The sequence below is a fragment of the Elgaria multicarinata genome, chromosome 1 (assembly GCF_023053635.1).
Source record: "Elgaria multicarinata webbii isolate HBS135686 ecotype San Diego chromosome 1, rElgMul1.1.pri, whole genome shotgun sequence".
NCBI lineage: Eukaryota > Metazoa > Chordata > Lepidosauria > Squamata > Anguidae > Elgaria > Elgaria multicarinata.
The window spans coordinates 75,006,986-75,151,164 of record NC_086171.1 but is presented as its reverse complement, the minus strand read 5'-3'; the positions used below and the strand labels follow the sequence as shown (position 1 = coordinate 75,151,164).

The 144,179-nt window shown below is 41.3% G+C and overlaps 3 protein-coding genes across 3 annotated transcripts in view; 2 read left to right on the top strand and 1 right to left on the bottom strand.

Annotated features, from left to right (window-relative positions):
- The window catches only part of VWC2 (von Willebrand factor C domain containing 2), a 70,459-nt gene extending 18,501 nt beyond the window's left edge, over window positions 1-51,958 (top strand). The window contains exons 3-4 of the mRNA XM_063116288.1: window positions 7,089-7,218; window positions 50,862-51,958. Coding sequence (XP_062972358.1) covers window positions 7,089-7,218; window positions 50,862-51,013 — 282 coding nt within the window. The 3' untranslated portion in view covers window positions 51,014-51,958. The remainder of the gene's footprint in view (window positions 1-7,088; window positions 7,219-50,861) is intronic.
- Window positions 51,959-65,701: 13,743 nt separating this feature from the next.
- ZPBP (zona pellucida binding protein) lies at window positions 65,702-94,160 on the bottom strand. The gene is made up of 8 exons (XM_063124035.1): window positions 94,043-94,160; window positions 90,635-90,694; window positions 89,596-89,721; window positions 81,122-81,271; window positions 78,896-79,114; window positions 76,360-76,436; window positions 71,286-71,463; window positions 65,702-65,881 (listed from the first exon to the last, which is right to left on the bottom strand). Exons 1-8 carry the CDS (start codon window positions 94,158-94,160, stop codon window positions 65,790-65,792), a joined length of 1,020 nt encoding a protein of 339 aa, XP_062980105.1. The 3' UTR covers window positions 65,702-65,789.
- Window positions 94,161-95,464: 1,304 nt separating this feature from the next.
- SPMIP7 (sperm microtubule inner protein 7) lies at window positions 95,465-132,176 on the top strand. The gene is made up of 9 exons (XM_063116274.1): window positions 95,465-96,013; window positions 96,886-96,983; window positions 99,809-99,882; window positions 102,231-102,369; window positions 106,491-106,558; window positions 112,295-112,336; window positions 115,062-115,169; window positions 130,894-131,001; window positions 132,053-132,176. The coding sequence occupies exons 1-9, from the start codon at window positions 95,518-95,520 to the stop codon at window positions 132,174-132,176; spliced, it is 1,257 nt and encodes a 418-aa protein (XP_062972344.1). The 5' UTR covers window positions 95,465-95,517.
- Window positions 132,177-144,179: the final 12,003 nt, after the last annotated feature.

Here is a 144,179-nt window from a genome sequence, read left to right as displayed (position 1 = left end):
ACATCAGCATTCTTTGGTGCTCAATGTTTAATTTGATGGGAGAAGGACAGTGATAGTTCATATGTTTCTGAGTAGTGTCTTTGAAGTCAGGTTAAATATAAATATGAGCATTTCAGTCTTAATGCTGGCCTTTAGTAACATCTTGAATTTAAATCTGAATAGGGTGTTCCATATACTGTTATCTGTTTAAGAGGACCAATTCACAACCAGTACCAATTGTACCAAATTGTACACAATTGTACACAATTGTACCAAATTATTGTGGTTGAATCGTTTCCTGGTTTTCACTTCGAGAATAAGGATGGACAGTGAGCGTGGGTAGAGGAGTAGCAGAATAGTTAAGCCAGATTTTTTTGACCAAATTGTGCATTTTGGATCAGATTTGCCATGGACATGCAGTGGCAAAACATTTCCTGATAATGGACCCCACACCCCTCACATTTACTTTGGTTTTGAAATTAATGAGTTTTAATTTTTATTCTTTTTGCTCAGGAATAAATATTCTCCACACTGAGAATGTTCTAGTGGTGATTGTAAGGTCCCAATAAAATTAGATGAGAAATGTAAATAGAATTTGCATAGAAATCCACACACACACACACCATGGAATGTGCATGTTCACAATGTAATATGAAATCCTATAATATTTCTTTTAATAGTTTCACATCAAGGGTGCTCCTTAATCTCCTTTTCATTTTAATCTAACCTTAGAGCTGCTTGCTTGTGCTATTAGAAACTCTGAAAATATTAAAAGTGCTATTAGAAACTGAAAATATTAAAAGTCTTAGATAAGGTTGGTTTTGTATACAGATGACACTTTATGTTCTATTGAAAGGCTAAATGTTTCTATTCCCAGTCTTATTTTTAATACAAAAGTTGTGCACTTTATTAGGTTACTTTGTATAGTGAAGCAAATCAGATTCGATGCCTTTGGGCTCTAATAGCACTGCTGATATGTTCAGGACTTGGGGATTTTAAGTGGTGTCCAGATTATTTTGTCTGCCTTGGCAAATTAGTTCCCAGGAAACTTTCTCAATTAGTCAGTATAAATTCATCAAGCTTTTGGGTTCAACTGAAGTATGATTTAGATAGGTAGTCTAGAATTTTCTTGCATATTTGGGGAAGGATAAACATGACCAAGATGAATGAAACATTTATTTACATTTTAAGAGGTCTTCCTTTCTTTATACCTTCATCTTATCTTTAAACCTTCATCATAATTCATAAATTACTCAACTATTTTCTTTAGCAAGTATACCCTCCCAGATTTTTATTACATAAATTGCAATTATCTAGAGGAGAAAATAGGTCTAATTTTCCAAATTTACAAGCTTATCATTAGCCATATAGTTTAGTTTCTGTTTCAGGCTGAAATAAGGAGTCCCAATACTCAGTTGCCCTTTGGGTACAAACTGGAAGTTATTATTTGGCTGTGCTGAAAACTTGGCAGGCACTAGGTTTCTTACTTGTCCAAGGATCAGTTTAATTAACAATGCTCTGAGTTGTATATGGAAAGTATTGGGTTGTAGATATTGTTTTGGCCCTTTTACTCAAGGTTACAGTGTTTGGACAACACAATAGGCAATGTTGGGTTAATAGTCAACTCTGCAGTTGATTATTGAGGCCCAACACACAACACAAGAACCAATGGTTGTTCAAATAATCAATTCTGCACAACCAACCATGGTATGAAAAAGTCCTGACAGATGTCACAATAACTAACCATTGACTATCTAACCCACCGTTGACTATTTAGCCTAGCATTGGTTATCGTGTCATCCAAAACCAATCAGTGAGAAAATCCTAGTTTTAAAATAGCTAATTAATCTTTTGCAAGGTAAATTGGGCTGCCTATACGGAATTTATCCTTATATCAGGGGTTAGAGATTCGTTGAGCAGATAGAGTAGTCAAGAGAATTATTAGATCGTATTGAAGGGTCAAATCTCCTGCTGACTTGCAACAGTGGATAGCAGATGTTTGTTCTTTACTGAAATTTGAACTGGTTCTTTTGTTAAAGAATGGTAAACCCAACTTTCAAGCAACTTGGCCTCCTTTGGCTGAATTGTTTGCTTTTTCAGAATATATTTCCAGAATTTTTATTCTTCTCCTTTTCTTAATATGTTATAAGCTATGCTACATTATATATTAGATGTTAAGTTTGTATTGTTAGTTAACTTAGGTTATGTTATCACCTTATAATCATAAATGTATTATTGAACTTGATATATGTCTTTCTTTTGTTTTTTCGTTTTCATTTAATTTTAAAAAATTTCATTCGTGGTGGCAAAGAGCTGTGCAATTAAAAGTGGGATTGTAGCACTTGGACAGGCTTCTTTGTTCCCTTTTATATTTGCAGGCTGTGTTCGGATGTCACTTTAAACCATGATGGTTTAATAAGCCATTCACAGTAGCGTATTTTGAAAATAAGCTACTGTTATCCTCCACACGATCAGACTAATAAACTACTGTGAGTCATTTATTAAGCTACTGTGTGTAATTTGACTCAGTGCCCCACCACCCCCTGGGCACCTGTCCTGCAGTCATCCTGCCCAAGCAGTAGTGCTGTTTCACCTCTGAAGTGCTGGGGGTTTGCAGGATCAGGACTAGGCACCTCATTCACCATCAACCCCCCTGAGTATTTGCTGCAGAGGAGCTAAAATCCCAAGTGTTCCCCAAAGGGGGAAGTGGCTAGAAATCCTTGGAGTTTGCAGGATTGGAACCAAACCTCATAGCCAGCCTCCCCTACCAGGGCCAGGGCCAGACTATTTTGTGCTCTAGGCAAGGTGAGCTACTTTCAGTCACACACACACACACACACACACACACACACACACACACAAACACACACCAAAAATGCCAACTTTGATTTTTAAGAACATATGTTTCTGGAAAAAATAAGAAGCACAAAACTTGAAACTGCTAAATTTATTTTAAAGTGCAAGAAATACGTCGTGCCAATTATAGCAAACAAATTGGAAAGGAACGTCTATGGGTCTAAAATGCATTATTTAATAGGAATATCACCTCCAAATCATCCCCCCAACTCACACGCATGCACACATGCACACCTGGCATCACTCACTCCAAACAATCACACGCATGAACACATGCATTCACTCAAAGACCCCATGCACCCCATTCACCCATACATTCTCTCTCTCTCTCTCTCTTCTGGGCACGTTCTGAACGTGGAGCTGCCCCACCCCCACCCCAGCGTCCCTGGCTTCTCTTCGGCTGGGCGGGCACGGGGTGCCATCTCGCCCACACAGGCCCAGCTGAATCCTCGGGCCGGCCCAGCTCACAGCCAATGCGCATGTAGGGTGACCATATGAAAAGGAGGACAGGGCTCCTGTATCTTTAACAGTTGTATTGAAAAAGGAATTTCAGCAGGTGTCATTTGTATATATGGAGAACCTGGGGAAATTCCTCTTCATCACAACAGTTAAAGCTGCAGGTGCCCTGCCCTCTTTTGTATCTGGTCACTCTAGTATAGCTCCTGCACCTTTAACTGTTGTGATGAAGAGGGGATTTCACCAGGTTCTCCATATATACAAATGACACCTGCTGAAATTCCTTTTTCTTTGCAACTGTTAAAGATACAGGAGCCCTGTCCTCCATTTCATATGGTCACCCTATGCGCGTGAGTGCTGCGCTGTGCCCGGCGCCCCTCTTAGCTTGGCGCTCTAGGCGGCCGCCTGAGTGGCCTCTATGGTAGCACTGGCCCTGTCCCCTACTAAGGTAGCACTCGATGCAGTATGTAAACCCAGTGCCCTTACTCTGAAAGCAGCAAAAATCCGAGGTGCACCAAAAAGCCTAGAACACCTTGGGGGTTTGCAGGATTGGGACCAAACCACATAGCTTGCCTCCTTTGCACTGCTGGCTTAGTCCCTTTAATGTGTCCTAATCAGTAAGCAAATGAAAAGCACAGCAGCAGCTGTTTTTACTGCTCTGCAGCAAACCAAAATAACCCACTGTGACCACCACATGACACAATAATACATAAAGGGTTAAATAACCCACTCTGCAGACCATGGGTTATCAGAGTGGTTTATTTTGGCCAAATAAGCCATTGTAGTTTAAAAAAACAAACTCCCACCAGATGACCCAATCACAGTGTATCAGTTCATGGCACTTTTCCTGAGCTTTGCCAAGAGTTGTCCAGTTTGGTTGCCATTGGAATCCATCTTTCTTGTTGATCTCACTCTGCAGGATTGATAACTTAGGGCCTTGCTAGACCAGGGGTTAGCCCAGGCTAATACCCGGGCTTGCCCCTGTGCATTTATTTATTTATTTATTTATTTATTACATTTTTATACCGCCCAATAGCCGAAGCTCTCTGGGCGGTTCACAAAAATTAAAACCACAGTAAAACACCCAACAGTTTAAAACACAATCTAGATGACCCACAGGGGCTCCTGGGCTCAGACAGGGGTCAACCCTGCCTGGGCCCGGAGTATCTGGCTTCAGTTGTAGCCCAGTATTTCCTGCGGTCTCGGGCTGAGGCCAAGACCGCGAGCGTATAGCCCATTCCGCCACTTTTCCCAGCTACCGCAATTACAGGCGAGTAGCCGGGAAAAGCGGCGGACGGGGTGCAGTGCTCCACCGGAGCGCTGGGCCCATTGGAGCCAGGGGCAGATGGGGGGAAGATCGGAGCCGGGGGAAGATGGGGGGGAAGATCGGAGCCGGAGGGAGATGGGGGGGGCAGATCGGAGCCGGGGGGAGATGGGGGGAAAGATCGGAGCCGGGGGGAAAGGAAATCGGAGCTAAGGGGGAATCAGAGCCAGGGGGGAGTGGGGAACCCTTTTAAAAAAAAACACCTTACCTTAAGCGGTGGTGCGCTCCTGCGCATCCATCCCCTTTAAAACGAAAAAAATGGCAGATGCAACGGGGCTTTCGTGCAGCCCGTTGCATCTGACGTGTGGAAAGTAGTGACAGCCTGCACTACTTCTAGTGTGGGCTGGCCGCTCCTCACCACCAGATTATGCAGTAGGTCTAGCAAGGCCCTTAGTATCTCTTTGAAATGCTCCTGTGAGTACTGGGGGAGTTTTCAAGGGCTAGTTCCACTGGCCACTCATGTTCAGAGTCACATGGATGCACTTGCAATCTATGCTACCTGCACTTTATTGATTTGCTGATTAGATTCGCCTACAGGTCTACAGCAAAGCATAAGTAACCAGTAAAATGTTTCATTAGTAATTGGGCAGAGGGGAGCCAGATGCTATCGGTAGTGCCAGGCAAGCCCTGATTGGTTAGATGTGCAATTTTGGATAGTAGAATGGGTAGGGGTGTGTGATTTCCTACAGTAATGTAGCAGAAGCCCTGGGAGGGGGCATTTTGAATTTGGAATAATTAATATGGTGTGTGGATGGGAAATGGGACTCATCAGAATATTGGGGAGAGAGGGAGAGTGCATTATTGTAAGATTTTATTATTATTTAATTGAGAAGCAAGACTCCAGAAACGTTGAAAGGTATTTCTTTTATTTTGGTAAAATAACTTTTTTATTTTGGTAAATTCCTTTGCAACACCACCTGAATAAGAAAGGGTTAAATTTCTCTGAATGCAACGCATTCAGTGCTTTGCTGACGGATGGAGAAGGGATCTTTTCCTCAGCATGCTACAAGCAGTGCTGGGAACAGCCAAGGAGTATTCATGTCATGTGTAGAACAGGCTAGTCATAAACAGGCATCTGATGTGGTGAAGCCATGTCAGTACTACAGTGTTATAGAGGTGTTTGGAGGGAAGGAACATAGCAAGGAGGAGGGAAACAAGCAACCCAGGGATTGAGAAAACAAGCTAACTCAGGGATTGAGAAAACGACAACTCTGGATAGGGCAACATGCTGTGGGTTAATTATGGGTTAAATAAACCGTGGGTTAGCATTATGCGCTAACCAGGCGAATAGCTCCACAAGACTTATGTGAGAAAACTAAGCAATATTCTTAAGAGGAAAGTACTCCTTCAACGTGCTTCCTGACAGTATACTTTCAAATGTTTGCATAAGAAGATCCAAATTTGACTATTATCTTCTCATGCAGACATTTTAATATATTGAGAATATATAATACATTCCCTTTTGCACTTTGAGAAGATTATACTACTGGTCCCTAGTCCACATCTTTACACGTGAGTGAATTTAGTCCATAGGCTCAGAGAAATATATGGGATCAGCATGTTTATTTACTGTTTAAATAACTAGAACAAACATGGAACAAAGTAGATATAGCCTAGCCTGTGAAAATATACTACCTGGACTAAAACAACTGTGGGCAGAAAATAGGCTGGGATCTACGGAAAGGTCAGAGAAAGATATGAAGTCGATTGGTAAGGTTTTTTTATTTGCATTGTATCAAGAACCAAAAAAGTAATTTTTCCCTTAGAAAATAGTGTTTGAATCCTGATCAGTAGCAACTCACATTTATCGATCTGTACTTTTATCTTTCTATTTTGTGAATTTATAACTCTCCTTTCGATATATATGTGTCAGGATGGCATACTTGTATATGACAGTCCTCCCAGTGTGTTGCTTATAGGGAGGGTGTAGAATAGGGTGACCATATGAAAAGGAGGACAGGGCTCCTGTATCTTTAACAGTTGTATTCAAAAGAAAATTTCAGCAGGTGTCATTTGTATATATGGAGAACCTGGTGAAATTCCCTCTTCATCACAACAGTTAAAGCTGCCGGTGCCCTGCCCTCTTTTAATTCTGTTCACTCTAGTATAGCTCCTGCAGCTTTAAATGTTGTGATGAAGAAGGAATTTCACCAGGTTCTCCATATATACAAATGACACCTGCTGAAATTCCCTTTTCTATGCAACTGTTAAAGATACAGGAGCCCAGTCCTCCTTTTCATATGGTCATCCTAGTGTAGAAGGTAATTTGCTCTGTCTGCTGACCCACCATTTTGCATGTGTTTCTGCAATACACAGACCTGAGCCTCTGTTTTGCACTTGTTTCTGGTTGGTGGACCTTAGGGTTTAGTAAACACAGAGAGAGAGAGAGAGAGAGAGAGAGAGAGAGAGAGTAGATCCTCAAACATAATGTCTCCCAACTCCTGGACTAAAATATAATTGGGTTTATTTTCAGGTTTCACCTTGTGAGAAATGCCGCTGTGAAGCCAATGGTGAAGTAGTATGCACAGTGTCTGCTTGTCCTCAAACTGAGTGTGTGGACCCTGTATATGAACCAGATCAGTGCTGTCCCATCTGCAAAAATGGTAAGTAACATGCATAGTAACATGCATAGAATTGCAGTGCTTCACAGTCATTCTTGCCTACATTGATATTCATTTTGTATTTGTGTACATAAGCAATGTGAAAAGTATCCCTTAGGGGTTGTACTTTATTACGCTTGGCAAATCAAAACTATAAGAAACTATACGTTTTGTACGCTGTATTTCCTTCAAGTGGCTATTCCCATGCAATAAGCTTAGTTGAAGAAACTTTGTGGATAGTTCTCCAGACCTGCTGGTTAGACACCAGGCAGACCCCAATAAAGTCTATGTCCCCAATAAACACACATTACATATGTAATATTTGTTCATAATACTACCAAATCCAATGAAGATTATAAAGTTGTTAAATAGGCAGCCAATGATGTTAAGTCTTATACTATGTTTCAAATAAAATATTAGACATTTTAATTATCTTTAAAATTATGTCCATGGGAACATAGAGAGCTGCTTCACACTGTTCGATTTTTTTGCCCATTTAGCCTAGTATTATTTGCCCATTTAGCATAGTGTTATCTACTCTGACTGGCTGTGGTTCTCCAGGTGTCCCCACCACTTGGTATCTTGTTGTCTCAATGGGATACTTAGTGTGATAGTTGGGGTAGCAGAGTGACTGAAAATGTGACCTACAGCCTGGACGTTCATCAGTTATAATCTCACTGAATGGACCTAGGTAAGCCACTGTTGCCTCATCCCCCCACATCTGAATTGAGCTGTGAGATTACTTTGATGAAGAATTTGACAGATGGATGACAAGGAAGTTAAAGGAGAATAAGGAGATTGTAGAGATGCTGAATGAATTTTCTGTGGAAGATGTAGGGCTGATACCCATGCTTGAGCTAACATTTTCATGAGATGTGTCTGAGGAAGTGAGGTAAATAGTGGTGACAAGAGATGAAGTTCTAGGCCTTATTTACAAATTGAAAAGAAATAAATCACAGGGTTCAGATGGAATCTGAGAGTTGTTCAATACTTTAAGTCTGAAATTGCTAACCTAACAAAAATAAGTAATGTACCTAATGTTGGCCTCTGTGCCAGGGGATTTGGAAAGTGGCCAATGTAATGCCACTTGTAATGTTCATAATTACCTAGAATTAGGAGTGGCCAAGAGTTATCTGCTAATAACAGCAAATTATTAAGGGTGTTTAAAACGAAAAGGAAATTTGGAGAGCTCCAAAAGGATCTCTCCAAACCAGGGGAATGGGCATTAAACAGCAAATATGATTCCGTGTAAACTGAAATTTCCTGGGGGTCCCAATCCAGCCCTCTGGGGTTTCCCAAATGCCTTCACCTCCTTTCTCCTAACACTGCCCCCTTTCCTGTAACCTTTCCCCTGGTGGTTTGCCAGCTTTTGGGAAGTTTCCCCCCTGTTTTAAAAGGTTGAAATGCTCTCCTATGGCATCCTGAAACTACAATACGCTGGTATTTTTTGTATCATTGGTGAGGGGTTGTATTTTAGGCTCTGCCCCTTTGCCTTTGCCCCCAACCACCACAGGAATATGGCCTCTGAAAGCTTCTCCAAACTTGAATTTAGCTCTTGGGCTTAAAGAGGTCCCCAGCCTTGATCTAGTTCAATCCTCTGCTGATGCAGGAACTCTGCTACTAAAGCATCCCTGATAGGTGGTCATCTAAGCCCAGTATGGTTCAAGTCCATAAATCCCAGCAGCTTATAATATGGAGCACTTCAACTAAGGCTGGAGTGCTGCAAGAAAATGAAATTCTCCGCCCATATCCCAAACAGAATATTTTTAACTGAAGCTATTCAATCTCACCTCTGTGTGATTACAAGTTATAGAACAAGATTACATGTCTAACATACCTCAATTCATTGCTTTTGAATTGCTTAGGAAGAAACTGAACATGATTCTCATATAAAAATCCTTATATCTATACAGTCAGCCAAAGAAACACATTCTTTATCTATAGCTAATCCATTTCATTAGTGGCATTTGACAAAGCTGCACTATAGTCAGACTGAAATAAATCCAATTTGCCTTGTTTAAACAAAAAAGGGGTTTCACAGTCTCTCTCTCTCTCTCTCTTTCTATGAGCTTTGGAGACTACTGGTGAGATAAAGTTCAGTCTTATAGCTGTTCAGATTTGCAGCTGGAAGCTGCACTGGCTATTTTCCAGCAAGGCAGAACAACTGCATATCAGTAAAGATGGCCCACAAATCTATGTTAAAGTGTAATAAATCTGACAATAGACCAAGAGAAAACAAAGCCTTATTCTCCTAAACAATTGTAAAACATACCACTTGATCCAACAGAAAATACTTCCTTATTAAATAATTTAATTTAATAGTACCTAAAAGCAGGTATACTATGTAGCATAACAGTTCAAATGGGGGTGGAAAAAAGGAGTGTTGAAAGGCTTAGAATATAGAAGCTTGCTGTTTATACTGCAGACCGGCATCTTATTCTTTGGATCTCATTTGAAAAGAATGAGATCCACCTGTTGTGTAATGGCATTTTTAATGCTTTTTTTAAAAAAAAAATCTGACATTTTAAAGCAAATATTATCACAAGCGGTAATTGATTTCTTAATTGATCTCTGCAATCATGATGGATAGAATAATTTTTTAAACACACAAACAATTTTAATTTTCTGGCTTGAAAGAACCTTGACAGCTACATTTAACCTGTAGGCTCTCAGTTTAGACTTGTTTTTAGAATCATTCATTCATTCATCAAATATTTATTAATTGCTCTTCTGACCCGTAGTGTCCATTCATCATTTGTAAAATGGAAAGAGTATTAACATTCCGGACAGCTTGTGTGTGTTATGCCCTAGTGAACAATCTTCCAGTTTGCAACCAAACCTGGTTCAAGGTATTATTATTGATATAAAGCCTTACACATGTTAGGACCGGATTACCTGAAATATAGTCTCACACACACAACAAGGTAGCAACACGGCAATGGGCCTCCTCTATGGCGACTCTCTCCCTCTGGACTGGCCTTCCCTCTGTGGTACATTAGGCACAGACAATCTTGTGCTTTGATCGATGACTAAAAATTAACGTATTTACCTTGAATTTTTCCAACCATTAGCCTATCTAATGGTGTTATGCTTTTAATGATGTATTATTTTGCAATATGTTGTGAATTGCTTCCGGATTTTTAAAATGGGAAGTAGTATATAAATGTTCTAAAATAAATAAATAATAAATAACCCGGAGATTAACAAGGGGAATTATTGCTGCTGCTTCTGGACCGTAGCAGCTTTTGATACTGCGGATCATGGTATTCTTTTGGATTGTTTGGAACATCCAGTAGGGAAAGTGTTTCAATGGGTGAGTTCCTTTCTCGTCTGATACAAATCAAAGAATGTTCAGGGGAGAGGCTAGAACACCCCCCTGGGATCTATCATGCAGGGTTCCACAAGCCTTAGTATTGTCACTAATGCTATTTAATAACTATATTTGGCCACTGAGAGATCATCTATAGTTTCAGGATTGGGTGTCATCAATATACTGATGATATTCTTTTGTATATTGATGAATATCAATAAGGCACCTGGGAGCTGCTATCTCACCTGAACCAGTATTCAAAGGCTGTGGTCAAGTGGAAGGGGAGGGAATACGTTAAAATTGAATCCAGGCAAGATGGAGGTGATGTCAGTAGGCAGTGGTCATGGTCTGGAGGGGGTTAGCCTACCTATGATTGATGGGGTCTTTGTGACCTTTTCTGATTAGCTAAAAGGCTTGAGAGAACCCCTGGACCTGGCATTGCTCCTTGAGAGGCTGGTTGGGGTTACTGCAATAACAAGGGGAGTCCCTTGTTTCATTTTAAGCTCTCCTTCCAGAGAACATTTTGTTAAAGGACAACATATAAATAATTTAAATAAATAAAAGTAATAAAGAAGCTTTTTCCTCTTCTGGATATATCAGACCATTCCAAGCTGATCCATGTTTCTTTAACCTCCAGGCTTGATTACTGCAATGTAGTTTATGTGAGACTGCTCTTAAAGATGACTCAGAATCTTGAACTGGTTGACAGGGCTGCTGTAGACCTTCTAATGGGTATTGGAAGATGGGCATATATTCTACCTGATTTGTGCCTACTGTATTGGTTGCCAGTTTGTTTCTGGATCCAATTCAAAGTGCTGGTTTCAACCTTTAAAGCCTTACACAGCCTGGGACCTGTCTTACACCATATGACCCCTTTCACATCTAGTCAACAGCTTTAGACCATGCCATCACTGTGACAAGGCCAGATGGTGGTGGCCAGAAGCCAGGCATTTACAAGAACTGACCTGTATTTGTGGAACTTCCTTCATAAAGGGATGTATTTATTTATTTATTTATTTATTGCATTTTTATACTGCCCAATAGCTGAAGCTCTCTGAGCAGTTGAGAAAAACTACCTCTTCAATGATTTTTTGAAGGGGTCTATGATATCTCTTTTCTTTTGGTTGACAATACTACTTTCAATATTGTTTTTGGTCACTATTTCTATGTTGTTCTTCAGTTTTGTATGTTTTTATATTATTGGTTTTAAAATATATATTTTAATTTGTAAACTTGTTTGGACTATCTGAAAAGTGGTTTATTAATATTTTGATAGTGTAAGATGTTCTTAAAAAAACATAGCAATAATATACCTAAATTAACCATTTGAAGGGAGTCTGGGTTGCTTAGCTGTAACTAGGATATAAATAGTAGTATCAAATGTGCCTGTGTAAATTCATGATATTCACTTTCTCACTTTTAACTGTTATTTTCTGGTATTTTGAACATATTGCTGAATTCCACACCTGATTTGGAAATGTACGTGTATGTGCCTTCCTCCCCAGTTTGTGTGTGTGTATGTGTGTGTGTGTGTGTGTGTGTGTGTGTGTGTCCAGGGCCCCTCCAGCAACACTGAAAGTGGACTTCAGGGTGAAAAAGGTCATGCATCCCTGCTCTAAAATAGGAACAGCCCTGTTTAAGTGGTTTGAAACTAAAAAGTGAATACAATCCCATAATCCTAAGGCAAGACATGTTTAAAGTTCAACAGAGAAACATTTGTTTAAAATAAGACAGGAATATAATTAAGGGATACAAAATAAAATGTATTACAAAGAGATTACTTGTTGTATTATTTCTGTGCCTATTAAATGTAACGTTCAAATAAGAATGTGGATAGAAGAAAAAAGTTGCCAGTATTAGACCCAATGATCCTGAAAATCAAAGGGGAAGTACTTTCCCTATCATATCATAAAGGATGCTGCCAGACAGAGGGGTCCTAATACTAAAAATGCATTGTGCAATTATTTCGTCTTTTTTTTCTTTCTTTCCCCTCCCCCCTGTTAATTAAAAAGACAGAAAAAGTGGTGGGAAAGAACAGGATGACTGCAAACTGAAGACAACATTATTTGGACCTCCTGAATAATTCAGTGAATAAGGCAGTGCGATTGCACAGTCTGGAAACATCCAAAGCCTTCAGTACAGCTACCAATAATGGCTGCTGATTCTGTGACTAATAGCTGACATGTAAAGATGGCATGGCAGCCTTGAAATGCCAGTGCCCACTAAAACAGAGCCTTGAGCTACTTTAGTACCAGATGCTAGTGTAGCAAAGATTGGCTTTTGAGAACATAATGCAACAAGCAAGAGGTAGAAAGTTGGAGATAGAGAAAAGAAATCATAGTTCCCCTCAAGAGTTTCCATTGAACTAATGTAGAAAATGTTCAGAGGGCCATGATAAAATATTTACATCATCTCTAATCAATAGAAAATGCAGGCGGTGAGGGTTAGGGGACTGATTAGCTGAAGATTCATGTGTATATGAATAAGTTATGACTCTCAGTTGAGATAAACTACCATCCTACTTCAAATTGATTGATCGGTCACTTTGTAGGATCTGAGCTGAGAAACCAGAGTGTTACAACACACTAATAGTTCAGTGAGTCCCCTTTTACTAAATAAATAGGAGAATCATCATTCCAAAGACTGAAAAACTGGCTCGTTTTGTGAACACATTTCTCATAATTTTTCCCCCTAGTTCTAAAGAATAAATATATTTAGATGCAACATTAAATGTAGGGTAAAATAGCCTATAAATCAAATATCACAGCTTTTGTATGATGGGCATACTAACTGTTCTATCCTTTCCCCGTCTAAGATAGAACAGCATAGGCAGGAGAATCACAGAGGGTGATGACATAAAGCCATCTTATTAGGGATGACTTATTGATGTCCTCTTCCTTGCTAGAGACTGACAGAGAGAAAATGAAGTGCCTGTTTTTTGTTTTCACCCCCATTGCTCAAAATTGATACTTATTATAGAGAAGATACTATAATATGTTTTATATTTAAAGCCACATTTTATTGCATTTATTTTTATTTTATATTCATTTTTAAGCATTGCGAGAAAAAATATATCCATGGTATATCATATACATCTCTGTAATGTTTACAAAGGAGGCCAGGATAAATACATCATACTTCTTCTCAAAAAGAACTTGCACAAACACTCATATATTTTGACATCATCAATTTTACTATTCCTTATTTTTCATATCAGATAGACTAATAAAAACTTAACTTTCCTCAAGAGTTGTGGCTGCCCTAGAAAATAATATAAATGGGAATTTCCGTCTTAAGCTTATAGACTCCCACTGTATAATAGTTCTGAATTTGTTCAAAAGAGTCAAATCTGATAAAAGTTGTATGAATCATTGATTACCAGTCTAGACCTTTGCCACAGAATGATTTTTTTTAAAAGTCCATCTTCATAAAAATCTAAATAAAATATCTCCTGTTTCCTTTTGGAACCACAAAAAATAGATTTTAAGTGGAAACACAGTTTCTATACTGGGCTAGATTTACACTACTTGTTTATAGCAGCATTGAAACACATCAATAACTGTTGGGTCACAATCCACATTCCATATACCGCTTTCATAATGTTATTTCCTGCTTTTTATTCCACATTCATAATGATTTGAAACAAGGTGTAGATATAACTCTAGGCTTGACTCTAATTAAAACGTTTTTATAGAGTTTAGCATTTAGCTCAGGCAGGGAAGTGAGAAGGGAAGGTTTTCCCTCCTTTTCTTTTTGTTGCATGCAATGGGGCATGGCCCAGCCACTTTCACTGATACATTGCATATCACCAATGGAGTGCAGATTACTGCAAGAGAACATCCACTCACAATCCATGGTGACTGTAATCACAGAGAGGTTGAGTTTCGTTGGACCAAGAGGTATGCTTTTAATGTCCATGGGATGCCCTCTCTAGGGTTGAAGGGCCAAACATTTCCTATTGCTTTATTAAATCTTATGAGATTTGCCCTTGTAACACAGATCCTCTGCTAGCTATATGTGCCTTCAGTTACAAGCAAAATAGCTGTGTGCAATTATGAATGTTTTTGGATATTACTATTCCCCTGTGGATACAACTTTGAGAAGATAGTGCAGTCAGTGTGGCCACATTGTTGAATTTTCTTGTAGTTGTTATAATTTTGTGGTTGGGCTGGTAATCATGTCCCTTGATTAATAAAGGGCCAGGGCTAGACTAATACTTGTTTCCATGAAGACAGCTGTAAATGTGAATTTGTTAAAATTAACCTGTGAAATAGTTTAGCGATTCCTTTAATGTCAAACCATCTTTGTAAGAATGTCTTATTAGGCCCCATGGCTGAATTCTGTAATATTGGCATGTCTGGCTCAAACAAGAATTAACCATAATTCACAGTTCAATGGGCTTATGTATAAATAAAAATAATGTATCTCTTAGATATGCTTCATAATTTTGGACTGTAATTTCATGCCAACTCAGCACAGTTAGCTGATCTGCTGAACCATTCTTTTGCTTAGTTGCCTTTTGATGCTCTGGTTGCAGTCTGTGCATAATGTTTTTTCTCCCTCAGGGAGATGCAGTATTTGTTCTTCATGGTCTCTGTGCCTGTGTGGAGCCTCGATTCAGGAAGTTTCCATCGCTGAGAATTTTAGTGGGAACTCTCCCCCAACATCCTACTGCGCATGCGTAGGTGGGTTTCTGCCCATTCCCTCAGTTCTTCTTCTACAACAATTGAGGTAGCCTCATCAAGAAGTCCTTGTCTTTATGACAGAAATTTGTGTGCTCATTCACTGAGTTTTAGGCCTTAGCTAGACCTAAGGTTTATCCCAGGATCGTCCCGGGGTCATCCCTGTTCATGTAAATGACACACAGGATATCCCGGGAGCAGGCAGGGACGACCCCAGCACGATCCCGGGATAAACCTTAGGTCTAGTTAAGGCCCCAGTCATCTCTTTTTCTTTCTATTGTGTCTGTCCTCCTTTGTGAAATTTTATCTGTTTTATTCTTTTATTTGGCGTGGTCTGTGAGACCGCTCTTTGTTGTCTTGGGAGATATGGCCCTTAGGGCACCCTTCAGGAAATGCATCTGTTGTAGTAGCAAATTACCACCCTTGGACAGTCACTCCCTGTGTTTGTTTTGTTTGGGAGAGGAGCATGTGATAGAGACCTGTCCACATTGTCAAGCCTTCTTGAAACAGGCTTTCAGGAACCATTCAGATCATCATTGCACTGTACTTTGGGGAAAGACTTAGCAAGCTGTTGAAACATCTAAGGCTCCAATGACACAATCCACTCTCTCTGCAAAGGGTTTAATGTGTAGAAAGTCATCAGCTACAGAAGACTCATGGCCTTCCATACTTACCATGCCTATAACACCACACCTTTAACACCAGTAAGGTCTTTGACCTTAACGACAAAAAAAAAAGTTGTCTTAAAAAAGCACATACACCAAAATCTATTGAGTTGCAAAAGAAGAAAAATGAAAAGAAAGTTTCTGGACAGAAGAATCAGTGCTGAAGTTGGCTAAATAATTGCTTGCTCTGCCACCTTTAATGAACTTGCCAGTCATGATGAAGCTGGAGGCCTCGGTACTGATGGTCAATACAGCAGAAGTTGCATCATTATCAGAAGGTGAAATCCATGATCAGCCATCAGTGCCTGAAAGGGAATGGGACCATCATAGAGCTAGATCTCCTTGAGAACAGTCCTTCTGAGGTTCTCCTCATTCCCTGTTTTCAACAGACTACTCATATGGATCAGAGATCAGAACAGTATCATGCTCATTATTATCAACATTATTTATACTGTCCACTGTCTGTGTGGGAGACATGGACAGCATTGTCATGTCCTCTAAAACCGTCTTACTGTTGGGGTGACTGGCAACAGGAGAGGGGGGAATCGATAGCAATGTCCATAATTGATCAACTGTCACCGAGACAGTCGTCAGTACCGACAACCACAGTTTCACACACACCCCAGCCAATCATGTTTTTCTGCCGCTGACAGCTCCACCACCAATACAGTAACTGGAGCTTCTGGGTTCAACAGCAACATCTATTGTGATGGACAATACAAATTGCAATCTCCTGACACCTTGGTGGCCCAGACAGGGGTGGTTTGCCCCACTGCTTCAGCGTGCACAAGGGAAATATATATGCCTGCTGTTGAGGCCTGATCTACTACATCGTGATCTAGGACAGATCTGACACCTGGATCTACTCACACTATGACTAATGGCATGGGGGCTGAAGCATCAGCAAACAGTCCTTTAGCTTCAGAACAGGTACAGAGAGTTCTCAAGGCTTCTAGTAGGCCAAATGCAAGACATTCTTATGCCCATAAATGGAACAAATTTTGTGGGTTTCCCATTCTTAACAGTTTTAATCCAGTTAACTGTTTGGTTCACCATACATTACAATTTTTGTTATCTTTGTCTGGGAATGGCCTCAAGATGTCTTTGCTCAAGGTCTATCTGGTAACGACATCTGATGCTCATGTTCAAATAAAGGGTCGTTCTACCTTCTCATGCCAGTGTGACAGTTCCTTCAGGGTCTGCAGAATCTGAAACCTTCTGTTCAAGCACTTGTACTGATTTGGAACTTGTCAGTGGTGCTTTAGCAACCAAGCCATTTGAACCCATGGCATGGTTGAATGTTTTTTTTAAAAAAAACTGTAAGATTATTGCATACATAAGCAATAAAATATATTACAGAATATAATAAGTGCAAGGTTGAGAAGAACTGGAGTTCCATCAACAGAGAGATTAAAAAGTAATAACTGCTTTTTAATCTCTCTGGAGATTTAACCACGCCAGGATTATTTTCCATTTTCTAGGCAAATGGAGCCAATCTTTAGGTTATTGACACAAAGAGAAGTTGAAATACGTCTCTATGTTAGCTGAGCTGTACAGCAATTTAGAAATCAAATAATTTATTGTCATTACCATGACATTACATTTATAGTGAGCTGAAGTTCTTATTTGCTAAAATTCTGGCCCTACAGCAAAGCTAGGTTCACAATGTCAAATCCATCTTTTCCCACTTGTCAAATAACATTTTACAACAAATAGAGAAGTAGGGCAAAGTGAAAAATGGGGAGTGGAATGGAACAATAAATTGAATGGCTATTAAAATGGAAAATCAATCTTAAAAACAGTTCTGTGTTGATATCTTAAATGTTTAGCTCATAACACATTAAAATGCCTTAAAATTTTCATTTTATATACCATCTATCAACTATTCAAGCACTTTCGAACAAGTCACTTAAGTATATTTTAATGATAATGAGCCAATTATTTTTAGAACTTGGTAGTAAACATATTCTGTATAATTTTTTTTATGGTTTTTAAATTAATGAATTCAGTTTTCAAACTCAGTAAAAGCTACTGTAAATAACAAGGTCCCATTATACAATTTTCATTGACCAGGAATGCTTTAATCATTCTTCAGCCTGATTAAGATACATTAATTAGAATTTTTGAAACCTATGGGGTAATTATTCCTTTCTCTGCATTTTAATTTGTGTACTATTACTGTATTCAACTACCACTTAGAGGACATCATTTTAAAGTGTTCTAAATTACTGATACTTTAAGAAGCTTAAAAGTTCAGTCTTTTTCAGAAATTGAAGATATAGTGGGAATGAAAATAGAACAAACACCAAAGATTGCATTACTATCACTATTTGAAGATATAAAGTGTGGAAAAGAAACTATAGAGTTGATATCGAGTTTGCTGGTTGCAGCACGATTGATGGTAGCCAGGAACTGGAAGATTCAAGGGGAATATTCTATTGAAGAATGGTATAAAGAAGTATGGGATATAGCCATTAATGATAAATTGACATGTAATATTAAGTGGAGAAAAGGCGTAACTAAAATAAATGAGTTTGAAGGAATCTGGAAACAGTTCCTAATATTCTTGTTTACTAAGGGAAGTGGGAAACCGCCAGCAGAAGAAACGATAAGATTTTGGACTCAGGAATAGATCCCGAGGTGGGGGGTGCACTTTATGTTAAGAATGATTATGTTGTAGTATGATAATGTATAGGTAATATTTATTCAACATATATGTACTCAACATTTATTCAATATGTATATAGCAGTTGTTTGATGTTTTCTTTTTATTATCATTATTATTGTAATGTTGTATGTTTATATAGTGTAGAAAATAAAAAAAACAATAAAAAGTTCAGTCTTTTAAAAAATATAGAGTATAATTCAGACAAAACAAACCATTTTGAAGTCCCATTGATTTCACTGTGAGAGATTTAAGAACAAACCTAACTTTCCCATTGGAAAAAAATGGGAATTTGGGTGGATTGTTCTCATACATTTTTCTTTGTAAATTTTAAATATATCGATGGTGTTGCAATTTGCTTCTGGAATGTTGTCATAGCAAACCGGTCTTAACTTAGGGCTGCTAACTCTATCAATAAGCAAGGACTATTGGTCTAAAGCTGCCATTCGCTACAATGGGGTGGATGCAGGAGAATTTTACAGCCTGGTCCTTGGAAGCTAAGACTAGCAACCGGGATATTATCTCATACTGACATTCCTAGCCAAAAAAAAATACAGAACACACTATGTGGAGTATTTTGTTCAATTCTAGCACTCCAGCTTAATTTGGATGTTGACAAGTTTGGAAGAGGCTTCAGAAGAGAACTATAAAGATGATAAAAAAAGTCCTGAAAGCAAATTGCTTAAGGCAAAACTAAAGGGATTTTGAAAATTTATCAATGGACAAAAGTATGTATGGAAAGTTTTCAAGTGTATAACAGGATCTCAGATCTATTTTCTGTAGATAAGTTGAACAACTAGTCATCTGTTATCTATTCCAGGGTGGTCAGTTATTACTTCTGTGTCTTTCCTTCTTGCAGACCAAAATAAGCACGTGACACCAAAAACTGCAAAAATTTTAGCAGGTGCTATCAAATTAAGATCTACCATTTTATCAGAGTTTTAATTTCTCTCAGCTCCTTTGACTGAACAGAAGTTTATTGGTTCGATTTACTTCTTATTTTATGTGTAAAGACATATTAATTCTGGAATTTGTGTTTAAGGTAATTTTTTAGAATGCAACTTGGGTAATTTTGGTCAAGTACAATCTTGCTTTTATTCTTTTGTACATTTCATTTCAAATGCTAAGGCTTGTGGCTGATATAAATAAAGGAATTCATTCATTCATTCACTGAACAACTAGTAATGGGTTTCTATTACAGAAGAAACATGATCTTTGTTTATGGCATTTATAAGTTTATAACCGTAGGCATCTGAGGCAACACATAGTATTAAAGATGTGTTACCAATGGGTTGGAATTGAATATACTATGTCTTGTTTACAGGTGGGTCATGCCCTAAGCCGGGTTGGCAGGGCAAGCAGTCCAGGTCCTCTCAGTGAAATTCCAGTCAGGTTTCACAAAACAGAAGCTTAGTCACGTTAGTCCATAGTCTTTTGACAAGGGGTCGTGGAGCCAAGCGTCAAAGCAGTCAAGGAGTGTCCAGAAAAGCAGTGTCAGAACCATTGCTGAGGGTCTAGAAATCAGAGTTGTGCTGCAGCCGGTCAAGAAGCCAAGGAAATGGACAGTTTGCCTTCAGCAAGGTATGCCTGGGCCTGGTCTGATTTATAGCCGGCTGTTAATTAGCACAGCTGGGTCATCAAGGCCAGGTTTGGTGCTTAAGTACTCTCTCCTGCCGTGACTGGCTTTTCCTCTTTCGCTGTTCCAGCCTGCTTTTTCTCAGCTGTAGTTGCTTTTGTAACCTATAGCTTTCCTTTTACTGTAGTCCAAAAGAATAAGAATGAGCTGACTCTTCAGGGTGCTTATCTCCATAATCTTTGGCGTAAGTTTGGATATTAGAAATCAATGGATCAGGGGCTCTCTGAATCATGGCACCTTCCCATTTGAAGTATTCACTAGAAGCCACAGTAACTTTGTGGGGGAGGGGGGAATGTGGCTATTAATAGTGTTTTGTAATTTAATTAGAAGGTATTTCTAGCCATTAGAAGGTATTTCTAGTGAAAAGGTTCCCCACATTAAAAACAAATAGCATGCCAGGTCCCCATTCATATTGTGAATTCATTCAAACGAGTTCTATAGAATTGGGCCTTATGTGGGATCTCTGGAAACAGGTATCACAGAGGAATAATCTGGGACTCTTGCTTCCGAAGAAATTATACTTAACCAAGGCACATTTGCAATAGGGAGGGGAGTGCAGTCTGAGAAACGTTGATCCCCACTGATCACTGCTTCAACATGGTGCTACGGGATTTCTTCGTGTGTCTGCCACTTAAATTCCTTCTTAAGAAATTCCATTGTGCTTCCTGTAGATTCCCTCTCATGGGCAGCTAATATGCCGTGAGTAATCATCATTGGGGTTTCTCCAGCAGGGAGTTGGGAAAGCAAGTAATCATCTCTCTGAAAACTCCATGAGCTGGCACTATAGCAGATGAATAAGAGAGGCATTTTCTTCAGTGAAATTGAAATTACATGTTTCATATAATCTGCTGTTCAAACAGTCTCCTTCAAATCTTCCCTACCCCCAAATAGTGCTTCCCTTCTAAATGATTATATTTCACTGTGAAAATAAAATAGATGTTGATGACTTTGCACTCACTTTCTGGTTTGAACTTTCAAGTATTGCTTGTAAATGTACTTGTAAATCAGAACATTTAAAAGGCAGACAACATATTCAGCACCATGGATAGCACTGAATGTATGCCTCAAACTAGGGGGTGGGGTCAATGCTTATTTTAATATATACTGTGTGTTGTGCCACATTTGTGCTATGTTGTGCAATTTCTCACACAAATCCAGGAAATAATTCTCCCAAATATCATAGAATGTTTTTGAGGTTATCTAAATTCAATCCTGCAGTATTTCAGTTTCTCACTAAGTCCAATTTATTTTCAATGGACAGTGTTAATTTCATTATTAATAATAGCAAAGAACCTTGATGCCTGTGATCGCAAAGCAATGAAATTCTTAATAAATGTAATGGGATTTTTTTTCTTTTCTTAAGCTGCTATGGAAGGACATCTAGTTTTAAAGAACCACAATTTAGAAAGCCGTTAGCTAATTCACTAAATCGGTATCACATTTAATTAGTAAAGGTCAGCAGTCAAAATGCTTTTACAAGTATATGCAGTTCCAAAGTACTATTTCAGAGCATGTCGCAGCATCCAATTTGTGCATTTTAGGGTGCTTTAGAGTGCTCCTGATGATAACAATCCAAAGGCATTGCACAGCAATTCCATCCTTTTTTTCCTTAACAGCACCCATACTCTGTTCGAAAAGTACAGAACTAAAGCAATAGAAACTCTAAGCTACTCCCAACCTTCATATCCAGATAGAGGATGAAAAGTGGAGACAAATCTGGACAAATCCCCCACTTAGAACTGTATCGTCCCGCATCCAGGAGGCAGCCCTTAAGGTGATCCTAAGATGGCATATAACGCCAATCCAACTCTCACACATAGCGATTTCTATCACCCCGCTACGTTGGAGAGGATGCGAGGAGAGGGGATTTTTTCTTCACATGTGGTGGGACTGCAACCTTCTAAAACAGTTCTGGAAGACTGTCTTCAAGGCAATTTCGGATGCCACTGGTCAGACAATTCTGCCAGAACCGAGTTTGGCTCTGCTGTCCTTGCCAAATGTTTTAAACCCATCCCTCATCCATAAAGAACTTGTAACTATCTTCTTAACAGCAGCGCACCTAGAAATTGCTGAGCATTGGAAAGATTCAAAGGGACCCACATTAAATGGCTGGAAGAGGAAAGTATGGGATATAGCCTGTTCTGAAAAGTTAACATACCACCGTAGGGTCTTGTCAGGGCAACTGAGATATGATCCTTTTGAAACAATATGGTCCCCTTTTGTAAACTATGTTAAAGATTCTACATAACTTATTTCTCCTTCACCAATTGCTACTATCCAATGAGGTTAAAACTGGATCGGGAAAGATAGTTATATAAAATGGCTAAGATAATGCTTTACTGTTAAAACCTGTAAATTTTAAAGACTGTAATCATTTTTTGTAGAAACAACTGTAAATATATATTTTATCTTGTAATAATATATATATATATATATATATATATATATATATATATATATAAAATAAGCTACTCTTCCCCCATTTGTGAACATCAATTGAACTCCACAATTCACAAGGGATACTGTTTGTTTTGTGGGGGGCGGGGGTTTGGTGTAGCCTTGAAAGTGTCTTCAAAATACAGTACATGCATCAGATTCCTGAGCATCCAAACTTCTATTATAAAAAAGGGGGGAGTATGTTTCTAGTTCTCCTAATTATAGGAACAATATATTATGCAAGTTTTCAATGTCTGCTAAAGACTATAAGACTAGTGGGAGAATGGGGCCTACAAGTAATCTGAGGAAGGACTTCTTTACAACTCTTTTTTCTCCCAGTCAGCCAGTCTTCAGGCCTTTCCGTCAACCATTATTTGGTTGCCAGCATCTCAAACATTTGCCCCTTCCTTTTCTATTTTCCTGCCCCATTAGGAGCTGCACCTGCCCTAAGGCAGTCTCTTGGCAAGATTGTCAAATGTGGGATATTACTTACAGTGAAGGATTCTTGAGAGGTATGATGAGAAGTCACACTTGAGAAGAAAAGGTCGAATTCTGCTGACTTTTTCAGCTAGACCAAACATTTCATTCTATTTTAAGGTTTTGCCTCTTTTCTGACAGTTGGTGTCTGCATTCAGTCACAACCTGTCAACAGAGTTTTATTTAGTATGAATAAATAGGACATAATTAGTCAAATATGAGTCTTGTAATTACAGGTGTAGGGTTGTTTTATTTTTATTTTTAAGGCTTCATGCCTCAGGGAAAATGCCACACTATGCTTAGAATGCTGAAAACCTGTAATCTACATTTATCAAGGTGATTATTTACCTATGATTGGGGCTTTTTGACTTTGTCCCAGTTTCTGTAGAGTCTTCTGGTGTTGATAGCTTGATCCTGAAAAGCAAATGCATTCAGTGTTGTTCTGTAATATTTACTTTAGTGTGAAAGAACACTTGAGAGTTTTCTGGCTGCATGATTCTCTTGAAAATCTATTCTTTACAGTTGGATTAGCTTGTCTTACTGTTGGCGCATAAATGCATTTGCAGGAACTGAAATGCTTAAAGAAGGCTAGTTTTGATGTTAAATGTTTGCCAGAAACTATATAAATGTTATGTAGATGCCTTCAGTGCCTTAACTTCTTTCCATGTTTCACAGTGTCTCTGTTCACAAAACTATAGCCCATGGTTGGGCAACTTGTGGCCCTCCAGACATTTTGGCCTGCTACACCCCTCACCATTGGCTTTGCCAACTAGGACTGATGGGGAGTTATAGGCCAAAACATCTGGAGTGACACAAGTTGCCCATTACTGCTATAATCTAAGGCAGGGATGACCAGCTGTTTAGACTGGTCCTGGGGCATATGATTGACATCCCAAGTGCTTGGGGCTACTTCATAGGAAAGTGTATATGAAGTGAGAACGTGCCCCAGAGGCCTCTACACAATAACATTTGCCTTTGGGGCATGATGCTACATCAGATATGGTGTCATTATGTTAGAACTAACACCTCCGTTAGTCTGTAGAAGCACCACTCCCTAGACAACTTTGCTCAAGGAGTGGTGCTACTCAGGCCAATTGCAGCATGTGAGGTGCCACTTCCAGTTTTACACACATACTGCAAGAAATGCTATCAGGCCTCAAAGGTCTCTGTCATTTGTATATTCAAGATCACATAATACTGATTAATTATACATTAATTCTTAAGAAATCTTACCTATATACTCTTGCTTTGTAAATTTAGATGGCACTAGTGGACCATGGAGATTTGAGTCTTAAAACTACAACCAAAAATTAGAATACACAAGACACAAGTGAATTGCCCCACACCTGTTGTAAATTATCCTAGAACATCTAGGAGCTAGTGTGTCATGGTGGCTAGGGTCCCAGACTAGGTGTTAAGAGAACCGGGTTCTAGTCCCCACTCAGCCGTGGAAGCTGACTGGGTGACATTGGGCCCGACATATTCTTAGCCCAACCTACCTCACAGGGTTGTTGTTGTGATGATAAAATGGAGAGCAGCAGGATTATGTATGCTGCCTTGAATTCCTTAAGGATTAAAAACGATGGGAAATAAATGTAATAAATAAATAAATAAATATTGTGAATTAGCAAAATTCTCTAGTCCCCAAGCACCACAAACAGCCATAGATTTCAGAAATAAAGGAGTGCTGTCATCCTATAATAACGCTAGTATTAATAAACATGGACTACCTATCTATCTATCTATCTATCTATATATATATTTAAAATCAGACTATGGGTTAATATTTTTTTTTAATTTTATACATTTTCAATGGAAACCAAATATTTCAAAGAAAATTTAAAAAAATAAAATGCTGGTACATTATAAAATAATAATAATAATGAACAACTAAATCTTATGTTAAGATAGTACCTTTTATTGGACCAACATTGATGGAAATAAAAAGAATAAGAGCAAGCATTTCTTCTTCACACCAGCTGCAATACTTAGAGAAAAATGTAACACATTAGCGTGGATAGGTCAACAGACAAAGCAAACTAGCTGAAAAAGATCGTCAGAAGATAAAGGTCACAAACTAATAATATATGCTCTGTAGAAATTAATTTAAAAGTTTGAAATCCGGGAGTTGAATTAGAGTATTACTATTTAATTTAAAGTCAGTTTGTGCAGGACATGTTCTCAGTGACGCCTGACGTAGGTTGGGTATCAAAGATCTGTTTCCATGTGTGGACACAGAATGTCTTTATTCAAAATCAAGGCTCATGCATATATCCAAATGTGGTGAACGTGCTGATAAATGGCCATATTCCTACTCACTATACCCTGAAAATTCTTACCCAGGGGACAAGAGTGGTAATGCACTATCACACCTGCCTATCTACATCTCAAAGGGCAAGGAGGACCAGCTGCAGTACGCTCCAAGGTGCCTTGGGTGGGGGGTGCTGGTGAGCTGTTTTGCCTGTACATGATGACTCTTCTGGCCTTAAATGGACAGAATAGCTCTATTGACATCCATCTTTTCCTGAGATGAGAGACAGCACTGTACCCTGCAGCCTGGGGTGGGGGTGGGGGTTTGATGCCACTCTCCTAAGGGCAATTGTTGGTTACCCAGCAAACAGATGAGTGACTAAGAGCGCAATCCTATGGCTGGGGCATGCTGGGAATTGAAGGAATTATTTCTGTCTACACATGCAAAAATCGCACCTTAATTGCACCTATTACTATTACTGGACTTTCATCTATTGGCTGTCTTCCCTGTAGACTGCACTTTAGATGAGTGCCAGCAGCTTGTCAAAAGGTGGTCATACTGAGCAGACCACTTATATCTGGATAATACAGGACTGGGATATGTTTCATGCAGCTAAATTCTTTTACTGTTTCACATATTTGTTTTTGGTTTGCAAACATACTATAGGTTGTTTTCATATTTATCCTGGATCAATTGCACTGGCAGTAGTGGGTTTCCCTGCCCTTCCTTCCTGAATCAGCACACACACCCCTGCTCCAGCCCCTTGAAAATGTTCCACAAAGAGTCAGGAGACCCTACTGAATGGGGAAAGCAGTGGCGAGGAGGGAAAATCCTGAAAAATCTGGGGGCAGGACCTTCTGTGAGCAGAGCCCTTCCTCGAATGGATCCAACCCTTTATTAATAGCAATACTATATAAACCATTAGGTTGTTTTTAGGAGATAATTTGAAAGGGAAAGCTCATTCATAGAATCCTGGGGTGCTTCCAGACAAGGCCTTATGCAATTGTGCTGCCTCATTCATGGAATTTTACTGGGACAGGTGGTGGGATCCAGACAATGTTGTCTTTAATGTGCAGCTCTTTGATGTTTCCCACTGCTTTTTCCATCTTTTTCTTACCAGAAAAAGAACCATTAAGGAAGAAAAGACAGAATAGTTGCACACTGCCTTTTTATTGTTAGCGCTAGGAGCCCTCCATGTGGAAGCAACCCCTGTTTTAAATTAACAAAATGTTATTTAGACCCAGCCTCCAAGTCCAAGGCAAGATAATCTACCCACTAGCATCCCTGTGATAGCTTTCCAAATATATTTTAGTTTTAATGCTATGTATATGGGGATACACACACACATGCGCTCTCTCTCTCTCTCTCTCTCTCTCTCTCTCTCTCTCTCTCTCTCTCTCTCTCTCTCACACACACACACACACACACACACACACACACACACACACACACTCTCAAGTTCAAACATTGTATAAATCTCCTTGTTATGTGAATGTGGTATGTGTACATTATTAGCATCTGTCTTCTGAGAAGGGATATTGGGGGTGCAATTACAAACAGCTTACTGCAGAGCAGTCCTGGAATAGTCCAGTGCATTTCAATTGAACATCAGAGAGAGCTCTGGAATGAGTAGTTCTTTGTGCGCTACATTCTCAGATTCCAAGCTACTGGTTTGAAGATCAATGTGTTTTTGTCTTACAGCTGCTTTTGTGTGAATGCATGTATATTTAGCTGTGTATGTGTTGTCTATTTGTTCTGTAATTGGGTGTCTTAATTTCTGTGTAACAGTCATCTGATTCTTTAGTCTTTGACAATACTGTAGAAAGGAGAAAAACATAGGACAGGAAGGGACCAGAATCATCTGCCATTACCTATACCCTATACTAAATGCATTTACCTCAGAGTAAGTTGTCTTAATTTCAGAGAGAGAGAGAGAGAGAGAGTTATTAGAAACCCTCTTGATTTCTGTGATACAAAAAGATAGTTCACAGAATCCAGGAGCTGCCATTCACATCCAAGCACATGGGGCTGCAGCTGGACTTATAACCAAGAGGAATTCATATGGATAGCCGGAACATATTCAGTTCATTTGTACCCAGCTTTTCCCTCCAAAAGGGAACACAAAGTGGCAAGCACCATACAGAAACAGATATTATAATTTCAAACAAACAATCTAAAAAGTATGGGACAAAAATACTACAATAACAATAAACTTTTGTTTCACTACTTAAGTAAACAATTCAGTGAATAAACAATACAAAATTCATTAACTGTTTCCCCCAGATTATTAAAAAAGGATGCCCACTTTCCCCATTGATATTTGATCTGTCTGGTTATTCAATTAATTGGTCGAAGTCTGAATTGATGCTGATCGGAGGCAGCATATTTCCTAGTGGGTTGGCTAATGGTCAGTTTCGATGGTGCCCTGATTTTATTACCTATTTGGGAATACTCATTCCCAGAGAGATATTTCAATTGATTAAAATAAATTTGAATAAGCAGATTAGTGAGATTGCACAAGATATAGATAGATGGGCACCGTTAAAATTGAGTTTGTGGGGTAAAGTCAACACACGTAAGTTGAACATTATATCTCAATTCTCTATGTTATGCATGGGATTCCTTTACTTATACCTGGCAAATTCTTTCAACAACTTAATGCTTTGTTTCATAAATTATTCTGGGGTTCTTCCTCACCTCAGATATCTTTGAAATGGATGCAGCTTCCAATTAAAGAAGGTGGCTTTGGTTTTCCAGATCTTACTTTGTACTATTGGGCCTATCTTTTGGCTTGTACTAGGTTTTGGTCTTTTCCAGTTCGCTTAGATATGCCACCCTGGTCAGTTCTGGAATCCTTATGGTTAGAACCTCTTTCCAAATAGATAGCACTTGGTTTTCGACATATTAGAATAAATAACCCTCCTCTTACAATATTGGCTACTAGAGAGGTGTGGCATATAGTATCACGTGAATTACAGTTCAATCCATTCTCTCACACAAAATTGACTATGGGGAAATCCAGACTTAAGAATTGGAAAGAAACCGTTCTTGTGAAGGACATGGACAGATAAGATGATTTTTACTTTGGATTAAAAATAAATTAATAAACCCAGAAGATTATTTTTTGTCATTTTCTAATTCATATGCTAAATATAATTTGCCTACTATGGCTGAATGGCAATACTTGCAATTGCAACACTTGCTGGAATCTAGGTTTGGTCTGGCTGCTCTCACAGCTTCAGAGGTTAGAAACACTTATAGCAGCTGAACAGAGATGTCAGCCAAAGAGATGTAAAATTTCCGCAAATTTTGAAGCCATGGAAAAAACCCATTTTTTCTCCGTTTTTTTTGGGGGGTGTGTGTGGAAAAAAACAGAAATTTTCAGAAAAATTGAAATAATGCAATATTAGCACTTTTTACAGATTGAAAGTCACTTTGTTACTTTAGGAACATAAAATGTAATTATGTCCAAGTTGGTTTGGCATAAAATTATTACATTTGGTATATTAAAACTAGTGTATTCAAACAATTATTACATATTTAATTTACTTTGTTTACTTTTTTTTGGTAACAAATGGAGCTACAAGCTCCTGAACTTTAGGAACACCTGAAATGTAAGGAACCTCTTTGGTTCTGCCAGTTTATGAGGAGCAGGCAAAAAACAATTTTAAAAAACCACTGAAGAAACCACCAACATTAGTAACAAAGAAAATTATTTATGTCTCATTTAGTCCTTCAGTGTCAAGACATAAAGCCCCCATTCCCATAAAAAGAACTGAGAAAAATGGGGGGGGGGCGACCAAGATTCAATGAATATGCATGAAATTTAATCAGACTCATTTTCTGACCTATAGCTATCAGTATTAGTTTCAGTCTCTGTTTCCATGGAAGTGCCCCCTAGAGGCAGAAATGCATCTTGCTCTTGCATTTGAGAGTTGTAGTCTCAGTTTGCAACCTAGGACTTGCTTGTCCTTGGTGCACAGACATTGTAATAATCTAATACTGTACAGTTTTTAGAAATCATTTGGAGAAGTAAATATCTGAACACCTTGTCTTAAACATTTTATTCATCATGCTAAAATAAAACATCCCGTAATCTGTTTTTTCTTCATTTTTTTCAATTTTTTCAATTTTTCGGAAAAAAACTAAAAAAGGCTTTGGAAAAAAACAGAAAAATCCGTGTTTTTTCTGGGCCTTCACATCACTAGTCAACCCACAACCCATATGTATAAGCATTTAGTAGTAGTAAATAAATATGATACCCATGGTTTAAGACATGATTGGAATAGAGAATTGGAGTGTCCTATTTTGCCTAATCAATGGATTGTTGCCGTAGAGACTGTGCCTGAACCTTCTATGGCTCTTAGGCTATGTCTTATTCAGCAAAAGAAATCTTGTTTCGGGCTTATTGGACTCCACAAACCTTTTTCAATAAGGGTCTGTCTAACTTACATAACCGTTGTAGATGTAACTCATACGTTTTGGCAATGCCCAGTAATTGCCCCCTTTTGGGAGGAGGTTGTAATAAGGATAAATGTTGTACTTAAATAATCTTTAATATTGAATGGTGTGCATATCCTCCTAAACTACCTACTGGCTTCTTGGAAGTTAACACATGGTCAGTGCAAATGGGATTTCAGAGTCCTTAGGACAGCTAAAAGACTTATTTTATCACATTGGAAGGACAAATGCTCACCTCCCATAATGCAGTGGATTGAGGACTTAGCAACGCTATCAACATTTGAACAGGTGTTATATAGGTGCGACTTGTGAGTGGATAAATACATGGATATATGGACTGCTTTTCTTGAAACCTATGCATAACTCTGTCCCTGTCCCTTTTTTTAATGAATGGTATACCTGATGGAAAAATGATATACCTATATATGTAAATAAAATTGTTTTTCACAATTTGTTTTGTTCTGTTTTGTTAATATTCACAATAAAAAAGAGAAAAACCACAACATTGACCTATCTTACACAAGAATATGTACAAATCTGTCATGATGGATTTTCTCTAATCTGTACAATTTTGTTATTAATTTGCTGTATTCCACACTTTATTAAACCACTCTGCCATCAAATGAACCTTATCCAAATCTGAGGGAAGAGACTAGGAAAAATCTGATGCTAAGTTGTGCCCGCGGAAGCACTTTCCACTAAAGCAAAAGCCACCATTGCATACAAACCATTGGATTATTTTAGCATCTTGTGTCTTTAAATAAATAAATAAAGTTCAGCTGAAACATTCTAACTAAAAACTTGTTTCTCTTTCGCTGGAAAAAAAATCAAAGAAACCAGGTGTATCTCTATGTTATACTCAAAAGTTTTCCTTTTGGCTTGTTAAATATTCTTGGGGGGGGTTAATCAGAAGTGTAAAACAAAGCTTTTAGTTGTCACAATGGCTTTTTTTGAAGCGCACCCATCATGAGTTTTACTGGAAGTCAGTCTTCTAGTGTTTGAGGAATTAATTCCTAGTTTTGTAAGAGAAAACTAATATAGCTTTCAGATAAATGTTAAAGCGCCAGCTGTTTGTTTCCTACATTTCCATAATTTTTAGCCTTCAGAAATAATCTTACAAAGAAGATTATAATATGCAAATGCTTTAAGAAGAGATTTACAATAATCTAATTACTGTAAATATAGCTTGAATGCTCTAGTAATAATTTCAGGGAGTTAATACCTTTAGGGAAAAGGAAGTGGTAGAAGGGAGCCAAATCTTCCTTACCAATTCCTGTTCTCATAGTGTCATCTCCCAAAATCTTTATAAAGGAGTTTGTCCAACAGGATTTTTCTTTATTCAGGGTATGCCTGTAGTGGCACCCTCCCAACTGGTAGTGAAAACCTCTACAGATTTTGGGCTTTGTTTGTTGCATTATCCTTACACCTTCTTAAGACAGATAGCAGATCGTAAAGGCATTTAAAATCTATGATTTCTTCTTATTAAAGTTTCTGTCTCTGGTAGATTCTATTCTTTGGAATCTCTACCTATAAAGTGGAAAGTATGTGTGTGCGATGTATATCTGGAAATGTTCACCCACTTCCAGATGAGTTAAAAACTTGAAATTTGGCATGCTGGTAGGTCTGGTTGTACAGTGTACCAGAAAAATCTAAAAAACAGAATTTGGGTGGGGTTAAGTATTTTTAAAGAATTTAATAAAAACCAAGGCTTCTGCCTACAACTCCCAGCATGCCTTGGGCAGGAGGCCAGACTTACTGGCCTTTGGTGGCCATTGTGAGTGCATTGGCGGGTTGCTGCTGTATGTCTTTTACAACCCCAACTCTTAAGGTTGGTCTTGAGCAGTAAACCCAATTCCACATAAAAGTCCTTTTGCAGTGCCTCCTCCCACCCTCTGCATGGTTTTAAAATCATAACTAGATACAACAGTGTGGCTTTAAGGGGCCAAACATGCTCAAAGGCACTCCGTCCTGATATCGTTGTTTTCTCAGAACCTGGGGGAAGCAAGCGCACAGCCTTCATCCTTGAGAGGGAGGAAGGGGAGGCACTCTGCACATGCTCAGAAACAGACCTGACAAAGTGTTGGGAGGAAGAACCCGGCCCAGGCCCAGCCCTTTAGTACTGGTTCCTGATGGAGCACTTGGTGAGTGAGAAGTGCAGGCCAAGGCAGGCATAGCAGGATTGGCGGGAGCTGGGCACATTCACTGACAGCCATTTATCTCCCCTCAGCGATGCTACTCCTCACGCTGTATCAAGGAGCAGCACCAGAAGCAAGAGGATGTCTCAGAGGATGTGGGCACCTGCAGGCTGCCAAAGGCATGCTGGAAGGTGTAGTACTGGCATGTAGAGTGGCTGATTTAAAATAAAGTATGGGTTAGCAAACCAGGTCACTATCTCTCAATCCAAACTCAGCTTCCACTTCCCTGACCTCTCACTAACTGTCTTTGACTTTCTCCAACTGCCACTCACCCTGCCCACAAGTCCATTCTAGCCTCAGCTGTCAGTCATTCCTCCATTCACTCTTCTGTTTCAATGGAATAGTCAGGCGTTAACATAAAAATCATAAACTTTATTCAGTAATTCCTGCATCTGTCTAGGAATGTTGTAGTTTAGTTATAACTGGGGGTGGGAGGACGCAGCATAAAAAATCTCATCAAGTTAAAAGGCCTTGGAAAATTAAAACAAAAAACAAAAAAAACTTGGCACTAGAAAGCCATTAATGCAGTCACTAGGCAAGCCTGCCTGGGAAAAAGAAATACATAAGCAAGGTGCCCCAACTAAGAAGGACCACTCTCCAGTTGTTTCCCGCCACACCTCAGATGGTGTTCAAAGATTAATATATTATTCAGGGAGCTAGGCTTGCGCCTACAACTCCCAGCATGCCTTGGGCAGGAGGAAAGTTTTACTGGACTTTGGCCGCCATCAGCTGGAAGTGGCTTGCCATCCTGGACCTGAAGGGAGAGTGCCTGGGGCCGGCTGCCTCTGTCACTAGGCACCATCGGGAGCAGGAGGGAAGGGGGCTACACCTCTGGGCCCATCGCCGATGGCAACGACTGAGCTAATTATCAGTCAGTCAGTCGGCTGGCTCCCTAACAGCCTATCTATGGGCACCACTTGCACAGTGCAGCATGGACAGGCTCAGCCAGACTTGCAGCCCCAGCACTTCAGTACAGCCTCCTGCTGGAGCACTTGGTGGTTGAGAAGGGCAGGCCGAGGCAGGAACAGGCCTTCAACCTGGCCGCCCTCAGAGGCTTCCCAGCACCTGCCAAGAGCCCCAAGCAAAGATGGTCAAGCGAGCCACGGAGAGCTGTGGCTTTAAGGCAGCCCTGGCCTGCATTGGGGGTGAGAGAGCTTCCTTTGTTCCTATAAAGATTTATCTCAAGGTTGCTCAGACAATCTGTTCCCATAATTCCATATGGATCACCTTGTAACTCGCAACTTTCCAATGTATGAGTATAAAAACTGTGATCACAGAAATCCCCATGGACTTGAGAGAAATATACCAGTCACAAAATACACCTTGTGACACTTGCCTTTTGGGTTACGGTAATGGTTATAAATTTTTGTTAAAAGTCATATCTACACTGGGAACATCATAATCTGTTAGCAGCGTTTGTGATTACACTGGGTGGGGGCGGGGGAATCTTGATATGAACTCAAGGATGTCTAGAACTCTTCACCCATTTCTCCTTTTCCTAAACTCAATTGTTCAGACAGAATATTGCCCCTGATCCTTTTGATTGCCAGCATGATTCCCTCCAGATGTTTTGGATTACGATTCCCATAAACTCCAACCATTGCCCTCCAACCATAAGGTTGCTGAAGTCCATCTTGAAGGCACCAGGTTGCCTACCCCTGGTTTAGGCCTTTGGGAAAGTCGTTAAAATCTTCCATCTATGGCATGGATGCTATAGAGACAGGGTCCTAATACCTATATCTAGAAACTATAGAGAGAGACAGTTTTTGTCATTTTTGTGTGTGCATATCTTAATGTATATATGTATTTTCATGTTTTTATATGTATAGCAGACTTTTTGTTAGCCACGGATCTAAGACATACAATAATTCATATAGACAAGTAAAAACAACTGGTCTTGTGAGACCTTACAGGCTAACAGATTTATAGGGAAATAGTTTGTTGGATTCACACTGCCTTGGCAGGTAGACTGGTAAATTCTTTTTGTGCATGAAAGATTACAAAAAAATATCACAAAAGACTGGCTTGTAGTAATCGAAGAAAAAGTATGAACAGCAAAGGTTGCAGATGATGCAGGTCTATTTAGGACAACTCATTCTGCAGCAAACCATGTAGTGCTGCATAAAGAACTCATAACATAGAGAGAAGAGGCAAAGTAGCAGCTGATGAAATTCAATGCAAGGCACATTGGGGAAGAATAAACAACCCCAGCTGTACTTATACACAGTTGGAGTCTAAATGGACTATTAATGCTAAGAAAGAAATCTTACAACTATTGTGTATAACTGCCTGAAAACAGCAGCTGAATATGCTGCAGCCCACAGAAAGGCAAACAGAATACTAGGGACAGTTGGTTAAGAAAGTGAGGACAGTCCAGACAATAGCATCATGCTCCTGTATAAACCAGTGTGGCGTCCCCATCTTGTGTAATGCTTTAATCACCCATCTGAACAAGTCAATAGTATATAGAAGCTGGGGAAAGTGCATAGATGAGCAATAAAAGTGGAGCATTTTCCATATATAAAGAAAAATAAAAAGAGATCAGGATTCCCAATTAAATTGGAGACATGGGAGATGGATATAAAAGCATGGTTTGAATACTGTAGTGGGGGAAGTAGTTGGTGCGAGTGGAGAAGGAAGCATGGAATAAAGACGCAGACACCAGAGCTGGAATAAACGAGGGCCTCTTTATTTAAACAACAAGGGAGATTCAGCCCCTCCCTGGATCTGCATGTGAAAGTGCGGGAATCTGTATGTCCTTGTCTCAGGCAATTTGCCACTCTCCTAAGCCAGGAGTCGGGTAAAGCCAGCCCCACTCTTATGTGGCACTTGAAAGTGTGGGTAGACCACGCCCCACGTCATCCCCACTCAAAGCCGTAAAACTCTGAATAGATGAGGCAGGAGGATCTCCAAAGGCATACCATATCCTGACTCGGGAACCGTAAAACTAGCGAGGAGCACGACCTCTGGCTATGCCAATCACCCAAAGGTGCCAGAGCTGCCTTGAAGAGCTCCTCTGGTAGTGCTGCCCTTGTGCAGCCGAAAAATTCAGAGAGGCTGATGTTCGGGTGGGGATAGCATTTATAGGCTCGGCCCTGCTCTTGCCTCATATGGCCCACATGTGCCTACATGAGCAGGAGAACGGAGTTTATTCCCTCAGATGCTGCAACAGGTGAGGGAATTCATTGCAGGCATTATTATTATTATTATTATTATTATTATTATTATTATTATTATTATTATTAGATTATGATGATGATGATGATGATGATTGATTGATTGATTGCTGGCAGTGGCATTGAACTCTTCTGTGGTAAGATCAGAACCTGGAACAATAAGAACAGAACCCTGCTCCCCTGTTAAATTTCAATAAAACCTTTGTGCTTTGGTAGGGAGAAAAAGGAAACTCTGGTCTTTCCATTGCTCTATTAGTGACAGATAAAATGTTACGATTGTTCCATATCACAGCAGCTCAGCCAGTCACCAGAGTGGGCTGGCTACTGGCAGACAGAATGCCTGCAAACTGTTTTTATTTTAGCGAAGCCAGGTTGTTGTTTTTAGATGATTGTATGTCTAAGTTTTCAGTAAGCTTAAGAGGGGTTAAGAGGAAGTATACGTTTTTATGTACAACCCTATAATTTTATTTATTCATTTAGTGCATGTTTCCACTAATTACTCTTTACACAGGCTGTGCCTTTGTATTTAAACCAAAACCATAACGTAAGATGCAGTTGTAGGCTCTAAAAAGTGCCAATATAGAGCAGTATCCAATGCTGCCCATATGCCACAAGGATACACCGGGAGGGCTTCCTAAAGCAACCGTAAAAGAGCCAAAGCAGTTATTTCCAGAACAGAACACATCAGCAGAACTAGCAGAAGAGAACACGGACAACATGCCCCATTCCAGAAATTAGCATTTTGGCTCATTTCCAGAGTTGTTCTAGGAAGCGCTAGTTGGAAGGTCCTGCTGGCACAACAACACAAACATCACAAGTGCTGCAGCAGCATTGGATACTCTCCATTGTTAAGATATTCTCTTCAGTTATGAAATTTTACATGATAACTGCAGATTCGACTCCAACTATACAATACAGCAAACAAACAAAGAGCCATTATATGAATGTGGTAAATTTATTATTATTATTATTATTATTATTATTATTTATTTATTTATTTATTTATTTATATAGCACCATCAATGTACATGGTGCTGTACAGATTACACAGTAAATAGCAAGACCCTGAAATAATTGGACATATGGAGAATTGGTGTGACTCCAGTGGACATTATATGATTTGGTAAATTTAGAATGATTCATGCTTTCTAGCACTTAAGAATATTTCAGGAGCTGACAGTATTAATGGTCAGATCAGCTGGCATACGCTCCAACTCCAATTCATCGTTTACACAATGGTTTTGTAAGCCCCAATCTTGTGACAATATAGTCTGTCTTTCAATGGGCTGGGTGGGTTGTCGTAGAATAAGTGCTTTTGCTTTGACTGGATTTTGGTATCACCGCATAAATAGTAATCAGTATAATCCTCACTCACCCCAAAAAAATATTTAATTATTATAAACCATTTTTTAACAAAAAAATTGTCAAAGCAGTTTACATAGTAAAATGTGGCTTATAAACAAGTTTCAGTAAATTCTCAGACTTAAGGACAAGTTTTTTCACATGTTCTTCTACCCCCAATCTAAGGAACAGACTTTGTAACCCAGGGGTTGGGAAATTCTTTTGGCCCAAGGTTCAAATTCAATTTTGGAGAAGCTCTCGGGGGACTGCATTCCAGTGGTGGGTGGGACAGACTACCAAAAATGACAACATATTTTAGCATAAAGCTCTTAGTTCCAGTAGCCAAGCCTTAGGAGAGGCATTTCCATTTTTTTAGAAAGGGGGGAAACATGGAAAAGCTGGAAAAACACTTAATGATCAAAAGACAGGGGAAAGCTAGGGAAATGGGGTGTGACTAACTGGAGCACTCTGGAGTGCTGGATTGGGACCTCAGGAAAGCAAGATTTGGTCCCCCATCTGTGCCCTAAACGTATTCTTGATTATTTCTGCAGGTTCTGCTTATCTTAGAGAGTAAATCCTCCCTTGAAATACCCATCCCTCTTCCCGCCACCCCCACAACCAAATTCAGAAACAGATCCGATAATATCCTGGCCAGGGGGGCAGGCCTGCTTCTGCCACAGAGGTCTTCCTTCAAAGAGCTAACTTGATGGCAGTTGGAATGCTTTGTGATTTTGTCCCTCAAAGATGGATGAGCTCTGACTTAATTAGGGGTGTTAAAGTCAATTTACTAAAAAAACACCCTGGGAGTAATTATCGTTAAACTCAACCCGCTCAAGGACCTGGGCAAGGTCCTTGAGCGGGTGGTGGCGGGCCAGCTCCAGACACTCTTGGATGAGACTGATTATCTGGATCCATTTCAGTCGGGTTTCAGGCCTGGCTTTGGCATGGAAACAGCCTTGGTTGCCCTGTATGATGACCTATGTCGGGAGAAAGACAGGGGGAGTGTGACCCTGTTGATTCTCCTTGATCTCTCAGCGGCTTTCGATACCATCGACCATGGTATCCTTCTGGAACGTCTGGCTGAGTTGGGAGTGGGGGGCACTGCATTGCAGTGGTTCCGCTCCTACTTAGCAGGACGGCTCCAGAAGGTGGTGCTTGGGGGACATTGCTTGGCCCCGTGGACTCTCCAGTATGGGGTTCCGCAGGGGTCAGTCTTGTCCCCCATGCTGTTTAACATGTACATGAAACGGTTGGGTGCGGTCATCCGGAGTTTTGGAGTGCGCTGTCATCAGTACGCTGACGACACGCAGCTCTACTGCTCCTTTTCATCCTCATCAGGTGTGGCTGTGGATGTGCTGAACCGGTGCCTGGCTGCGACAATGGACTGGATGAGGGCTAATAAACTGAAACTCAATCCAGACAAGACTGAGATGCTGCTGGTGGGTGGTTCCTCTGATCGGATGGGGGGCGTTCAACCGGTTCTGGATGGGGTTGCACTCCCCCTTAAGGAGCAGGTTCGTAGCTTGGGGGTTCTCCTTGAACCATCTTTGTCACTTGAGGCTCAGGTGGCCTCGGTGGCACGGAGTGCTTTCTACCAACTTTGGTTGGTGGCCCAGCTATGCCCCTATCTGGACAGGGATAACCTAGCTTCAGTTGTCCATACTTTGGTAACTTCCAAATTAGATTACTGCAATGCCCTCTACATGGGGCAGCCTTTGAAGATGGTCCGGAAGCTGCAGCTCGTGCAAAATGCGGCAGCCAGATTGATAGCTGGAACAGGGAGGTTTGAGCATATGACACCGATTCTGGCTCGCTTGCATTGGCTGCCTATATGTTTCCGAGCCCAATTCAAGGTGCTGGTCTTAACCTATAAAGCCCTACATGGCTTGGGACCACAATACCTGATGGAACGCCTCTCCCGACATGAACCTACCCGTACACTGCGCTCAACATCTAAGGTCCTCGGAGGATGGCAACAAGGGAGAGGGCCTTCTCAGTGGTTGCCCCCCGACTGTGGAATGATCTTCCCGATGAGGCTTGCCTGGCGCCAACATTGTTATCTTTTCAGTGCCAGGTCAAGACTTTTCTCTTCTCCCAGGCATTTTAACAGCATTTAACAACGTTAAGTTTGTTTTTAATGGACCCCAGAATTGTTGTTTTTAAATGGATACTGTTGTTTTTATACTGTTTTTATGTTTTTTAAATTTTTGTATACTTTTAATGTTTACTATTTTTAATGGTTGTAAACTGCCCAGAGAGCTTCGGCTGTGGAGCAGTATATAAATGTAATAAATAAATAAATAAAATAAAATAAATAAAAATCACAGGGGTGAAGAGGCATGAAGAGTAATTTATTCCAGTTACATGCTGAAGAAAGAAAAGGTAACTCAGATTTCAGGAGGACAAGTATTATAAACATAGCAGAGGTAAAATATATGCAGAATATCTTGGGGTAGGCTCAAGTGTCTTACATTCGGAAGATCTCAGGTTACATACTCATTTCAGGCAGCAAGTCTGGGAAATACCCTGGATTGCTGCTGCAGCCGGAGTAGACAGTAGTAGATTTGACAGACCAAGAGTTCAATAGCTGTTAGTAAACTGATGTAACAGTTTATAGCCTTTGGCATTATATTTATTTATTTATTAATTACATTTCTATACCGCCCAATAGCCGGAGCTCTCTGGGCGGTTCACAAAAATTAAAACTATTAAAAATTAAAATTAAAAATTAAAACTAATTTTAATGAAAAATTAAAATTATATAAAGTATTTCCTTTTGCCCACCCTGAATATACTGACAAATCCATTTCATTGTGTTAGACAAATAGCCTTGTTCTTTCTTCCTAGGGGTGGATCCCATAGAAAGGCACAGACCACTCAGGGAAGGTACAATTAACGTTTATTAAAGTTGCAACTTGGTGCGAAGTGCAGTAAAAGCAGTTCGGACCCTGTCTACAAAAAGCATAACATTTTATACACTTCTGCCCACAACCCCCTCCCACAACCCCTCCCCTTTGATTCATCCCTTTCTGGCATAGTCTAGTGCATTAGGTAAGAGTTGGTTTGAGTTAGATGCACCTTACTAATTGGATTGATTAACTGCTATGACATGGTGCCTGATATAATACAACACTGGAATGCCTGCTCGTTAGCAGCTCTAGATAACGTACTAGGCTACATCCTGTTCAAACTGATTTTAACTACTTTGAAGATGCAGCTAAGAGAAAAACATATTATTAAACAGCAGAAGGTTACAAATAAGGCATACCCATCATGCGTAGCAATGATTTTCTAAAATGGAGTCACTTTTGCTAACAATTGGATAAGTCAGAGTCTTGATACATTGTGAGAAAGCTTCCCCCCCGCATTTCCGTTACCAATATTCGTAGTCTATAGCTATAGTTATGAACACCCTAAGAACTGGGATTGTCCATAACTTTGGAAGTACTTTATCATTCCTAGGCTCACCTTCTATTCATAACCCATAGCAGCACCATATATCAGTATTGTCCTCTTACCATCCTTCATATTTTTTTCAGGAGAGCAGGCAGCAGGAGTTTAGGCCTTAGCTAGACCTAAGGATTATCCAAGGCAAATGGAGGGGTCATCCCTGCCTGCTCCTGGGATCCCCTGTGTGTCATTTGGATGCACAGGGATGATCCCGGGACAATCCCAGGATATAGGCCTGGTCTAGCCATGGCCATAGTTCCTTTTTTGCTTTCTCCTTCAGCTGTTTATGTTTTCCCCTGGCTCAGGTGTCTGTCCTCCTATACCCTAACCCATTGCCAAGCAGGAGGAATTGCCATGCTAACACAAGCCACCTTGCATGGAGATGTTGCCCATTTATCTGCCCAGCCAGGGAAGTAGGGAGAATAAAGCCAGTGGCATTAACAGGTCAACACACCAACAGCCTTACCCATCTACCTGCTTCTGTGCATCTGCTTGCGCACGGCTAATACTGGTCCTCCACCTTGGGAAGGGAATGGTCTTGCATGCCTTTTGGCATTAATATGGATACATCCCTCTACAGCTTGATGACTCTGATCACAAAGGATATCAGGCCAACAGGAGTCCTGACCAAGTCCTGACCAACCCCCCCTCCTCTGTTCACCCTGTCAAATACCACCTTCAGAAGAGGAATTTTCCGCAGTTAAATTTGCCCTCCATACCTGCTGCAATCCTCATAGTTGTCAGCTAATGCTATTTACATTTTTTAAAACCCAGCCATTGAATGCTAAGATGCATTTCATGTTACGTGTATTTTGGCCCTTAGACTATGACATTTCTTTCTAGTAAGCATGTTCCCCAGCTATCATCTCTAGAGGAGGGCTGCAGTTCTGTATTTGCATGGATATAGAATAGGGATGTCTTTGGAAATCTTTCACTTTGCACTTTCTTGCTTTTCGTTTATGCATCTAATGACTTAGTCTGTTGCAAGTTGCTGCCCTGGTATTGAGCTTTTTCTCCTTTGCGGGTCCCTTTCACAATGTCTTCCTCTGGCGCCTCTCCTGACATTTTTTAGCTTTATTCCGCCATGATTTAACTCGCCGAAAATGCAATAACAAATATACACCTCCATCAAAAAGCTGGCATATTCCAGGATAACACAATATTGCTGTGATATTGCAGCGACATCTGCTGGCTGTATAAATGGAACATATGGAATTTCCCCACAAAGGAAGCAGCCAAAAAAAAAACAGGGGTTAGGAAAGGGGGATGTATATGTATTGTGCCCATCGTAATCCCGGAAAGACTGCACAAGAAGGAAATCATGTAAGGATGCTGGATTTTTGCCTTAAAGTAGAGGAGCCCCTAATCAAAGAAAAGTAAATTCCTTGCTGCCTGCTCTCCTATAAGCAGAATAGAATAGAACATTCCAGTAAGCCCAATTTTCCATTTAGAATTGTTGCAGAATGCCTTTCAAAATCTTTTTCATAGCCTGATCTGGCAACGAGGCTAGTGGTGGCCAGAGTAAGTATAGCAAGGAGTTGACTTAGGTTGAAGAGCCAGTTAACTTGAATTTCTGAGGTATGGAATCCAGGACAATCTCTCCCTACTCACCCCATTTTTTCTTCAGCAAGTTGCTTTGACTATATGACATATTACTGTGCGTTACAACACTTAGCATAAACTATAAACCAGACATGTTCTATAGAAGCTAGAACTACAAATGGACTTGAGCTCCTTCCCCAGTGGCTTTAATGTAGACATCCAATGCAGCTCTAAAAGATGTTTAGATTGTTTTAAAGCAACCAATGTGGAGAAAGATCCTGTTAAACTGAAGAAGATGGTGCTTCGTTATTTGTACTTTAAAACTGCCAAAGTGTCCTTAAAATTGGCTCTAGAGTGAATCCTGCGCTTATAATTGAAAACACTCCACAATTCCAGTGGTAACCAAAGAGATATATGGGATTGTAAAAGACAAAATTGGATTTAGACAAGTCAATACTGCAGCGGTGACTAGCGATGAACTTGTGTCTCAGAATGAGTCAGCATGCCAGCCTCTGAACACAGCTGCCAGGTGATCTAAAGGCAGCTTTTTCTTTCCGAAGAAATATTGCAGAGTTTATTTTATAGAACATACATGGATAGGCAAACATGCTGGAAGAATTAAATTGGGGAGATAGCTATTGTTAAAGAAATAATTACAAGATTGGGAAGGAGATAAAATATATAGGAGATGTTTTATTTCAGAAACCTGTGATTAGATTTGGAGAAAAAGAAAAAAATGAGCCTGGAGTTCTAGGCCCGAGTTAAATACTTCCTATTTTTGCTTTTTCAAAATTCCCTTCTTCTAATTTCTTACATTAAAAATAAATGATTTAATATAGTTCAGAATTGAACATAATGTCTTCACTTTATGTGGAGGGTAATTCTCTAGTTTTAATCTAGTTTAATTTCTATTGTGACCACACATCCCTTCACAATCCCTGCAGTTAGCCAGTTTTTCACAGGATAATTCATATGCAAAATTTGAATGTTGAGGGCATGTTGTTGCTTCCGATTTATAGAACTTTTTTACCCTGGAGATTAGGTAGAGCCAAACAATATATGAAAGGAATGAAATACTGCTCCTTTTTGGCATGGATTTGGTGGTTTAATTTAAAGAAATATGCACTTTATTGCCTGTTTTATCCTTCAGGAGGCTTCATTTAAATGTGTTTTTAATAATTTCCAGATGGGTAGCCATGTTAGTTTTTTGCAGCAAAAACAACCAAGATTCTTGTGGCACCTTAAAGACCAACACATTTATTATGAAATAAGTTTTCATGGACACTGTACACTTAAAATCATAGAATGGTTGAGCTGGAAGGGGTCTATAAGGCCATTGAGTCCAACCCCCTGCTCAGTGCAGGAATCCACATTAAAGCATGCTTGACATCTAGAGACATCTTGATGTCTCTAGTGTGGGAGAGCCCACGACCTCCCTAGGTAATTGGTTCCATTGTCGTACTGCTTAAACAGTCAGGAAGTTTTTCCTGATGTACAGCTGGAATCTGGATTCCTGTAACTTGAGCCCATTATTCCATGTCCTGCACTCTGAGACAATTGAAACCAAATGCACAGTTACAAGATGGGGGATACATGGCTCAGCAACATTACAAGCGAGAAGGATCTGAAAATTGTTGTAGATCGGAAGCTGAATATGACCCAACAGTGTGAGGACGCTGCAAAAAAAGTAAATGCTATGTGGGGCTGCATTAATAGAAGTATAGCTTCCAAATTGCACGAGGTACTGGTTCCCCTCTATTCAGAACTGGTTTGTTAACTTTGAGATAAAATGTTTATCCCTGATACTGAGAAAAGAAACTCATGGAAAATCTTGGGCTGGTGGTCTTATGCTGTTTGGGGACATGTTGCATCCCTGTCTTTCCCTTTTCATGCAATCTCAGGTCTCTCCAGCCAAAGTCCAACATGCTAACCACTACACTGCCCTTTGCCAGCTCACTATTCTATGACTGTCAGCTGATCCCAGTACATTGGGTATTACCGTATTTCTTCTATTGTAAGATGCACACTAATTTCAATATCACCAACAGGGGGGAAAAACGTAAGACACACCCGCAATTCTAAGATGCACCCCATTTTTAGAGATGTTTATATGGGGAAAAAAGTGTGTCTTAGAATTGAAGAAATAGGGTATGCTATGTACTGCTGTTCTTCAGGGTGTGTTCTCTCTCTCTCTCTCTCTCTCTCACACACACACACACACACTGCTTTTGGCATCTCGGGGTTGTGGCTTTGGGATTTGTCATGATGAGCACCTGTGTTTCAAAATGTACCACTACACCATTGCAGCTAAGGGAAGCAAGGTAATAAACTGCAAAGCAAAAGTTTCCGGTGAAGTAGAGAAAATGTGGCACAACAGTTAATATATATGTCCAGTGGATAGTGTGTGGGGAGGGGAGAGTTTGTTGATTTATATTGAATGTAGAAGTGTAGTTAGAGTAAGAAACTAGTGAGGGATCTGATAAGATGAGGCAAGGACGATTCAGAAAAGACATTGCTAAGTGGATCAAGAGAACAGAAATTAAATAACAGTGCCAGAAGCAGGGCATAAAGAGAGATCTTTGTGAAATTTTATATTACTCCCTTAGTTTTGATATACATTTGCTCATTCAATAAATGTATTTATTTTGATTTTCCATATAAATTGGACACTCAGACTTACTTACTGAAGTGCTAAATTGTGATTTATGCCAGTTGTAAAAATATTGCCAGTTAAATAGGGGGTTGTTTTTCTTGTAGAAATATAACTACAGATTTTTCTGTCACAAAGCTTAAATAGCTCACTTTCTCACTTTTCATTCATTACTGTTTTACTGTTGGACAGGACAGACTAAAAGAGATGAATGAGCCTATGTGGATTTTGGGGTAAAGATAGGATATCAGAGCTTGATAGATAGGATCCTACAGACAAGATATCAAAGGTTTATGTTATTTTAGAATCTTCATGTTTTTCAGTAGCATTTAGAATGATTTATTATAATGAGATAAGAACAAATAACCAAGGCTGAAATCTACACTGTTCATTTGTTTCGCTGGCGACTTTGTGGGAATCCTAAGCCAAATCTAATTGAAATGACTAGAAGTTATACAAGTATGCTCTATTTATTCATTATTATATTGTTATCCCTCCCTTCCTTCTAAGAGCTCAGGATAGTATATATCATTCTCTTCTCCTCATTTTATGTTCACAACAAAGTCACTGAGTCAGCTTCATGGCTGAGGGCAGATTTCAATCAAGGTCTCTCCTACTGCTTTAAAGCGCTTTATAACAGTTTTGACAACTGTATATGGAGTGTGTCCTGGGCCCCAACAGTTGTCAAAACTGTTATAAAGTGCTTTAAAGCTGTAGTGTAGATCCTGCCCTTATCTGAAATTGTAGCCACTACACCACGCTGGCTGTACTTTTAGTTTCACTTCAAAATGTGGATTGTATAGATTTCTAATGGCTTGCTGTTCATTGCATGTTAAAATAATTTAGGTTCAAAAAGAAGAAGGCAGTAGTGTGAATGATTCAATATATACAAAGTGCCCAAAGCACACAACTACACAATATACATACAGTGATGAATAGTAACAAATAAACTTATTTATTTTCAATATATAACTGATGCATAACACTGCACGGCCATTAATGGCCAACTACCATTTGCCCAACAAAACTGTGCAAGAAAAGTGCTCCTAAATAATTGTCACTTTACAAAAAATATTATTATTTCCATGTATAGTATACAAAATCACAGTCACAATTACTTAACATTTTGTATATTCCAGGGTGGTTTATTAAATCAATTGTTTATTTGTGTGTGTGTGTGTACGTATATATATTCTTCCTTTTATGAGTCCCACAAATTTAGTAAGCTGTCACAGTTATTCTGTTCGATTCTTTTTTAATATAGTCTAAATTAGGGATGTGCTCCGTTTCTCCTCAAACCGGAGAAGCAGGAGCAGAGCGGGGGGCTTCGCCTACCCTTAAGGCGGAGGCGAAGAGGATTGGGGGACCCGCGGAGCGTTGCGGATCGGATCGAGGTGAAGGCAGATCCTTCGCCTCGATCCGGAGCTCCGCCAAAAAGGTAAGTGGGGTTTACTTGGCTCTGCCAAGATGGCGGCAGGGCCAGGTAAACCCCCACTCCCTCCTCTCCCTTACCTGCGTCCGTCCGCAGTCCCGCGGCTGCTTCAACTGAGCCCGAGGACTCAAACAGGAAGACTAGGCCGCAACTGCGGAGTGGAGTGGCCCCCAGGCAGATCGAGGCGGGGCGGAGCGGGCCTGTTCCGCAATTTGCGGATCGGCCGCGAAGAGGATCGGGGGGGGTCCATGCACACCCCTAGTCTAAATTATCCTTTTAAATGGATTTGGCCTTGCATAAACAAACAATGCTAACTTAACAAGCAATCCAATGGAGAATAGGTACAGCATTTCCAGGACTGCTGTATTTTCTCTCCTTTTTGGAGGGATGTCAAGATTCACCCCCAGCATTCCCCCTTTATGCCATTACTGCCATCAGAGCACCAGCAAGAAAGTGTCAAGGATGGAAGAGGTTTCCACACTCACAAGGGGAAGGCTTGTGATAGTGGACCTTCCTCTCTGCAGGTGGAGAGAGAAAGTCACTCTATCTTATTGCCCCTGGGATATGCTTCCAGAAATCATAGGACTGAAGCCTTGAACCATTTTTATGGTATTCTATAATTTATTAAGCTATTCTTTAACTGAATTTGCTGTTGAATTTGTCATGGCGGCAAGCAAATTATACTCCGGGTGTGTGTTTGTCTGGAAATACTGTTCTTTTTGCAAACAAGACAAGTGCTCCCCATTGAGATTTTTGTTTGTTTGTTTGTTTGTTTTATCTGTGGCTACCACCATGGCAAATTTTGCAGCAGGAGCAGTGGTGTGTGTGTGTGTGTGCATGCAGTGCACAAGCCATGATTGCCAATCTCTGCCCTAAGGAATAATCATTGATATATTTAAGGCACATTTAATGCTGAAACGGCAACTTACGATGGTCTAATGAATCTGTACTTTGAGAGCCTGAACCTGTTTCCTCTTGTATCTCTGGCAGTGTACCAACTACTACAGCTTCCTGAACTGCACAGCTTATAATGTAAAGCTATGCCTGCATCAGAAGCTAGGGTGTGCAAGTAGCTGACAGAGACCTTGTCCCTCCCCACCACAAAAAAATACTTTATGATCCTGTGCTAAAGCACTGGTGCTACTTTGTGAGACGGAGGTCAGTAAATAAAGAGACGACACACAGAACATTGGGTTTAATCAGGGCCACATTTTATTAAAGCTCTGCAAAGGGGGAACCTAAAGGGCATCCAGTCTGGCCTGGTTTTCAGACCTTTCTGAGTAAGGTGAGCTATTCATGTCCCATGGGTTGGCGCTGTACAATTCGCGCTCCCACAGGCTGCCCCTTTTGGGGTAGGGAGACCTTCTGGTGTCACCCCCAACCCAGGCCACAAGGCTCAAGGTGGGTGAGAAAGGTTGGCCTCAGGTAACCCTTATCTCCCAGCCTGGCCACGGGGCTCAACGCTGGGAGCCCTCAGGAATTACCAGTCACCGCAACAGTGCCTATGAATGCTCACCATTACAAAATCCCTCTGGATGCCCATTCCTTCCTGCCATGGGGGGGCGAAGCCACTTGATTAGAGTGGGCAACGTTAGTTCCCAATAATGAAACAAAGGAACAGGGCTACATTTGCCCCAGTGATAGGGCCCCAAGCCTTAAGAGAGGTGTTTCAATCTTCCATATTAAGGGAAAAATACTACACAAAAGATGGAAAACCACCAAATGGTTGGTGGTCAGGGGAAAGAAACCCAAGAGATAGGTTGGGGACCCAGAAGGGCTGGATTTGGGCCACGAGCCGGAGGCTCCTCATCCCTGCCATAGTTTGTACATGCTCATATTCACTAGACACAAACAGGCCTTTGAGTTTTTATTCAGACACACTCGGAATTTTGTTAGAAGTGTTGTTTTTGGCTGATGCAGCTATGAGTGAGGAAACCCCTCACTTTTCAAAGCAAAACAAGTTATTTCTTCCACTTTTAGATGTATTGGGTTGGATCCAGATTTATGCTGAATCAACTGCATTGGCAGAAGTGGACTTCCATGCCCTCTCCATCCCATGGCAATCCGCACGGACCCCTGAAAATGCTATAACTGGGTTTTCTGGTTTGGTGCCCATGAGCTCACAGACTGTCCCTTGATGTCCACCAGGCTCCTGTCCCTCCTGTTTTTCATTTGGTTAATTACTTTTAAGTGAGAAGCTGGCATGCTGCAAAATGAACCCATTTTTATTTGGGTTCAGCAAAATGGTTCTGTGGTGTAGAGTTCAACCTTGTACTTAGTTTCTTGAGCAAGTTACTCTTCTTTTAATCTCACCAGTTTGCCTTCTGGGGAATGAGTGTTTTTATTCAAGAGCCCACAACACATTTAAAATTTCAAGTGTGCCCACCAAACCCAAGATTGGAGACCCCTGTTCTACACAGTCAGGAGGGGGCAGGGAATCCTAAAAAATCTGGTGGAGGGACATCTATAAGAAGTACTCTTCCTCTCGAGAAAGGTAGACCCTGAATGCAACCCGTTAAATTTTATGATGTCTTTAAGATTGCACATGCATTTAAACAAGCAGTATGCTGTGTGTTCTTTATAGTAGATTGCATAACATAAATTTAACAACAGCTACTGGAGAGATGATACTGTGTTTCTTGTGAGATGAAGACCATATAGAAAATGTATGAGATATTACTAAAATCAGATGGAAAGCTTTTTAAAACAGAATGAAGAATAATGGAAACAGATTTTCTTCTGTTGGCAGAAAGTTCTAGATTGTGTGCTAAATATACACCTGACGCAAAAAGCTTGACACTATTGGGGACATGAACTTAAACTAAATTCTTTATGGTGTAACTCATACTAGGCTTGTTTACGTCTGGAAGCTCTCTAGTCTAATAGTCCAGATTGATTTCAGAGAAGTCAGAAATTACTGTCAATTTTTTTCCCAGAAAACCAAGTATTCTGCAGGTATTGTCTGGTGACTGCAGATCATTCTAAAACATCAACAAGCATCCAATGCATTCCCTTGTTTCAGGAAATCTGTATGCAGTGTCCTCTAGATGACTATATTCTAGCTGCAGATAACACTATTCCATTTAAAAAGCAACACCATGGTTTCAGTATCCTATTTTAAATTGTGACCTGTGACATGTATAAAATTTTACAATTCCAGGTAAAGCGCGCACACACACACACCACAGATCATTTCACACAATTTCTTTGGTATTTGATGTATAGTGTTTGTATTTTATCTTTGTATTGGTTCAGTTTGTCTTTTAGATGCCTTGAATACATGAACAGAAAGGAAGAATATGAATGTGTTAAACAAATAATTGCCAATACTTAAGTAGAACTGATCCAGATTGCTATTTTGTAACCTACTAATGGCTGGCCAGTATAGCAGAGGGTAGTAAGAGGCCACCAGCACTGAGGAAGGACCAAAGGGGAGGTGAGCCCAGAAGCCATTGGATTCCTTGTTTATTTTATTTTTAGTCTGTCCAATAAGAAGAGTTTTTGGAGCCGATTACATAATGCTAAAAGTATAAAAATAACATTAATTGCAGTAACAATCAACATAGGATATAAAAATACAATATAAAAAATAACAGTCATTTTAACATTTTATGAGCTCTTAAAATTCTCGGAATCAAACTGGGAGGCTAGCCAGGCTAGCTTCTTTGGGAAAGGCATTCCATGAGCGTAGTGGAGCAGAGTCACAACTTAGAAAGTCCTCTCTCTTGTAGCTCTCTGCCTAACTTCATTTGGTGGTGGCCTCTGAAGATTGGCTAAGGATCGAAGATGTTTCTTTAGCTACTCTGGCCCCAAGAGATTTAGGACGTTAAAGGTCAACACTGACCCTTTGAACTGGGCCCAAAAATGGACTGGAAGCCAGTGCATCTGACAAAGCATTGACATCACATGATTGTATCACCCAGTCCCAAATAGTAAACTAGCATCTCTATTTTGGAGTAACAGAAGTTTCTGAATTGTAGATGAGCCCAAAGTCTCTAAGAGATATGCCAGCCAGCCAAAGCCACAAATCTATCTATTTTTCTCTGACACGCACTTCAAATGTTCTGCGTTGCATGCCAGCAGTGCAGACAGAACCTAGCTCACAAGTGAACAAAGTGAAGTGGAAGGGAAGGGGCAGCGAAGCAAAGCAATGACGTACCAGGTTCCAACAACCACAGCAACAAGACATCCACAAAGAAGAGAGCCTCTTTCTCCACTGGCACCTCACTGATAGTCATGAGAATTTTTCTCTAAGAATGGCCCTTCATCACCCATGATGTGGAACTTTGAGAAAAAGTGGCCCTCTGGCCCATTCTGTTTTGCACTGTGGGCTGCTTTGACTGACCTCTCCTTTCCCACATTTTGATCTGTGGATGCCTCGCCTCTGTTGAGCTCCCGGTACCCAACTGCCCACCAAATCTGCAGCAGGAAATATGCCCTACTAACCCAGCACTTCTTAGCTAAAAACTGGAGGTCCCCTTGATGCCAAGGGCTGAAACTGCTCAAGATGCAAGACTCCAAAGAGGAGGTTTGACAACCTGAGTTTAAAGGACATGGGTCCAGCAGTTTTTTAAAACCATAATTTTAAAACCTCAAACTTTTTTTTTAAATCCTAAAAATCAACAGATGAACATATCTGCTTCAAACTTGGCATGGCTAAATTCCTCCTTAAGAGCAATCATGGTGCCAAGTTTCATCTCTTTATCTTTAAAAATAATGTTGTTGTTTTTTTAAAAAAATTTAAACCTCAAATTTTATAAAATTCCTAAAAATCAACAGATTAATGGATCGGATTTAAATTTGGTATGGCTAAGGCCCTACCTAAAAGCTACCATGGTGCCACGTTTCATCTCTTTATCTTTAAAAATGACATTTTTTAAAAAAAAAATTAAAACCTCAATTTTTCAAAAATTCCTAAAAATCAACAGATGAACGGATCTGTTTCGAATTTGGCATGACTAAAGCCCTATCTAAGTGCTCTCATCATGCCAAGTGTCATCTCTTTATCTTTAAAAACGATAAACGATTTTCGTTAATTCCCATTGAAGTAGAGCTGCCGTTTGGCTGGGAAGGATGGGAAAAATCTGGATTTTTCTTCAAATTTCATAATGTCCCCCCTTCCCAGATTTGTTACCAAAAATCCTGACAAATATGGGCTTTTCCTGTCATATGGTCACCTCCACATCCAAATTCAATTTTCTGTCCACCAGAAAGCTCCATGGAATCTGGATCATGTGAAACAGCTCTTCTAAGTACCATCTCTTTCTTCTGTTTCAGGCCCCAACTGCTTTGCAGAGACTACAGTTATTCCAGCAGGCCGAGAAGTGAAGACTGATGAATGCACTATATGTCACTGTACCTATGAAGAAGTTACTTGGCGAATTGAACGACAAGCTATGTGTACCAGACATGAATGCAAGCAAATCTAGATCTATGAATCCAATGACTCAAGATGTTTTTATAAAATATTTCCATGCACAGGATGATCTTTAGGAAAACAAGAATCAACTTCAAAGGAAAAATTGTTTTGGTTGAGGACAAAGTAGCCTACAGATACTTTCTTTTTCCACAGTATATTCTGAGTCAAAGAAGGTTTGGATTAAAAGGTTTACGTCTTATTAAATGTATTATATTTCCAAGGTGAGTACTTTAAAGTACACTCAAAGATTATATTATTTCTAAAATCCCATTATAGAGTTTAAAATAAATGTTTTATAGAGATTATACAGATTAAAATATTATGAATGGTCGACTGTCTTCTTGCATACCTGGTCATGTCTAAAATAAATACAGTTTTATGATATAAGATATTTTTGTGGTGCAACAAAAGTAGACATGGAAAGGATAAGTCTGAAAATTACAGATAGTTGTAGAAGGCCTATTTTTAAAAAAACACATCTTACAAGGCATGAAATGCTGACCTATTAAATCCAAAGGGGCATTTGTTGTTGACTATAGTGAGGTGAAGATTGTGTGAAACATGTGCAAACTACGAACAAGGTTCTCTTTTCTTGGATGTGGAAGAATATTGATTACACCGGCATGAATGTATTATAGGAAGCATTGGGTTACTCTGTGACCTGCTTGATATCTTGATTATTTTTTTATTTTATAGTATAAAACAGATTCATCTCCCATCACTAGTCTTGAAAGATTATTATTTGTCAATTCGTAGTGGCTAAGCATTAATAGGTGTGAATAAAAACATAACTTGTGCTGCTCTCTACTTTAACTTTAATTGAAATTAAATAGATTTCCTGGTATGCAAGTCGTGAAAGATAAAACCCATCCTTCCAAATTATATAATTTTATAATACAGGACATTCCCACTAATAATGTAAATTATCCCTGGAAGGTTAGGTTGCCAGTTATTGTTCAAACTGAGCACTCTCCTAGCAGAAACCCCTGTGCTTTCAAGAATTGCAGACTCCCAACTAAGAAATGCATATTTCCTAAGCTAGAAAATCATTGAATGCTAATGAAATGCTGGTGTTTACGCCTAAAATTTGCACATTTTCATGCACCCCAGTTAAGATTTTTACCGTATATCATATACATGTCAACTCAGAGGTAAACCTTACAGAGATCAAGAGGACTTACTACCAGATCAGTGTGCAATAGGGTTGCAACCTTAGTCACCTTTATTACAAAAAGTGCTCAAGATGTTTTTAATTTTTGTGAACTGCCCAGAGAGCTCCGGCTATTGGGCGGTATAGAAATGTAATTAATTAATAAATAAATAAATAAATAAATAAATAAATAAGATAAGATAATTTTAAATTACTAAAATAATTACATTAGTGTAAACATTAATATGTTTTTCAGCTTTTTATTGAATGGCTGAACTGTAAAGCCAAAGAACTGACTTTTAAAAAACTATTCAGAAAAATAAGCAGTATTTCAAGTGTGCTGCAGGTCTGCCCACAAGAAAAGGATCATGAGTAAGAATTAAGATGCCCTGCTGCTCAAAGTGAAGTCAAAAACCCAACTAAGCACACCCAAGTTCTTTGGTATGTCTAAAATAGTTTTTTGGAGCTTGGCCATAAATTAGCTCCCATTTTTTCTGTACAGGATTTTGAAGATGTCTCCCATCTAACATTAGTGTGGTCATTGAGTTATCAGGACTTGGCCATCTTTCACTAGAGGTCACAGGAGATAGAGAGTCATTTGCAGTGTAACAGCTCACACTCTAAGGCCTAAAGTGGATATCTGTTTATTTTAAAGCAAACTTGTGAGGATGCAAGATTAAGCTGCTGAACCCTTTCCCTTGTGGCTGTTCCCCCCTTCACACATTCTTCCCCCCTTCACACCTTCAAAACTCCTCCCCACAAACTTGTTCTCCAATTCAGAGAGAAAAGATACTGGTAGGCATTTATCATATTTTGTTTGGGGTTAAGACGTAAGTCAGAATGATACGGCAAAGTAGACATTGCTGCAGATGTAGAAAGAAAATCCAATTTTTAAAATGTTCATCCGCATTTTTTAGAATTCCGCAAACAAAAATCAAGCAAATCAGGGCAAAATATTGTAGATCCACAGAATCACTGTTATGCCTATCTTCTACTTGCAGTTTTTTTCCCGTTTCTTTTATATAGGGAGAATACTCCAAAATATGACCTTGCATCTGGATTGATAACAACCTCATTCTGCTGTATAAGCCAGACCCTAGAAAGGCTTTTCAAGTGAAAAAACTTGAAAAAAAGAGGTCAGAATTGGATAGTTGTATACAACTCCCACTTTTCCCTAGAAGGGTTGCGTGCCTCTCCACGCATGCGTTTTTGCACAAGGTCACTTCAAAAAGGCCAAGGATTTTGCTAGAACACAATTAGATGCTTTAATTCTCCTTCAGCAAAACGGTTACCATGCACGGCTGGTGCCAGGCTATTTTGCGCCCTAGACAAGGTGAGCTGCTTTCGCCCCACCCCCAGCATACCTCCTCACCCCCACCATACACCCCCACCCCAGTGTACCCCCCACCCCAGGTTGGCAGAGACAGGCAGGGATGGAGGCCGCATTACCTTTCCCTCACCCGAAGTCAGAACGTGCATCCCGGCTTGTCTTCGGCTGGGCGGGACGCTAAGGTGGGGGCAGGCGGACGGCTCCACGTTCTGACATCCAGCGTGCCCGGACACCAGAATGTGGAGCTGTCCGTCTGCCTCCACCCCACCCCACCCCAGTGTCCCAGCTTGGCTTCGGCTGGGTGCCCGGAAGCTGCCCTCGCTCGGCTAGAGCAGCTCTGGGAGTGGGAGGGCGACTTCCGGGCATGGCGTTTGGCTCCCCCGTTACCTTGGAGCTCTAGGCGGCTGCCTGACTGGTCTCTATGGCAGCGCCGGCCCTGTTATCATGAGGAACATTGCTGTTTTAGAGCATGAAATCCAGCATCTGTTTCCAACTCAAGCCAGCCTTATGCCTCTAGAAGTTCACTAGAGGAGCATGAAGGGGAGAATTATTCAGTTCCTGCATACAAAGTTCCCATTTAGCTATCATGGCTACGAATGGTTGACATCCCTCTTCTTCTTAACTTTGTATCTTTTATCTTTAAAGCCATTGCAGCCACATCTCATGATAATGACTTATATAAGTTTGGTCTATGTTGTGTGTAATCTTTTTTTTGTCCTTAACCTACTGCCAATCAGTTTCTTTAAGTAACCCTCAGTTCCTATTATGAGATAACATTTTCATTGTATCTTTTCTCTCCATGCTGTTCTTAATTTTGTGAGTCTCCATTATTTCTCATTGATATTAATTTTAAACTAATACATTCTCTAGCATTTCCTAGATGAAGAAGGTGATCCCCTACATTGGTCATCTTAGGCCTAGTTCTCACCTGAAGCAGTAACCCTGTTTCTGGACTATACTATACATGGCAAAATACTCCTTCATACAAAAAATCTCCCTACACATAGATAACTAGCATGTTAGGAAGCTCCTTGGCTAGAAGCTTACTCCCTGACATCTACATTTCTGTGTCTTGCAATATATTCATTTATTGAGCGTTCAAACAAGCTTCCAACTGCAGCCTGAAGTGGTAGGTTCAAGCCACAGGTAGTACTACCAAAGTGGAGAACTAGGACAAAAATTATTCTTTCCATATTCCATTTATGAGATTGGACAATAGAACTATATGGTTTCCAAATGCTGTTGTACCAGTTGAATTCTATAAATATATGATACAACTGTCTTGTTTAATTTTTTTCAATCCCTATCATTCCTAAGACTGAGCATTCCTTTTTCGCTGTCACCGCCACATTTTAGGTGAGCTTTCTCACTGAAAATTATCATAGTCAACTAGTTGTTTTTGTTTGGTGAAAGGGGGTGGGAATCCAAGTGTATATTTTCCACTGATACTGAATCTCACCTGCTGTTTTGTTGCTCATTCACCCATTTGGGAGAAAACTTTCTAGAGGACTTCATGATCTGCTTTGGTTTTCACCATCTTGAATAATTCCGTTTCAGCTGCAAATTTGGCTGCCTCAGAGTTCCCAGTACCTTATTCATAAAGATCTTAGATCCTACACAGATCTTTTTAAGTAGGGGTGCACAAACATTTCTGCCACTAGGGTGTCTGCTGGGATTGGTGGGGTCCACAAATGTGCATAGGTACACACATTCACATACAACACAACACACATACACACCATTCACTCAAATTCAAATCCTGTCCAAGGCCATCTTAAAGACCTGGTACATGCTTTGATCAGATAAAATCAACACTCCTCCCAGAAACGTCAGTTCTCAACCTACCCAGCCATCAAAGAATCCTGACACCTAGCCCTTCTTCCTTCTCTAATCCACTCGCTTGCGGAAGGATCCTAACATCCCACACTGTTACCTGGAACGTTTTCAGGGGTTGGGGGAGGAGAACAGGAAAAAGGAGAACAGGCTCTATGGCTCCGGTCATAGAAGCCCTGTTTCTAGAGCAGCCTAAGTACCCGGAAAGAGCCTTCAAGTATTACTTCCAAGGACACTCCAGAAGTTTCTAGGACAGGAACCAGAGCCTAGTCCTCGAGCGCTTTCCTTTTTTTCTGGACAGCTGCTGGGGATGGATGCCTGTGCATTTTTTTCCACCCCCTGCTTTAGACACCACTTCTTTTCATTGTGAAACCTATTTATTCATATCTCCTTCCTCTCTTTAACCAGTTACAGATGCATAAAATACTTGTATCCCTTGAGTAAAATGTTTTCATTGAGGGACTTTTGTCAAAAGCTTTTGAAAATCCAAGTTCAGGGTGTTTAATGTGTTGCCTCTCTAGACATCCTCAAAAAATTCTGCAAGTCCGATTTTCCCCTTGCCGAAAGCCGGCACTGATGGAATGAGCGTATGTAGCATTATTGTCTTTGTGTAGCACATTGTTCCAAGATAAACTGTTTCATTTTAGCAACCCTCAACACTTGCAATATCTGGGTAGCTGGGGAGATGTCGAATACATTTGCTGAAATGCAGCAATAGCAACTTATTTGCTATGGTCCTATTAAAATCCATTTGGAATATATACGGGGTATGATATAGGAACTCATACCTTATTCCTGTTAGCAAATCTTAAAAGGGTTTATTCACCACAAATAAAACCATATCACCAAAACTACCAGGTAAGTTTTGTCTGAAAGCACAATGTATTATCCCTCATGTTTTTAAATACTCTCTACATTAAGGATAGTAATTGATTGCATAGAGCTGAGGAACTGGACATTTCCTGTCAATGTAGAATTGCATTCTTAAGACACCAAACTTAAAATATGTTTTGTGCTATAACACACTACATTTTGAATACTTCAAACATGTTTTCTTTCAATCCATTGAATCCCAAGAATAGGTGAAGCATCAGAAGACAGATAAACATGCTCTGTAAAGTGCACACAACTATAGATTGTATGAGATTGCTATTGGGTAAGATGTAGAGTTCGATAATGAAAGGTTTTGTGCACTGAATAGAAAAGAGCCAAATCTGTGAGTTCACTGAGTGGAACAGTTAGCTACAAGCTTACATACATATACACCTGAATTATGGGCAGTTAGATACAGGATGCCATAAAGCACCCCCCTTTTTTTTTGAACAATAATACTTTCATGGCAATCACTGTAATAGTGGGCCTTTTAAAAAAAACTTAATGGAAAGTTCTCAAGGTGCTGACCAAAGATGTTCTTTTCCCTGGAAAGATATTGTTTCACACCTATGTCATTGGACAATTGTAGCTTTCCTTGTAGCTACACTAAGAGACCTTATCTTTTGATGGCCTATGTGAAATTAGCTGAATCTATAGTAGGCAGCTGTCAACAGATACAGATACACATATTCTCACATGCACACACACAGCTTTGGCCAGCACTTCAGTTGGCAATGCCTACAAGGAACATGGAAATTATGAATACTTAAAGGCAACCTATACGTCAAGAAAAAAAGAGCACAGGCATCAGAATACCTCTTCATACACCCTCCAGAGACTGCCTGAAAGTAATTTTCCAAATTTACTTCCAATGTAAAGGATAAGGAAAACTTTCAGCTATGCAATGTTTGCAAAGTGATGTATTATTTTTCCCTGTGAATCCGAAAATTAACCAACATGGAAGGGCAAAAGGCAGCCATGTGATAAGTAAAACCATAATCTTTTCAAATATGGATGTTATTTGTATGCCCAAGGACAAGGATTGTTGGATCACAATCCCTATCTTCCTGACCATTAGCCATGCTGGCTGAGCTCATGGGAACTGGGAGTCCAACATCATTTAAAGGGCCAGAGATTCTTCAAACCTGGACTACAGAATAGCACATAGACAGAATCCAATGGCACCTTAAATATTAACAAGTATACTGTGACATAAACTTTCATGTCCATGAAGGTTTGTGGCACCATAGGTTAGCCTTTAAAAGGTGCTGTAAGAGATTGATGCTTTTGCTGCAACAGGCTAACGTAGTTACTATTCTAAATTACATTTTTAACTTAACATTTCAGAATTCAGTAAAGTATAGCATAGGATTCCAATACGTAGAAGTGGGTCTACCCAAAATTATATGTTAAATGATGCAGTTATGCAGTCCACTAATTTCAAGTCTTGGGAGCTGCTCTTGTTAATATATAGCTATACTTTTTCTGGCATAGCATCTGATATATGCTAAATCTGGCACCCAATAGCCCTTTTCAGTCATTCCCAATGGTTTTTGATAAACACATGAGGGGGAGCACACTAGTTCCAGCCCCTCCATTCCCCTCTAAATGTGGGGGGCAACTTTCTGAAGGGGAGAGCTTCCTATATCCGTGGTTTTCAACATGATTTTGAATGTTGATTTTCCAGGGCTTGAAAACACATGGAGCTGATGTTCAGAAAGTCAGCCTCCACGTGTAGAGAGAGATCATACATTTAATCAGTGCAGATTAGAAAGATTGAATAGGGCTAATATTGTGACTATATAATTCCTAAATCAAAATAAGGCAACAAGGGGAGATCACGTATCTGAATCTGTAGATCTTTGCGGGATCATCTATGAAGTCATGCATATGGGGAAGCCTGTGCAGTACATCTTTGGAACGTTCTAGAGCTAGAATCTCTAAATGTTTTTGGTGGCAGGATCTGCGCCTAGATCTAGTGTACAAACTCCACACTTGCGTTGTCAATTCAACTCCTGTAGTGGTAGCATCTAGCAGAATGCTCTCCAAGTTGGCTCGTTGCTTTGTCTGTTATTTCTTTGCTCTTTGATTTTTATTGTCTGCCATTTCTTTGCTCTTTGATTTTTAGTATTTTTCCCCTGAATGTCCTTTTTTATTTCTTCTTGCATGTGGTCACTGTGACTACAGCCCTTATGATACGGCAACTTTTTTTCAACAAGGCTACGGGCATGAGGTTTACCCCTTTGGGCATGTGCATTGGACCTGGGTGCAAAGCCTGCCAACAAAAATGTCTAGCTTCTAGCTTCAGAATGCTCTGAAGATGCGCTGTGCAGGAGCAGGTTTTCCCATGTGTGTGCACAGACACTATGAAGATCCAGAGGTGAGCTGCTTTCAGTTCGGCAAGTGACAATTTCAGTTTGCCTGTTGTGAAGGTTCTTTAGACACAATTTCCTTTCAGCATGAAGGTAAGTGTACTGGGAAAGGTTTAGTAGTGCCTAACCCCTGAACAATGCTGCTGCATACATATTTCTGATCTGATACCGAAATTTTAATCACCCTCCCCTCTCTGGAGTGCAGACTTTCAAGCAATTGCCTCTTCTACTAAGTTGAATAAGGCTTAACTTCCAACCATGTGCTTAGAATCCACAACTCAATTTTTCCAGAACTGGAGGGAGATGTTCTTGGACTGCAACTTCCATCAACCCTTTGCAACATAGCTAATAGTGAAGGATGATGGTAGGTACAGTCCAACAACATCTGGAAGGCCACATATTCCCCAGCTGTTTGGGACCAAGATCTGACTACCTGATGGATTTACTGAGGACAAAGCTAATTCAGAGCGAGGACAATGCCTGAACACTGTTGCTAAAAGGCAAATTTGAGGAGGAAACAATGGTGCTAAAGCCGCTGCCAATCTTATTATTATTATTATTTATTTATATAGCACCATCAATGTACATGTACATCAGATCTAAGAAAGGGCTTACAAATGAAGAACTGCCATCACCTCAATTCCTATTATAAGACAGGCTCAGGCTACCTGAATATATAAAATCACCCCACAAATCACTAAAGGGGATGTATTTTGTGGAAGGGGGGGTCACAAAAAGGGTGCCCCCTTCCAATCTTAGCTCAATCCTAGTTTTATTTTTCTTGACAGCTGAAATCATTTAAAAGTAATTAGGTAAAGTCACTTGACATGACAGTGTACCCACTCCCTTTCTATTCTGTTTGAGGAAGTTCCTGAGAACCTTGAGTATTGCTGAGAAGAAATACACAACAAAAATGGAATCTGGAATTGACTATGGCAGAAAAGAAAACCCAGGATTACAAGATTTCAGATAACTCATTTGGTGTTTCTGGGTGAAAGGAATTTTAGATTAAAAGTTCCAGTAAGCTTATCACCACTTCTTACAATGTTCCTAAAATCAATCTTGCTCTAGCACAATGCAACAAGAATCCTTAAAAAGGGCAAGTAATTTACAGTGAAGGCATACCTGACTCACAAAGATAACATTAAGAAATGTAACTGACACATTAAACAAGGAAGCACAATGACGCATTTTAAACAGGATATTCATATTTAACTAAGAAGAAACTTTTGTCTCTTGGAAGATGGCATGGAAAATGGGTTAGTGACTGACAGCATGCATTTTGACAAAAATATTTTAGTTTTGATAAAATAAATAGGGGTCAGTTTCTGATATTAAGGTTTGCCTCAGTCATATTAACAAATCAGTATATGCTATTTAAGAGCACATACAACATACAGCTGTTTTTAAGTAAAGGTATAATAACCAAAATACAGAAATAGATCACAGACAGAGGGATTTCCGTGTTTTATATGTACAGATTTTAGTGTTTCCATGTCTGGATAGAATGAGTAACACAAAAGTGTTCATGATAAATGTTATGAGCTAAAAAAATAAAAATAAAGATGTGTTAATAGCGATATTTTTTTAAAAAATTCCAAGACACTGACTTTGAAACAGACACTGATATTTACATATAAGCCCTGCACAAGGCTGAGCAAATGTTACTTCATCTTCCTCCTTACATATTTAGTGTAGGCTACCATTGCATTCTACTTTGCTCATACAGATTTTCATTTGCAATGCTGCTGTTGTAGTCACAGGAAAGACAGCATGCACCCAATTCACTGCTTTCAGAAAGGCTGTTTATGCAATATGCTGCTAGTTAATGGATTACTAGTAAGCGGAGACGTAGTAACACTATCAAATACCAGCCACCTGCAGTGCCACAAAGCCCATCTGAATAAAATATAGTAAGTGCAAGACCTCTCCCCACTGGCCCTTGCCAAGGGCCTTTCTTTCTCAATTAGGCAATCTGGCCTGGCTGGAGGGTCAGGGAACGTTATTAACATTTTAGAAGTGGTCATTCAAAATGCCATTCATTCAAATTAATTCACAATGCAACCAGATTAAAGTCTGGACCACTGAACGGACACATAATTCGTTTGCACAGAAGAACCTACAATATGAAAATATACCAGAAGTGTTTTATCAGAGGATCAAGGGTGTTTCAAAATAAGAGGACCTAATGCTATGTGGAACAGGGTCATATGAAGGGCATACAGCCCATATGCTATGCTATGTGGAACAGGGTCAGATGAAGGGCATACAGGATATATAAGATATCAGAAGTATGGATAAGAGGATCTACAACAGGCAAATTTGATGCCTATTTAGAAGCCTCCTTTGACGTAATATGAAGTACACACCCACAGAGCATTATTTCCCTTATGTAATCCTTCCAATCATATTAAGAAATACACAAGCCTTTAGCTGTCCCAGTTCAGCAGGGAAGACCAGATTTATCCAAGAATAAGAGCAAGATTTTTTTTTTTTTAGACAACCTTACAAAATGTGTGCTGAGAAATAAGCAAGCCCTTTATTGAATATAGCTATTATCTAAGCAAAACACCTTATATAAGTTCGTTTTTCGCTCTGTGGTCACACAAAACATAGCTTTACATTATTTTTATAAAGCTACAGGTGAAGTAATGATTCACCAATTGCACTATTTTGAAAAGGCATTGGACTGATATATATGGCGTACTGACAAAATATTCAAGACAAGATACTGTTTGATCTGCATTTCTATTGTCTTAAAAACTGTATTTATTTCAGTAAGCATTTGCAAAATGATAATATTCCAGTCCAGCAAAGGCAACCCATATATAGAAACAGGGCACCCTATAAGGATGCACATCTGCATTGCTATTCTCATACTGGCCACAACAAAACTGGCTAGATTAAACTTTTCATGTGGTTGAGATGAACATCACTATCTGGGCCCCCAGTTACGTAACTAATTGACTGCACTGGATTGGGGCCAAAACCCAGCTTGCAAAACGTAATATGCTTACATTAGTTAACCTGTGGTAACCGTCAAAAATATTTCCGTATTTGTGAAACCAAAATTCACTGTCCCTATGTGTTATTAAATAAATAAATCAAACCAATGCTAAGCAATTTAGTGTCAGTGTGGTTGGCTCATTCTGGAGATGATAGTTATGTGATGTGCTTGGAATTTAATGTAACAGGACTTCCACAGGTTGTTTTTTTTTCCAGTCTGTTTGTCCCTTGCAACCTGAAAACAAGGACTATCTATGAATTGATCATTGGTGGATTTCAACTGGAGATTCATTTCTTAAAATTATTGCTTACGCTTTCCCCTTCCACTTATTTTGAAATGGCATTTGATAAAAATAGCTATTTTATATATTCTGCTAAATATTAATTATGCTGTTTATACTAATGTTTCAGCAATAAAAGTACCGTTATATTAATCTTATTTATGCTTTTTGCATTTATTTTTCATTAACCTGGATGTAAACACTTTAAAAACCTAGTTCATTACATATGCTTTAAAAAAAAACATCAGTTAAACCTTGGATTACATGTACAAGAAGCCTTTTTCCATGCGGAACACACACACACACGTGCGAAGGGAAGTGGAGATTTCTTGCCAACTGTTTTCCATTTATTCAGCAGTATCAGATTTCTTAATTTTGATAAGCAAATCCTGCATATAATCCTGTTCTCACTACAAAAAAAGATTAGGAAAACTCCAAATTTGAGATGCTGAATAATATTTGGCTTCTTACCTGCTCATATCTAGAAACTGATCCACTCACACAGCTTGCTGCTGTTGAAGCAAAATGGGAGCTATTCAAATCTTCCCTCATGATGTACAAATTGCTAGTTAACCTGAAATTGCTCAGAAAGTTCCATAAGACCAAACATAATTTATCTCTATGAGTGTCTGGTGGGGAAAAATAAATAAATATGTGCAACCAACAAGGAAACATTGATGGTATTATTAAATAATGAAAGCAACACAGTATTAAACAGATTTCTTCATTTTGTTAATCTAGGAAAGAAGGGGAGATTAAGTTCAGTGAACCAAGCTAGGCTTTAAAACATGGCAATACCACTGTTCAGATAGGCCATTGCCTGTCTGCATTAACATGAACTGCATTTTGCTGTCTTGTCAGCTGCACATCAAACTGCCATCTGCATTCTACCAAATGGGTTGCAAATGCAGATAGGAACACCATTTTAGGAGCAGTGGTGACAGTATGTTGTCCCACACACTGGTCACTCGACAGGTGCCAAAATAATTACTGTAGCAGGAAGTTATATAGTTGTTTCAGCAATGTGCCATATGCTGCTGTGCATGCCAAGAACAGTTTAACATGGGCAGAGGACATCCTCAATTTACACTAACTTCTCTGTACATGCCCAGAAGTTTCCAGGATCCAATCTACATGGATTGGCAAACTGGCATCAATTTGTTTCAGACCATTTAATGGTAACAGGCTCTGTCCATCCCTAAGCTGCACTAGAGCTCAGCTATTTTCTTGCAATATCCATTCATATCAGTCAATTTGGGAATCTCCATGCACACATAAAACAGTGTTGCTGATCCTGCTGCACTTCAAGTGGATATTTAATGCAGTTCCACATATGAAATTGGCTTGCCCAGACCAGTTGGGATAGTGTAGAAAACTGGAAGACTAGGAGCTTTGACTCTCTCACTCACGGTTATTTCCCTCCAAGTCTCCTAAACTGGGGATAGGGGCCAGGAGGCATGACTGCACACAATATCCATTGTGATCGCAGAAAAGCAACACTCTGCTTTTCTTTGAGGGTTCTATGTAGTCCCACATAAACAGAGCAGATTTTCTAGAAAACTTAGCCTTGTCTATATAAAAGGCTAGCATAGACAAAGCTCTAATGAGTGCAAAGCTTGTTTTGCTTCTAATTTCAAAAAGAGAAAAAGGAAACTCGTAAAGTGAGAAACATAAAAATGGAGAAACCACCTTGAGTTTAAGAGGAGTCATGCAATAGAACAGATTTGTCTTTGTAAAACTGTAGGTAGGAAGATTTCATTTGATATGATATCCAATCACTAACACAGTAGGCTCAAATGAGAGCCACCAGCAAAGCTATTTTGTAGGCAAGTAAGTAGGGGCTGAAAGGGTTTGCTCATTAGAGATGTTTAGCCTCACAGAGGAAACCAAGGAAGGGTAAGGGAGCATTTTTGCCAGATCTCACAGGAAACATTTAACTAAAATTAAGAAGACAGGGAGTCAACAGGTGAATGAGGGCTTCCCTATACGAGCTATTTACAGCACACTAATGACTGACCAGTCACGGAAGTTTCCAGGTGGATTACATGACGCTGTAAACAAACAGGATGTCTCCCATGGTCTCCAACTTATTCCATTTTTAAAAAGAATCAATAAGCTGGAATAAACCTCTAATGGTGCGAAATCAGCAGTGTGTAAAGTTGACATTGCGCTATAAGCTTGCAGAAGGATTTCCCCTGCTGTCAGAGGGAGAAGATGGTAAAATGCCTTTCTGCAAAAAGGGACGCAGATCTAGCTTACTCCCAAGTAAGGGAGATGCTTCATTATGCTATATTAGAGTTATGCTTGTGATTCTTTTTAATTTTTTCATCTTTCTGTTAGGTTGTGCTAGTAGTTCCCCATGTGTCTACTCAGAAGTAAATCCCATTGTGTTCAATGGGGCTTACTCCCAAGTAAATGTTCCAAGAGCTGCAGACTTACTGCTGTTCCCCCTGCTCCTTTGCATAGGGAGAGGGGCGCTCCCTCAAAACCTTTCTGCTATTTAAAACAGCCCCAGGGAACAGCAGGATCTTCCCTCTTGTCACCCCTCTCCTCCCATGTAATGCAGCCCATATTAATCACGCCAAAGAACCAGGAAACACAACAGCCCCGGGTAAACAATGTGATTTCTCTTACTGTAGAGACTCCCTGAAAGTAGAAATAGCAGCAGTGCAGACCTTTATGGATGATCAAGAGAGGCTATAGATCTACGGTAGTCCAAAAAAAATCCTGGGAAATAATCTCGGAATTATTTTTCCTCTTAAAATGGATTCCCCACACCCTCATCTACTGATGGACCTGATGTGCTTCCATTCATCAATGTTTTCATTAGTTATTTCACTCAACAGCCCTGTCGCAGAAACTTCAGGGTCTAATATCATTAATTACCTTCACAATTCCAAATGCCAGACTCAAAATGCACCATCTTCAGCAGTGGTTCTTTGGGTTTTTCTACCTGATATACAACTGTCAGTATAACATGGGACTGTGCAGAACCTATGAAGATTCCTAGAATCATCATGGTCAACATGTGGCACCCAGATCCTAAGCAATCTTTGGGACAATCTTCTATAAAACCAATTGTAATACTAAGATCTGTGTTTGTTCAAATGCATTCATGGATCTCTTATACATACTTGGATTTTGTTTTATTACGGTGGAAGGAGCTAATTTTATCTGCACTGAAAGAGAAATGAATCTGTAAATTGACAATTAAAAAGTATGCAAAAGCTTTTCATATTGTGATTGGAAGGGTGGAAGAAATCAACACAAACTTCAGAGGTCCCAAGCCTGGAACAGATCACTTGATCAAGACACATAGATCAATGTATCTAAGGTTCCACAATTATGGAACCTTAATTATGAGTGGTGTTATTAAACAGAAGGACAGTTTCACAATACAAGAACAAAATAGTCTTAACTACGTACTGAAAAAACATTGTTTACTTGTCACATCTGTATCTCAACAAGAAGCTTAAGGGAGCATGCATGGAGCTACTTTATTTTCTCCTCCCATAACAACTCTGAAGCATTTAGACTGTTCATAACTGGCCCAAGGTCATTCACCAAGCATTTGGGTTGAGTAGGTATGAATGCAGGCTTCTGCACTGCAAGATCACACACACCGCACTGGAGCTTGATAAAATAAAGATGGCCCATTCTTAACGTTATCAGATAAGCCTCATGCCTGATAGGTCTTAAGACCGGAAATATTTAAGAGATGCTCCCACTTATTGGAGGTAAAATTCACATGCCATGACGCAAAAATAAAGTGAATCTACCAGGGGCAACAAAACAAGTTGGAATTTTTCTGTCAGTCTTCATTAAACAGTGACGTAATACAAATTAAACTGGAGTCTTGAAAAATCCTTTTATTTTTATTACCAAGATATAAAGTACATCACTGCTACTAAATACAGCAAAAGGTTTATGCTGACATTCAGTTAACACTGTCTTGCTCCATATGACAGACTTTTGTTGCACTGAAGACAGTGAGTTCCTTCATGAGGGTTATATGATCCTGGACTGCAAACCACTATAACAAAAAATATTTAAACATTCAAATGTTATAAAATGCATTCATAGAGTATTCATTATGACTTGAACTGCAATCTCATTTAATCATTTATATGGATCAAGATCCCTGTCTTAAATCATGCCACATCCAGTTAAAGGAATTCAGGTAGCAGGTCTTAGGACAGCCTTTCTCAACCTGGGGCGCTCCAGATGTGTTGGACTACAACTCCCAGAATGCCCCAGCCAGCTGGCTGGGGCATTCTGGGAGATGCAGTCCAACACATCTGGAGTGCCCCAGGTTGAGAACCACTGTCTTAGGAGGACGACAGCCCAAGATGTTGAGAGAGCTGCTGCCAGTTTGAGTAGATAATACAGCCCTAAATGGGCCACTGGTTTAACTACATATAACCTGATCTGCGTTTTGGCAGACACACTGGTTTTAACTAGTTTTAAAATTTTTGTATACTTTTAATGTCCAGTGTTTTTTTAACTTTTGTAAACCACCCAGAGAGCTTCGCCTATGGGGCGGTGTATAAATTTAATAAATAAATAAAGCTTCAATAATGACATCATGATTCAGGTAACAAGATTTACTGAGTACAAAAACACCCACTGCAGAGGGAAGAAGAGATGATGCAAGCCTAAAGCCATCCATTACCCTTCGAGAACCATAGAGCCCCAAACGTGTGCAATTAGCACTCTTCATTCAGCCTTTTATTGTTCTCATGGATTTCTGGAGGGGGCCAATATACTAAAGCGGCAACGTGTATAAAAGACAAGCAAGACCCGTGTGTGTCATATACTCAATATTGTGGTATTACCTCTCGTTGGTCCACTGTCTCAAAAGAAGAGCAAAACGCTACCATAATAATCTAGTGTTATACAATCTAATCCATAGCACATTATTTGTTCCCTGTCCCGTATTTAGTAGGTCTTACTTCTATGTAATGTGCTTAAGAGCCAGATGTGCATATTTGTATTGAATAGTTTTAGCTCCACCTAGTGAATGAAAATATTGGCAGACCAATTTGAACTAAGTAAGCCAGAATGTGCTCTATCTAAAGCACACCAAGACTTTAATATTTGAATAATTGCTTGCAAGGACAACCTTTGTTTGTGTTAGCTTATCTTGTATTGAGTCAAGTAAATGGACATTCATCTTGAGCCGCTTCAGTTCCTGGAGGCGTGGGGATGGCAGGGATCTGTAGGCCTCAAGTCTTCTCAAAAGTTTTCTTTTAAATATATCAACAGCAATTAACAGCTGCTTTATATAACTTTGCCAGCAGGGAATGAAAACAGATCATAATTTGCTCTGTATCCACTACACAAATTCCTTCATGCAGCATCTGTTGCTTGACATTAAAAGGGTCTCTAGAGCTTGCACAGCAGGGTTGCACCAGCCATGTAATGGAAGCCGTTTAATTCCTTGTTTTCCAGGCATACCCTCTTGTCCCTCAGAGTTATCACTCAAGCCATATTTATACTACAGGTTTTTTATTCTATTTTCACTGTCATAGCCCTTCCACCCAAACACCCACACCCAAAAAAACTGGGAATTATAACTTAGTGAAATGCTGGGGATACTGTTCAGAGATTCTTTGCCCGTCTTCACAATAATGACTGTTAAATCAGGGAATGAGCATTAAGCCAATTTAATAGCCAAAGTAGTCATGATGGGGAAAAACAACAAAGGTCAGTGTTACAACAAGTGGGCTATTAAACTGGTTTAACAATCTTAGCTCTATGAAGGAAAGTGGCTAATCATATATCCAGTAGGGTAGGGCTTAGAGCAACAGCGGTGTGAACGTGGGAAGCGCTAATTCCTCCCACTGCCTTGTCTTGCCTCCCTATAGTCTCTGCCACCAGGCACTTCCTCCTCACCTTAACTCCCATACTAGAAGTGAGCCTGGCTAGGAAAAATGTACTTGAGGGAAAAGCTACATGGAGGTAAACAGCAGGTTCAGCTTCCCTCACCCACACACCCCTTCTGCGCTCTCTCTCTCTAGCTCTCTATCATAGCCCCACCACCACCCAGCACTGAGCAAGGGTTAGGCAAACAGGACCACTGCCAGGACTTTAACTGGACAACACTGCCATGTTGGGTTTGGTGACTACAGGCACATCCACACAACAGATCCTAAGTCTGTTGTGTGGATGTGCCTGTAGTCACCAAACTTTAGTGACTCATGTGAACTAATGCACGAAGCATGTGACCTTGGCTGATAGGATATCTCTGGCTACTTCCAGCTTCAAGGGGGCATTCATCATGGCAGCAGAGACAGATTAGTAGAAAAGATGCTTTCATCAAAACACTTAAGCAAATGACATGAAAACTGAAAGTGTTTCTTTTTTGTTTAACTTCTCCTGGACACTAATCATAACTTAGAGCGGCGTAAAAGTGTCAAAAAGCTTTCATTGTTAAAGCTCTAGTGGAATACAGTGTCACTAAACTAGCCCACAGGGCACACCTCAAAGCAGCTCCCCAATCGACTGAGCTAAAGATTCAGTACTGTTCCTTTTAAAAACACTCTGCAAGCCTCGCCCCTAGCATTGAGGACTGCCCAAGTGTGGCAAAGATCAGGTAAGGTCAAGAACTGCACTGCTTCCCTGCTCCCAAGGCTCAAGAGCTTCCCTATGGGGTACTTAGGTTCTGCATTCTAAAAACTAGGCTATGGGGGCTTTTCTACACTTTAATTCTAAAGTTCAAATTTTGGATGGAAAAAATGACAAAATTTTGAGGGGACAGTGAAAGCAAACCAAAACACTGAAGCACTTTTGAACAATAAACAAGATCCCAAAGCAAAAAAGACTATTGGGTCTCAGCTCTAAAGGCAGTAACTTAAAAAAAAGGAAAAAAGAAATGAAGCAAAATCATACACTAGAGACAAAGTTTTAATGTCATAAGCATGCAAGCAAGTCTTCAATGTGCCAGAATGATTGTAGCACTAGATTTCTATTCCTTTTTCGACTTAACACCAAGGGCTGGTTCAAATGAAATCATACTTTATTAAGTCAAGAACAAGTTGTGTACTTATGGGCTTCTCCTATCCAATTCCCTCATGCACCAGAATTCAAGTTTCCCAGGGTCTGTTAAACCATTGTTTCCTACATAATCCAAATCACAAAACTGTAGTTTTAATCTTGAAGAAAGGAGGGCAAGCATAGGCACAATCCTGATTTTCAACTTAATAAACCTTGGTGTATTAAACCAAGATTGTTGTGTCTGAACCAATCCCAAGTGTTTGTGTAAGCATTTATAGGACTCTGTAGCAAAATCAACTGGAGCAAATTACAGATCTGCAACAAACAAATGAATTATATTTGTGGAAACAGCATACTTTTGTTCTCTTAAGTTAAGGCAAGCAGAAAGAGAAAAACATGAGTGAATGACCTGGCGCTTATTTAGCTTTCTTCAGAGAAAGCAAACAACATTTCTTTGCACAATAAACAAACTATATCTCAGTTGTCTTTATAAGACATAAACTCCCTTGGTTCTATTTCAACCTGACAAGTATAAGCATCACAAAATATCCTACCTCATATATTTTATGGGCTCTTACCATGCTATTTCACACCTCACAAATCTTTTAGTGCACTAAACATGTTAATTTGTTCTTGTAGCCTAAGTGACATTTGCTGTTCAATTCCAGGTTTTAGAACTAATACAATATATATTACATTATACAATATATTATAAACACTAATGCCATTCTCCTTTTCCCTTTGAAATCATAACACTATAAAAAGCCTCTTTTGAAGGTTCTTTCATAATAAAGGATCTTGCTTCAGTGCACCAAGTTAGACCTGGATGACTGCACCTGCAGCCTAAAAGTCTATCCATACTGGATGAAATGTGACAAAAACGCACCACACCACTCTCAAAATATGAACCTTGGAATAAGGCACTCAAGTCCACATTCAGATAGAATTCATGTTCTTTTAAGTCTCTTAGCCAAACTTTCTTTCAGTCACAATCAACTTCACATACGGTAACAGACGTCTTAGCAGGTAACCTCTCCAGTACAACAAGACAATATCCAACATTGTATAGATGCTTTCCATGAATACAACAGAAACGTCCATTTCTCTCCTCCTCTCTGCAGCCCTCCATGCTCCCAAATTGCTCTAGAAGGTACCCTAATCCTCCAGACCAGGTTTTGGATGGCACAAGGTGGAAGGGGGAATCTGTTCCACTGACAGATGTGAGTCCACTGACACACAGACAACATTGGGCAGAGCCCTAACTATTATTCTAATGTAACTCAAAAAGGCATGAATCTAACAAGTTGAATGGTTATACCTATAAACAGATAATATAGTTATTTAATATACATTTAGCCTAATTAGCATGTACATTATAGGCCACTAATTGCAGAGGAAATTTCTCAAGTGACAAACAAGTGTAGCATATTAATCAATTAGTAAACGTATCAACTAGCAATTAAATTATACTGGGCAGTATCCAATTGTGTCATTCTACTAGCAGAAGCTAGGTTCCAAACTATTTGCAAGAGTAGAATCCAAATAAAGTTATGTCCGTGAAAGCAGCTACACAAGCACTTGAGCAAGCTTAACACACAAACACGTGCAATGGAAATATTTGGTGGAGCTCCGTTATTATTATTATTATTATTATTATTTATTTATATAGCACCATCAATGTACATGGTGCTGTACAGCGTAAAACAGTAAATAGCAAGACCCTGCCGCATAGGCTTACAATCTAATAAAATCATAGTAAAACAATAAGGAGGGGAAGAGAATGCAAACAGGTACAGGGTAGGGTAAGCAGGCACAGGGTAGGGAAAAACTAACAGTAGAAGTCTGCACAACATCAAGTTTTAAAAGCTTTAGGAAAAAGAAAAGTTTTTAGTTGAGCTTTAAAAGCTGCGGTTGAACTTGTAGTTCTCAAATGTTCTGGAAGAGCGTTCCAGGCGTAAGGGGCAGCAGACGAAAATGGACGAAGCCGAGCAAGGGAAGTAGAGGCCCTTGGGCAGGCGAGAAACATGGCATCAGAGGAGCGAAGAGCACGAGCGGGGCAATAGTGTGAGATGAGAGAGGAGAGATAGGAAGGAGCTAGACCGTGAAAAGCTTTGAAGGTTAACAGGAGAAGTTTATATTGGATTCTGAAGTGAATTGGAAGCCAATGAAGAGATTTCAGAAGCGGAGTAACATGGTCGGAGCGGCGAGCCAAGAAGATGATTGAGCTTGGGGAGAGACACTGTTGGATACTACCAGTTTTCGAAGTATCAAAGCTGACTTCCCTGCTTTCATCATAAACTGTGCAGTCATCCTATGAGCCAAAATAACTGAAAAGATCACAATACAAGTAGCACAATCTTTGATTCTATTTAAATAAGAAACAACCTGGTACTTCTTTAAAAAGGTTTGTAATTTATGGATTTGTTACACTTTCTACCTACCACAACAGTTAGGACAATCTGGATGTATTTGAGAATTCATTCCATAGCCAGGAAAACAGCGATTAACCCACACAATTTGCAGAGTTCCTTCAATATAGTAGATCTCAGGCAGTGGTGCTGTCCGTTTCCCAAGAACTTCAACTTGCTGGCTAAAAAATCGCTCTATTAGGTCTTTTGCCTGAAGTAAACAGAAATTGTTTTCTTGGGGAAAATAAATAGCAGTACTTTTCTTATCTACTAGATAAAAATATCTGTACAGAATATATCAATACCATTAACTCTGTCCCAATGCTTGGCAAGTACCATATTTATTGCAATGAAGTTCCTGTAATCTGAGATAAAAGTAAATTTGTTAAAAGGCAAAAATAAGTTTGTTTCAGATCTTTCTCTGCATCACCAAGGGGACCAAGTTAAATTGTTTAATTACTGTAACCACTATGTAACAGATTTTATCTTAATCTTTTCTTTTTCATTTTTAAGTATTCACTTCATGCATAGAAAATAGACTATAAATGACTAACAGAAACAATGAAAAAATGGAACTATCTGTATTTTAATTATATACATCATTATGATGTCTATGCCACATGAATAAGCCTCAGATTTCTGCACTACCTCTTACCATTGCACACTGTGATTCCCTCCCACATTTCCTCATTCGTAGTAAACCACAACTTGCCATTATATCAGAAACAGGAGATCTGTGATTTGCACAAGCCAGAGTTTTCCTGCAAGCCAGAATTAGCAACCACAGTTTTGTCCTATTTTCCAGTTCTGGCTTGCAGGGAAATTATGGTTTGCACAAACCACAGCTTGTCCAGTCAGGATGTAATGGCAAACTATGGCTTGCCACAAAAGAGTTCAAAGAGGGCACAAGAGGTTAAATCCAATGTTAGCCCTACTTAGTGTAGACCCATTGAAATGAATGAGACTTAAGTTAGTCATGACTAAATCCCATTCAATGGGTCTACTCTAAGTAAGGCTAACATTGGATATAAACCATGAAAGCACACCATTACATCTGAACTAAGCCTATGACTAATCATATTAAAAAACCTGTAAAGTATTAAATGTTGCTTTTAATGTTCAAGCACTTCCAGAGAACCATGTTCTTAAAGCATTTTAAAGCAAAGAAAGAAACTACACCTGTTTTCAAAGCAGACATGGCACTGTGCCAAAATGCCACCATCCTATCCCCAAGACTGACAACGGACTTTGTGCAGGTCTGCCATATAGCATGACAAAACCATGGCAACCTCCACAAAAGGGCAATGTGAGGTAATGTGCATACATCATACATAATGCACATACATCACTGCTACATCACTGACATTTCCTTAAAGACACACAGACTTCTGAGGAACATTTCCAGAATTTGTTCAACAATGAGGAGGATCAGATTAGAACAGGTGCGTTTCCACATGTAGTGAGTCTAAAAAAAATTTGGCAGGAAACATAACATGCTGGCATTAAAACAAAATGACATTTTTGCCATTTGTGTATCTGACAGGTTTTGATCTTGTCAGCTAGTAAAAACTATCAGAACAGTATGCGTAAGGGGGGTGAGGGGAACCCCACATTCTGATTTCTCACGAAGTTTGGTAAAGATAGGCTAAATTCTGCACAGGGAAGAATATGACTGAATCTATAATATGCTCAATCTGATTCAGCCTTAGCGATAGAACCAATACCGATACCTTCATAATCATATTACATTGACAAAAACAGATGAATGTAGGAAATAGTAGCTGATGTAAAACGAATTCAACCACCATTGAAGCTTACTTGTACCTGGGGCCAAGCTAGATACCTAATGCTCAACTCTGCTGAATTTCTATTGCATACGAGTGGTGATGGTTGTGTGCATGTACAATGCTTGGAATTGTTTGCCCCCTTTCATGCCCCTGCACCCCCTCACCCTCCCACAGGTGACTGGTACTGTCAGAATTAACAATGCCAAGCACCGATTTGATAATGCCCATATAGCACAGAACCAATGCATGCCCATGTGCCAGTGATCAACATGGCTTTCCTTCTTATGCATGTGTAGCTCACATCCAGAAAACTAGTCTGCTTGTAGATGGTCATTACCAAATTAGGATATCTCTCTGCAGTGCAGAAAATCTCCAAATTCGCAAGAGTCTTCCTTTGAGAATTGTGACAGGTGACCTTTTGTCTTTCCATAAATAAAAATGAATGCCATTGGTTTAGAATCGTATGGATCAAAGCCATTGGTATTACAAAATAACTATATATATATATATATATATATATATATATATATATATATATATATATGAAAATTCTAAAGCACTGTCATGAATAGCGGGAGGGGGGCATTTCTCGGTGTGAAGCAGAAGACAATAACGTATTTTAAAAGTACAAGGGTGTATTTAAAACATTTTTATGCTAATGTTGCTAAATATTTTTCCCAATTGCTTGCTTGGGAAACTTAATTGTCTTCTGAAGGGTTATTGAATTAAATTGAGGGACTAAATTCATCCACTGAAGCATGAAATATCTGAGACTTTAATCTACATTGAAGTGCACAGTTTAATTCTGTTTTAATGGAACTGCGACCAACACCTCCACAATATGAAAACTGAAGCTTCGATAATTTTAGGTAAGGAATTCAAAGATATGGTAAGTGCCAATATATCACTGCAAGAGAGAAACAGGAGATTTTAAGAAAAGGGTGCAGTTTCCTTATTTAACTTACAGAGAAAACAGCCAATAAAAAGGCAGTGTGTGGTAAAAAAAAGAAAAAACTAATGGGAAAGGAAGCCCAAGGGTGGTTTTTTTTTTTTTTTTTGGTTTTAAAGAGGAACCATAAGCCTGTCAATAACAAGCTATTGTTCTAGATTTAAAACACCTTGGGTATAGATAGATATTCCCTTCTCCTAGATGCTGGATGCACTCAGGAGAGGAGCATACCCATGTAGAGATGCCAGTGAAGTTCTCCTGAGTGTGGCTTTTCCTGGGTTTGGACAATACGATAACCCACGATGTGTTATTTAACCCATCGTGGGTTATCGTGTCATCATTTGGGAATGTTTTAATCCATGATGGGTTACTTGCCTTAAATAACCCATGGTCTGCATAGTGGGTTATTTACTCCACCATGGGTTATCATGTCGTCTGTCGGACACAGTTGCAGCACCCCACTCTGGATATAATTGCTTGGCTGCCTCTTGACTTGTCTCAAACCTGCAAACTTTCAGAGGTTTATTTGTGCCCCCCCTTTTTTTGATGCACCCGGGATTTCCCCTCCTCTAGATGTAATTGCACAGGATTTTAAAGGTGGATCGAGTGCCTCCTGACAAGGAGAGGCTGCCTATGAACTTTGGTCCTGATCCTGCAAACTTTCAAGGATTTATTTGTGCCATCCCCTTTTCAGTGCACCCAGGATTCTCCCTCCTCTGGGTGCAATTGCCTAGGGTTTTGAAGGTGAATCAGATGCCTCCCGACTAAACCCCTGCTGCATTGTAATAAATGTGTGAAACAGCACCACTGCTCAGGCAGGAGGACTGCAGCGGGGCGGAGGGGGGAAGGGTCAGATTCAGCACAGTAGGTTATTAGGCCAGTCATGTAGTGGGGCATCATGGACTTATTTTTAAAATAAGTCACTGGGTGTGGCATATTAAACTATCATGAACTAAAGTGATCCCCGAACCCACCCTTTGAAAGTGAAATAGAAGTCTTCTTGTTCTTTGTCTACTTAGTCTACATAACTTCTGAACTTTCAATGTAAATTTATACTTACATTTAAATACATTGTAGCTGATCTTAGAAAATGTCATGAAAAAACCTTCACTGGTAACAGTAGTCAGTAATAGTAATACAAATGCTAAAATGTTTGCACATCATTATGGCAGGCAGACGACTGTATCATGGAGGGCCCTCACCTTATGCTCACAAGGCTGCTGCCAGATAAAGGTAGTGGCAGCTCATATTTTCCCCATCCGACACACCACATCCTTTTACAGGCCCTGCCCCTTCTCCCACCAATGCTGTGCAGGAACTTCCGCTTTTATCTCATCACTGTTCGGAGATAAGAGCTACATAGCAATAAAGAAAGACAGTCTTTCTTTAGCACAGTGTAGGGAAAACCCACGGTTATTGCCAATCAGTGATGAGATAAGAGAGGACCTAATGACATTTAAACTTTAAATGCCCCATTCTTTAATTACCGTTAAAATGTAAGTCTTTAAAGAACAAGGTATTCAAACCAGTCCTATAAATAGCTGCCATTTTTATGCCTTAAAGATGTTGCACTGGGGTTTACTCATGAGTAGACATGCCTAGAATTGAGCTGCGTTTGGCATGCTTGGTGGGAAAATGCCCAAATTGATACAAAATACATCTGGCCTTCCCATTTTGCTTTGGCCCTGCCCCCTGCCGGAATATGACCAAGATCCTTCCCAAATTGTAATTCAGCCCCTAGGACAAAACAGGATTCTTAATGAACTAACCCAAAGATCTCTTTCCTATTTAGTAACCACCAGTTCAGATTATATCAGTGTAAATGTGATATGTTTTTGGGACTCAAACGCTGATCACTTTGCGGTTAATTATACTGAACCCTATTTGCCATTTTGCTGCACATTCACACAGTTTGGACATCCTTAATTTAGAGCATTTCACAGGGCACTTGAGTTTTTGCCATCTTGAAGAAATAGGTGTCAGCTGCGAACCTGGCTACCTCACTGCTCACTCTCATCCCAGATCATTTATAAATGTTAAATAGTGTTGGATTCAATACAGATATTTGCAGGACCCTGCACTTACTTGCCTCTCTTGCAAAAACTGTTTCTTCCTACCTTATGCTTCCTGTTCTTTAGCCAGTTACTGACCACAAGATGACCTATAATTTTATCCTCTAACTGCTAAGTTGAACCAGTCCCCCATTTCAATCATGAAGTTTCCTATTTTTCTTTCAGCCTCTATTCGGGTATCACTATTTATGCAGAAATATTTTTTAAAGCCATTCTATTCATTCTTTAAATGATAAAGCGCTAGAAAGAGTGAACAACTTCTCCTAATCTTTATTTCTTTTCAGATGGATCTACACTACCTTTTGTAATCTTCTTGTTACATCGCATAAGCTTTTCTGACAAGCACTTTTGCCTTTTTCGGCATCTAGAGAAGAAACTGTAAAAAAGGTTCCGCTTTATAAGGGAAAAAACACACATTGCACAGCATAAGTATTCTTGTTTTCTAAAGAACATTCACCTTATCTATCTAAAAGCAAGACTTTAGATTGTTGTTGTTTTTTAAATTAGGTATCCTACAAATATTTTCTCATGTTCACATAACTGAAAAAGGATGTAGCTTCACTCCTGTCAGCTTAATCTTCATTGTGCACATAACCATATATTCTAGATGCAAGGAACAGTACATTCTAAAAGTATGTGATGGGGTCACAGCTCAGTGGTAAAGAAATGACATTTAAAGCCCTAAAAGGCTTGGGACCTCGATACTTGAGGGAGTGCCTCTCCTTATATATGCCTGCCCGAGACCTGAGATCTGGTGGAGGAGCCCTTCTCTGCATCCCACCAACGCAACATATACGCTATGATGGGACAAGGGAGAGGGCTTTCTCTGTTGTGGCACCCAGACTGTGGAATGCCCTCCCCTTGAAGGTCTGACTGTCGCCAACACTGACTTTATTTTGATGCCAAGTAAAAACATGGCTTTTTAACAAAGCCTTTGATGGTTAAATCCACTAAGATGGCACATTGCTTTAACTGTTTAACTTGGTTCATGGTTTAATTTGTTTTAACTGTTTAACTTGGTTCATGGTTTAATTTGTTTTTAACTGTGCATATTTATTGTTTTATACTGTATGCTTTTATACTAGCCTACCAGCTTCTGCAGACAACGGCACTAACGTTCTAAAGCCCTGAGGGAGAACGCAAACGCTTCCGAAACGCGTAGGCACCTGGCACTTTAATAAAACTTTTACTAATAATAATATTGTTGAAGATTACTTGGTTCCACCCTTGCCTATGACTTGGTATAAGACAGAGGAAGAAGACTAGGGCTGAAAGACCAAGGGGTAAGTGTGGGAACGTGGAGGCTAAATTCTAAGGGAGCAAAATATAAACGACTACAGAATGTGTTTACTCCTTACATGTCAGAAAAGTTAAAACAAGCAACTTAAACTTAACATTTCAATGTGTTTTGGTACATGAACAAATTTGTAGGCACCTTAAGGTTTTTCTTTAACCACAGACATATTGCTATTTTAAAATATACAGACATATGGTCAAGCATTATGTGCGCGTTCCCCTCCTTATACTATTGATTAGAACCAGGTGAATGTTTTGAAGGCATCTGCTGTCTGATATTAAATAGGTCTGGGTCAGACAATCTACTGGCACAGTCTATACTCTAGCTCAGACACACATCTCAGAACAGTGATTGGCACTGCAGCACCCGTCAGGACCCCGAAATGCGCCCAACAGGACTACCTTTATGCACCCAAGGAGACTAACAATAATAATACTTTTTTTTAAAAAAAAAAGAAGGTCAAGGGTATGGCTAGCACTCTCACTTGACAGTGTCAAGTCCTTACCATTAATTTACAAAGAGGTACCCTCAAATTGCCACTGGTGCAGGGGAGAGAGAAAGGCCATGTGCCTCCTTTACTAATAACTAAGCATGATTCTATTCACTTGGTCTGAATAGTCACAATTGTTTAATGCTCCTCTACAGATATTACTTTATTTAGCAGTGTTAAGATGATTGCATTATCATCTATTATTACAGATGTGAAGAGCCACTGTGCTTATTTTGCACATATTTAAGCTCTATTTGAATTGTCATAGTATTTTTTGCATTTCATTGCTATTTAACCCTACCTTTTACAATTTCCCCCTTTACACTTATGTACACATGCACCTGCCAACTAAAAATACTTCAAGCATCTGATGAACTCGATTATAATCTACAAAAGCTTGTGCTATAATAAATTGCTTAGACTTGAATGTTTTATCTATATGGCCATTGTAAAATCTCCAGCTGAGAGTTATTTTTCATCAGTCTCTGACATTCAGCACCTAATTTGTTTAAAATGTCAACAGAGAAACATTTTTAAAAGTCTGAACCCTGCCTTGGGAACTTGAATCCAGGGTTGGCATCCATTATGTCTGCGATCATTTCATGTATTTACAAACTAACTTATGTGAACCGCCCAGAGAGCTTTGGCTATGGGGCGGGGTATACAAATGCAATAAATAAATAAAAAAAAATAAAACTGCATTCTTTTCCTAAAAGTCTAAATTTTAAAGAACTGTTTTTCTATTATTTCAACAGTGAAATACTATGTATCAATACATGGAAACTGAAAGTTGATTTTAAAAATCTGTTCTAAAGAAACTACTGAAATTTCAAGAGGAATGTTACTTGATCCAATCACTTATTACATTAAGAAGTCATCCAAAACTACTTATTCATTCAATATCAACTCTACATTTGGATAATTTACTTGGTACATAAACCTTTTCAAATAGCCTTTCATTAAATTTGGCTGACGGCAAAACTTTTCAGTAATACTTCGTGAAACAAATGTTTCTTCAAGCAACTTCTCAAAAGATAACATGTTTTACCTATAAAAGTAAAGAAGATTTCATTTTGCAATCCAGCTCTCTGCATTTTTACATGATGGCATTCTGACTTGCGTAACAAAACCTCACAGGATAGCTCAACAACAAGCTTGGCCAGGATCTGAAGTAACTTCTTCTCAAAAGAAGCATTATAAATACTGTTGCAGGGAGCTGCATGATATCGTGCTGAAAACTCATAGTAAAAGTTAGGATCAGAATAAGCTGCAGAAGAAAAAATGTATGATTAATACTCAACCACTCCACAGTATTCTAAAAGCAAAATATTGTTCAGATATTTTCAGATATGTACATACTGAGGAGGCCCTTGTACACTATGCACCACGTAAATAATACCTAATCCAGTAAGTCCACAGATGCAGGTATTTTCTCTAAGCAGTGCTTTACAAGAAGACAGCACATGAGAAATATGCCACTATGCCCGCACAAATTCCTGCTAAGAGGCAGTTATAGCTATGGATGCTCTAGATCAGATACAAATTCCTCCAAGAGGCTGCCTGGACTGCTTGGTTGCTATGGTAAGCCAGAATATTACAGATCTGTCCAAAACAACTTTATTTTGCTCAAATGCCTAAGACAATATGAAGGAATAAGTTTAAAGAAAACACCAACACAGATGTGCATAGCCCAAGAAGCAACAGACTCAATTTCAAGGAACAGACAGTACTGATAATCACTAGCATCAGAAAAGTAAAGGATGGCTTTGCCAGAATACATACCCCTTATGCGAAGTGCATTCCTAACTGATAAAGCATGATAGGTACATCTAGATTTTCAGCTATGTGGAATGTCCTCCCCTCCTGTTCACCTTAATCAATAATCATTGAGGTACATATATTTAAAATACTTTAGGACTCTCAATAACATTCAACTGAAGACAAAGGAAGGTTTTCTGTTGGCTTCAGTTGGACCAGATCAAGCCCTAAATGTATTTAAAAGAATTTGGTAAAGGAATAAAATATATGAAAGAATATTACTGCATGGTCTAATGGCTCACAAACAATTCCCATTTCATTCTTCCTCTCATGCACCTGGCACTGGCACTAAGATTCAAAGCTTATTTAAATCACAGTTTCCTATTACCTCCAAACTGAGAAATTGTGGTTTAAGCCCTGCTTACTAATCAAGATATGAAATTTAAGAAGCAAGGTTTCAACTATTGTTCTCGGTTCCGATGTCATGGAAACTGGATTAAATAAGCCATGATCTCAATGGCAACACCAGGCATACAAAGGGAAGTGAGGTGAAGAGAGAACATGTAGACACATGACTTGTTATCAAGCTAATCAACTACATTTTATTGGCCCGTCATTATGTCTTGAACTGGACCACTGTGTCTGTAACGTGCTACAAACTTCGCCAGTGGTTTATCTCTTAGTTAGGGAATGGAAAACAAAAAGTGTTCTGGTATCCCAATATCCATTTTTAGTACAGTGCTATAAAAAACAGCATCAAAGCCCTGTTCCATATAACACTAGACATGGAGGGAAACAATAACCTTTAAAAGGCTCACCAGAAATTTCAGCATGCATTCAGTTTATACTGCTTTGGAATGTATGAGAATGTACATCTCAATTTAGGATCCGAACACCTCGTGAAATATACAAATGACAATTTCAGATTTCCAGATTGAGAAGTCTAGAGGAAATATCTCTTAGTTTAGGGTCCCAGGGACCATAGGATATTTGGGATTTCCCCCCTCCGACAGCACTCAGACCTCAGAACTCGTGAATCGGAGATCCAACACCCTTCTCCACCCCCTCGCAGCCAACATGGAAAGAACTGTTTCGGATTCCCTCCAAGGTCGGAGAATCAACCCCAGAGGAGGAGGGAACGGGGGAATTCCGGTAGGTGGGAGGGGAGGAGTTTGGACAGGCCAGAATATGAGTTATCTTGAGCCTCTTCCAGCATCCTTCCCTCCCCTTTTGAAGGACCCTTGCTAGATGGGCTGAAAGCCCATGTAGCAAAAAATCAATGAACAGATGGGTGGGGAGGCAAAGATCACCTCTGCCACTCCTCCCACCCTTTCAGTTTCAGCCCAGCTAGACATAGGAATCTCGGAAGGGGCTTCCGAGCAGCAAGGATGCAATCCATAGGATTGTGTCCTTAAGCATGTTTAATTGTGCACTGGATTTCCCCTTATAATTTCAACAAATGAATAGTTAAAGAAGAAAAGGCTTGCAGTTCAGAATGTAAGTTGACTTATCTTACCATAAAGAATATATTTGATTAAATAGCTTTTTTCATCTTGCTCGGTAGTTGGCTTAAATACAAGGGAACATGTGTAGACTCCACTCATATCATATTTAAAGTGTCGGAATAGCAGAGTTCCTGTTGGTGTTATTTTCACAGTTTCATTTTCTATTTAAAAAGAGAAAATAAATTTAGTTTTAAATGATACATTATCACAATCCAAATGAGCCCCGAACTAATGCAGCCTCACATTTCAACCCTTTGGGCCTGATCCCAAAGCCAATCACATCCAAATACTACCTATAAAGTAAAATTATGCATAAGGAAGTGGCTACACTATTAGGTCCTAAAATCTCACTAATTGCTATCTCAGATATTTCTTCTTCTTTCCTGTTAAAAAAAATCTTACTGACAGATATCAACAAAAACATTTACCTAATCATTTAAATAATTTACACACTAACAAATATTTCTTCACATAAACAGCACACCTTAAATTTTACCATTAAATATGTATGAATCTATGGCATCTTGAACCTTAATATTCCAATCAGATATAAACAAACACAACTTTTCTATAAATGTCTCATACTGTTGTACTTCTCCAACTCACACTATTGCCCCGCTCATGCTCTTCACTCCTCTGATGCCATGTTTCTCGCCTGCCCAAGGGTCTCTTCTTCCCTTGCTCGGCTTCGTCCATTTTCTTCTGCTGCCCCTTATGCCTGGAACGCTCTTCCAGAACATTTGAGAACTACAAGTTCAACCACAGCTTTTAAAGCTCAGCTAAAAACTTTTCTTTTTCCTAAAGCTTTTAAAACTTGATTTTGTTCTGACTTTATACAGTTAGTTTTACCCTACCCAGTGCCTGTTTACCCTACCCTGTGCCTGTTTGCATTCTCTTCCCCTCCTTATCGTTTTATTATGATTTTATTAGAATGTAAGCCTATGCGGCAGGGTCTTGCTATTTACTGTTTTACTCTGTACAGCACCATGTACATTGATGGTGCTATATAAATAAATAAATAAATAAATAATAATAATAATAATAATTTGTCAGCTTCAGTTGGACCAGATCAAGCTCTAATTGTATTTGAAAGGGTTTGGTAAAGGAATAAAATATATGAAAGGGATCCTAGGCAGAGTGGGAGGAGCACAAAGGTGATCTGCCCATCCACACTCCTCTCATCCTGGATTTTTGTTAGACGTGGCTTTGCCCATCTGCGGAGCTGGAGAGGAGGAGGCTGGGGCGGCCGGAGGATTCTTCATAAGCCAGCAGCCCCGATCTTCTCTCCTCCCCACCCACAGTACCACTATCTTTCCCTCCTCTCCAAGCTCGTGTTTGCGAACTCGTAAAGGCAGCCAGAGCAGTTCTCTCTGCACCGCCTGTGTGGGGGAAGGAGAGGGGAGGGGGGAGCTTTACCTCCAGCCTCGGATCGAGGAATCTGAAATATCCTATGCTCCCCGCCTTAGACTTTACGTAGGGGCTATAGGATTGCTCTCTGAATCATAAACCATATCCCATAACACATTTCCATAATGACTTCATTCAGGGATGCACAACTTGCAGCCCCCCAAATACATGGTTTAATTTGTTTTTAACGATGTATATTTGTTTTATACTGTATGTTTTTATCCGTACGCCACTCTGAGATCTTAATGCTATAGGGCTGGATTTAAATGTTTTAAATAAATACATAAACAAATTGACTACAACTCCCATGATACCTCACGATTAGCTATGCAGGCAAGGGCAGATGGGAATTGTAGGCCAAAACATCTGGAAGGCCACATGTTGCTTACTCCTGACTCAACTGAACCCAGACCCTCACTTTTTCCAGGACATATTGGATAGTCAGAGACATACATGTTCAAACAATACATGTTAGAGCTCATTTCAATCAGGACATTCTTCCTGCATTGAGGATGCGTATCCAAGAATTTGTACTGGGTTGAGATTTCTCTCCAGAAGGTAACTAGTTAAAACTTATGTTCAGTGATGAGGGATAATCCCCTCTTATTACAGCACTGAGGATCTCTCTCAACAAAATGCCCAGTTGTACATATGCAATGCACAGAGTGCACATTTAGATGCAGTAAATATGGTGTACAAAAAAAATCAAGCCCAGTACTGCAAAAATTATACAGAAGTTCCTGCTTTAGTTCTTCATAAATTAAAAACCATGTTATAGGGGCAGTAAATTTCAGACGACTGATATTCATTTTTTGCATTCTGTATCAAGTATAAATCCAACTCCAATGCTAGTTTCTAAATGTTCCAAAATCTACTCACCCTTTTTTCAACTGAAATACCAATTAATTTTATATTTAATCATGGAAGCTGGATTCCTATAGTCATTTAGACTATATCAGCATCGTGGAGAACTTTTAGAATGTATATTGTTAGCCTTTATTCCAAACTAATATTATACCTTACACAGACCCACCCAAACAGGCACATGGTAGCACTATTCACTCAGCGATACACTGAGAAATGAGACTTAGGGCACATCTTATGGCCACAAGACACTGTCTAGACAGCCATAGGATTGTTCAGTTTCTAGGAAACTACCCTATTTCTTCGATTCTAAGACACACTTTTCCCCCATATAAACATCTCTAAAAATGGGGTGCGTCTTAGAATCGCGGGTGTGTCTTAGGTTTGTTTTTCTGTTGGTGGTACTGAAATTAGTGTGCGTCTTACAATCGATGGTGTCTTACAATTGAAGAAATATGGTAGGTCGGTTCCCAGAAGTCACTCTCTCCTCCCACTCCCCCTCATAGCCAGCGCAGTTCTCATCAGCCTCCAAGCTCAGAAATGGGGGGTAGAGAGGGCAAAAGGGGAGAAGCCCCAGGGGCAGGGAGGGGAGGAAACCGAAGCAGCAGCTTCCTATGCATCGTGTGGCCTCCCTCACCCCACTCCACTCCACAGCTCCCTACTCGGGCAGGCAAAACCGCCCATTTAGTCATAAATGCAGGGCGCCCAGAGCATGGAAGAGAGGATCCCTTCCGTGCTCCAGCTGTTCAACATTGGTTAGTCAGTATCCTCCAATTTCAGAGGCTGGCGACTATCCTGATAGGATTGCACCATGAATTTGGATAATCAAGAGCTTTGGGTAATGGGATTTAAACATAGAGATATTAAAAAGGAGTAAAGAACTGCCCTTTTAGCTAAGTTGAGTCACACAAAAACTAAAAAGGTTCTGCCATTATAAGCCGCATTTCCACCGCTTATAAAAATGACAGCTCTTGAGATAATAACTGGAAACCTGGCATCCACAATCTACTTTATAAAGTCTACAGTTCTGCTAAATGTCAAAGCAATCTGATACAAATTGTCACAGGTACAGTAATTTAAAAAGTGTTGAAAATTGACACATTTGTAGTTTTTATCTCAAGCTGCAGCTTGGCATATCATATATTTCTTTTCAATTTTGGTGGGAACTACTGAAGTATGTTATTCAGGCTTGTTGAGGAGGTGTTTCTTTCATTGATTTGGTAAAGTTCTAATCAATGGTTCAAAAATTATTAAGGTTTTTCTGCCCCATGAAAGTTGGAGAAATGATGCAGGGCATGCTCAGTTTTACTCTGAAGCTAGAATGCTGCCAGTCCTCTAGGGGCTTGTCTATTCAGCTTTTTTACCCCGACCTAAATGCATATATTTGCATTTTAGGTTAGATGACACAGCCATCCATTCACCTCAGCGCTGGGTTTTAACCACAATAATGCGCATATTTGCATTTGCAAGTTACCACAACTTTTAGATCAGGTCCAAGTTTGCACCGCGGCACGTTATGGCTGTGTGTCTTTGGGGGAGTTATGTCGGATTTTGACATGTGGGCAAAGCTTTGAGGGTAGGATAACGTGATTGGCCCATTTCCCAATTTTGCACCAATCCGCTGCCTCCTTCATTCGCGCCGATTTTAGTTTGAAGTCTCTCTACGGAGCTCCGCAGAGAAAGCTTCTTAAAACAAATTTATTCCTCTATTTATATACATATTTATTGCATTTCTGTACCGCCCAATATGCAAAGCTTTCTAGGCAGTTCATGAAAACAAAGAGGGGGAAACGGGCAGCCAGACAAGGAGACGTGGTCTGCTGCCTCCTTCCTTTCCCTCTGTAGCCTCATTCCCCACCCCACCCCGCTCCTGCTCGGTTTGTGTGTTATATTAGTCTGCAGAGCTCCGCAAATAAGATGTATAGCTTTGTTGGCTTCGACTCTTTATCATTGTATATGGGATAATACGCATGCACGCATTAATAACTCACTATAAAAATAATAATTCAGGAAATAAATCACTGTTGCTGCTGCAGTGTGATGCTCTTTACCTACGTTCAAATCAATGAAAAATTGGGTTTTTATTTAATGAGGAGCAATCCCAGTCGTATAGATGAGGGCTTTCAGAAGAATTCTATTACAGAGGGCTTCAGGACTGCATGCAAAGGCAAAAGACTCGCCCACAACCTGAGATATGATCATCCAAACCAGGCCATAGAGCAGAGAAGCACAACTTGCTGCCCTTGGAACCTTGGGGACCCCACCTCCAATGTTTCCCTTGCTAGTGCTAACCAGGAAATGCCTGAGATATCTCTTGCCAGTGCTAGCACTAACAAGGTCAGAGATAAAGAACTGCTTCTCTTGCTAGCACTAGCAAGGAAAAGCCGGGGGGGGGAGAGGAGAAGGAGTAAGTGTCAGGGTGGAAAAGTGTATGTATGGGGGGGAGGGGGAAGAGTGTGAATATATCACGGGGAAGTGAATGAGTGTGTACACAAATACCTGCATCCGTGCCCATGTGCACACATGTGGTCCCTTGCAGAAACGCTGCGCACCTCTGGCATAGATTGGAAACTACAACACACCCAAAGTGAATCCTTTCTAGTTCTAGCAATTTCCTGGTATGCATTACTGAGATGTGGGTGGGTGAGCTGGGTGGGGTGGATCTATCTCAGCTCTGTCCACCTGGGTACTCAGTGCAGCACCAGCCTAGATTGAAGGGCCCGGGGGGGGGGGGGGGAGTTGCCGTTATCCACAAGGATTCCATCTTTCTCACAAGGAAGCCCATCCATCCTAGTACCAGTTTTGAAGGTTTGCACCTCGTGCTGAGCCAAAGAGACCGAACACGTATGCTGCTGGTGTACTATCCACCCCGCTGTCCAGTCTCGGAGGTGATGTTGGAGAACCCTAGGACTGTGGTTTTGGTGGACTTCAATATCCATGCTGAGGCTGTCCTGACAGGGTCTGCTCGGGACTTCATGGCTACCATGACAACCATGGGGCTATCTCAGTACATCATCAGTCCAACACTTTGATCTGGTTTTTTATTGGTCGGATGGGGGATCTGGTTTTAGGGGGGCTTTTAACAACCCCGTTGTCATGGACAGATCATTTCCATATGAAATTTGGTTTGCCAATAGCAGAGCCTCCCTACAGGGGTGCAGAACTACTTAAGATGGTCTTCCCCTGGAGACTGATGGAATCTGAAGGATTCCTGAATGCTCTGAGGGACTGTCCGGCTGTTAGGGCTGGCAATTCAGTCAAGACCTTTGTCTCACTATGGAACGGTGAGATGGGAAAGGCCATCGATACAATTGCTCCCGAGTACCCACTCCAGTGCTGTGGAGCCTGTAATTCACCTTGGCTTACAGAAGATCTATGGGCAATGAAACAGGCTGGACAACAGCTAGAGTATAGGTGGCACAGATCTCAGAGCTAGTATGATTGAAGATTAGCAAAGACCCTTCATTGTGCCTATTATACAGCAGTGAGGCTGGCAAAAAAAGTCTTATTATGCCTCTTCTATTTCATCCTCAAAATGCTGTCCAGCAGAATTGTTCCAAGTGGTGAAGAGCCTGTTGGGACAAGGCTCGGGCTCAGAGAAACTGGGATTGGAACCCTCGGTCATCTGCTGTAACAAATTCACTAGGCACTTTGAGGAGAAAATTGCAGGTATTCACTCAGAACTTGATGCCACAGCTATCGCAGTGCCTGAGGAGGTGTCCAGAGCCTTGTCTGGTCATGCTTCCCGGGATCAGTTCCAGTTGTTGCAGCCTGATGATGTGGACAAGACACTTGGATCAGTCCATCCCACCACATGTAAGCTTGACCCTCAGGCATCTTGGCTAATACTATCCAGCAGAGGTGGATTGATTGGGTGGGTCCAGGGAGTGGTAAATGCCTCACTCTGTCAGGGAGTGGTGCCTGCTGCCTTGAAAGAGGCTGTAGTGTCCCTCTCCTAAAGAGGCCCTCCCTAGATCCAGAGGTATGTGAGAACTACCACCCTATTGCTAATATCCCCTTTTCGGGCAAGGTGCTTGAGCATGTGGTGGCTGGGCAGCTTCAGATGTTCTTGGAGGAAACCGATTATCTGGACCCATTTCAGTCTGGTTTCAGGCCAGGGTACGGCACTGAAACAGCCTTGACTGCTCTGATTGATGACCTACTCCGGGTGAAAGACAGGGGGAGTGCTACCCTGTTAATCTTCCTGGATCTCTCAGCGGCCTTTGATACCACTGATCATGGTATCTTACTGGATCGGCTCTGCAAGATGGAAGTAGGAGGCACTGTGTGCCACTGTGCCACTCCTACTTACAGGGCCAATTCCAGAGAGTGGTATTGAAGGATCTCTTCCACCCCATGGCTATTGAGCTGTGGGGTGCCACAGGGTTCTTTTCTATCCCCCATGCTGTTCAACATCTATATGAAGCCATTGGGTGAGGTCATTAGGGGTGTTGGGCTTGGGTGTCATCAGTATGCTGATGATACTCAGCTCTATTTCTCCTTGTCAGTGGAGTCAGCTGGGACGGTGAAGGTGCTGGACCAGTGCCTGGAGGCTGTAATGGGCTGAATGAGGGCTAAAAAAACTTAAGCTGAATCCTGATAAGACAGAAGCTCTGTGGATTGGTGGTTCCTGACTCCGGGAATTGGGTAAACAACCTGTTCTGGATCGGGTTGCACTTCCTCTTGAAGGAGCAGATGCATAGCTTGTGAGTATTCCTAGATCCATCCTTGTCACTGGAGGGCCAGGTGGACTCTGTGGACCAGAGTACTTGGGGTCAGCTTAGGCTGATCCACCACCTACGGCCTTCCCTGGACAAGGAGAACCTAGCCACAGTAGTGCATGCGCTGGTAACTTCCAGATTAGACTACTGCAATGCACTCTACATTGGGCTGCCCTTGAAGATGACTCAGAAGTTGCATGTAGTGCAAAATGGAGCAGCTAGACTGTTGACCGGTACATCTTACAGAAACCACATAACACTGATCTTAAAGGAATTGCACTGCCTACCAATACTCTTCCGGTCAGAAATCAAGGTGTTGTTAATGACATTTAAAACCCTAAACAGCTTGGGACCTTGATACTTGAGGGAGCACCTCTCCCTATATATGCCTGCCCGAGATTTGAGCTCTGTTGGAGGAACCACGTCCCACCAACACAAGACAAACACTATGGTGGGACGTGGGAGAGGGCTTTCTCTGTTGTGGCACTCCAGCTGTGGAATGCCCTCCCCTTGGAGGCCTGACTGGCGCTGGCACTGGTTTCATTCCAGCACCAAGTTAAGACATGGCTTTTTAACAAAGCCTTTAATGGCTAAATTCACCAAACCTGTACGTAGTTTTAATTTTATTCATTGGTTTTACTGTTTTTAAATTCTGTAATGGTTTTAGCTTATTAATGGTTTAATTTGTTTTTAGCTGTGTATGTTTATTGTTTTATATAGGATGAATGATTTTATCTGTATGCCACCCTGAGATCCTTGTGATATAGGGCGAGATACAAATGTCTTTAAAAAATAAGCGAATTAAGAACGTGACTGCACTGTTAAAACTCCCCTTTGAAGTCAATGGCTGTGTTAAGATGCCATGCTAAACAAAATAGTTTAGTAAGATGCAAAGGAGCCTAGGTTCCCAAGCCTAGTATTCCCTGCCCCTCTCTTCCTGCCACACCATCAAGAGAAAGAGTTCAGAACCTTTTATTTTATTAGAATGTAAGCCTATGCGGCAGGGTCTTGCTATTTACTGTTTTACTCTGTACAGCACCATGTACACTGATGGTGCTATATAAATAAATAATAATAATAATACTTCTTCCCTTAATTAAGTACAGCTTGTCATGCCAGTGAATAATCTTAACTATGGTCAATTCAAAACAAGCTGTGATTAATCCAACTTCCAACCTCTTCCTTGTAGCCATGCCCCAGAAGGAGAAGGGGGAGCATGCAAGCCCAGGGGAAGCTAGGCTCATTCATGTCTTGCTAATGAATAGTTTAGTGTGACAGATGTATACAACCATTGGGATTTGAAAGTGCTTCACTTTGACTGGATTGTGTCATATACATTTTCTGGAGAATTATTCACCCCAACCTAATGAAAAAGTAAACAAACAATTAAAGCATTCTGGAAAAAACAGGGGCACTATAAAACTACTATCTTTCTGCCTTGGCTGGGGTAAAAAATGGGAAAGATTACCATCAGAAAGCAGGGAAAGCCTTACCTGTAACCAAATCACCTCCTGGTCCATGCCACTGAAATATTGGGTCGATCAATTCTGAATTTCTTAGATGATTTGTTACACACAGAATACGCGGACTGTTATGTTCCAACCTGATATAAACTTTGACTAAAACACAGAATACTATTATTAGCAATTATAGTCAAAGTAATGTACATCATGAATATATTGCAGCTATACTAATAATTACATGTGTAATTATGGGCATTACACAAAAGACTCTGGTTTCAAGACTGATCTTCAGAGATAATCCAATCATGCTTTTCAACCCCCACACCCTCTCTCACACATCCTGTGGCATATGCAGATGTTTCATCACACATACACATACATACATACACATACACACACACACACACACACACACACACACACACACACACAGAGCTCTCCTGCAAGCCCAGAACTACTTGTGCAGGATTAACTGCACATATAAGGAATCAACTGGATCTGTCCATCAACGAAGATGAAATACACACATCTATAGCCTTAGAATAACGTAATTATATAATTAGTATAATTCTGCTTAAACAAAATTTTTGTTGGTTACATTCCAACAATCAAATCTTGGATTACAAGGTCAAGATATGAAGAAACTTCATGCATGATCCTTTTGTTTATTCCTTTTGTGCAAATGAATAAACAAGTCAGGAAGCTACAAGCCAGGAAGCCACAGTTAGTCACAATTTTCTGTTACATCCAAACCAGGAACGAAGGTTAATGACTTCCAAACTTTAAACCAAGCCAATTGATGAACTGTGGCTTCATATTCTGGTTTGTTTGGAGCCCATTAACCATACTTTCCCAATCTGAATGTAACAGGAACTACGGCTTCCTGGTTTGTTTCCTCACTTGCATGGAAGAGTGAAGTTGGAGCAAAGAGGCTGCATGTGAGTGCATGAAGACTGTGCTTCTCAGCTTGTTAAGCCAAGATTGGTTCGTCTGAATACAGCTAGTGTTCAAGGCCTTGCCATTTCAAAAGGTGATTAGCCTAAATGAATTTTAGATTGTTACTATATACCTGGCAAATTAGTTGATCCTACAACTTTCAATCCTTTAGGATCTATACTGGCAGAACGAACTGTGAAAATAGAAAGGAAAAAACACACATTAACATAAACCTCCAAACTTCTTAGAGACATAAAAGAACCACAACTGACTGCTGACTGATCAGAGAAAAATCAATACACTTAAAACAAGAACAACTCCTCAAATGACTGCAATGACCAGTATTAATGATATTGGCTATGTTTGGACAATCATCCATGTCTTCACAAACCTGTTTATGAATCCAAAACAAATGCTATGGCCACATACTCCTCCCTTGATCCCATCACATGCTGACTTCAGGACAAAAGAACTTGGCTTACATTAAGCCAGAGTTCCCCTTTACATCTGAACTGAGGAACTCTGGTTTAAAGTAAATAAACCAATTAGATCATGTCTTAGTTCTCCCCTCTTCTTCTTTAGTCACGAAGTCAATAAACTTCCCCATACCCTCTCAAATTTACCTTTGCTTAATTGTCCTCACACTTTCATTTTTTTCTGTTAATTTTTTTCTAAAAGGGCAATCTGGCTATTGAGTTTACCTTCATTTCACCTGCTCTGTATTTCTAAGCTTTAAACTTAAGCTTTTCTGAGCAGAAAAACATCATGTAACTAAAGCCACAAGATGGAGCTCTTCAACCACTAATACATAAATACTAGTCCTAGTAGAACAAATTTATATTAAAAAAAATCAACAGAGAGGTAGTAGAATGCAAATGTCTCTGGAACTGTTTTCAGATTATAAAAGCAGGTAAATATATAGATCTCAATTCAGCAATCCTTCCCTTTTGTAAAATAAAATAATAAAATAATTTTGCCTTCACAATAACTAATAATTCATTCGCCTTGAATGCATTTATGAATTCTTTTGGGTCAAGGATCTGGAATGTTTGAACTCATTTTGCTAGTTTTATTTATTTTTCTTACATTATTCAAATTTATTCCTTCATTTCACTTTGCCTTCATACTTCCTTGGAAAAAATGCACAATTATGTCAGTCTGTAGGGGCAATCTAGCCAATCTTCTTGAAGTCCCACCAACTTCAACAAGACAGATATAAACACTTGCTTAAAGTTTCCGACTAAGATTAATGGGAACAAAATGCTGAACTATGGCTCAATCATGCCCTAAATCTATCCTAAACGCACAGAAAGAAAATGCTCTACTAGGCAAAGAACTGAACCACTCTGTCTCCTCTCCAGCAACAGTAACTGAACGACTGCACTTTTAACTTAAACAGCCAAACATTCTTGAACCAAGTTCAAAAGAATTGAAAAACTTGTAGGATGCAATAGCTTCCCTTTTCTCCCTCATCAATCAATCCTGGTTTTCTACTGCCTTACAGCGTGCCAGTTAACATCTACAAATCCACACAGAGAAATACTTGAAGTCTCAGAAACACAGAAACGGCTCAGTAACAAATTCCCACCTACCCCATCAAGGTTCATAGTCCAGTTATTTTGGCACCTGAGACAGAAAGTCGCAGAAGTGCCTCTTCCCATCCCTGGCAATAAAAATATAATAATAAATAACCAACAGTGTGCTGCCTATTTATGACACCCAAAATGAGTTGCCTGTACTGGCCACCTCATTCAGACTAATGGAAGGGCCAGCCTTGATAATATACTTGATACTGTATTGAACATGATAAAAGTGAAACACTATATAGCAGAGGGTTTAGCATCCGCCCTGCACACTCAGGTCCTCTGGGAAGAATCTACTTCAGTCAGTCAAAATTAGGTTGACAAGTATTACCCAGAGGACCTTCTCCTCTGCTGCTCCCAGACTGTGGAATGGCCTGCTGGAGGAGACTCGTCAACTTAACAGTCTATTAGCATTCAAGAAAGCTATAAAGACTGATCTCTTCCGGCAGGCCTATCCATTAGAATTTTAAGATGCTTTAGAATGTTTTTAGGATGTTTTTAACAATGTATATTATGTTTTAATTCAGTTTAATGTATTTTATATTTACTGTTGTTCCCTGCCTCAATCAGAATGGAGAGGGGGGGTAAGAAATAAATTTAGTAGTAGTAGTAGTAGTACTAATATGGCTCATGATTTTAAACAAAAGTTAAATACACAGCCAACGAGAAAGTGGATCCAAAAATATTTCTAAGTACACAGTAAAGCTTAAATAAGAATTGAATAACAAATTATTAATTACATATAAGCCACATTCAAATGTCACGGTAACTCAGGATTTGTTCTTGGGATATGACTCTAGTTTCTCAGGGGAGAGACAAGCCAAAGTTCCCACTTCGGACTTCACACTAACCGAGTTAAGGGCCGAAAGTTCCTGGCTCATTCAATCGCTCCTGCTGACAGGAGGTCCTGCTTGCTGGCTTCTCACATGCATCCGGTTGGCCACCGCGGGAATAAAATCCTAGACTGCACAGGCCTTTGGTATGATCCAGCACAGCTCATCTTATGTTCTTAATTCCAGTTGTGAAACGCTCTTCCCAGAGGAGGTTGCTTGTATGCCTACTTTGTGTTCTTTTCAGTGCTAGGCAGCCGCAATGTAGCACTTCCAGAAACAAACACCGAAACAAGTGGAAACCCTTTCCAGAAACTAGCATTTCCGCTTGTTTCAGCACTTACCCCTGGAAGCACCACATCAAAGCCGCCAGTGCTAGAAGACTAGCTTGCACAAGGATCCCATTGGATCCAACCCATTATAGTAGGAAGCTGCTCTCCAATCACAGTGCATTTGTAGTCCACTAATCTCCCCACCTGCTCCATCACAGCAGGCAAAACTGCCATCACTCAGAAACCATGTGTAGACACATAATTGGGTGCAGGCATCTACCCTTTCTATTTTATTTTTCCTACAAAAAACATGTTCCAATAACCCTAAGTCAGGAAAGGAAATTGGTACAGGGATGTTTTCTGCACATGTTGACAAAAATCGGGGGCCTGTATCCCAATGTTAGTCCCACTTATCAGGGTTCTAGTCCACACTCGGCCATAGAAACCCATTGGATGACTTTGGGCCAGTCACATACTCTCAGCCAACCTACCTCACAGGGTTGTTGTTGTGAGGATAACATGTTATTATTATTATTATTTATTTATATAGCACCATCAATGTACATGAGGATTATTGGGTTCCTTGGAGGGAAAAAGGCGGGATATAAATGTAATAAATACAATAGAGAGTACACTCACTAGCCAAGAGGAGTGTGCATAGCGTGAAAAGGGATGTAAGAAGAGGTTTAGGAGCTTTCAGAGCTACAAAAGACTTGTGCAATGAAGGTTTGCAACAGGGGCTGTTGTTCCAGACCCCACAACCACGCTGATTACCCAATACTGGTGGACGACAGGCCGGAGCAGGCCTCCCGTCGCACCCTGACTGGAGAAGAAGAGGCTACCAAGCTCGTTTTACCTGAGGGGAGAGCCTGCAGCAGGGACAACGTCAGGACGAGCAGGAGGCTGCAGAAGGCGGTGGTGGAGGTGGAGGAGGAGGAGGGCCCGGGTCTCCTCCGCCGTCCCCGCCGCCGCATCCCCGTAGGCCCACAACTGCTGTCTGGCTGGCTGGCCGGCCGGCGTGCCCGCCCCCTCCTCCTATCTCTTTCCCGCGGGCTCCCCACGACAAGTTCGTTACACCACCGGCCTCGAACGCGTCCCGTCACAATAGCCGAAGAAAAAGGCGCGGGAGGGGGGAGGCACCGAGCGGAGGGTCCGGAACAAAATGGCGGCGCCCGGCGGCGGCTGAGAGGGCGCGCGCTATAATTCCGCGCCTTATGAGACGCTCCCCGGTTCTCTCTCTTTTCTAGCCTTGGAATTTGCTCTTAAAGCAATACGCTGATAGCCTCTGCCTAGACTATTTTATTTATTAGGGTCTATAAACTTAAACCTGAAAACTTTAAGCTGATCTGGGTTAACCAAATCTGCTGATAGCTTCTTTGTAATTTATGTTCTGTGTCTGGTTATCAGCGAGTGTCAGAAAGTCGTGCCTGAGGGGCAAGATGTTACAATCCGGGGTGGGTGGGGAGCTGACATGATGTTGAAATCATGGTATGCATGGTCTAAGATGGGGGTAAAAGAAGCGGCACAGGCTTAAATGGATTAGGCTTTAGCTGGTGTTACACAGATGATGGGTTACACTGATGACTGTTGAGCCAAGCGTCTCCATTTTTGAAAATACAAAATCCAGTTGTTACTCAGGTTTGTCTCCAGTCTTAAACAAAACAACTTTTCTTATGGAACCACGTGGCTTATTTTCTTTTATATTTACATGCAAGCACTGTTTGTATGCTTATCTGCTGCCCAATGCTCAGTATGTATATTTGAAAATAAAATGATGATCCAAAAACACCATAAGATTCCAGTGCTCTTTCTTTATTGTCCTCTGAAACTTGACCACTCAGGAAAAGGCAAAATAATAGCATGATTTACTTACTCTGAGCCTGGATGTAGGGTAGGCTAAACCTTTAAAAGTTTTTAAATACTGCATTATAGAAGGCAGAAAATATTTCATTTGTGTATCAAACAGGGAAGGACTGCTTCACTCATAGATCAAGTGATCACTGCATTATCACCTGGATTCCGATCACTATGAAATACACTACTATCACTTTCATTGTGTGCTCATGTTCTATTGTCACTAAGCGACAAGGACTCTTTGTCCATGTGACAGCTTCATTCCTTTCCTGGCTTGCGATTTCCTTTTATTTTTTTACTTACATAAGGAAACATTTCTATTTATTTTTGTAAGAAAAAGACCCTATTTTAGCTTTTTAGCCAAGTCTGCATGCTTTTTGGTATATGATCTCTGCTTTCAATGAGAGTTGTTAGAAAAGTTCAAAGAACAACCAAAGCCTTTGATATTTCTAATTAGAAACAATACAAAAAACAATCATGGCTTCTCAGGTTACTGCAAGGCACATTTGTCCTGTTAAACAGTTAAATCCTATTGATTCACTTCACAAGATGAATCAGATGCAGCATGAAGGTCTGTTAAAGAGAATGTATATGCCTTTTGTGAGAGGACCAGAAGACAGACATTCCTTTACTAGTTTCCAGGACAAGTACAGTAATGCTTTTCTCAAATCCAATCCATTCATCTCTCCTGAAGATAAATATTACATTTTAGCTCCACACCGGGATGATGTGCCAGTAAGTAACACTTTCTCGGGATTTGTGAGCCCAGGAGCCAAAGCTGAACAGCAAATCAAGTACGGCAGACCCGTGGGGGATGGCAGAGATCAGCAACCTCCAGAGTGGGCACCTCTCCCCTTCAGGAGAGTCCAGACTGCCGATGGAAGATCCTCATTACGACTGGATGAGATAAAGCAGGACCAGCAATGGAACTCCACAGCAGTCCCAGATATTTCTATCAGAACAAAAATTGGAGGTAAATTGCATTATCATTATTGTTTTCATTGTCATTGCCATATTCTCTGATGGAAGGGCACAAGATGAAGTTTTGATTAAAAGCCCCATTTTATTTATCGAAGCAAAACAGCATTCTAAATGACCAATGATATCCCTTAAGGCAGCAGTGGGCAGAAGGTAGATCTCCAGATGTTTGGGACTTCAATTCCCAGAAGCCCCTGCCAGCATGACCAATAGTCAGGAATGCTGGAAGCTGAAGTCCTGAATGTCGATCAAGAACTGAAAGGGATCATGGAGGAAAAGGGGTGTTTATCCCTTTCGCTGCCGGTCATTTCTCCTTAAAACAACCTCACCCCAACACTGTTGCTCCCATTAAAGTAAGTGACTTTATTTATTTATTTATTTATTACATTTCTATACCACCCAATTTAGACTAGGTTATTGTGCTTGCAAAAGTACATACGACTTCCTATTCCAAGGATTTACTAATCTAAAGCAAAAGAGTGTCAATTCAGTTTTAATCTGGGAGACCCAAGGTCTGATGCAACCATTAAATTGCTGATATCTTCCCCCATGCTTGTGAACATTATCTATGGCATGACATCAGCTCAGCCAATTGATACCAAAGACTTCATTATAACCACCATTATTACTGCCATTGTCACCCTTATAAAGTCCCTTAGTTTGTAGATTACAATATAATGTGCGCTCTCTGATTAAGCTATCAAATCTTTGTGGTACCTAAAAGACTAACAAATGTACTACGGGATGATATTTGTTAGTCTTCAAGTTGGTTCAAGACTCCGCTGAAGATGCCTGTCTTTCTGCGAGCTGGTCAAGCTGGAATCTTAGTGCTGCAGTAGGCTACATAGCCCCATTTTTTTCTTTCAGGATGGACAAGCCCAGTAAAAGTTATACCTGCTCCCCCTCAAACCAAAGAATGTTTCTCACCTCATGCATTTGCATTTCATGTGGACCCAAACGTTAAGGTAATTTTGTTTACTGCTACAGATTCTGCTAATTGCATAAACCTGGAACGTATCTTCAAATCAATGTCATTGCCGATCTATAGGCTCCACAGCGACAATGATATCTGTGAGATGATAATCTAAATTTAATGCTGAAAAGTGTGGCATGTTTTTGGGTAACAGCTGCTAGGGTTTGTAATCCCTCCATGTGCTTGTGTGATGGCTCTCCTTAGGGACAGTTTAAGAGTAGAAGGAACAGAGGCCCTTCCGCAAAATAAAAGGGGCCTTTGAAGCACGTTTGTTTAATTTCATGACGTCAGGGAAATAAGGAGAAATTGATGATTTTAGCCTCCTAAGTGCGTCTTAATTGCAACATAATAAAAGTGACCTATATAGACGTATGTGTCTTTTTGTCTTTATACTTGCACATTTAGAATACTTAAAATGCAAGCCATTTCAGTTGGTAGGGATGCAGGGAGGGATGTCCCCACTGTTTCAGTGCCTGGAGAATTTTTAATCCATTCAACACATTGTTTCTGTATTTTGTATACACTAAAACAGTTCACCAAACTCTAAATGCCTTTGGATGAATGATCACATTATACTCTACACATTTACAAATGTGCTCACATCTGTACTACAAAGTGTGAAATAGCCCCGGATTTACTTACCCTTTGCAAGACTATGGCCTTAGCTAGACCTAAGGTTTATCCCGGGATCGTCCCAGGGTCATCCCTGTTCATGTAAATGACACACAGGATATCCCGGGAGCAGGCAGGGACGACCCCAGGATAAACCTTAGGTCTAGCTAAGGCCCAAGAAATTCTTTGTGCACATAACAGAATTGCCATCTTTTTTCTGCCTACTCCTGTTTCTTTGACAGCAACCTGACAGACAGATATTGTCTAGGAGACTCACACTTTTCCTGCTATGGAGATGAGCTCTGAGAAAGCAGTGCTCAAATTATTGGGGTGAGGGGATTGGCCTACTTAACTTTTTTTATGGCCTCCTTGGCAATTATTTTTTAGAAGGCTAAAGAAGTGCCATGGTTTGGCTAAAATTGGAAGGCGTCACCAAGGCCTGCTCTACCTTTCCCTCATAATTTGAGCGCTGGTACTAAGCTTTTTTGTTAAGATCTCTGTGCTGTGCTGCTTTAAGGCACAGAAGCAGAGCCAGAAAAGGTAGCAATAAGAACGTAAGAAGAGCCATGCAATACCAAACCAGCATTCTGTCCCCAAAGTGGCCAACCAGCTGCCTGTGGAAAGCCCACAAGTAACACCTGAGTGCAATAACACCCTCCTGCCCATGTTCCACAGCAACTGGTTCCAGGTTCAAAGTTATTGTACTAGCCAAAGGCCATGACAAATACACCAAAAGAAAATATTTATACATATATACAGTAATATATATTGTCTCTGGAGAGGCCACCAGTGAGGGAGGAAGCAGCAGCCAGGCACCTCTCCACTGTGCCTGGGTCCAGCTCCAGCTGAGAGCCCCCTCCCTCCTGCTGTCACCTGTAACTGCTGAACTTTCCAACTAAGATTGTAGTGCCTGAATTTGCTTTCCTTTTCCCCCTCCTCCTCCTCCCTCCCAATCCCCTTTCCTTTTGTGTCATGTCTTTTAGATTGTAAGCCTGTGGGCAGGGACTGTCAAGAAATACTTTTGTAAGCCGCCATGAGAGCCTTTTTTTGCTGAATGGCAGCATAAAAATCCTTAAATAAATAAATAAATAAATAATATAAATATTTCGAACAGTAAAAAATTATACAGATAACTTATGATTTGCCTTAACTAAAACTCAGCTTTCACTCAGCAGTCTGAAGCTCCATGGCAGTTTATGGCAATTTTGTCTAGTTCTCTCTTCCTGATCTTTTTTGCCGCCAAAGCAAACAAAGCTACTTTATATGTCACATAACTGTTGGTATCACTCAGAAGAAAAAGAACCATTTCTGCAAGGGCATTCCTATAGCCATGTGTTAACAAGGGGTTCAGAAATCTCTCTCTTGGGTCCCTATACAGAGGGCATATTAACACGTAGTGAACAATGTCTTCCACTTGGCGTTGGCCACAGATGCTTAGTCTGAATTCAAACGGCACCTTGTGATAGCGTCCATCCAGAACTGCAGTTGGCATAGCTTGGAATCTCAGTTTAATAAAAGCATTTCTTAGGGGAAATGGTCTCAGTTTGGACAAATAGCTGGCTCTGAAGTATTCCATTTTCAAGAGAGGGAACCACTGGGAGGATTTAGAGTTTCTAATTAGTTGCAGATCCCTCCTAAAATCTATCCAAAATAGCCAATCCCTTAGTTGCTTCTTATCCATATCAAGGACAGGTTTCAGCCCAGGAAAGTAATAGCTATGCAGGAGCTTTTGGAGTATTACCATCCAATAGTAATTTGTGTTCATTTCCAGATAACACATAGCAGGAAGACGTTAGTTTGGCAAGGTGGCAATTTATTTAAAATATTTTAATTAAGCACACTCCATGCAGATTCTGTATGCAAAAAACCTGCAGGGGTTCTGGATGGGAGAGAGTAGAGTTTTTGGAGAAAACCGTTCTGCACAGTTTCCAGGGCATTAATAATGGAGTTGTCAAGCCCCCAAATTTCAGACCCATAAAGCATTTGCGTTATTGCTTCGATGTTGAAGACTTTTAGGGCACCCCAGCAACTGGTATTCAGAGGCGTACTGCCTTCAATACCCCAGGCAATATATGGCCATCATTATTAGTAGCCATTTTGATCTTATATGTGTGTGATAGACAAACTGCAGAGTTTGGAAAATAATGTGCTAATCCCTATATTCTCTTGTATGCTGTTAATCTTTTCTTGTGTCTTCTTATGAAGTCAAGTGATCCTTCTTTTGAAGCCTGCAGAGATGCAAGAGCCCAGAAGTATATGTACACCTCAACAACCCAAAGGTGAGCAGAAAGACTTTTTTTGTACTCGGTTTCCATGTCCTGCTGCCCTTCTTGATGATGTAAAACCAATGGGAGATGGTAGTGTACATTAGGGGTGAGGACTCTTTTTGGCAGGCCAGATGACAACAGGGAGGACAAGTCCCTGCCCCTGAAGCCCTTCCCCTGACAGCAAATAGTCCCACCCATTTCACTTTTCTCTGGGCATGTCTACACCAGGGGAGGGAAGGGGGAGGATCTCACGATATACTAGCCGTGAGATCCTCCCCCTGATTTCACACGCAGCGGCGGCATCCAGGGGGGAAGCAAGATGTCTCGCCTGCCTTTTTAAAAAGAAGACAGGAGCTGGAGTGCACCTGCGCTCAGGTGAAAAAGTTAGTGGGTTTTTTTGTTTGTTTTTTAAACCGACCCCGCTCCCCGCAACCCCTGATGGCCGTGGACTCTCCTGAGCCCAGCTCCTTCCCTCTTATGACCCCCGCTACTCGTGGAGAAGAGGGAAGAAGCCAGGATGGGTGGCCACACCATCCGCGGTCCTCGGGATCATCCCGGGACCGAGGGAAAATCCACGACAAAAGTATATGGCATGGCAATATCCCAGGGAAATGGAGGGATCATCCCTCCCTGCTCCCGGGATCCCCTGTGCATCATGTGGACACAGAGAGATGATCCCGGGGATATCACCTGGTGTAGACATGCCCTCTGTGAGAAAAGTTTTCCCCAAGAACAGGACTCTGCCAGCGCTTGGAGGAGTAGCATCTGTGCCACAGCTCAAGGGAGATCAGAGATAAGCAAGAGACAGGAAATTTTACCCCACAGCAGCAGATGCCATAGGTTTGGTGGGCTGTCAGACATGGTTTGGCAGGCCACATACAGCTGACGGGCTGCACTTTTTGCACCCCTGCACTGAAGTTAAAAAAAAAGACTTTAAGATCAGCTACATGCTACCCATTTTACGTGTCGTTTAGCACCCAGTTCCCATCACACTGTAGCATGGCAAAGAAACAAAATCCAAGATAGGGATATACAGATAGGAGGGGGGTTGATTTTAAATTATTGGGCCAACAGTGAGAGGGAACAGATTTCACCAAGAGCCCTGAGAGAGTCCATTTTCATTCTCCCTTCTAAGTGAATGGATCCTATTTCCCAGGGGAAAGTGACACGCGTGGGGATACCGTTTTGCTGAGGGCACAGCTTTTTCCTCTACACCTGAAAAATGTGTCTTGGCTTGTACTGACAAGGATCTGATAGACTCTTCTTGCACACGCACACACACATCATTATAATGCTAGCCATCATAATGCTGAAACTATTTTGGGGTCTGAGAGCCAGCAGCTTTTAATCTATTTTTTTTTTTTTAAAAGGGGGGGGAGAAATAGAAGCCTCACCGCCATGGTATGTTGTCATTGTCCCCCGAAATGGCATGAACCATTTCACCTATCCACCCCGATACATAGTTTCCATTTTTGTGTTCACCTGAAATGCTCTCCCCAAAATCTGTCAAATCCCCAAAATGGATCTAAGAATCCAAGGCCTAGTGGTTGGGTGTGCCATGACCTATGCAGGAATAACATCCTTGCTGGTATGTGTGGTCCATCTTTGTGTGGGATATTGGTGTGTAAGGATTTCCACATCCATAGTTGCCAAGATGGTATTAGATCTTGTTTGATGAATGGGCATTCATAAAAGAACCCAGGAACTCCCATGCTCTTTCACTTCTCATACATTATGAAGTATCCATACTGGAGATTTTTGACTTCTTGTGCTTTTCAGTATGTCCAGGTATTATATTGTCCTAAAAGAAGCTGTTCCATCTAAAAGCTCCATCTGATGAGCGTTTTATTGCATGCTCGTTACTGGGCACTCACGGAGTTTGCTCAGGTCCCTCACATGGCATCGTCTGCCTGCCCCTTCTGGCCTTCCTTGCACAACAACAACAAAACTCATTAAGTTTGATGTTTTTTTAAACAGAATTACTGCTCTCTCCTGCTGTGTGCAGGAGAAGCAGCGCCATTAGAACACTGGACTCAATGGGCTTTATGCTCATTGGGTACTTCCTCTTTTGAAAAGAGGAAGTAACTGAGAACCGAGAACATGGGTGGAGAAGCGAAGGTAGGGAGCATGTTAACCCCAGGTGTGATGGAGCTTTTAGTCTACTTTCCTCTAAATAAAGGAACCAGGCCCTCTCCTATTTTTTTCTTATAAGAGTCAGTTGTCTCTTAAAACAACTTTGATATAGCATTACCACGTCTGCCCATCTCTACAGCAACTACAAGCTAATTTATTTGACTGCTTTGTACACCAGCTACAATAACCACTTTCAAATCTCTTTTCCTTTTTAATGAATGCTTTAGAGGATATGAAGACGTTCCCTGGGATAGAATGTTGCCACCCAAACCCAAGGCTCCAGATTCAACACTAGAACGGATGCCTGATTGCGTCTCCCAGTGTTTTACAATGAAACGATATGATCCAATACCTCATATAGGCCAAGTCAGTGAACTTTATTACAGTGTGTTTATGGTGTGGGGGGAGGTAGTAAAAAAAAAACCCACAGTGGTAGAGCACACACCAGCCTCCCCCAACCTGGTGCCCTCCAGCTGTGTTGAACTACAACTCCCAGTATTCCCCAGCCAGCTATGGGTGCCTGGCTGGGGAATGCAAGGGGTCTTTGGTGGAGGGAGGTGAACTTTCCCTCCTCCAGTCAATTTTTGGCAGGGGGTCTTTTTTAATCCCATGTAAATTAATGGAGAAATTGGATGTGTGGGGAGAAAGAAAGAGATAAAGAGGAGCTATAGAGTGTGAGGGGGGATGTGGGGGAAGAGGGACCAGAAAGAAAGGAAGGAAGGCAACCCAGAGTGACAGAAGGAAGGAAAGAAGAATGAGAGAGAGAGAGAGAGAGAGAGAGAGAGAGAGAGAAGCAAAGAGAGGACTGTGACGTCTTGCCCCCGTGTTGTCTCAACTTCACCTGAGACACCCGACAGGACTGTCCACACCACTAGCACCCAGGACCACTTCAATCCCCCCTGTGCTAATGACGTGTTTGAAGGTTTAGGTCTACTGCTGCTGCTCCTGTCTCGCCTCTTCTTCAGGCCCCACAGCCCAGCAACCTAGCCCTCAGATTCCCATTCCACTGCCACCATTTGTTGTTTTCTCCTCAAACACCTCCATGGACCACACCATTTGTTTGTAAATATAATTGTAATTTATTAACCCAAGCAAATGCGTCTATAAGCTTAATGGTTTGCTCAGTTGAAATGCATATGGTTACAAGGTTCAAAGCGTATTGGTTTCTGTCACTTCTTTCTTATAAGGTTCCACTAGAGAATACTACAATCATCCACTTCTCTCATATAATCATTCACTTTTCTCTACCCCGCCTACCTTCACTTCACAGAATTCTCACCCACTCAAACTCTCCTATTCTACTGACTCATCTCACACTGACACTTCCACAGACTCATCTGCCCCCGCCTCTCACTCACTTAACTATATATAGATACAATTCTCTAGCTCCTCCCATTCTTACTCAGCCAATCTGCACTCCCCCCTCAAACATCCAATCAACATGCAGGCATTCAACACACACCCCTTACAAACCCAACCTGTGGATACAAATCGTAACTACATTGAGGCTTACTTACTACCTAGAACTTTATACATAATATAAACCATTAACCTTACAGATACTTACATTTACAGCATATAAGGCAGCTGAACATCACAAGGACGGACACACACACAGATGGATGGATGGATGGATGGATGGATGGATGGAAGGAAGTCTGAAGAGAGAAAGCGACGCCAGAGAGAGAAAAAGAGAGAAAAGACCCATAGTGATAAAAGACAGAGTGGGTAGCACACATACGTAGGGTGCACATCCAGGCTCAGAGAGAGAGAGAGAGAATTTATTTTTTAATTTATTTATTTATTACATTTTTATACCGCCCAATAGCCGAAGCTCTCTGGGCGGTTCACAAAAATTAAAACCACAATAAAACAACCAACAGGTTAAAAGCACAATTACAAAATACAGTATAAAAGCATAACCAGGATAAAACCACACAGCAAAATTGATATAAGATTAAAATACAGAGTTAAAACAGTAAGATTTAAATTTAAGTTAAAATAAGTGTTAAAATATTGAGAGACTAAAAAGGTCTTCAGCTGCGACGAAAGCAGTACAGTGTAGGCGCCAGGCGGACCTCTCTGGAGAGCTCATTCCACAACCAGGGTGCCACAGCGGAGAAAGCCCTCCTTCTAGTAGTCACCTGCCTCACTTCCTTTGGCCGGGGCTCACAGAGAAGGGCTCCTATAGATGATCTTAAGGTCTGGGCAGGTACATATGGGAGGAGGCGTTCCTTCAAATAACCTGGCCCCAAACCGTTTAGGGCTTTAATGTCAATACCAGCACTTTGAATCGGGCCCGGACCTGGACTGGCAGCCAATGAAGCTGGAAAAGGACTGGCGTAATGTGATCTCGCCGGCAAGTCCCCGTTAGTAAACGGGCTGCCCTCTTTTGTACCAGCTGAAGCTTCCGGACCGTTTTCAAAGGCGGCCCCACGTATAACGCATTGCAGTAATCCAAGCGAGAGGTTATCAGAGCATGGATAATTGTAGCTAGGCTATCTCTGTCCAGATAAGGGCGTAGTTGGTATATCAACCTAAGCTGATAAAAGGTGCTCTTTGCCACTGAGTTCACCTGTGCCTCAAGTGACAGTTCTAGATCCAAGAGCACCCCCAAACTATGGACCTGATCCTTTAGGGAGAGTGCAACCCCGTCCAGGACAGGGCAAACATCACCTCGCCGGACAGATGAACCACCCACTAACAGTACCTCCGTCTTGTCTGGATTGAGTCTCAGTTTGTTAGCCCTCATCCAGTCCATTACCATGCCCAGGCACTAGTTCAGAACAGTCACTGCCTCACCTGGGTTTGATGAAAAGGAAAGGTAGAGCTGGGTATCATCCGCATATTGATGACACCTCAGTCCACATCTCTGGATAACCTCCCCCAGCGGCTTCATGTATATGTTAAACAGCATAGGGGATAAGATAGAGCCCTGTGGAACCCCATGGCTTAGGAGCCACGGCACAGAGCAATAATCCCCCAGCACCACCTTCTGGAATTGGCCATCCAAGTAGGAGCGGAACCACTGCAACGCAGTACCTCCAACTCCCAGCTCAGACAACCTATCCAGAAGGATACCATGGTCGATGGTATCGAAGGCCGCTGAGAGGTCCAGGAGAACCAACAGGGGCACTCCTAACATTTTTTGATTGACCCCTCCACCTCCCTGCAACAGTTATTTTGTGGTGGTATCCAGCACACTTTTTCAAAATGCCAAATGTACCCAGAGGCCCCAAAAGGCTGGAAAGCCCTGGAATAGACAATGAACCAATAGACTAACTCAGTAGCAGGTAAAGTTTAGATGTCACACAGAACAGCCGTAGTTCCAAACCCTTATTGGGGAATTGTTCTGATTTTCCCCTGCTGCTTGATGACTCAATTTTAATGCTCTAGTCATTCTTAGGCCTTAGCTAGACCTAAGGTTTATTCCAGGATCATCCCGGGGTCATCCCTGTTCATGTAAATGACACACAGGATATCCCAGGAGCAAACAGGGACGACCCCGGGACGATCCCAGGATAAACCTAAGGTCTAGCTAAGGCTTTAGTGTAGACACGCTGAAGTCAATGGAGCTTAAATTTGTCATGACTAGCACAGCACACCCCATTTATTTCAATAGTTCTACTCTAAGAACGCAACACTTTGTTTTTATTTTATCTGTAAGTATATTGCTGTATATTGCCTTTGGAGTCCATTTTTTTAGAGCTGAAAGGTGGGATGTGAATTATTTTATAATTAATTCCTGTATACATATATACATATGTTTCAAAACAACCAATCATCAATCATGCAACATGCAAAATGAATGAGCCATATGTTCCAGCCACTTATTATCCAAGCAGGAACTCTTAGGGGAGAAAAGGTTGCCAGATTCTACATAGAGCTCTGCATCTTTGCTTTGAATAGCTGTATACGAATTAAAGCTTCATGCAGGACTTGGGTGAGAGAGCCTGTACACATCAAAAAAGCATTTCCATAGCTACTGAAGAGATCTTGTCCCATGGTAGATGTGGCTACTTCAGTTGCAGAACAAGACTCAACAATTCTTGCCCTCAGTCTTTTCATCCATCTTCTTCCCAGCATGGTCCGTATCTTCACCAAGGACCTTCAATGGCATGGATAATGTTAGGACAGGTGTCATCTACTCCTAAGTCACTTCTTACAGGGTTTTAGAGAAATGTATGACCTGCCATTCCTTTCAGGACTCCATAACAGGTTCCGATCTTAGATTTCTGCACCATTGAATGAGCCCATTGTGACCTTTTGGTTTTTCCAATTCAGAAAGGTTTGCATAAATGGTGACTCATTGCATCTTCTCCTGTTTTTTAGCCCTACCTGGCGCTGCAATAAATGAGCTACAGTTTACAAAGCATTTTTCTGTCCTGAAAAGTACTATGGAAGTGGTGATTATTAGAATTGTTGTTGTTATGATTATTAATCTCACACAAAGCTGATGATCACAAAGACCATTCTAATCGTTTTAGGTTGTTGGAGGCCTTTGGGACAGATTTCAAAAAAGATCCTTCACATCACCACACAGGCCAATTAATTTGTGAGTTCCTTTTATTTCTTTAATTTGAGAACATATGTAGATTAAAAAAAATATCTCTGCTTTCTTTCTACGGTTCACATAATGAGACTTCTAAAATGCCATATGGCAAAATTTTTGCAATAAGGGTATGGTTTAATTTTGCACCCTTGACTCTGTTTTGAAGCTCCTCCTCTTCCTAAATTGGTAGGGACACAAGCAAATCAGTATAGTGGTCATCACAGCTCAGTACTGTCACATTTATTTTGATCGGTTTCAGCCTGTCTCTTCCGCTAGCAGTGCACAGCAGGTAAGTTTGGCAGGTAGAAAAAACAGGCGACCCACCGTGATTTTGAATCCATGCCCATCCTGACTGGTGAAAGCCGGTCATGAGAAGCTAGCTCATTTATTGGATGTTAATGCTTAATTCAGGAAAGGGAGGGTGCCGGATGATATCTAATTTGGGGTCATTCACCACCTTCCATTGGAGTAGTGAATTCCAGCTTCCACCTTGGCCGTAGCTAGACCTAAGGTTTATCCCTGGATTGTCCAAGGGTCAAATCTGTTCATCTAGGTGACACACAGGGGATCCAGTGCTCAGGCAGGGGCGAACCCTGGATGACCCCAGGATAAACCTTAGGTCTAGCTGTGGCCCTTGTTGCCAACCTTGTTTGGAAAAGCTGATTGAGTGGTCACCCTCCAGTTCTGGCTGTATTTGAAAACATCACATCCTTATGCTGAGTCATAAAGCAGCCTTCTGGAACCAATGTAGGGGGGCAACAGTAGAAGAACCAATACAGAAAAAAAGTGTAAAAGCTCCATCCAACGAGCGTTTTCCTGCACACTCGTTACTGGGCACTCATGAATTACTCACGTGACTTCGTCTGCCTCTCACCCATCTTCCACCCCTCCTGGCCATTATTGTGCTGCAAAAAAAACCTCATTAAGTCCGGTTGCTGCTCTCTCCTATCAGACTGAATGGGGCTAATTCCTATCAGTTTTCAGGGAGCGATGTGGGAGCAGCGACGGAAGAAGTGATGGGAGCCGCGCATTTGACTAGATGTGATGGAGCTTATTAACTCCATAGTGATGCCAAACAATATTTACTGAGAAATCTCAAATGCATTTCAGGCAAAAGCTCTTCTGCAATGGAACCACTGTCCAATTAAAAAGAACAAGTTCTATTCTCTTGAGCATGTGGAATCTAGTCAGCATACTCTTACGAGAGAACAAACCTTGATATTATTTGAATAATCAGTCCCCTGAAGAAAAGATTTCGCTTGAGATGAGTTTGGACTTTTCCATAATTATTGTTCTATGTCTTTGGGGCTTTCTCCTCTTCCTGTTTGTGTCCTACCTTTCTGGAAGCCCTGTCAGTGTGGCTTTCTGCCTGATCATGGCTTGGCTTTTTGGCTTTGATCAGCAAACGTCATCTGGAGAAGGATGGAAATGGAAGAAAGGAAATGCATGGACACTGGGATTTGACTGGGTGTCGGTAATGGTGGTCATGGGGGAGAGAAAATTATAAGAGACTAATAGCTGCCACATTTCCATTTGTCACCCTGTACCTTGCTGCAAAATACCTCACCTTTCAACAACCAGTTCTATACATTGGGGACCTATAAAATGGCTCTGGAATCACCATGGCCCAAAGGCCGAAATGTAATATTGATTCAAACATACAGCCACCCATATGGATAGCTGCTTCTAATTGCTGTCTGGCTGTTGCTGCATATGGTAAACCATGTGAAATGGCTCTCAACGGTGATTGCAAGCAGTGTTCTAGTGGAGCCAGAGCTCTTAAGGATGCAGCACTGGCTCTTTGAATAGCAGGGACCCTGACATCATCTGCTACCACCTGGGCGCTGTCTTCATGGTGCGGGTTGGTGCTGCTTTGCCACTAAACCCTACACTATTGCTGGTGCATGGTGGCGACAAGTTGTCCTCATGATGGGAGGCAGCATGGGCTTCCCGGTGGCCAGTAGGTTCACTGGGCCTACCCCTTCCCCTCCCACGGCTTCCGGTGCCCAATAGGAGGTTGCCTTCCACCCAGGAACAGACTGGCGGACGAGCCGGGCTAACCTCACTCTGATGGAAAAGTCAGGGTAAATCCCCAACATTTCATCTTCGCCTCTTTGCCCCAGGGTTCCTTCGAATCTGCAGCTGCATCATATAACCGACGCAGCACAGATTTGGAGCTACCCCAGGGCATAGACAGCATCAAGACAGACCCCCAACCTTCAGAATTGCTTCTTCTCTCTGAGCTTAGTTGTTATCCTCTTAGTTGCTGGGGGCAAGGGGGAGATTAATTTTCCCAGCAACAATATATTCTTCTCTGTTGTGATGCAAATTATTTGGGGCTAGCTTAGTCTTCAATGGGCAAGTCAAACCCATTCCCTTAACTTAATAGTTTGTGACCATGAGGTTAAAATTGCTACATCTGCATGAAAAGTCACTTTGCTTACACAAGACCTGCTGCATAAAGCTCAGTTGTGGTCTGATTTGGACGTTCATCAGAACTTATCTGGACCATTTAATGTGCCTGCTACAACCATTCCTGAATCAATCTGATGTGGAGACAGTCATGCATGCTTTAGGGAGTGATTTTCACAATTTGGGAGTGACACAGGAGAAGTCCCTCTCACACGTGCCCATCAAGTGTGCCTTGGAAAGTGGAGGTATCCTCAAAAGGGCCGATCTTAGTAACTGGATAGGCCACCATCTTGACTCCAGCCAACAAAAACAAGGCTGACAACTATTACCCAGAGGACCTTTTCTTCTGCCGCTCCCAGTTTGTGGAATGGCTTGCTGGGAGAGATTCGTCAACTTAACAGTCTTCCAGAATTTAAGAAAGCCATAAAGACTGATCTCTTCCGGCAGGCCTACCCAGTTGAATTTTAAGATGCCTTTTTTAATGGTGTGCTGCTTTTAATGATGCACCGGTTTTAAACGTTTGAATTAGTTGTATGTATTTTATGGTGTTTTTATTTGTGTTGTACCCTGCCTCGATCCAGAGGGAGAGGCGGGTATCAAATAAATATATTTATTATTATTATTATTGATGGCAGTGCAAGGCACCTGGCCCCCACACTTGCATTCCTTCCTGGCATCTGCCTGGGAAGGATCTCAAGTGCGAACTTTCCTCACAGCGCTGAGGGGAGAAGGATCAAGGGGGCAGGAATGAGACAGCCAGGAGGACAAGGAGAGGGATGCTGGGCGCCTGAACCACCTCTCCTCCCTCTGGCTGACTGTTCCTTCCCCCACCCCCTTTTTTTATCTGTAGCTGCGCAAATAATAATAATAATAATAATAATAATAATAATAATAATAATAATAATAATAGAGGGGCTGGCCTCTGGCTGACCGTTCATCTTCTCTCCCCTCCTTTTTTTTTTTTTTTTTTTTGAAGAAGTGCAGGGCCCGTTCCTCTTCTCCCCCAATCTTCCCTTGTTTTTTTATTATTATTATTTTCCACGGGGCACAGGTTTCTCCTGAGCTCCACCCCTTCCCTGTCCAGCCCATGGCGACCAATCAGGGGGTGCCATAGGCTGTGACAAGCTTCCGCTGCCAAAAAAAAGTCAGAGGAAGTGCCCAACTTCTTTTCAGCGGAGTTTCTGGGGGTTGCCCTGGGTTGTTTCACAATGGTGGTTGTGTTATATAGATGACGTGCTGCTGCTGTGAAGCCATCCCAGGGCAATTCCTTCGTGTAGACATGCCCTAGGTTCATAGTGAGGCAGGTGGTCCCACAGATAGCCAGGCCTTAAGCTAATTCCCTCCCTCCTTGACTCCTTTTCCTTGTGTGTCATGTCTTTATTAGATTGTAAGCCTGAGGGCAGGGACTGTCTTTTTTCCTAAGTGTAAGCCGCTCTGAGAGCCTTTTTTGGCTGAGGAGCGGGGTATAAGTATGATAAATAAATAAATAAATAAAAAAATATGGTTTTAAAGGTTAAAAACAACACCTTGAATTGGGCCCCAAAAGTAATTGGCCACCAGTGCAGATCTTTCAATATTGGGGTAATATAATCTTGATACAGTGCACTGGTTAGTTAGCAGCCTAAGTATTTTGCTCCAACTGAATGGTCGCCTCAGAGCAATAAGTTGTCTTCACTTTCTCTACTTGTGGAAAAGATGTCGAGATAAATCTCTTTAACTTGGCCTTTTAAATTGTTCCATTAATAGTATTTATTTATTTATTTATTTATTTATTTATTTATTTATTGCATTTTTATACTGCCCAATAGCCGAAGCTCTCTGGGCGGTTTACAAAATTAAGACAATTCAAAGTATAAAACAACAGTATAAAACCATAATATAAAATACAGTATAAAAGCACAACCAAGATAAAAACAGCAGCAATGCAAAAATACAAATTTAAAATACAAATTTAAAACAGCGAAGTTAAAATTAATTTATAGACTGTTAAAATACTGGGAGAATAAAACAGTGTTGCTGTTTTTGTTTTTAATAATGGCTTACTGTTTAATGTTTTTCTATTTATTTATTTATTTATTTATTTATTACATTTCTATACCGCCCAATAGCCGGAGCTCTCTGGGCAGTTCACAAAAATGTATGATGTTGTTTTTACGGTCTTATTATTTTAATAGTTGTACACCATCTTGGTGACTCTGGCAAGAAAGATAGTATACATTGCTAAAACTATATATGTGTAAACTAGGGATTCCACACATGTGAATAATGTGCCTCTGAGGCCATAGCTAGACCTCAGGTTTATCCCTGGATCGTCCAGGGGTCAAACCTGTTCATCTAGGTGACACACAGGGGATCCAGTGCTCAGGCAGGGGCGAACCCTGGATGATCCCAGGATAAACCTGAGGTCTAGCTGTGGCCTGAGTCCTTGCTTCTGATATAACATGCAAAGGGGGCATTCAAGAATCTCATCAACATGGGTTTTACTGGGTAAGGGCCAAGAAGGTTTATTTTTTTTAATGGAATACTAAAAGCACGAATCAACCGAATTCTGGTGAATGACTCACTTGCTTCTATTACACCTCACCACAATCACCTTGTAGGCTTTTCTTTATAACAATAAAGGCTAGAAGCCTGGTTTTGTGAAACAGGTTAAGGCTGAGATTCTCTGGATACCAAATTCTGTATCAAAAACCAAATTCTCTGTTTACACAGGAAATGTATGGATACATAGAATATAGTTGGGAATGGATAAACACTGCATGCATCTTGCATTTCCAATATCCTCTGACTGTCGCAGAATATTGACTAGGACATTCAGAATCAGTATAATTCCTTTAAAAGCAAAAACATGCAAACTGCCTCTATTGGATCTGCTGCCTTCATGCCCTGTTTGTCGGCTTCCCAGAATCATCCATCGAACCCCTGTTGAGAACAATTTACTGGAATAGATGAATCTTTAGGTCTGACTTAGCAGAGATCTTGTGGTTTTGTGACATCTTATAATCTGCTACATCTATTCTGCATTGTTTACTTACATCTCCCTCTTTGAAGTATTTGAGGTTCTACATATGCAGGTCTTGCTATATCCCCTTCTTTGTGGATTAAGGGCTAGACTTTGACAGGGCTTTGGCACTTTCTGCCTGATATAGATACTAGGTGCAGGGGCCCAGTTCTGGACTGAGACCACAACAGAGGGCAAAGAGTTAAAGAACGCTGCCATTCGTCAGGGTCACAGTCTGAATTTGGGGGTGGGTATGGCTGCTATTTACTCAAAATGGTATATTCTTTGAAAAGTGTTTAATTTAATGTGTCTTTCAACATTAACAGTGTTAGTCCGTGTTCTCGAACTCAGCAACTCCCTTTATACACGTAAGTATAAGTTTTTACATTATTATATATCTCTTATCTTAATTAGGGCATTTCATCTGATCAAAAAGCTCCAAAGGTACTTCACCCTGCTTGCATCCACAAGCTGTTGTCCCTTGGTGTGTATATGTAGGCAATAATTTGGTGATTTAATTTTAATAAATGTGAGTATCAGTTTCTCGAAGACATCAGTGGGTGAGGACCATGGCTCTGCTGTTCCGCTTGTGGGCTTCCCATTGGCATTGTGGGATTCCCATTGCTGGACACTGTGCAAAACAAGGTACTGGACTAGTCTGATCCAGCAGGGCTCTTCCATTCTTCTTAACACAGAGAGTAGAATTCTTGTCCAGTAGACAAGACAAAGGAGCACAAATTCTGACAACACTAAATTTGACCAAAAATAACCAAACGAAATAAGAATGTGAACAGCATATTTCTAAAAATATTAATTTTTATTAATAGTTTTTTTTTAATTTTATTACACATGCAATAATCATGTTACATCAACTTAATATACCACAATAATAACATTAAAAAACTAGATAAAGTAATATAGAATTATCTTGTGCACCCCACCCCCCGGGACCCTTATTCTCCTTTCCAAAATTGTAATGTATCCTGCACCGGTTTACTCCTTTTCCCTTTTTCCAGTACAAATTTAACAAATGGACTCCAAACCTCATCAAAGTCATTTCGTTTCAATAATCCTCTCTTAATTTTAATACTACACGTAAGTTTGTCATTAATAGCTATATCCCAGACTTCTTTGTACCATTCTTCTATTTGATAATCCCTTTGTTCCTTCCAATTCCTGGCAATTATTAATCCAGCTGCGGTTAATACTTTGTTTATTAATTCTTTACTATTTTGTGTACATTTAACCCCTTCATGTATTGATAAAAGTGCTGTCCTTGGCCTTAACTTAACCTTCCATCCAATTATATCATTTATCTCTTTGAAAACCATTTGCCAAAACCTCTGAATAGCTTCACAAGTCCACCACATATGGAAATAAGTGCCTTTTTCCTGACAATCTCTCCAACAATATACAGAATACTTTTTAACCATTTGGTGTAGTCTTACTGGTGTTAAATACCACCTCCATATCAATGTATAATAATTTTCCTTTATTCTTACCGACATAGTCTTTAATAGAATATTTTAAAAATAAAAATGTCTTTAAAAACATAAGAAGCAAGAAACCCACCAGGGAAATTACCCAAGGTCTTATCAGTCATCTCTGTCGTTGCACTTGCTTCCGAAGCATCCAAAGTGCTTCCGAAGTGCAATTCAAAGTCCGAGATGAGACCCTACACCACTCGACCCAAGTCCCAGAATCAGCACAAGAGGGGCAGGTTCTCCTCTTTGACTTGGTGCTGCACTTTGGAAGCCTGTTGATTCTGCTTCTTGCCTGAATTCCAGCTTCAAGGGAATGATGGGGTCAGCCTCTTTAGAATTGTGTTTCAGACATTCGGAGTACCTCCAAAGCACAATATGAAGGGCATGGCTAGACGAGGGGGTCACCCCGGGATCATCCCCGTGTGTCCACATGACGCACAGGGGATCCCGGGGGCAGGGAGGGATGATCCCTTACTTGCCCCGGAATATCACCCTACCCTTTAATCCCGGTTTTTCCCATGGTCCTGGGCTGATCCCGTGATCCCGAGACACGCGGGACGTGTGGCCGGGCGTCCTGTTTTCATCCTAGCTCTTTGCGAGTAACCGCTAGGAGCTGGGACCCAAGCATGGAGCTCCTCAGGAGCTCTGTGCCCATTCGGGGTGGGATGGGGGCACCTTACATTTTGTGCAGGAGCGCTCCTGCGCTCTTTTCCGATTAAAAACAAAAACAAAATTGCAGGCGCAACATCCTTTTCCTCCCGGGACATTGCATGCTGCATGTAGGCAGAGGGGGGGATCCCACGATCATCATATTGTGAGATCCTCTCCCCTCCCTCTACACCGGTATGGTGTAGATATGCCCGAAGTCTTAGACATGAGGAGGGGTACTTGTCAAAGTGGGGAAGAACTAGTCATTCTGGAGGCCATGGTGAGTACATATGTGGACCCATATGAATATCACAAAGGACATGACAGGATATAGGGAAGAATCAAGGTCAGTGATCAACACAATCAATGTCTGTCTACCAAGACCAGCCAAAATGTGTGTAGGCAACTTGTGTGCACAACTTGTGACCCGCCAAGCCAAGCACAGTCATGAATGCTGGCCCACCACTAGCTTGAAAACCTTCCTAGTTTTGCAGCTTGCCTGGAACAGAAACAGGAAGGGGTTGTCAAACACATGGTAGGTTGCAATGTAACACTAATGGGCTGCATTCAGCATAGTGGATCTCACATGCTGTCTCATTTTCTCAAGGTTGCATGGAAGGCAATGAAGATTCCACCTGTTCTTTACAGCTTTCCAAAATCTGTTCATTTCACATATCTTGTTTTGTTTGGTTTTGTCCCCCCCCCCCGTGTGTGTGTGTGTGTGTGTGTGTGTGTGTGTGTGTGTGTTTTGCTGCAAGTACTGCTTGGCTTTCTGCTCACCTTGGGGCATGACTGCCCACAGGACAATTCATCTGTGCATATTCTTGTGTCCCTTTTTAATAAATAACGAAAAACTTGGAGCTTGCTTCAGTGGCCTCAGCCAGCTGTGTTATAAATTATATATATATGCCTTTTGCTTCCTCCATCACCCCACGCCACCCGTCCCTTTTCATCCAAACAGAGGCTGTGTTGGTGCAGAGAATGCTGAAGACCTCGACGACCCTGACGCAGACGTAATTATCCATGGTAGAGTTCGACTTGCAAAGCCACGTTACGTGAATTCTTCCCAGTATGTAAACCTCTGTTTCCTTCCTTACATAGTAATTGCTGGTTTAGTTTTAGTCAAAGAAAACCTGGGCTTCTGCCAGGCGGGACTTGAGGTTATTTAGAGCCAGACGATACAGGACCCAAATGTCCTGGGTTCAGATCCCTACGCAGGAAGATGATGGCGATGTTTCCCTCACTTCCAATGTGGAAGCCCTTCAACTTTCAAATTCCAATCAAGTGCAGATACATGTTGGCGTTTTTTTCTGACCATGACATATGTGTGTGATTTTGGGACAACAAGGGTAAAACAGGCTAGGGAGAATCTCATTATCTAATGCAGGGGTGCAGAAGCTCAGACCCAGGGGCCAGATCCAGACCTCCAGGGGCCCCAATCTGGCCATCTGGAGTTCCCCAGAAGGCCATGCTCCTTTCTTCGATCATTTGTTGGTTTTCTGGCTTTTGTGCAGTTTATTTATTTATTTATCCTGCCTTTTTTCCTCCAAGGAACCCAAGGCAACGTACATAATCCCCCTCTCCATTTTATCCTCACAACGACAACCCTGTGAGGTAGGGTTGGATTGAGAGTCTGTGACTGGCCCAAAGTCACCCAGTGAACTTCCATGGCCGAGTGGGGACTAGACCCTGGATATTCCAACTCCCAGTCCGACACCTTAGCCACTACACCACACATTCTGCATTCTAAAAAGTTGAAATGCCTATCTCAAGCCTTAGGCCCTTTCTACACCTAAGGATTGTCGCAGGAAAATGGAGGGATTGTCCCTGCCTGCTCCTGGGATCCCCTGTGTGTCATTTGCATGCACAGGGATGATCCCGGGACGATCCCTGGAAAAAAAGGGCAGGTGTAGAAACGGACTGGCAGTAAGAGCTTTAAGCCCCCAAATGCTGGTATTGGTTGTATCTCAGCCCCACCCTCTTTGCCTTTGGCCCTGCCCACCCCTGGGATGCGGCCCCCAAGAGCTTCTCTGAAATAGAAGTCAACCCTCCAGCTGAAAGACATTCTGCACCCTTGTGGTTGGATATATGAATTATGTAGCATATATAAGATGTGTGTGTACACACACACACACACACACACACACACACACACACAATTGGCCCATTCAAAAGACACCTTAAACCATGGCTTTAACAATGGTAAGGCTTTCTGGCTTACCCACCATGGTTAAAGCCATGGTTTAAGGTGTCTTCTGAACAGGGCCAATCTCACAGAAAAATATAGGCGTCTGTACTTTTTTGGAACTTGAAAGGTGAAGGGTATCCTCTAAGCAAATAAAACAAAAACTATGGGGGCAGAATATCTTCTCTCTTTTTTTTTTTTTTATTAAGATTCCTTGCTCGCTGCACTTTTATTGATTTTTTTTAGCAACCAACATATTAAGTGGTGATTGATAATAATGCAAAAGATGCCCCCATGCACTGCCAATCATCTTCTTCCAAAGACCTGCATGAGTCACTCTCCTTGCGTGTACATAGGATGAGTTGTCCTCTAAAATGGCATTTGGATGATGTAATATAAGTAGATGGTATTAGACCTTTAGTTGATGAAACAGCAGCGTCTGTGAAAGATTCCAGAGAAGTTGAGTGGGTGCTTGTCTGCTTGCTTGATGTGAGTCTGGCTGAGAAAGGGTTGTGGTTGTATGTACTGATAAAAGGCAGTGCATTTGGTTCTGCTTCCCCCCACTTTTCAGCAAGATATCTACCTGAGAGACATGTTCACATTTATCCAATAAATCAAAACATCTGTAAAATTGGTAGGCAACCTGGTGCCGTCCAGATATTTGGGACTACGATGCTCACCATCCCTTCTCATTGGCTGTGCTGCGTGGGGATGATGGGAGTTATAGTCCAAAATATTTAGAGGGCCGCACGGTTGCTTAGCCCTGATCTATAAACAGTCACTGCTATCCCAGCATGAAAGGCTTGAGGGGTTTTGTGTGCCATAAATTCTGCATGATGCAGCACTGACACATCTAAAAAAAAAACAAGGATTTGCAATGCCCAGAAATGCACAATCTCTGCACAATTACCCACACAGAAAAAGACATAAGATATTTTTTAAAGTACATTTCCCCCCCTCCCCCCTTAGCACAGCATGTCTCCATTAAGGTGTATAAATGGCATTTGCCACTAGATGTCCTCTGAACATTAAGCTTTACACTTCTGCAAAAATGCCAATTCCTTGTTCAGGCAACAACAGAAAATAATTGCTATTTCCTCTGGATGCCGTTTCTAAACGGTTAACTTTTTATGAACTAATGGTATCAGGGAATTTCAACAGTGGGATTTGGTTTCAGGTATAAAAAAAAAACCAAAGAGTATATAATATTGTTCTTGTGGGGGTTTTACAAGCTGATCTCAAATATGCCTTTTCCTCATGATTTAAACTGTAACCAATAATAATTTTAAAGTGTGTCCTGGGGAACCCCGGTGTTCCTTGGAAGCCTATTAGTGTTTTCCTAATGGAAAGATCAGTAATGGCTGACAAAGCTTCCATTAAAGACAGCTTGTCCCACCTTATTAATCTTCCCCTGCAATGCAACGCTGCAAAAGGTGACTATTTTATACGTTTTAAGGGGCGCTTTCAGTTCACGTGAGGTAAACATGAGGCCCAACTGGTTTAGCCAGTGTGTCACATGGACTAAATATGTGCCCTAAAGTAAATCCTGGAACCCCTGTGTTTGTGGTGTGGGCCTATTTCAGCCTTGGAGGAAGTACTTTGTTTTTTAGTAGAACCGCAGTCCATCGGCGGTTCTACAAGGTGCAAAATGCTAGCTAGGGGGCAGAAAGAGATACGATATGATCAGGGCCAGTGTCAAGGGCAGGCATGGTGGGGCACAGCAGTGGTAATGAGACGGAGGAGCACTAGATCCTATTGCCTTCTCTGTAGTGGCCCCCACCATCTGCAAAAACCTCCCTCGTGCAGTTTGGGAAGCAGAAAATATAACATCCTTTAAAGGAAGGAAAGGAACCTCTCGTGCAAGCACTTGAGTCATTGCTGACTCCTAGAGGGAATCCTGCTTTCGCTGACGTTTTCTTGTCAGAGTTTGTAGCGGGGTGGTTTGCCATTGCCTTCCCCAGTCGCAGTTACCTTTCCCCCAGCTATCTGGGTACTCAATTTACCAACCTCAGAAGGATGAAAGGCTGAGTCGACCTGAGCTGGCTGCCTGAAAACCAGCTTCCGCTGGGATCAAACTCAGGCCGTGGGGAGAGTTTCGGCTGCAGTAACTGCCGCTTACCACTCCGCGCCACACAAGGCTCCAACATCCTTTAAACGCCTCATGAAAACACATCTTTTCATGCAGGCTTTCCCTGGACTGTAACTGCTGCTGGGTTCATTTTAGTTTTATGTGGTATCTTTTAAACTTTTAATGCTTTATATTTCATTTTTGACTTGCGTTTTATGGTTTTAATTGTGAACTGCCCAGAGAGCATCGTCTATTGGGCAGTATAAAAATGTAATAAATAAATCAAATAAATACTCACTCACTGGCTCTCTACCTGTCTAGCAAGCAAGTAATGAGAAAGAGGATGAGGCAAAATAGCAGCCAATGATAATGGCGATAGGAAAGTAGGCTCACTGAGGGAGGGGATCTATAGGGGGTGCTTTGCTCAAGAGCCCTGAAAAGCCAAGAGTTGGCACCGAATTTGATGGCAGTCAGGGATGGAGCCAGTTCCTTTATTTATTTATTTAGGGAATTCACTATCCACTTTTCATTATAAAATATTCCCAAAGTGGGGTACATAAAACACAATAAAATCATACAACATCAACCAAAAGAGCAATGGAATGGGGTGTGGGGGGGGGGGAAACAGCAACACAGATAAATAACTGTTTACATGATGGAGCAAAAAAAAAAATCAATGAAAACCCTAGACTGATAGGTTTAGTTGGGTGTACAGACAGGGTCTTTAACAGACTCAGTGCTCACCACGTCTTAGCAGGGAGGGAGTTCCACAGACTGGGGTGCCTGTGGGGGGAATACCCTCTATTGGTTTGCCATGGTAAATGCAGCACCGTCTAGAGGGCATCTCCACTAATATCCAGGCGGGCACATGAGGGAAAAGATGCTCCTCCAGGTATCCAGGTCTCAAGTCGGGTAGGGCTTTATATGACAGCACAAGCACGTTGAACTTGGCTCGGTAGCTTATTGGCAGTGATGGAAACTCCTTCCGATGTGATGTGTTCCCAGTGTGCTGTCCCACTCAGCGTCCTAGCTACAGGTTCCGGGCCATCTCCACTGATAGCCCCATGTAGAGCTTTCCTAGATGAGACTTTTATTGTGCACTCGTCATTTCTCACTCCTGGTTGCTTTAGAGGTAATCATCACTGTTCAGTTTCACTTCCAGTTTTTAGAAGCAATTTCGCAGGCGGTTTTGGAGCAGGGAAAAAACAATATTATTTATGACAGCGAAACAAAGCGCTAGTGTGGTTGCATTATTCTGCTGTACCACAGCTCCACCTAGAGGTCATCTCACAGAATGTATGGAAAGGCAGGAAAGGAAAGGAATCCCTGTAGAGCTCTGATCTTCATTCTGCAATGAAAACTCAAAGTAGACACAGTGTGTTAATCAGCTTCATCTGGAGAAGTCCATAAAGAGTATTGCAATAGTCCTATCTTGAGAAGACTAGTGCAGGGATCACTGTGGCAAGGCTATCCAACCAAAGTTGAGGAAAGGTACTCCTTGCTGTGGAGGACATTTGTGCCTCCATAGATAGGGATGGTCCCAGGAGCACCCCAAAGCTATACACCATCTCCTTCAGAGGGAATGCAATCCTATCCAGAACAGGCAGCTTTCCTAATTCCCTAATTTGACAACTGGCCCCCATCTATACAACAACGGGATTGCTCCTCATTGAATATAAACTCAAATTTTCATATATTCAAATATAGGCAAAGAGCGTCACACTGCAGCAGTTATTAATGCGCACATACACACATACGAGGCTACGAAACACTAGACCTGTATCTGCGGAGCTCCACAGATTCATATAGGAGGAAAATGGAGTGGGGAAAGGAACAAGGCAGCAGATGAGGATACGAGAGGGGGACTGAACACGTCTCTTTCCTCTTGCTGCCCGTTCCGTATATAGGAGGAAAACCGAGTGGGGAAAGGAATGAGGCAGCAGACAAGGATGCGAAAGGGGGATTGAACACGTCTGTTCCCTCTTGCTGCCCTTTCCCCCTTCTTTGTTTTAATTTTAAAAGCTCTATCTGTGGACCTCCGCAGATTCATATAATTCAACATGAAAACAGCGGGAAGGAATGAGGCAGCCAGAGGAGGACACGATAGGTGGGAAGGCAGGACATCAGCCAATCACTTTGTCCTGCCCTCAAAGTTACGACCCCATTTCAAAATGCGATTGAACTCCCCCAAGGACACATAACTATAATGCGTTGCAAACTGGAACATTGATCCAAAAGTCACGATAAATCGCAATTACGAATGTACGCATTATTGCGTTAAAAACCCGGTGCTGTGGCAAATGTGCGGCTGCGTCATGTGTCCTGAAACATGAATCTACGCATTTAGGTCAGGGTAAAGAAGCTGTATAGACATCCCCCTGCTCTGGAGGTGAGGGGAAGGTCAGGGTGCACCAAGCTGATGCACAAGGGAATAATCTCATCTCTAATAACCTCCCTGTAGCAGATGCGCCATTTCCACTTCCCCAATTGTACAGTGGCATCACGAAAAGTGAAGGCCTTCATACTACTGATCAGCTGTTTGGCAGCTTTGGGAGGGGGCACATGCAAAGGGGAGCCCTTCAATTCTATTATAGAAGCAACTGTTTTGACGTACAAGATGAGAAAAGCGGCATCTGCCCAAATTCCCCTTCGGCCCAACAGTTCAAAGTGCAGGAGCCCCTCCCCTCCTTTGTATCTGATCATCTTGTCCCCGAGGGATGCTACCCACAGGTACCTTCCCAATGGTTCAGGCTTGTACGGGAAGCAGAACTTAATCTGCACACCTCGGTTCCTTGTGCTTTAAATAGAAATAGGCAAGTAACTGTGCTATTTTTGCCTCACTGTCAGTCAACCAACAAGAAAAATCACACACACACACACACACACACACACACACAGAGTTAAAAAGTCACATGGGATTAATACGATTAAAAGCCCTCTCTTCTAACATCTGCACTTGTTTCTGGTTCACCCTCTTTTACCCGTTTTTTCCTTCCTCCTTAACCCTTAAAACTTTCATCTCCGCTTTCATGGACTCCCTCTCCCCCAACCAAGGCTGCGCTGAGGTTACAACCCCTTAAGAAACTTTTGTTCTGCAGGTGTTCGAAGTGTCAATGGAAAAAAATTGGCCACTGAAGATGGGGATTTCCTGTGGAACATTCACGGAGCGGAAGGGGGGTGGAGGACAGTGCTAAATGCTTAATGAGATGTCAACGGCTGCAAATCCCTTTTCATTGCTAGTATTCCTGTAACTCTTAACACATCATTGTACAGCAGGTCGATACTTGGTACTTGTAAAGCTCAAACTCCTTGCTGTCGACTCTGCTAGGCCCAGCTCACACATGCATACAGATCTTTTGATTTCTCTATCCTGAATATTTATTTATTTATTGCATTTCTATACCGCCAATTAAATGGTTTTAATTCACAAAAATTAAAACCATTCAAAGTATAAAACAACAGTATAACAGCATGATATAAAATACAATCTAAAAGCACAACCAGGATAAAATCAGCAGCAGGGCAAAAATACAAATTTAAAACAGCAGAGTTAAAATTAATTTATAGACTGTTAAAATACTGAGGGAATGAAAAGGTCTTCACCAGGTGTCTAAAAGAATATAATGTAGGTGCCAGGCAAACCTCCTTAGAGAGCTGGTTCCACAGCCGAGGTGCCACAGCAGAGAAGGCCCTCCTCCTGGTAGCCACCTGCCTCACTACCTTTGGCAGGGGCTCGCAGAGAAGGACCCCTGAGAAGGACCCCTGAGGATGACCTAAGGGCAGGTACATATGGGAGGAGGCATTCCTTCAGATAGCCTGGCCCCAAGCCGTTTAGGACTTTAAATGTTAATACCAGCACTTTGAATCAGGCCCGGACCTGGACTGGCAGCCAATGAAGCTGGAAGAGGACTGGTGTGATGTGATGTTGTCTCGATACTGCACACTTGATGACTGGCTGAGCCTGGAACTCAATGTTATGGCCGATGCAAGTGTTGCAACCCAAAACAGCAGCCTCGTGTTCTTCCACTCTTCAGATATGTGTGTAACACTGATGTAATATTGTTGAACTGCAAGTGTCCCCGCCTATGCTTCATGTCATTGGTTGCTGATTGTTTAGGGGGGTGGAAAAGTTGTCAGCATGAGGATATCGCATCGCACACTGAGAATGCCTACATGTAAAAAAAGATGAGTCAAAACGCAGGGCTGCTGATTTTGACAGCAGCCCTGCTTTTGACACAATATCTAATTCCTACGAATTGAAGTCAATAGCAACTGTGGGGGAACCACAGTGCAGAAAGGGAGGGTGGATGTGTGAACCCTTTTCTACAGAGCCGTTTTCCTGAGTAAAAAAAATCACACCCATTGGAACTGCCGTTTGGCCTGTGAGGGGAAACGTACATGTGCATTTTCACTCAGAAGGCAAATGCCAGCTTTAATGCTGATAGCTTTGAGGGTTAATTCTAATGCTATTGGAATGACTGAGAGAATTTAGGGAGGGAAACTATGTGCCTAATATGCTTCAGGTTAAAATGACCCCATGAAATGCTGTTCAGTTATTTACCCTTCATGTCTCTGGGCTCCATCACACCAGCGTTTTATCACACTCCCGTCATGCCTGGTTTATGGTTTTGTAGCAGAGCACTCAGATGACGTCGTGCCTGTCCTCTTCCCCTCCCTTTTTCGTGTTTTCCTAGAGCAAGGAAAGTCTGGATTATTTTCCCCAAATTGAATTAAAGTGTAGTGCCATCCTCTCACTATTTGTTCGTGGCGTGTGCTTTGAAGGGAGAGCTTACTGACGAAAGAGGAGGAGAGAGGAGGGCAGTTCTTCCTCCTCCAGCACCGTGTCGAACCAACAGACTTGTGCTAAGTCGGTTGAATGGACTTTTACTGCTCCAACCCCACTCTCATTGCCCACAGAAATGGAGCCCAGCTGGTGAAATGTTAAATCGATAAATTGCTAGACAAAGCCAGAGCAGGGGGCTGGGCGGGGCGGGGCGGGGCGGAGGAGGAGCCCACGCCCATCACAATGTTACAACTAATGAACTGGAGGCAGTAGGAGAAGGGGCAGGGTGGAGTGGAAGAGCAAACATGTGAAAGGGAGGTTTCATCGGTATATGCAGTACCACAAACCCATGTGAAAGGGGCCATTAGCTTGACACGCTAATGAAACAGAGCTAGAAATCGTGGAGACAAACCAGGGGGGGGGAAGTAGGTGTGATGGAGCTCTCTAGATACATAGACCACGACGTGATCTTTCCATTTCTTTTGAGAAAGCAGAATGGATGAAAACGCAAAATGTAGTCTTTCTGTATTGGAGGCAGAGGTGGGGAGGCGCATGCAACCTGCAGGCCACATGTTGCCCCTCCTGCTACGCTGCCGAAATTCACAGAGGCGGCCAAACCAGCATTTGAAAGCAAGTGAAGTTTGACTATTTAAGGCTTCTATAGCAGTTTGCTGCTGAAAATTGTATCCCATGATGTGACAGTGGCAGGAGGAGTACAGCTTGCAGGTAGATTGGGGTTTGTTTGTTTTTTTTAAAAAAAATACCTGACCACCCATAGTTGCCCACCCCGATTTACATGTTAGAATTGCTCCCTTTTCTTAATATCACTACAAACAGTTTGAGGGGTAGACAGGTGAACAAAAGCCCTTTTACAAACCTGGGTTTTTAAAACATTTCCCCCTCAGAACCTTCCTTGTGATCCACCTTCCCTAGCCCCTAATCAAAATCCACCATAGATATCTGAAGGCTTCATATGGAGCAATACTTACCAGTTTGGCTTTCGCCATCGTTTTGTCCCCAGTTCCAGCTGCAAATGTTGGCTTAGAACGTTTACCCTCACCTCAGTGGGTGGCCCCAGTTCAACCATGACTGCGATTCTCCTTTCCTCGATGCACAAAGATGCAGCAATCTCAGGCAACAAATCCAAGCCTGTGATAATTATTTATTATAATAAAACTAAATGTGGTGTAGACACCCGCAGCCAGGCATGATGAAATGGAGCCCAATTGTGCTTATTTCATGCTTGATAGACACTGCTTATTTGAATGGCTATGTTGGGTTGGATCCAACCGTCGTATAAAGGGACTTCCCTTTCCTCCCACAGACCCTTGTGTGGATCCCAGATCTGCTCCGGAGGCTCTCCTAGCCCTCCAGAGCACATTTGGGGGTGCACAGAGGATTGCAGAGGGAGGGGGGAAGCTGTTCTGCCAGGAGTTCTGCTGGTAGAACAACACCATTGGAAGCAACTCAACGGTTTGGCAACTGAACAACCCATGATGGAGTGAACATCTCCAAAGTCTATGTTCTTAGTAGACCTGAGTCTAGATCAATCCCTGGGCTGAGCCTAGAAACAAAACTGGTAGATCATGTCACTTCTGCCTTCAAAAAAAAAAAGAGGTGGGTGTCATCTCTGTGGTCAATGCAGTGACAACACATTGAAGCCACAATGTGCTTCACATAACCACTTTGTCCGTCCAACTCATGCAATTGTGTAATGTGGTGATGGGGCATAGGCTGCTCATGTAACATGTTGCTACAGTCTCAAATTTGCTGTTGTTACAAGTAATTCACAACTCATTATTATTGCATTGTTATGTTAAATGTATGTTAACAGTGCCAGTAGGTTGTAGTGTTTGTACTTTCAATTGTGGTGTATTATTGACCCTGATTACTTCTTTGCAACAATTATATTTTACTGAAGCAGGAAAGTTTGTGGCTTTTTGGGGATACATTTGCCCCCAAAACTGGATTGATAACAGTGGATTTTTCTATCAATACATTAAATTAAGGAAAGTGCTTGCTGGTCAAGGCCTGACTTGTATTTCTACTTTTCTTGGCTGAAAAGAGGAACTTGCACATCTGCATAGGTTCCAGATATATGCAAAGTACATATATCTTTCCTTTTTGGATATGATACAGTACAAAGCAGCTGCCAAATGTTCAGGGTTAACTCTGAGGATGAACATGACAGCAACAGCTGGTAATTGTAGTCCAACACATCTGGTGGGCACCAAGTTGGGGAAGGCTGATCCAGCTGTAAAGAAGGCAAACCCTGTGTTAGGCATTATAAGAAAAGGAATTGAGAATAAAACTGCCAGCATCATACTGCCTTTATACAAATCTATGGTATGACCACACTTAGAATACTGTGTACAATTCTGGTCACCACACATGAAGAAAGATATTATAGAGCTGGAAAAAGTGCAGAAAAGGGCAACCACAAAGATTAAGGGGCTGGAGCATCTCCCCTATGAGGGAAGGTTACAACAGCTGGGATTGTTTAGTTTGGGGGGAAAAGGCAGCTAAGGGGAGACATGATAAAGGTGTACAAAATTATGTATGGCCTGGAGAATGTGGATAGGGAGACATTTTTCTCCCTCTCTCAAAATACTAGAACCCGGGGTCATCCCATGAAGCTGATAGGTGGGAGATCCAGGACAAATAAAAGGAAGTACTTCTTCACAAAGTGCATAGTTAAATTATGAAACTCACTACTACAAGATGGAGTGATGGCCACCGATTTGGATGGCTTTAAAAGGGTTGGATAAATTCCTGGAGAAGAAGGCTATCAATGGCTACTAGCCTTGATGGTTGTGTGCTATCTCCGGTATCCGAGGCAGTAAGACTATGTGCATCAGTTGCTGGGGAACATGGGTGGGAGAGTGTTGTTGCACCATGTCCTGCTTGTTGGTCCCTGGCCGATGGCTGGTTGGCCACTGTGTGAACAGAGTGCTGGACTAGATGGACCCTTGGTCTGATCCAGCATCAGGGCTCTTCTTATGTTCTTATGCTTTTCACTTTTTGAGCAAAAGGAAAGGGAACAAATTACTGGGTACTCCTTTCATATGTATGCAGCCCATGTCAAAGAGGTATTAAAATTATTAGTGACTTAACATGTTAATTGGTGTTTAATTTAAAATATAACCTTTTCCACAAATGCAGTGGCAAGTGGGTTGTTGGCAAAACTTCTGGCAAACAGCTGGGTTCTTTTGAAACATTTTGTGGGGGAGCTTTTGCTGTACAGCAACTGAAATTATAGGATAGCAGCTAAATTGTCAGCTGACGGAACTGAAGAGACACTTGAGAGTGGAGAGGTTAGACTAAGTCTTGCAGCCAGCAGGATTCACGTATACAAGAGAGTGCCAGAAAAAAAAGCCACACACATATATATACCAGGGGTAGGGTGACCGTATGAAAAGGAGGACAGGGCTCCTGTAGCGTTAACAGTTGCATAGAAAAGGGGATTTCAGCAGGTGTCATTTGTATATATGGAGAACCTGGTGAAATTCCCTCTTCATCACAACAGTTAAAGCTGCAGGAGCTATACTAGAGTGACCAGAATTAAAAGAGGGCAGGGCACCGGCAGCTTTAACTGTTGTGATGAAGAGGGAATTTCACCAAGTTCTCCATATATACAAATGACACCTGCTGAAATTCCCTTTTCAGTACAACTGTTAAAGATACAGGAGCCCTGTCCTCCTTGTCATAGGGTCACCCTAACCAGGGGTGGGTGGGGGAACCAAGTGACTAAGAGCCTGTTCAGATGACATGTTAAGCCATAGTTAGGCTGCTAACCCTTTTGCAGTAAATAGTTAGTCAGCATGCTTAAGCCGTGATTATGTAGTCACCATGGTTAGGAATGGTTCACACAATATGCTAAGTCATAGTACATAGGACACACTAAGGCCAGATCTACACCAAGCAGGATATTCCACTATGAAAGTGGTATGAAAGCGGTATATAAGAGGCAGGAGCCACACTACTGCTTTATAGCAGTATTGAAGTGCACTGACAATCGTTGGGGCCCATTGACACTTTCCATATACTGCTTTCAAACCACTTTCATAGTGCTACATCCTGCTTGGTGTAGATCTGGCCCAAGTCATAATGTTTAGCTCAAAATGCTTAATCACCATGGCTTAATGTGCCATCTGAACAGGGTCAAGAAGTAATCCAGGTGATATGGAGCCCTACCTGAGAAAGACCTAGCTCACATGGTTTCTTCAGCAGAGCTACTTCTTTCAGAACATGATTTTAATAGGCAATCCAAGATAACTAGAGAGACTGATCAAATCACAAAGGGATTATTTTAAAAACTTCAGCATTTACTGTTTATGTCATGGATAGGGAACATGTGTCCTTCAAGATGTTGGTCTTCAAATCCCAGCATCCCCCCTTTGACTATGCTGGCCAGGAATGATGGGAGTTGCAATCTGGACAGACACACATTCCTCATCCCTGTTTTATATAAAGTATGACTCATTTATCCTTCACCCTGACTCCCTTAATGTTTGAGGGGTAGTATAGCTAGTATATAGCTAGAATAGTGTATAGATAGTATAACTGCAGGAGCTATACTAGAGTGACCAGATTTAAAAGAGGACAGGACACCTGCAGCTTTAACTGTTGTGATGAAGAGGAAATTTCCCCAGGTTCCCCATATATACAAATGACACCTGCTGAAATTTCCTTTTCAATACAACTGTTAAAGATACAGGAGCCACACTGTTCTCCTTTTCATATGGTCACCCTATCATAGGTACTGTTAAAATACGTGAATTATATAATGTTTTCTTCTCAGCTTGCTTTCAGGATTAGTGGGGACAGGAGGGCAGGTTTGAGAGAGTGGCACGGTTACAGCTAGTTCATTGATAGGTACAGTGCCAATAAGATAGTAGAGCACATCATTAATACCACTGCTGGTGATGGGGGGGGGATCAAAGACAGACAACATCATAGCAGCACATAGGTTTTATTTTATATTTTTGCACAACAATTTCTGAACAGGAGCAGCTTATCTGATGTGTGACAACTCAAGATTTCAAGATCGTAAAGATCCAGAACTATTTCTAACTCAGCCGTGGTTGGCTTCCAGGAGGACACAGATTTAGGATGCTGCACAGGGCATAGGAAAAACAAACGAACAATACAGATAACTGGCATGTTTACTTCCCTTCCTAAACTAGAACTCTGGGAAATACTTCCATTTACAATTATGCAAACTACACCTGCCTTATCATTACCAAAGGGCTGATATTTGCTGCTAAAAAAAGAAAGCAGCCAAAAACAACTGTAATTGTAACTAATAGTTCCAGGTTAGCTCCAGCTTTGCATGTTCTAAAGGTCAGACCACATTACAAATAAAAACTCTTTGCAGTGTGTAATGAGATTCAGATGTTCCCACTCTTGCACAGTTATTAAGTATAAGCTAATTTCCAGTATTACTGGATATATTGCAAGGTAAAACGGAATTTCATGCAGTGGATCCTGAACTTCCATTCCCTGTGCTACATTGCCGCTTTCCACCAGACTTGACAGAGTTTCATTATAAGTGAGGCTAACTCGACCAATTATTTTGGTATAGCCTGTTATATACATGTGTGTATGTATGTTATTACGGCTCTATAGTGCCCATTAGCCAAAGCTTTCTGGGTAGTTTACAAGTAACTGCAGTTTGTGTTCTGCAAACATAGCTATACATTCCACTTCCTAGCTGCTGCTGGAAATCCCCTCCCCAGTTAAGGCTGATTGAGGCATGTTTGAAGAGACAACATGTTTCCCACAGCACAACATTTAACACGTGTGACTTAGTTCTCTCTTGGGCTGCTGGCCTCTATCATGGAGTGAAACTCATGTTCTGAGTTTTGACTTATATTTAAAAATGTCTTGTTTGTAGATATTTTTAGTAATCTGTCAGCCTTAGACGACTTATCACATTTTAGCATTCTAAGTGGTGTGGAATTCACTTCATTTATTTGGGATTCACTTCATGTCCCTTGTTTTGAGAGGAGTACAGGCATGATGTGGGGACCCAAGAGAGAGCCTTCTCATTGGCTGCTTGGCTGCTCCCAGATTCTGGAACTCCCCCCTCCAAAGGAAGCTAGGTTAACCATGTCTCTGTTGTCCTTCTGCCGGCAGGCAACGAAGTTTTCATTCAAGCATCTACACCAAGCAGGATATAACCCTTTGAAAACAGTATATGACATGTGTCCTGGGCCTGAACAGTTGCCAAAACCACTATAAACCGTTATAAAGCTGTAGTGTAGATGGTCTGTTGCCAAAAGGAGCTTTAATTGGTTGGTGCTGCAGATTTCTTTCCTTGTGTTTTTAATTGTTTTTAATCTATTTGCTTTTATGTTGTGCTTTAATTAAGATTATGTTTGTAATCTGTATTTTATTGATAACCACATGGAGTGCCATTTTTTGGTGGAAAGGTGGGATATCAAGCAAACAAACAATACAGAGATGTCCCATTTTCAGACTTTTTCAATAATCAGAATAATCTCAGACTACATATATACCAAACCTGTTAGGAAGCCCCCAAACAATTTAGCAATCTAAGTTAGGGTGACCATATTTGGGAAACCAAAAAAGAGGACACCTAGTGTGTGTGTGGGGAAGCAGCTTTCTGAGTCCTGCAGAAAGTACGTTATTCCCCCGCCACCTTAAAGAACCCGATTGGAGTGGAGGAGCGGAAAAGTTTTCATTCTGCACCACCACCATCCACTCCAACTGGGGCCTTTTCTATAACGTCCACGAATGACCCACTTTCCCCTTTAAGACCTCAATTGGAGCTCGGGGTGGGGGAATGATGTGCCTCAAGAAAGCATGTCACTCCCTCCTGCCATGCTAATGGCAGCCTTAAAGAGGAAGGTGTGTCATTCCAGGACATTATTGAAAATTATAGAAAATCCCCCCTGACACCATGGAAAGAACAAAAACCAGGACAAATCCGGGGAAATCTTGACAGTTGGTCGCCCTAATCTAAGTGTATTGAATTTTATTCGTAAATGAGGCACACTTGTATAGTTCTAAAATTCTATATTTATCCACAGACATTTAAGCATTTGTAAACACAAGTCCGTTTTCAATATGAAGTTATCCGGCTTGAGTATGACACTACCTATTTGTACATAAGCATCTTTGCTTGTATACTAACATGCTTCATTTTGCAAATAGGTCTTGTGTTGTCATTTTATGCTTTAGAAAAGTGTGTGTTTCAGTTTAGAGCACACACACAAAAATCAGTTCCATGACATGAGCAGTTACTCTACAATCAGTTGTTGCTTCCACCCATGTGCATTTTTACAAAATGTTGCCTGTGCAGAAAGATGAGAAGTCTAGTGTAGGGATTAAGATTAATTGATAATTGATTTGCATCAATTAAGATTGATGTAAAATATTTTAATGTCTCCCAAATATTTAGACTTTAAAAAAAAAAACAGTAAGCTATTTGTACACACTTTCTCTTTAGGGTACAATGTACAGACCAGAGTTTCATTTAACACAAATAATCAGAATCCTTTAAAAATCGTGAAATGTTACAATTTGCACTGAGGAAACACCTTGATATTTTTGCACTGCATCAACTCAATACATTTCTGTCCTAGATCTTTTACTTTACTGCTCTTGGTATCCACCTCATATGCAGAAAAACAAGCCAGCTCTTTTGCCTTAATTACAGCTATCAGGAAGTCATTATTTCAAGCCTGTGCCCATTTAATCAATTCCTCTTCTCCTTTAACTTTCCCCCTTAGCTCTCCAAACACCTTTGGATACACTGGCAAGGTTCATTGGTCAGCCATCCAACCAGTAAATTCTAATCTTCCACCAACATCGCCATCAATAATTTCACGAATGTATGGGTAAGTATGAGGCACATTACTTAATTTGCTCAGATACATTAGAAGGAAAATTCTAATTATGGTTATTTCATTAAAGAACAATTAAATATTGAGCATGACATTTCTTTGGTTTAGAAAAAACCTGGGAGGCAAATCCCATCATTACAAATGCTCAAGATTATTTGGAATCAGCACTTCCCTTTGCGTTTGACATTTGCATTTTCTTTGAAATCTGAGGGAAGAACAGAAATCTAAAATACTGAGGGCTCAATTATATGTGACATGGGGCATGTCTACACCATGCAGTTATCCCGGGATCAGCTCAGGAGCGTCCCTGTGCGTCCATATGACGCACAGGGGATCCCAGGGGCAACCAGGGACGGGCAGTGGTGTCCTCCAGATAGCTTTAATATTAATGTATTAATGTCACATGTAGTTTGGCCATGAAGCTACAGTCCAGAGAAAGCTGAATCCTGGTTAAATCAGTGTTCTTCCATTCTTTATTAGTGTAAACCTATGTCGCCATGGGTCCTGGTACTCCTGTTCCTTTACAGAGGGGCTCATGAATAATGCATAATAACTCCCCCTCTGAAATTTGCATGTGGCACATCCCCGCCCCGCCCCCTCCCATGCCCCAATTAGCTGCCTCTTTTCCTTCCCCCTCCCTACTGGTGACCAATTGGGCCACACAAATTGGTCGAGCAGGGCTATCCTTCATCCCGCTGGTGGAGGGGCTGCCCTGCCTGTTTGGCACAGAGCAAAATAATTGCTATTAAAGCTTAAGCTATGAACTTTTTCAGAGTTTCACTTCCTGCAAATCTACACTGCTTAAGCTTCAGTTTAAAACAAAAAAGAGCAAAATTGGTCCAGTAAATCTCAAGTAATAAGTCTTATACTACTATATTCTTATGTAAGATAAAGTACCATCCTTGTACCGTATCTACTAACTTTCCTCATAGATTTCCACAGACACAACTTTCTCTTGACTCATTGAAATGAATGCGAATACAACCCATTGATCCGAAATTGACATTCATGTGAGAATGACACCCTTTTTCCCTTGTGTTTGCAGGTGCATAGCTAAGCATGGTCATCCATCTGAATTTCCACATCGGGGGGCCCTATCACAGATCCTTACACCCACTGAACCTCAAAATCCTTTCAACAAGAAGGAAAGAGTGAGAGTCAAGATTTGAAATAATATTTATCTCCAGTGGCACAACTCCAAGCTTCAACAGAAAATGGGAAATGAGGGAGATTGTGAAAAGGATGGCTTTTAAAAAAAAAGGTTGTGGGGAAATCAAAACTTCATAAATGTTTGCCTTCAAGATGTGGAAGATCTCATATTCTGTATGATGACCCATTCAAGTATACATAAATTAATGCAAGTTTAATTAAATATATATGTACTTTCTGTCTTCATATTATATGCAGACTCTTATTTATTTATTTATTTATTTATTTAAAACATTTGTATCCCACCCTATACCATTAAGAACTTAAGGCGGCGTACAGATAAAAGCATACAGTATAAAACAATAAATATGCAGTTAAAAACAAATTAAACCATGAACCAAGTTAAAACAATATATAATTTAAAAACAGTAAAAGCAGTTAAAACAGTTAAAAGAATGTGCCATCTTAGTGGATTTAACCATCAAAGGCTTTGTTAAAAAGCTATGTTTTACTTGGCGTCGAAATGAAATCAATGTTAGCGCCAGTCGGGCCTCCAAGGGGAGGGCATTCCACAGTCAGGGTGCCACAGCAGAGAAAGCCCTCTCCTTTGTCCCATCATAGCATATACGTTGCGTTAGTGGGATGCGGAGAAGAGCTCCTCCAACAGATCTCAAGTCTCGGGCAGGCGCTCCCTCAAGTATCGAGGTCCCAAGCCATTTAGGGCTTTCAATGTCGTTACCAACACCTTGAGTTCCAACCGGAACCGTATAGGCAGCCAGTGCAATTCCTTTAAGAACGGTGTAATGTGGTCTCTGTAAGATGTACCCGCTAGCAGTCTTGCTGCTGCATTTTGCACTAGCTGCAACTTCCACGTCGTCTTGAAGGGCAGCCCCGCGTAGAGTGCATTGCAGTAGTCTAATCGGGAAGTTACCAGTGCATGGACTACTGTGGCTAGGTTGTCCCTGTCTAGGAAAGGCCAAAGCTGGCAGATCAGCCGGAGCTGACCCCAAGTACTCCATCCCACGGAGTCCACCTGGGCTTCCAGTGACAATGATGGATCTAGGAGTACTCCCAAGCTACGTACCTGCTCCTTCAGAGGGAGCGCCACTTCATCCAGAACAGGTCGCTTACCCAATTCCCGGACTCGGGAACCACCAATCCACAGAGCTTCCGTCTTATCAGGATTCAGCTTCAGTTTATTGGCCCTCGTCCAGCCCGTTACAGCCTCCAGGCACTGGTCCAGCTCCTTCACAGCCCCAGCTGACTCCGACAACAAGGAGAAGTAGAGCTGAGTATTATCAAGCATACTGATGGCACATGACTCACAAAATTCCAAATCTGCTTCCAACCATTTTTAATTATTTCTTCATTCCCAGTCACAGGGGGCATGGATGTCAGAAATGCCACATGGCACTTAGTCCACAGGGATTGTATTGCTGCCTGCAGGGCTTCTGCTTATGCATGTGGGTTCTGAAGCAGCAGCATGAAGGTTGAAATATGTGGGTGCCACACCACATATTTCAACAGAAATATGTGGTGTGGCACCCACCCATTGCTGTGAAATACCCACATAAATACTGATACTGCGATCCTTATCCCACTATCCCAGGTCCTAGTTTGACTGACTTGAATAAGATATTTTCTTAGGAGTGCAGCCTATTATGGAGTCTTTTCACTTTGATACTGGTATACACAACTAGTTGTGTGATCCACCAAGCAGAACTCAGTCTGTCGACCATTCATGCTGACCTGCCGGAGCCTCAATAATCCTCCTGACTTTGCTGCTTGCCTAGGATAGCATGAAGCTGCCTGGGTTGTCAAGGTCCTGGCAGGCCACCATACATGACAGCTTGGCTGCATTTGGCTTGACAGGGCACAAGTTGTGAGGGCCTGACTTTGACTCATAGCTCTCAACCCAGTGATACTAACAGGAATTATAAGGGATGAAGTTTTGCTGTGATGTAATGTCTGTATGTTTTGATAAATATCTCAGTGTTGTGGTGCCCTTCTTCCCCTCATTACAGGAGTATTTTTTCTTGAAAAAAAATATGCTGAATTTGTGTATGTCAACCCTACACCCTACATTTTGTTATCAAGGCCTTCCCACCCACCCCATCCCCACGCACATACTTAAAAGAAAAATCAAGTTGAATTTGCACATATTCTTCCATTCACCATAGATACATCACCACCCACTGTCCAATGTCTCATTCACCTCTCTCATCCATACCTTCTAACTGATGGTGGAAACCCTGATTATAGATTATTATTATTATTATTATTATTATTATTATTATTATTATTATTTATATAGCACCATCAATGTACATGGTGCTGTACAGAGTAAAACAGTAAATAGCAAGGCCCTGCCGCATAGGCTTACAATCTAATAAAATCATAGTAAAACAATAAGGAGGGGAAGAGAATGCCAACAGGCACAGGGTAGGGTAAGCAGGCACAGGGTAGGGTAAAACTAACAGTATAAAGTCCGCACAACATCAAGTTTTAAAAGCTTTAGGAAAAAGAAAAGTTTTTAGTTGAGCTTTAAAAGCTGCGATTGAACTTGTAGTTCTCAAATATTCTGGAAGAGCGTTCCAGGCGTAAGGGGCAGCAGAAGAAAATGGACGAAGCTGAGCAAGGGAAGTAGAGGCCCTTGGGCAGGCGAGAAACATGGCATCAGAGGAGCGAAGAGCACGAGCTAACCATGGTTACGATTAACATTAGTTCAGTCTTCACATACTGCAACATGGCTAACTCCAAGGAAAAAGAGAGGAAGAATGTGCTCACTAGATGGGAAGAGGAGGAAGGGAAGAGTGCAAAAGCTTGGCTTGAAGTATGCCCCTGATCTCATAACCGTGGTTCAGAGACTGGGAATGCTACAACTACACCCAACCTTAGTCTTATTTTCCCCCTTTTAAGTTAAGTTAATCTTACCTAAACGAACAGGAACAGGGCTGACTTCCTGTGTGATGTTAAACCACTGAAAAACCAAAACTGCACAGAGAGGCTCTTGAGTGGGAATAAGCTGTTTTTCATCTGTAAGTTATCATCCGAAGCTGATCACTAGTCAGCTCACACAATAAGAAAACTATCCAACTCATAACTTTCAGCAATAGCTTTACTAGTGAACTGGCAGAGTCTGGAAGTAAATTAACCAGGTGTCATATAGTATCAAACCATTTGCCTGGTTCTGTGTTTAAATAACTTTGCAAACATACACAACTTAGCAAAATAGCTTGTTTTTCTCCACTTTTAAAAGTGGTAAACTTCTTCCCCCCAACCCCCCGTAAAACAATCATTAAAGAAGAACAGATGGAACAGCTAACATTGTCACTGCACTTCAATACTGCTATAAAGCAGTAGTGTGTCTCTTTCATACCACTTTCATAGTGCGATATCCTGCTTGGTGTAGATTAGGCCTTAGAGTAGACTTGACCCAAAGCTGCAGCTAATCCTGGCTCCTCAAGGGGTGTGCCAGTACTTTTCATGGCAAACTCTTAGTAATCTGAAGTTCTACTTAGAAGGAAGCATGCACAGAGTGTCCCCAGAGTTTCAGACGATGATGGTTCCAAACAGGGAGGTTTTCTGGGAATGCAGAGCAGCTGATCCTAACAAAGGCTCCTTGCCTTTGCACCAGCTTAAAAAGGCCTCTTCCAGACCACTTGACAGACAGTGGCTTTGGCCTTTCAGCAATGCCCCTGTCTAAACAGGGCAGCACTGCTCAACCCACCAAGATGATGCTTCAGTCTGGGTAATCCCAGGGAAGCTCCCCCATTCCTGCTCTGAGAAGCTCACAGAAATCAATTCACACAGATTCTATCATTCCAGAGGCCAAACAGCCCATAGCTTTTCAGACTACTTCTAATTAAATCTTAGCTAAAAAGTGCAAGACCCCACAGCACCGCCTTAACTATCCTTAACAAGATGTGAGAAAATAGAGCAGCCTTCCCCAACCTGATGCCCTCCAGATGTGTAGGATTGCAACTCCCATAATCTCCAGCCATCATAGTTTATGGCTGGGAATTATGGGAGTTGCAGTCCACATCTGGAAGGCATCAGGATGGAGAAGGCTGGCATAGGGCTATGGGGTATGTTGCACTAGACCAGCCTTCCCCAACGTGATGTCATCCAGATGTTTTGGACTACAACTCCCATCAACCCTAGCCTATGCAATGGTTGGAGTTCTGGGAGTTGTAGTCCAAAACATCTGGAGGGTACTACATTGGAGAAGGCTGCTCTAAACATTACTAAGGAGAGGGTGAGAAATTGACATGGCTGCTATCATTTTTGGCTGCAGACCCATTATTATTATTATTATTATTATTATTATTATTATTATTATTATTACATTTATATACTGCCCCATAGCCAAAGCTCTCTGGGCAGTTTACAAAAGTTAAAAACAATGAACATTAAAAACAAATATACAAAATTTAAAAGCATAAAATACAAACAAAAACAGACAATATCCATTTAAAACAACTATTCTGGGATCTTTCTTGCAGTTTATGCAGCAGGAGCCAACACGTTTATTCAGAAATAAGCCCAATATGTTCAATTGTGATTTATGCTCTAGTGTGTTCTGGACCGCAGCCTTAGTCCCCCCTTTTGATATAGTCCCAGAGTAGCAGGGTTGTTTTAAACTCTGGTTACAACTTTGTAACAAGCAGGTTATTTTTCCTTATCTCTCTCCTTATCTCAGGGGGAGCAGAAATGTGCAATTTCAATGTGCCCCATCTCTCTGGGTTTATTTGTTATTTCCTTCCTAATGCTTCTCGTCTGCCACCCAGTAAAGGTCACAGAAATATTAATGTTCTTCTGAAGCAAGAGGACCAAAAAGCTTAGCTTTCAACATAACTTAAGAGTGTGCTGATGCAAATTGCCAAAAATCAGTGGCCTGTATCTTCTCGGAGAATTATTTCATAATGAATATACCAAGTGAAAGAGAAATGTCTCTTGGATAAACAATACACAGAAACAAATGGATGGCTGAAAATGAGACGGTGTAAGGAGGAGCTGGTGTCCCTGGTCCTGACATTGTGAAAATGAATTTGGAAAAAAAAATAACGTGCTTAAAGAGGATGGGGGAGCATAAATTAATCAGTAAGTTTCAAATCTATTTTTGACTAAGTCTGCGGGGCTTTTTTTCTGGAAAAGAAATGATCAGAAGTAGAAATGTGGCTAAAGACGTAAAATCCTTATAGCAACCTTTCCCAACCTGGTGCCCTCCAGATGTATAGGACTGCAATTCCCATAATCCCCAGCCAGCATGGCCAGCGGCTAGGAATTATGAGAGTTGCAATCCTACGCATCTGAGGGGCACCAGGTTGGGGAAGGTTGCCTTATAACTTTGAAGAATGTGTAGAGGAGGCTGTTTATCTAGGAATAAATGATAACAATAATAACTACGTACCAATAAATAAAACATGCTACATCTTTTTTTTCAGTGCCCCAAATCTATCTGGGGCAGCTGTCCTGGGTGATTTGTTTTTCCTTGTGTTCTCTTTTTCCCCAGTGGGATCCGCAACAGTTTGGCCAGCTGCAGCCCTTGGGCTTTGTTTAAATAGGGTGACCAACTGTCAGGATTTCCCCGGATTTGTCCTGGTTTTTGTTCTTTCCATGGTGTCAGGGGGGATTTTCTATAATTTTCAATAATGTCCTGGAATGACACACCTTCCCCTTTAAGGCTGCCATTAGCATGGCAGGAGGGAATGACATGCTTTCTTGAGGCACATCATTCCCCCACCCCGAGCTCCAATTGAGGTCTTAAAGGGGAAAGTGGGTCATTCGTGGACATTATAGAAAAGGCCCCAATTGGAGTGGATGGTGGTGGTGCAGAATGAAATCCTTTCCCCTCCTCCACTCCAATCGGGTTCTTTAAGGTGGCGGGGGAATAACGTACTTTCTGCAGGACTCACAAAGCTGCTTCCCCACACGCACACTAGGTGTCCTCTTTTTTGGTTTCCCAAATATGGTCACCCTAGTACTATGACTGTTGTGGTTGTTTATTATGTTATAAAAAATAAAGAAATGGTTTTATATAAGTGTAAGTTCCTTTTTTAGTATTTAGTATATTATTATAGTAGTTTTGTGCCTTTGCTACTCATTGGTTGCTATCATTTACTTTCTGTGAACCGCCCAGAGAGCTTCGGCTGTTGGGCAGTATAAAAATGTAATAAATAAATAAATGTGACCGAGGCCACGCCCCCTTGGGGGTCGGACATGTTGAGTTGGCACCGCCTTGGGGGTGGGCATGTTGGGGTGGCCACACCTCCTGAGGGCGGCCATTTTGTCCTCCTTTTTGGTTTCCAAAATATGGTCACCCTAGTTTAAAGTTGGAGTTGGTGGCAGCAACTGCAGTTGTGCCCCATTGGGGGTAGGTGAGTGAGCAAGGGGGTGAACAAGGCCTTGCAAGCAATGGCAGGAATACCAAGAGAGCCAGAAGGGAGTGTGGTGTTTCAGCTCAGTTCCCCAGCCTGGCAATGGCGCCCAGCTTGCTTCCTCAGGTCTTCCTCAGCCTAGTCCAAGCAGCCGCAGCAAGGCATTGGCATGTGTGGAATCCACACCCTCCCTCGTCCCCAGTAGCTGCTCCAGGGATGCGCTTCTTTCTGGCTGCAACTCTGCCAGGGAGCCCCCTAACCATATCTGCATCGCAGAGGGCAGCACCATGGACTGAACTGTCCACCCCTAGGAGCAGCGCATCCACCCCAAGGCCTGGCTGTGTCCAACTGAAGGCTCAGCTGCTGGTGAGGAGTACGTGGAGCACAGCAGTGAGGCTGTGTGGGATGCATTTGGGGGGCTCTTCTGGTGTAGTGACATAGCCCCCACTCCCCTCTGCTTGAGTACCTGAGTACTGCTTGAGTACTGGGACTGAGTTCCTCCCCCCTCCCCCCGCTCAGTGTTCCATTAGCATGAATAGCCACTTTGTAACATACATACAAAGAAAGAAAGAAAGAAAGAAAGAAAGAAAGAAAGAAAGAAAGAAAGACCCAATCTTTGGTCAAGGCCAGACCATACAGCTTCAGGCCAGAAGAGGTTTTCTCCTGCTAAGATGCAACGACTCTAGCTGCTGTGAGGGCTAGGTTTTTCTTTCTTTTTCTTTTAAGTGACATCTTAGCTTAGGAAGGAGATTTGAGGCAGACATTTTTCCTAACCCCACCTGGAGATGCCGGGGATTGAACCTGGATGCTTCTGCACGTAAGGCACACGCTCTACCACTGAGCTAAAGGCTTCCCAATGCGTGATCTGGCACTGGGCGTTTAATCATTGTACAAGTGTCATGGAGAAGAGGGAACCTTGCTGCACACAGAGGCAGGGGGAGAAGCCTGTAAGTTCCCAATTGCAGCTCCGTATAAGTCAGTGGAATGGGGAAATTGCCTAGAGCAGAGCAGAAGCAGCTTCATTAGAAAAACAAACAAACAGGGGACAGGGGAAGTGAATCATTGGGCATTGCTGAAAGGAAAGAGAAAATCCACACGGTTTCCTGCACCACCACCACCACCACCACCACTGCTTCTTAAGGGCTATGTGTGGAGATGTGTGGACAATTGTTTACCTTGCCTCCATTTCTCCCCCTTTCCTCTGTCGTTCTCCCTTCTGTCTATTTCTGCATCATAAGGTAAAACTTCACTGGCACTTCCCAAGAGAATAGGTAGTGTACAGAGGTTAAGTGGGCAGAACCAGCAGAGATATGGACCTCTGGAGTTTGCTGCCACAAGACGTAGAGATGGCACCAACTTGGACAGCTTTAAAAGTCATGGAGGATGAAGACTGTTGCTGGTTATGAGCCATCATGGCTTTATGCTGCCTCCAGATTCACAGGCAGTAGCCCCTGAAGGCTAGTTGCTGGGGAACAGCCGTGGGAGATTTTTTATTTTTATTTATTTATTTATTGCATTCCTATACCACCCAACAGCTGAAGCTATTGGCTTTTGCTTGCATGTCCATCTTTTTCTAGGCTAGGCTGGTTCACCAGCTGTGTCCCTACCTGGATAGAGATAGCCTGGTCTCAGTCAGCCATGCCCTGGTAACCTCCAGATTAGACTACTCTAGTACATTATGCATGGGGCTGCCTCTGAAGATGGTCCAGAAACTGCAGATAGTTCAGAATTTGATTGCTAGGCTGCTAAGCGTGGCATGTCATGTCGGTACTATGCCAACCACATTGGCTCCTAATCCATTTCCCTGCCCAATTCAAAGCGCCAGTGTTGTCCTTTAAAGCCCTTCAAGAGTTGGGGCTGAGGTACTTGGCTTCACATGTGCCTGGCCCTACTATTTGTTATTTATTTATTTATTTATTTACAATATTTATATACCACTCCCCATTGAAAATTTCAGAGCGGTGTACAAAATAAAATAAAATAAAAACAGCATAAAACATTTTAAGATAGATTTTAAAAGATGCAAAATGTACAGTAAACCGTGGCTAGTCATTAAGGAAAGGCTTCCTGGAATAATGACATTTTCAGGAGGCGCCGAAAGGAATACAAAGTTGGCGTCTGCCTGACCTCCAGAGGCAGGGAATTCCATAGGAGGGGGGGCTACCATGCTGTACAGGGCCTCGAAAGTGTCGTACTATGAGGTCCTCATCAGAGGATTTTAGTTGTTTGGTACCATGCAAGAACATTGTCAGGATTTAAATGGGGCTGTGGCCAATTTCAGGCCACAGCTAGACCTAAGGTTTATCCTGGGATCATCCAGGGTTCACCCCTGCCTGAGCACTGGATTCCTTGTGTGTCACCTAGATGAACAGGTTTGACCCCTGGACGATCCAGGGATAAACCTTAGGTCTAGCTATGACACCAGTCTGGGGAATGGGAAAATGCTGTTTCCTCAGGTCCAGATGGTGCGGCAGCCTGGGTCCAGTCTCCTAGCATTTATAGCAGGCCTGACCAAACCAGGGGCTTTCTACTATCTGCCACAAGTGCAATTGCACACTTCTGTACATGGAGCCTGAGCGCACACAGTTCTAGGTAACTCTCCAAACCTCTTAGGGCCGAGCTTCCCATTAAGGTCAATGTATTTTTAACTAACATCCCTAGAACTGGACATGTTGCCTTATTTTGAAAAGGAGGGGGAGGCACAGCAGCAGCTAGTAGGAGTCCAATTGAAATCAGAACTACTTGCTGCAAATGGCAAGAGTGAATGAATAACACTTTTGCGGGACAATTTCAAGTGGGGAAATTATTTGAGGGGCGATAAGATTTGATTATTGTTATATTTATTATATTTTTAATTTGTTCAACAACAAAGGTTCTCTGGGCAGATTACAGTAAGCTGAAAGAATAAAGTACGAAACAAGACAATAAGCAGCACAGGAATAAATATAAACTATATTAAAACAGCCATAAAATATAAACTCTAAAATGCCTGGGAGAAAAGAAAGGTCTTTGCAAGACTACTTGGGTAGGGCATTCCATAAATGGGGTGCCACAACTGAGAAGGCACTCTTTCTTGAAGCCACCTGCCTAAATTCCTTTGGCAGGGGCACACAGAGGAGGGCCTCCAGAGATGACCTAGGGGTCTGAGCAAGGTATGTACAGGAAGAGACATTCCCTTAGAAGCTCTGGTCCCAAGCTGTTTAGGGCTTAAAGGTCAAAATCAACACTTCAACTTGGAGACAGAAATGGTGTGGAAAGCCGCTGAGAAAGCATTGGCATTGTTCAATAATTTGGGGAAATTTCCACCACTGAAGTGGGGGGATCTTGATTACCAACAGGATCACATGACCATATAGACCAGTCCCAGTAAGTAGCCTAGCAGCTCTGTTCTGAACTATCTGAAGTCTCTGAGCTGACTTCAAAGGGTAGCCCCACAAATAACACACTGCAGTAATCCAAGCAGGAAGTTATCAGAGTGTGGATAATGGTTGGCAGATCATCTCTGTCCAGATAGGGTTGCAGCTGGTATATCAACCTAAATAAAAGTCTGATAAAAGGCGCTCATGGGCACTGGGGCCACCTCTGCCTCAAGCGCCAAGAATGGGTCCAGGAGCTTCCCCAAGTTACACACCTAATCTTTTATGGGAGTGCAAGCCCCCTCCATAACAGATTGAACACCATTCAGTTGGGCAGATGAACCATCCACTAATAGTTTCTCCATTATTTCTGAACTGAGCTTTAAGCCATAGCTAGACGGGACAATATCCTGGGGTTCACACTAGGATCGTCCCTGTGTGACCAAATGACGCACAGGGCATCCCAGGAGCAGGGAGGGATGATCCCTCCTTTGGCCCGGGAGATCGCCCTACAGTTGTGGCCTGCTTTTTCCACAGTCTCAGAATGATCCCGAGACCGTGGAATGCGTGGCCCGGCGTCGCGATTTGTCCCAGCTCCTCATGAGTAACCGGGGTGGGTGGGGAGCAGGGAAAAGTACTTTTTTTAAAAAAAATACTTACAACTTGCGCATGAGCGCTCGTGCGCTCCATCCACTTTAACAAAAAAACCAAAATGGCGGGCATGATGTCGCGCACTGCATGTGAACCAGGGCGACGATCTCGCGATCTTAAAATGGTTAGGACATTTACTAGCTCACCTGAGTTTGATGAAAAGAAGTAGCTGGGTGTCATTTGCATATTGGTGATACCTTGTCCTACGTTTCCAGATAACCTCTCCCCACAGTTTCATGTTGATGTTAAATAGCATGGGGGGATAAAATTGAGCCCTACAGAACCCAGTGACATAATTGCTATAGAGTCGAGCAGAAATTTCCCAGCACCACCATCTGGAAATGGCCATCCAAGTAGGAGCGGAACCACTGTAAAACAGTGCCCCCAACTCCCAACCCAAATAGCCAATCCAGAAGGATTCTATAGCGTGTGTTTTTCTTCCTATGCTGTGGACCCAAACAAGACTGAGGTTCCACATACCTTCCTGTTCTAAAGAAAGACATTACCAGTTTTAAGCAGCTTCGTGGGGTGTTTTTTTTTAAGTAGCATGTAGTTCTGGGTTCATGTCCTGTATAATGGCAACAATCGTGTTCAAGGACCATCAGGATAAATTTGCTCATTCTGACAAAGTAAAGAAGTTCACCGAGATTTGTGGATTTAACAAACTTAATCTGGGACCGCTTCATTTTTGTTCTTGTTTTGACTACTCTTTCAATTCAGTTTGAAAGAAAAGATTGTCTCCTCTTTGCTTCTTCACCACATTACATTCTCTATAGCTTTGTTGATAGTCTGGTTCACCTAGCACACAAAAACCAAAAAACTGAACTTCCTCTGCACTCATTTCTATCTTTTTTTTCCTTTTCTGACAGCCTAGCTTGTGGGACTATTAAATAATTTGGCTAAGCAGTCACCCCAATCAAAGCATTTTTCCAGCTAATTAGCAAATCAGATATCGGTGAGAAAGCATATAATTATATTAGCCACAAACAGTTTGACACAGTAAATAAGCTGGTATTTACACAGCGAAAGTAGCTATGCTCTCTGCAGGGAGTACATCTAAGCAATGAGGCCTTAAGGGGACTTCAATACAAAACTGGAAATGACTGTGCACCGCACACGCCTCCAAGTGAAAAGATTCAGACACCTGCCCCCGTCACATAACTACAGTTCCCTGGGGAGGGAATGAATGACTATTAAACAAATTTAAATCTGTAATGTAGGTAAATGATTTTCTGGGGTGCTTCGAAGCAAGGCTTTCATCATGCAATCATCCTGCCTTGTTCACACAATTTTACACTGGGTTCAGACGATGACTGGGCTCACACATCATGACAAGCCATACTCAAGGTTGAGTATGGGTTGTTCTTGAACCATGGGATACGTGTTGTGCTAACAATCCTCTCGTGCGCCTTCCCGCCCCTTCTGGCCTTCCTTGCACTGCAAGAAAACCCAGAAAAAGTCTGGTTGCTGCTCTCTCCTGCTGTGTGTGGAAGAAGCAGCATGATTACAACGCCCGACAGAATGGGCCTCGTGCTCATTGTTTACTTCCTGTTTTCAAACAGGAAGTAACTGAGCAACAAAAGCAAGAGCGGAGAAGCCGCAGTAGCCAGCGTTTTTTCCCAGGTGTGATGGAGCT

Bases quoted from the DNA above. Each gene is read 5' to 3' on its own strand.
- ZPBP (XM_063124035.1), bottom strand. From the start codon at position 94,160: ATGCGGCGGCGGGGACGGCGGAGGAGACCCGGGCCCTCCTCCTCCTCC. The intron at 89,722-90,634 runs GTATATAGTAAC...TCTGTGTTTTAG, and splicing joins AGGATCAACTAATTTGCCAG to TCAAAGTTTATATCAGGTTG. The intron at 65,882-71,285 runs GTAGGTAGAAAG...TTTTTGTTATAG, and splicing joins AGATTGTCCTAACTGTTGTG to TGGTTTGCAGTCCAGGATCA.
- SPMIP7 (XM_063116274.1), top strand. From the start codon at position 95,518: ATGGCTTCTCAGGTTACTGCAAGGCACATTTGTCCTGTTAAACAGTTA. The intron at 96,014-96,885 runs GTAAATTGCATT...TTTTTCTTTCAG, and splicing joins TATCAGAACAAAAATTGGAG to GATGGACAAGCCCAGTAAAA. The intron at 131,002-132,052 runs GTAAGTATGAGG...TTGTGTTTGCAG, and splicing joins ATAATTTCACGAATGTATGG to GTGCATAGCTAAGCATGGTC.